We start from the raw sequence: 141,819 nt of genomic DNA on the forward strand, positions 1-141,819 counted from the left end.
AAGAGATACGTGCACTGTGATTTTTTAAATTGAATTTAAACCTCTTTTCGCAGGGACGTTGACTGTTTGATATTGGACTACTAGTATACTACTAGCTCATTCATACAAGTTTTTAATAAACTTTTCATGTTTGACTTCTTTTTTTTTGTGATTTTTAAACATATTAAAAATATTTAATTTTCTTTAAATATTCAGATCGATCCTACCTTTTAGTGTAGATTTTCAATATATATTATACAGCTTCCATATACATAAATAATTTTAGTATATACGTTTTAATATCTACATGTAATTTATAAAGCATAAAAATGCTTTAATAAAAGATTAATGAAAATGTGTTGAATGGTATACATATTTTAAATATGTGTTAATATACATTTATAAGACTCACTATATTTAAGGTATTGTATACAAAAATCAATTATCAAACGATAAAATGATGGTTTAATTTACACTTGGATGCACAGAGCTATTAAAATAATTACACACGTTTGATAAGTTTTAAAAACCGACTATTATGTAATTTCCACTTTTTTATTTACACATATTAATTTAAGACTAAGATTGAAGCAACAACCTCACAAAAGAGACCAATATTGTAGTGTCTTTGAGCTAAGTCGTCCTAAAAGTTTTTTTTTCCTAAAGAACATTCAAGTTATTTAAATCATATAATTTTGGTATAATTGAATAAAAAATTCATTCATCTCAAGATAGTTATTTTCCCAGCATTTGGTTTGGCTTTTGGTCGAATTTAACCAAACGCATTATTATATAAACTCATATTAAGCTGCTAAAAAAATATACTACGTACGTACTTGCGCATATATGACTTAGCTACAGAGCAAGCATTTTCTCAGAATATATAATATGCAAGTAACCAACGCCTAGACATTAGTTAGGCCTAATAAAGGCAATGCCTAAGCATTAATTAGGCCTAATTATAAGGCATTTATGCAATAGTTAAAATGCCAAACTGTTCGAGTTCTCAATGTAGATCATCGGTTTTAAAAAAAAAAATCTCAACGTAAATCTACTTTCAAATGTTTCTACGTAATGAAGGTCTATTCTTTTGCATGTTTATATGTGGACCACTTATGGGATCGACCGCTTCTATTAAAGTGCCGAAAATATTATCACGATCCTCTATATCATGCCAAACTCACTGGCTTTCTATCTATACTTAACTACTTATTATATTTATTAGAAGATTTCAATGCGAAAATTTTGAATCGTAAATTGATGACATAAATGCTACTGATCATATAAAGTCACATGAATCTATATAAGCAATTAAAAAAAAACGAAAAAGAAACCGGAAGATCACATATTCAAAAGTTATCAAAGGAACAAACATAATACCATCAATGAAAACCTAATTAAAAACAAAGGAGATAATATCAAGCGGCTTCTTCATCTCCAAGGAAAACGTTTGTGAGGACACTCTTTGTCTGTAGCAATTCCTTCAACAATTTCAATGCCTGAAATACACAAAACAATGTAACTAGCTAGTTCTTGAACATCTAGGTAGAGAAGAGACGAGTAAAAAAGAATACGTTTAATAATGAATTAAACCCATACACATTATTGTTTTTAATCTCCACAAATTACAATGACAAAAATAAATAAAGAAAACTTATTATAGGTCACATGACTCGCGATATTACACCATCACAAAGATTGTGATCACACCACACATTGTGGCTTAATATCTTACAACATAATAAACTAACCTGTTTTTTCCCAAGCGAGACGATCCTCTCCTCGACACTACTGATATCCTTGACACCGAACTTGTTGAGCAGAGTAATACTCGAAATGGCAGACATTGGGTTCACTTGCAGATCGTCCATCACCATATACGTCACCACTCCTCTCACTACCCCCTCCTCCTCCGCCGTAATATTCGTCTCCGTCGCCGGAGACTCCACGAACGGCACTGTAACCGATGTGGTTTTACTGCAGTTAGGGCAAACCCCCGATGGCGAGTCCGAGGCGTGAACTCGGTTGCAAGATGACCCATAGCTATAATCATCATAGGGAATCTGGCGGCAGAGAAACACGCTTTTGATTTTCCTCTTCTTATTTTCCGGCGCCGGAGAAAAGCTAAGGACCGACGGGAAGGCGGCGATGGTGTTGGGGTTGAGGAGAGTCCGTGGGTCGGCGTTTGGTTGGATGTAAGTGTGGGAAAGGGCAGCGAGGCAGTCGTAGAGGCTCCCGAGAGCGCCGACCTCCGCGCCGGAGCTCGAGATGAGTCTTGTTATGGCGGCGGCGGAGAGAGACTGGACGCCGAAGAGGAAGTCCACGAAGTCCTTGCTGGCTTCGGCGAATAAGACCGAATTGGTGCTTTTGTTAATTAGAAGTTTCAGGGAAATTTTCTTTGGGGACTTGGCCATTTTTTTTTCAACAAGGTGATTGATCTCGCTTCGCTTGTGTGGCTTGATTGTAGGTAAATTATACATATATAGGTATATGTGTCAGTATCATGGATATTAATTGACCCATGCACGGGGCTAAGTATATGAAAAGCCGTTGGAATGAGCAACTAATAATGAACCAGGATATTAAGATATTAATTTTTAGCGTGAGTGGATCGTTCCCAAGTTGTGCCAAGAATCATTTCCCTACTTTTTAGCGTGAGAAGAAGAAAAAGTAGACGTTACAAACAAGAAATTTAATAGATGAGTAAATAAAATGGGTACAATTGTCTTTTACATGAAAGAACGTTGTAAATAAGGCCATAACTGCTACTTATTCTATAAGTCACTAATATACTCTAATTTAAAAAGATTAGATACTAAAATAACACAATTATAAAAGAATAATCATGGTCCATATTCCACAAAACCCTAAAATTCAAATTTATAAACCCCCGAAAGTCTAAAATTTAACTGAATAATAAACTCATTCAATTTCAAAATAATTATTTTCTCCGTACTTCTAGGTTTGACATTTGGAAAATTTTTAATCAAACGCATTATTGGTTTTAAAATATTATTGTTGTAATATTTTCGTATGGAAGGATACGTAGTAGCTCAAGTAGTAAATCATTAATACGACATGATCCCAAGAGACTAAGTTTAATAGAGAAATAAATAAGAAATGAACAAACTGAATTCAATAATAATAAAGTTGATAATTAACTAAGCACTAGGGAAGTAAACTAAAACACAAAATAAACACGAGTGAATGGAAGGAAAATGGCTTCCTTTACTATCTTCCCCAATGGTAGGGGTTAATAGAATTACACGCGATTCTTCAGGTCTACTTCGATAATCACGTTCTCGTTAATCGTAAATTTCTCTCGAGCATCTAAAAACCTAAGTCAATGCCGAACTTTTATCTCTCAATCACAAATCCTAAAAACGAGAAAATAATTTTTTTTTTGCATTTTTCGGATGTTGTACGCCGCACTAATAGTCTCTGCGCCGTACCGATATTCTATAGGGAGTGCGAGTGATGACCATAACTTCTTGCTCCGATATCCGATTTTTGCAAATAAATATACGTTGAAAAGTTAGAAAAAAAGCTCTATTAAATGCAAGAAAGATATCACCCAAAATCATTAATAGAAAATCTCAAAATCATGCAGACGAGGATGTCCTGTTTTTTGTTTCGCTCTAACTTTCTCAAAAGCATTTGAATAGTCTTGAATGACTCCGATTTTGTTCCATAAACTCCAAACGCTATACTTTCCCTAAAAACATGAAATAAGAAAATTACAAGAAAAATATGAAAAAAATTGAAGGACGTAGCTTAGTTTCAAGCTTAAAAACACAAAATAAATGTGTGTACAATGCACTTGTAAGTTATGAAGCCATATCAACTAACATGCAAAACTATTGATGATTATCTTTATTAGAAAAATATTTGTTGAGAAATATTATTTGTAGTACAACTGCTAAAAATCTCGTCTTCGGTTGTGGTGGTTTTGTTTAATTTTTATTTTTTATTTTAAAATCTCGGTATTAATTTTTTTTTTTCGTGGTATATTAAGGGGTCGGCTAGGTATCTAGCCCAATTTGGCCACCTATTTTAAAATTATAGCCCAACTATCACTTAAATTAGGTAACTAGCTCAATCCACTACAAAACAATATTATATTCCTATCTTAACCTTCATTAAATACACATCGAAATTTTCGCCTCCGACTCCGAATCCTTCAATCCTCTGATATTGCCTCCGAACTCTCTGTCGAATTCGAATCCTTCATTCCTCCGATATTACCTTCAACCTTCTTTTCCGCTACCAATTTTCTGATTTCGTCGCTTTCGAAGCCGACGAAGACATCTCCATTCTCAAAAACTTGGAAAAAATGGTAAGTAAATATTATTTTCAATTCAATTAACTCATAGAACACCATAATCGAAACCCTAGCCCGCATCTCTGATCAATTCTCTGTTATATTAACTTTAAAATATGGTAAATCTTATTTCCAATTCGATTAACCCACAGAACACCATAACCGAAATTATGAAACTTTAATGGTAAATAATATTTACAGTCCGGTCATTCGATAGTAAATATTATTCACCATTCGAAAAAACAAAATACATGTCTCCGATTTGGCGAACGATTCCATGATTCAAATTCGATGATGAATAATAATTGGAAAAAATTTGGAATTAACAAATAAATAAGAGCGAAGTTTTATGAAAGTAAAAAATCTAAACACCTACACTAGATAAACCAAAACTAAGAAGGATTAAATGACTAACCTAGACAAACAGATAATCTAAGAACAATAGAAGAACATCTACGAAATCGACGATCCTAAACATCTATTCCACATGAGTTGTCGAATATCATGGTTGCAAATCGCTGGATAATTTTAATGGTAAATAATAGTTACAGTCCGGCCATTCGATAGTAAATATTATTTACCATTCGAAAAAGCAAAATACATGTCTCCAATTTAGCGAACGATTCTATGATTCAAATCCGATGATGAATAACTGGAAAAAATTGGAATTAACGAACAAATAAGGACGAAGTTTTATGAAACCAAGGGCAATATTGGAAGTATGAGAAATATTGGCCATTTCCTTAAATAAATAGATAGTTGGACTATAATTTAAAAGTCCCCTCTATAAGGTTATAAGGTTAGTTGTTTACAAATCTCTCTATATTAAGATATGTTCAAGCGGATCAATTTTCTGATTCAGATCATAAGATTTTTTTTTATTACTTTCCGTAAATGTGCTGCGTTGATTAATATGCGTGATCAAGACATGGACTAGTGTACTTTGTTATGTAATCTTACCGTTACGCATATGGCGCGCACATAGTTACAGAGCCAGGCATTTTCTGATCAGATTAATTTGTTAGTAAATGCCTAATTAAAAGACATCTATCATTTAATTAGTGAAAATTCCAAAATGTTCAACTTCTCAATGCAGATCTGATTATAAGTGTATATTTGTTAAATTGATTTTATATTTTTTTACTTATTCAACGTCAAATTTTTGCATGTTTATGAGTACCATTAAGAGTTATGTGACCTATCACATATAATAAAGTACGTATTATTTCGATCTTCTAGATCATGCGAAACTCGCGGCTTTCCATCCATGCATAGTAAATTATTTACTATGTTATTTTTAGAAGATTTGAATGTGAAAGTTTACGACATAAAGACGCTAGTGATCATATAAATTCACATGCATGAATTTTTATAAGCAATAAAAACGAAGAAGAAGCCGGAGACCAAATATTCAAAAGTTATCAAAAGAACAAACATAATACCATCATTCAAAAACCTAATTAAAAACAAATGTGGATGATATCAAGCGGCTTCTTCATCTCCAAGGAAAACGTTTGTCAGGACACTCTTTGTCTGAAGCAATTCCTTCAACAATTTCAATGTCTGCCATATACAACAATATTGTAACCGGTTGATCTTGAACATCTAGAGAGAAGACTGGGAAATAAAATACTACCTACTTTTATAATAAATCAAACCCATATACAAGATTGTGAAGAAAACATTATAGGTCACAACTCGCAATGTTATAGACTTATAGTATTTTAACTATATATCATGATGAACATATATATAATCTTTGACTTATATACAAAGAGTATGACCGCGCAGATTATACACAAGATATTATGGCTTAAACTCTTACAACATAATAGACTAGCCTGTTTCTTCCCAAGTGAAACTCTTACACCGAATTTGTTGAGCAGAGAAGTACTGGAAATGGCAGACATGGGATTCACTTGCAAAGCGCCCATCACCATCTCTCTCTCTCACTCTCTCTCACGTTGTATAAGTATCAATTTTTTTTAAGAGCAAAAAAAGTATCAATTTTTTTTAAGAGCATAAAAAGTATCAATTTTTTTTCCCTTACTGTTCCATTCCAATATCATCCTATCCTATTATACATTTTATTTTTGTATATCTGTGTGCACATACTTATACCGAATGATAAATAAGTATAGCATTTTTACTTTTTTTTATTCGTGAAAGATAAAAAAAAATATATATTGGGTTCTCTCTTGCGAAGGACACGTGACAAGTCTTAATACGTGTCACGAACCGAACGAAACTAATAAAAAAAAATTATATCAAAAGATTGAAAACTGGAATATGGAGGTTGCTTATTTTACTTTCTCTGACACTTTCTCATTAAATAGTCTTTCCGCGGAATGACCTTTCGTTTTCCAATTTCCCACATGCTCTCGCTTGAAGCGGAATAGTTTGTCATTTTCATAGCATTTATCAAACAATATATTGAGTTGATCTGAAGGTACGTATATTCAATATATCGATTTGTCCTTTTTCAGATTCATCATTCAAGGCAACTGTGCGAGTACTTTATTGGCGGGAAGGTATTTGTTGGTTGTTTTCTGAGGTAATAGAAAACCCTAGGGTCCTTTTTTTTTTTTTTTTTTTTTCATTTTTCTATTTATTGTGCTCTAAAGTAATTTACGATTCATTGTACATGCATGATGGCTCTTAATCTTCCCAAGTTTCTGGTTAAATATGGAGAGCCAAATCCTTGATGAGTTACAGAGATTATGCTCTCTCTCTAAGGAAAACGCTCGGCTTCATAAGGCATATTACGAAGGTAATAATGACTAAATATGAATTAATATCTTCTATCTTCATTCAATTCAAAATAATGCCTCAAACATTATTTTAGTTGCTAGCTGTGACATATTTGTTTATATAGAATTTAGCATTGATAATGACAACTTTAATTTGTAAATGTTACAACAAACCAGAAAAGAAGAAGGCACTAGAAATCGGTGTAGAAAATGCAGAGCTGAAAAAACAGAACGAGGATTTTGAAATTGAACTGAAAAAGAAGGTTAGATCTTGCTCTTTTGAGTACTCAATATAAATATATAATATTTAAATGAGTGATCAATAATCAGTTATGATTTTTCATATATTAACTATTTGTTCTATTAATTAAAAAAAGGTAAAGGTGATCAAAGTGTTGAGTGTTAAAGTGGATGGAAATGTTAAAGGCGAAGAAAAGAACAAGGCGATAGAAATCGATGTAGAAAATGAAAAGCTGAAAAAATGGAACAAGGAGTTAGAGATTGAACCGAGAGAACAGGTTAGATCTTGCTCTTTTGAGTACTCGTCCTAAGAATATATTATTTAAGTGATAAATTTGTTGCAGGTTGTAGTTTCTTTGTAACTTTTCATACATCAAATTTTTTTTCCCTTTATGAAAAAAATAGGAAAAGATGATCCAGCAATTAAGTGATAAAGTGGAGGAAGATGCCGAAGGAGGAGAAAAGAAGACACTCGAATTCGGTGTGGAAAATGCAAATTTGAAGAAACGGAATGAGGAGTTGGAGATTGAACTGAAAGAAACGGTGAGATATCTTGGTCTTTTGAGTACTCATTGTACATACTAGTTTCCTTGTGATTTTCATATATCATATGTTTGTTCTGTTGAAATATAAAAACAATGAGAAGCGACCCAAAGAACTGAATAATAAAGTGGATGAAGAAGATAAAGGAAGAGAAAAGAAGAAGACACAAGAATTGGGTGTAGAAAATGCAAATCTGAAAGAACGGTACGAAGAGTAGGATATTAGATAAGAATTGGATTGTACAGAGAGAAAATCTTCTCTGTTCTTGATTCTCATTAATTCATCACAACTGGTTATCGATGCATATATACAATTGTATTACACTTGATTATTCTCTAACTAACTTAATAGGCATTAGCCCACTTGATCTTCTTTGACCGGCTGATGTGAACCTTGACTCTAACTGATCGCTAACAATATTGAACCGAAAGAAAATGTGAGATCTTGATCTTTTGAGCACTCATTGTAAGAATGTAATATTTAATGATGAATACAGGTATTTTCCTCGTAACTTTTCAGACATCGAATATTTGTTCGCTTTATTGAAAAAATAGGAAAAGGTGATCAAAGTGTTAAGTGATAAAGTGGAGGAGAAGGAAGCACTAGAATTCGGTGTAGAAAATGCAAATCTGAAAAAACGGAACGAGGAATTGGAGATTGAACTGGAAGAAAAGGTGAGATATCTTGGTCTTTTGAGTTATGATCATTGTAATGTTATATAACATATGCGTTATTAATCAGTTACAGACTAGGTTCCTAGTGATTTTTCATATATCAAATGTTTTTTCTGTTGAAATATATAAAAAAGGAAAAGATGATCCAAGTACTGAATGGTAAAGTGGATGAAGAAGCTGAAGGAGGAGAAAAGAAGAAGACACTAGAGTTGAGTGTAGAAAATGCAAGTCTGAAAGAACGGTGCAAGGAGTTGGATATTGAACTGAAAGAAAAGGTGAGATCTTGATCTTTTGAGCATTCATTGTAAGTATATAATATATTTAAGTGATTAATCAGTTACAGACTGAACGTACGTAGTTTCCTTGTGACTTTTCATCTAAATATTTGTTCTGTTGATGATGAAAAGGAAAAGGCGATAAAAGTCTTGAGTGATAAATTGTATTAAGACATTGAAGGCAGAGAAAGGAAGGAACTAGAAATCAGTGTAGAAATTGCAAGGCTGAAAAAATTGATCGAGGAGTTAAAGATTGAACTGAAAGAAAAGGTGAGATCATGGACTTTTTATTACTCACTGTAATGATATAACATGTTAAAGTGATTATTAGCCTATAATAAATATGTGAATTGCGTTCTCAAACTATGGCTCATTTGGAAGGAGCTTTTGGAGATAAAGTTAGGTCTGCGTCATAAAAAGTATACTTCATCCCGTCACGTAGGTTGTCCCAGTTATTGCCTAACAAATTCTGCGTCATATATGTAACATTGAACGCATCAAAATTAATACTACAGTTACATAACCGTTAATTATTGTGATTATAGTATCTATATATGTTCTATAAATTTAGTTTCTTAATCACGTAAATTAGTAGGTGGAATTATTTATTATTATTCCGTTTATGACAGTTATAGAACTTTGATTCTCGAAATCCATGTAATGTGTTCCGGATACAGAGGAAGGGGAAAAAGACGAAGAAGAAGAAGCCGAAGAAAAAGAGGAGGGAAAGAGGAGGAGAAGAAGAAGAAGAAGAAGAATGAGCTCCTGAAAGTATGAAAATATTGAGGACAAAGCTTTTTTTGTTTTTTGTTTTTGGGATGTGATTTACGCACACTTACATAGATGTTTTGTGGTGGTTCGTACTGGCATATGATTTATGGTGACAAATTATGTTCAGGCCAGAGATTGAAGGCAGCTTAGTATATATCACCTTCCCTTCAATCTATATTTGTAGTAGACGAACGGTTAATGTAATATTTTGTTAATAAAAAAAAACTAAAAAAAAATATTTCACATGTATATGTTTTAAATTACCTCTCTATTTGAATTCCGCATTGATTTTGCTACCGAGTGTTTTAGACTTATACGTACTGGAGTGGATTTTACTTCAGACCAATCTTTATCTTAGATAGAACAAAATTAATAAATTTGGTTTGCTCTTTAAACATCATATATTTTATACATTCCGGTGAAGTTCACATTGTACAATAATGCGTCATGATTCTTAGTAAGAGTACAATAAATCGAGGTTGAGTTATTGTTATCACGCAGCCCGAATATGATTTTACTTGTTTAAATAACAAAAACAAAAACATATTTAATCAAATATGAAAGAACCATAGTTTTTTACCTTGTGAAGCCAGTATCGGCGTCCGTTGCTTGGATCCTCCTTCCCCTTCGGTGCCAGCTGTTCTCGGAGTTGTCTGGAACATTTGGAATGTAATATTGGAGACCTCTTCTTCGAATTTGGTTCCGCGCTCGACGACACACACATTTGTTCCAGTCTGGTCTCTCTCTCATTACCGCCTTAACCATCACCTCTTCAGGCGTTCCGTTGTGTCCTTTCTGAAGGTGTTTGTTAGTTTGCAAGATGTGTTGTTAACTGTTAGGTTATTTCTAGTAACTATGACATTTAATATGGTTTGATTTTTATTTTATTTTTTGATTTCTACGAATCTTTATCTATGTGTTGTGTGCTTTTCCACCGAACTTTTTCCGAAATCTCACAAGCGAAACACTCAAGATGAAGATTTTGGGTTATTTGCATGCTTTATATTTTTGAGGAGTTGGTCGAGGTAGGAATCCAGTTAGTGCTTAATTTTTGCTCAAATGATTTTGTCCTCCTTAGGTTTTAGGAGTTTTTTCTTCTTATAATTTCAAGATAGACACATGTTTCGGCAAATTACGAGTAGGTTTAGTCCTGCACTTAAGCCTCATTGATTTTTAGGAGGGGTATATGATTTCGAGATAGACGAATGTTTCGACGAATTCCGAGTAAGTTTAGTCATGCGCTTAAGTCTCAGTGATTTTTAGGCGACCCTGTATACTGGGTCTAGTTGACTTAGTCTTAAGGCATTGTTATTTTTGTTATTTATTTTATTTTTAATTTGTTGTCTTTTGAATGAAAAAATTTGTATGAAAAAAAAAATTAGTCAAATAAGTCACCGGAAGTCTAAGAATTGTTAGATAGCCAACATTTTGTAAATAATCACCTCAACTTATTTACGGCACTCAAAAAGATAAAAATACCAAAAAACATTTCCGTCTATTTTGGGTTTTTTTGTTATTTTGAGTGTCGTAAATAAGTTGAGGTGACTATCTATAGAAATTTACAAAATGTTGGCTATTATACAAAACGCTCTAAGTCAAATGACTATATAACTAAAAAAAAAAAAAAAAAAACTATGATTTTACTGTTGAAACGTTTATTGCACATTTACCGTAACTGGTGCATAAATCTCCACGCCATAGATCGTTTTGATTTTTTGAATAAGAAATCAAAATGATGGATATTATAATGTTTGTGCGCACCTAAGCAAAATCTCAAAATAAAATGAAACTCATCTTTTTTTTTTTTCCTTCCTTTGTATATCAATGAATCATAAGAGCATTTTGCTCTCTTAAGGACTTACTAGTAAATTATATAAGTTGAAGCAAGTAATTTCACCATTGTTTCATACTCTTTGATTATTTACTTCATAGAGCAAAATAGCTCAAAATCAATGGGTCTCACTATTTTTTTAACAAGAAAGAATTGAATTTAAAGTAAAGAAATGATTGACATGTGAGAATATTCAAGTAAGGAGAGAAATATTGATTTACTATTGAAGATGATTGTTGCTTAAATGAGTTGTATGTTAAAAAAATTATGTGGCAAATAAAGCTAACATAGTATTTTGCTTACCAAGTTATATGTTTGTCTGTTTGCTTTTTTTTTTTTTTTTTTTTTAAGAATATATGTTGACTAAAAGCTTAATAGTAAAATTGGTCCTCTCGTGCAATGGACACGTGCTAATAGCCTAACACGTGTTTTAGTTTTAGATTTACTTTCTCTGGCTCTCTCTCTCTCTGTGTCTCACTCACTCTCAGTAAACAGTCTCTCTCCACACGACGACGACCTTTCGCTTTCCAAATTCTCACTCTCACGCTTAAGGTCGAGTAGTTTGTCATTATCATAGCTTTTACCTTACAATTTTTTAGTTCTGAAGGTAATTCAATATATCGGTTTATCATTTTTCAGATTCATCATTTTGTGCGAGTACTTTGTATTCGCTCGCTGGAAGGTGTTTGGTGGCTGTTTTCTGAGGTAATAGGAAACCCTAGCGTCCTTTTTTTTTAATCATTTTTCTATTTATATAGTGCTCTAAATAATTTACGATTCGTTGTACATGTACGATGGCCTATAATCTTCCCAAGTTTCTGATTAAATATGGAAAGTCAAATCCTTGACGAGTTACAGAGATTAGGCTATCTCTCTAAGGAAAATGCCCGGCTTCATAAGGCATATTACGAAGGTAATAATCGCTCATAATTAATAAATAACCTCTCTCTTCATTTAACATAATAAATCGAAACAATTCCGTATACATTATTTTAGTTGCTAGCTGTGACATACTTTTTTTTTTATATAGCGTTGTTAATGACAGCTTTTGTAAATAATGCAATAAACCAGAAAAGAAGAAGGCACTAGAAATCGGTATAAATAATGCCGAGCTGAAGAAACAAAACGAGGATTTAGAAATCGAACTGAAAAGGAAGGTTAGATCTTGGTCTTTTGAGTACTCAATATAAAGATATAGTTTTTAAGTGAGTGATCAATAATCAGTTATGACTTTTCAAATTTGTTCTGTTGATAAAAAAAAGGTAAAGGTGATCAACATGTTGTGTGGTAAAGTGGATGAAAACGCTAAAGGCGGGGAAAAGAAGAAGGCAATAGAAATTGATGTAAAATCTTCAAAGCTGAAAAAGCTAATAGAGAAGTTTGAGATTGAACTGAAAGAAAAGGTGAGATCTTGCTCTTTTAAGCATAAATCAGTTACAGGCTGCACTTAGTTTATTAATTTCCTTGAATTTTTTTCATACATAAAATATTTGTTCCCTTTATGAAAACAAATAGGAAAAGGTGATCAATGTACTAAGTGACAAAGTGGAGGCAAACGCTAAAGAAGGAGAAAAAAAGAAGACACTACTAGAATTGGGTATAGAAAATGCAAATCTGAGAAATCGAAATGAGGAGTTGGAGATTGAACTAAAAGAAAAGGTGAGATCTTGGTCTCTTGGATACTCATTGCAAGTATGTAACATATTTAAGAGTGATTATCAGTTACATACCGAACGTAGTTTCTTCTTGTGACTTTTCATCTATCGAATATTTCTTCCGTTGATGGAAACAAAGGAAAAGGTGATAAAATTAATGAATGCTTAGTAAAGTGGATGAACTAGAAATCAGGGTATAAAAGCAAATCCAAAAAGCAGACCACTTTATATATGAAACTTATATCGTGGTCTTTCGGGTACTGACTGTAATTTCCTTATGAACTTTGCCTCTTGATGAAAAAAATAGGAAAATTTTATCAAAGTTTTAATTGCTGAACTGGAAGCTAAAGGCAAAGAGCACGCTGGGGAAAAACCTCCAAAGAAGACGCTTTTTAGTTTCAAATTTAGTTTTGAAATTGCCTTTTGATGCAAGTCATTTGTCTGAAATTTAGTGCAGTTACAACATTTAAGTATTGTGATTATCGTATCTGTTACGGGATAAATTAGTCAGACTCCGAGCTGGCTAGTCGGACTACCGAGCAGCGAGAAGAATCCAGCACCGAGCTCAGGTTAAGTAAACCCAAGGGCCATCCATTGAAAAGGAACGAACCGTTCATAAGTTAAGAACGAAACCCACCGATCAGAACTTCGAAGAGAAGAGAAGAACGTGGGTCAAAGACTAGTCAAAACTAATAGAAAACATGTTTCAAGCTCTAAAACGCACACCTTGACGGTTCAGGAACCACACGAGGAACATTAACCGCCCACCTCAGAGAAAGGCGAAAGGCAGTTACCCATAACCGTCCAGAACGTGGGATTGATCACCCCACGTTCCTCAAAATAACCGTCAAAGACACGACCAGATGAGTATAAATAGAGGCAGCAGCACAGAACGAAGCACGGATTTTTTTACACACTTTCTTTCACTTGAAATCTCTAGAAAACACTGCTCTCTTGTATTTGATTCGTCTGTATAAAGAGAAAGTCTCGCCTAAATCACCTCTGTACTCGGAGGCTTCGTACTCGGAGTCTGTGTATTTTCGTGAGATATTGTTGTACTAATTTTACAGGTCAACAGTTGGCGCTAGAAGGAGGGGGACCAGCTGAAGAATATGGCTAGTTCGTCCACACCCGTGAACGCTGTCTCTAACCAGGAGACGGAGATAGAGCACCATAACCGCACCCTGCCTCTCACCTCGGAAGAAATAGCTGAACTCCTTCCGGAACCCAGCCTCGAAGAACAATTCAGACAGATGCAAGAGCGTCTCTCGGTCTTAGAGGCAAATAACAGGGATTTGAAGAGAAGGTTGCAGGCAAAAAGGGTCACACTGCGAAGCGCGATAGTGATCCCAGATGAAGAGCCCTCGCACCGATCAGGGAAAGAACCCATCGGACAAGATCCGCAGGTTAAGAAACCTCGGAAACATGCCAGAGATCGGTATGAGAGGATGGAAGATGTTTCTGAGTCCGAGAAGGAGCAGTACAGTCAGGAAAAGATTCCTGATCGGTACCAGCCCAGCATGGACAAAGGACATTCAAGCACTTTCAGGCACAGCTTAGAAAGCTCGGAGACCGAAGACAGTGCAAGCACCAACAAAACAAATCTTAGAATATTGGAACGTCGGATTGAAGAGGTAGCCCTAGGTCAGAAGGAGTTTGTTCCAAAGGTCGGAGAAGCTATCTCCCTGTTCACGGCCCGCGTGTTAGAACACCCGTTGCCTGATCGGTTTAGGATGCCAAGCATCCCAGTATACGATGGAAAGACCGACCCGGGAGACCATATAGACACCTTTTCCTCGTGGATGCTGCTGCAAGGAGCCAGACCAGAAGTTATGTGCAGAGCCTTCTCTATCACTCTGACTGGCTCAGCCAAAAGATGGTACAGAAAATTAAAGCCAAACTCCATAGGATCCTGGAAACAGCTGTCTAGAAAATTCATGGAACAGTTTGTCGGCTCCAGTTCAGGGAAAACTCCCAAAGAAAGACTGCTGGCGGTAAGACAAGCCCATGACGAGTCTCTAAAAGATTTTATTAATCGCTACTCGGAACAAGCACTTCAAGTTGACGATCTGAACGAAGACTTTAAGCTCTTCGGGATCTCTTCCGGCGTCCGAACAGAATCAGAATTCTGGTGGTCTCTTCAGAAGACTAGTCCAATGGACTACAACGATTTCCTGAAGAGAGCTCAGAAATATATCAACGCGGAGGAAGCAAGGCTGGCGGCAAGAAAAACAAAGCCGCCGAAGAGCTACCGAGAAGAGCATAGGGAACGACATTCTGAGGACCACCGCCCACCGAAGAAGAGCCGGTCAAGAGCAGGACCTCTGAAACCTTTTTCCAGTAAGTTCGATAAATATCATAAGCTCAATGCCCCGATAGAGGAGATATTTAGTCTTACACATGACAAGGAAGATTTCCCTAAGCCTAGGCCGATCAAGAAAGATATCTCAAGGAGAGATAAAACAAAATATTGCGCTTTCCACGCTGACATCGGTCACCGCACTGCCGACTGTTTCAACCTCAAAGAAGCCATAGAAGCTCTAATTCGAAGAGGAGCGTTGAAGAAATTCAAGGCCGAGCAAGGGGAGCAAGAGGAACAGAAAGGTGAGGCATATGCCGAAATCTCACTCATAGTCGGAGGACCACATGTGGGAGGAACTTCAAGGAGCTCTCAGAAGAGCTATGTAAGGGAAGCCTACGCAGGACCACGGCAGATCTTGTTTACAGCCGAACAGAGGCCTAACAAGATAGCCAAATCTAGCTCGGAGCCAATTACCTTTACAGCAGAAGATGCTCGGTGGGTGATGTACCCTCACAACGATCCATTGGTCATTTCGGCCCTAATCGGCAACAGGAACGTACACCGAATTATGGTGGACACTGGAAGCGCTGTTGACGTACTCTATGAAGACACGTTCAATAAGATGGGTCTTAAGCAAGACACGTTGGCTCCTTCCCCTGAAAACCTCTATGGCTTCACGGGAGATTCAATCCAGCCCAAGGGATTAGTATCACTCCCAATAACTGTGGGAGAAAACCCGAGGAGTAAAACCATCAACACAACATGGATAGTGGTCCCCGGAAAATCTTCATTCAATGCGATCATTGGCAGGCCGACCTTGCAGTCCCTCGGGGCCGTCGCGTCGGTGGAATATTTGAAGATGAAGTTCCCTACCGAGCACGGGATAGGTGAAGTAGTCGGAACTCAGGCTATCGTAAGGAGCTGCTATGCGAATTATCTCAAAGAGAGTAAGGACAAAGATGTTCACAAGGTTATGATGATCGATTCAGATTTTGACCCACGCCTCCCGAGCCGAGAAGAAATTGGCCCAGGAGACGAAGTCGAGGAAGTCGCCCCAGATCCAAAGCAACCTGAGAAGAAGCTCAAGATTGGAAAATATCTTGAATCAGGTACCAAAAGTAACTTAATTACTCTCCTATCTAATAGCTTAGATATATTTGCCTGGTCACAGTCCGACATGACGGGGATAGATCCTCAAATAGCATGTCATAGGTTAAATATAGATCCTAAAGAAAAACCTATCAGACAAAAAAGAAGGGCTTTAAACTCCGAAAGGTATACTGCTCTAAAGGAAGAAGTAGACAAACTGATTTCTAACGGATCAATAAAAGAAACTAAATATCCTAAATGGGTGGCCAACCCCGTCTTGGTCAAGAAACCTAACGGGAAATGGAGAACTTGTGTGGATTTTACAGATCTGAACAAGGCTTGCCCAAATGATAGTTTTCCTATGCCGAGAATTGATCAGTTAGTAGACGCCACGGCAGGCCATGAAATCCTAAGTTTTATGGATGCCTACTCTGGCTACAATCAAATCCCTATGTATGGTCCCGACCAGGACCACACGGCATTCATAACTGATCGGGGGCTATACTGTTACACAGTAATGCCTTTCGGGTTAAAAAATGCTGGAGCAACATATCAAAGATTAGTAAATCGAATGTTCGCCGAATTACTCGGGATTACAATGGAAGCATACATTGATGACTTGTTAGTTAAAAGCCGAAAAATAGTTGAACATACGAATGATCTTAGAAGATCATTCGAACTTTTAAGGCAATATCGCATGAAATTAAATCCTCTAAAATGTACATTTGGTGTCTCTGCAGGAAAATTCTTGGGTTTCATCGTTCATGAACGAGGCATTGAAGTGAATCCAGAAAAGATCACAGCCCTATGGAACATGAGACCACCACGAAACATCAAAGAGGTGCAAAAACTGACAGGATGCATAGCTGCATTAAGTCGCTTTATCTCTCGATCTACCGACCGAAGTATTCATTTCTTCAATATACTCAGAGGCTCCAAGGAATTTGAATGGACAAAGCAGTGCGACGAGAGCTTCGAATCTCTAAAGGAACACTTGGCATGGCCTCCGACTTTAAGGAAAGTGCAGGAGGGAGAGCCCCTAGAGATCTACCTAGCCGTCTCGGAACATGCAGTAAGTTCAGCGCTGATCAAGAATGAGGGAAAACACCAGGTCCCGGTTTATTACACTTCGCGACGCCTTAACGAGGCGGAAGGAAGATACCCGGAACTCGAAAAGCTAGCTTTCGCCCTCATCACTGCTTCTCGGAAGCTAAAACACTACTTCCTCGCACATCCGATTACGGTCCTCACCAATTTCCCACTACGCCAGGTGCTGCAAAAGCCTGACGTATCCGGAAGGCTAATGAAATGGTCAATTGAATTGACACAATATGACATACACTTCAGCCCCCGACCAGCAATTAAAGGGCAGGCAGTCGCTGACTTCATTGCAGAGTTCACATACAGGCCAGTTGAATTCCCGATTTGGGACATGTATGTAGACAGAGCAGTCAACGAAAAAGGGTCCGGGGTCGGAATTGCGCTATCAAGTCCAGAAGGAGACAAGGTAAAATTCGCTTTAAAATTCGATTTTAATACTTCGAACAATGAAGCTGAGTACGAAGCTATGATACATGGGTTTCAAATAGCAAAAGATTTAGAAATCAAAAAGATCAAAGTATATTCGGATTCTCAGTTAATTGTTAATCAAATGAAATGTGAATTTCAGGCAAAAGGCGAAAAGATGTCGCTATATGCCGAGAAAGCTAGAAAAGTAGCAAGCAAATTCGAACTTTGCGAGATCACCCAAGTCCCAAGGGCCATGAACGAAGAGGCCGACACATTAGCAAAGCACGCCACTCAAGGATCAGACTCGGAGTCAATCCCAGTGATCAAAATTGGGCAGCCCAGCATCGAGCAAGCCATCCATGTGCTTCATATTGAGCAACGAAAATCTTGGCAAACTCCGATCAGGGAATACTTGCAGCAGGGAACTCTACCCAAAGACAAAAACGAGGCTAGAAGTTTGAAGTTCAGAGCTGCCCGATATTTCCTCGAAGGTCAGAATCTCTACAAAAGGGGATTTTCCCAAGCTCTACTCAAGTGCCTAGATGAAGACGAAGCCGAGTACGCTCTCAAAGAAATCCATGAAGGGATATGCGGAAGTCACATCGGATGCGAAGCATTGGCGCAAAAGATCATCCGACAAGGACTATACTGGCCGACATTAAAGGCCGATGCTCGGCACATGACGCAAAGATGCGTGAAGTGTCAAAAGTTCTCAAACATCCCGAGGCTTCCACCTAATCCACTCATCACCCTCTCATGCCCGATCCCATTCGCAGAACGGGGAATAGACCTAATCGGAGCTTTGCCAACAGGCCGAGGAGGATGCAGGTATGCAATTGTAGCCATCGACTATTTTTCAAAATGGGTTGAAGCCGGACCCTTAAATAAAATAACGGCTCATGCAATTGAGAAATTCGTATGGAAAAATATCATTACTCGTTTTGGAATACCAGTTAAAATTGTATCCGACCACGGAACTCAATTCGACTGCGATTCCTTCAAAGGCTTTTGTGAAAAATATGGCATTAACAAAGTTTTTTCTACACCAGTCAGACCACAATCCAACGGATTGGTGGAGGCCGTCAACAAAACAATAAAACACGGCCTGAAAACAAAGTTAGACGAGCAAAAGTTAGAGTGGGTGGATATGCTCCAAGAAGTCCTCTGGTCATACAGGACCACCGAGCACTCCGCAACCGGCGAAACACCTTTCTCCCTCGCATACGGTTCCGACGCGGCCATACCGACCGACGTCTTAATACCAACAATGAGAAGAGAAAATTACTCAACAAAGGTAAACAACGACATGCTTGAAATTAGTCTAGACTTGTTAGAAGAAAAAAGAGAAAACGCCAGATTGAGAAATCTAGCTAACCAGCAAAAGGTTTCTCGATATTTCAACAGGAAAGTCCGACCAAGATCATTCAAAGTCGGCGACAAAGTCCTCAGAAGAGTTTTTCTCCACACCAAAATCCACCAGGAAGGAGCCTTCAACGCAAACTGGGAGGGACCCTACATCATCCGAGAAGACTTCGGAAACGGGGCCTACCGACTACAACAGTTGAGCGGCGATATGGAGAAAAACCCCTGGAACGCTGAGCACCTTCGCCAATTTTACGTTTGACTTGTTTACTTGTTAATCTTTCAAAAAACGGCTTGGTCGCGTGTATCGCGTTTACATTTTCAAAAAGCGGCTTGGTCGCATGAATTATGTTTACAGTTTCGAAAGCGGCTTGGTCGCACGTACTTATGATTTCAAGTAATTTTCTATCTTTCAATTTTCTACTCGGAATTTCAAGTAATCACGTGCTTATAATTTCAAGTAATTGTTCATCTTTCATTCCTCTGCTCGGAATTACTTATGTATCGCATTATGTATTATTTATCACGCTATGTGTTAATTATCTTTCATTTCAATAAAGTAAACTGGGCGGCTAGATAACTAACGAACAGTTTTTTAGAAAATATACCTAGTAATACTTTACTTTGCCGAAATTTTGAAACTTAAGTGAATTTACACAAAATATAGATCCAACCAAGGATCATTTGTTCAAATCCCGAAAGGGAAAAACGAAAATTACATAATAAAGATCCGACCTCGGATCATTTGTTCAAAACCCAAGCGGGTTAGCAGAAATCAAAAAATAAAACAACAACAAATATAAATTCTACTCTTGGTCGCCTTCTTCGCTAGCCCTTGACTCCGAGTCGAGATCGAGATCCGTCGCATCCAGAGTAGGATTCTTCGGACCAAGAAGCCGAACAGCCTCGGTCATTCCAGCGGTATAGAGATCATCGCGCATATCACGATAATCGTCGGAAGCTTTGTACTCTTCCACCGCCGCTAAACGAGCAGCCTCAAGGTCTTCTCGAAATTTTCGAGTTAACTCAGACCTAACATTGGCTGTCTCATCCCTGACAACATCTCTCTCCTTGAGGAATCGATCATTCCTTTGTCTCAAGGAGGTGAGCTCGGAGCCTAGCAGTCCGACAAGACCGGTCATACTGACAAAACTCTGCAACGATCAAATGATCAGCCACAATGAGTTATCAAAAGGGAAAAGGTACCGACTAGACGAGTCAAAACTTACCGAAATCGCCGAGTCGGTGGCCTGGTTAAGCCTCTCCAAAGGCTCGAGCCTGAGAACCTCCTGAACCTTCTCGGCACGGAAACGCTCGCGGAGGAAAGTAACGACCGGAGCCAAAGGATCAGAGGCAGAAGAAGGCTCGGCCAGACTCTTAACTGGAGAAGAGCTTAGAGGCTCCGAGACCTTCGAAATCGACGAGGACGCCCGCTTGCCGGCCGTCGAAGCCTTAGAAGCCTTGAGGCGTTTCGGATTGGGAGGGATCAGCTCGGGAGCGGATTTCTTTTTTGCCATCTGGGCAATCTCTGTTAAGAAACAAAAATGAAAATGAGAAAAGAACATATGTAAGCTGAGAAAGGGCAGGTAAAATACTTACTTGAATAAGGGTAATAATAATATTGGTCGAGCAGGTCCGGGTCCGATAACAAAAACGTCGACCGATCAGCCTCTGAAAGATCAAAAATTTCCGAGTGAAGTGGTCGCTCCTCCTCGGAGTATTGCGGAAGGGAACCTGGAACCAAACATAAAACATATAAGAACCCAGAACAAAAGCCCGGCTCAGATTATCAAACAAGAATTCTGGACCAAAATCACACCCAATTCCGAGAACGGAGCCCTGATGGGGCACCTTTCATAAGAAGCGTTCCCTTCAACCCAAAAGAAATGATCTTTCCAATTTTTCTGGCTGGTCGGCAGACGAGTAACCACCTTAGACTGATCGTCATTGACCCGAGCATAATAGTAACCATGCTGCCCTGGGGCCGACTTAAACGAGTAGTATTGCGAAAAATCTTGCAAAGTGACAGGGCGATCATAAATTTTCGCCCACAGCACGGCCATCCCGACGAAGATCTTATACACGTTGGGGACGAGCTGGGTAAGAGAACAACCCAGGTCGGAAACGAACTGGGAAATGAGAGGATGCATTGGTAACCCTCCGATCACGTTCAAAATAGCCCTATTGAACGCAATCTTTCCGACAGGAGGCTGATCGGCTCTCTCGTGTTCCAAAGGTGCCGAGAGGATAATTCCGTCAGCTATCTCAAATTCCTCCCTCAACCCTTGTATATATTTCTCGGTAACCCGAGAAGTCCAAACCTTGGCCGAAAACTGGCCCTCTTTCCGTTCAAAGACCAGGGCATCTTCCTCTTCCTCTGGAAGGTCAACCCCAAAAGTCCTCCCACTTGGACCCGGAATACCTTGAGAGCAGCCCTCTCCTCGGTCTTGCGAAAGAGAAAGGCTCGTCGTATCACGAGACTCCGACCCGCTCTCCCTCGAAGAAGCGGACGAAGACGATATCTCCACGACCATGGTGTCCCTACACGACAGGGAAGACGAGTCAAAAACGATTTTCTCGTTATCAACCCCCTCGGACTCAGGATTGGGATGCACGCATGATTCATCATATGCCATTACAGGACGGTCTCATCCGATCTCTGGGACATGATACCACACGGGACTCCTGAGGAAAGGGAACTTGGACCCATCCAACAAAGTAACACTATCGGGATCAGGTTCCGATCGCCGAACGACGCGATGATCAAAGCTTAGATCAGGACGCGCAAGTCCTCCAATATCCCTAATGAAGTTGAGAAACTAAGATTCCTAAAGTCCGAAGGGTCCGAATACAATAAATAAAGAAGATACCAATCGCCGAACAACGATCTCAAAACAAAAGGAAGGTATCAAAACGATAAAAAAAACAAACCTTACCCGCGAGATTGAAGATCGGAAGATCCGAGCAAAACGAAAAAGCCAAAAGCACAATCTGAATAAGCAGATCAAGCCGAGAACGCTCTGAGACTAGAATTTAGAGAAAAAGCGAAATGAAGTCAAAAGTTGAGAAAATGCCTTATATAAAGACTTCACGAACGGCGAGGATTAAGCTTGTCCAGGAAGCCAAACACATCTGACCGTCGAAGCAAAAGACGCTACGGTTCAGAAAGGCCAGATGACAAACGACGTCGTCCTACAAAAAGAAAAGAAAAAGAGCAAAAGAATGAAGAATTCTACTCGGATAATCCCGAGACGAGTGAGCAAAGATGAACACGGTCACGAAGCAAACCGAAATAGTTCCTTACCATTTTTGCTAAAGAAAAAAACTAAGAAACTGGAGGGCAGCAGTTACGGGATAAATTAGTCAGACTCCGAGCTGGCTAGTCGGACTACCGAGCAGCGAGAAGAATCCAGCACCGAGCTCAGGTTAAGTAAACCCAAGGGCCATCCATTGAAAAGGAACGAACCGTTCATAAGTTAAGAACGAAACCCACCGATCAGAACTTCGAAGAGAAGAGAAGAACGTGGGTCAAAGACTAGTCAAAACTAATAGAAAACATGTTTCAAGCTCTAAAACGCACACCTTGACGGTTCAGGAACCACACGAGGAGCATTAACCGCCCACCTCAGAGAAAGGCGAAAGGCAGTTACCCATAACCGTCCAGAACGTGGGATTGATCACCCCACGTTCCTCAAAATAACCGTCAAAGACACGACCAGATGAGTATAAATAGAGGCAGCAGCACAGAACGAAGCACGGACTTTTTTACACACTTTCTTTCACTTGAAATCTCTAGAAAACACTGCTCTCTTGTATTTGATTCGTCTGTATAAAGAGAAAGTCTCGCCTAAATCACCTCTGTACTCGGAGGCTTCGTACTCGGAGTCTGTGTATTTTCGTGAGATATTGTTGTACTAATTTTACAGGTCAACAGTATCTATATATGTTCAATAACCTTGTAGAATTTTGATTCTTTAAATCCAAAATCCATGGAATTTGTTCCAGAAGAAGAAGAAGAAGAAGAAGATTGAGCTCCTGAAAGTATGATAATACTGAGGACAGGGATTTTTTTTTTTTTTTAATATATGTTTGGTGCTGGCATATGAGTTGTGGTGACAAATTAGGTTTAAGCCAGATTGAATAGAAGGAAGCTTAGTATCACCTTGCCTTCAATATGTATTGTAATTTACGTAGATTGAATAGTTCGGTCATTATTTTGTTTTGGGGCATTGTTCTAGGATTTGGAAAAGATTTCAAGTCAGACTCTAGGGGTTAAGAGAATGGGAAATCTTGATAGCAAAACGTTTATTAATGCAATGATGTGGAATTGCTCCAAGAATCCGGAATATGAAGCCATTAAGTACTGTTCCTTGTGGAACAGTGAAATAATTGATCCACGTTGGAATCCTTTCCAGGTCGTTCAAGTCAATATAAATTTTGTGGTATGATACTTTTTTTTTTCTCTTCAAGAAATAAAGTTAGTATGCAATGAGACTCTTTTTTCAATATTTCACCGTAGTCTAATACTGGTATATTCATAGTTTATCCTTATATATCTTCCAAATATTTGTTCTGATCTCCTTTATTTTGAATTTACAAGGAAAAAAAGAACAATAAATCTTTACTCAGAAGAAAAAAAGTCTTTTAAGTCGTTGGTTTTTGTTTTTTGTTTATGTTATTTGAAATTACTTAGTGGTGTTAGAAGGTTGTTCAACTAAGTTGTTGTGACAAATTGCTGAACAACTAATTGATTTTATCCAGATAACTAAAATTAGTGATCAATTAAACATATAAATAAAAGCATTAAGAGACAGGGAGACTGATACGTAATCTTGTTCGGTAAAAACCATCTGCTCTCCCATAAAAGCATTAAGAGACAGGGAGACTGATACGTAATCTTGTTCGGTAAAAACCATCTGCTCAGGGAGACTGATACGTTCAAGTGAAAAGCAATCGACTAACTTAAATAAACAAAAATTAATACAAGCCCGTCATATACTAGCATCATATATTCAAGATAAAATCCGGAAGAGGCACAAAGACACGTAATCATGCAACAAAATCTCAAGTCATTAATTAGCTTGGATTAACTACAAATCACCCACATGCAGATCTCAAAATTCTATTACAAGAAAAAACCAAGTTTAAGTAGTAACTATGCACATGGCTTACTTAGCACATAGTTACCCACCAATCTAGAATTGATTAACCTTCTAATCTAGCAAGGCTAATTAGATAATCATATCATTCTAAATAATCATGTTTTCGATAAAATTTAGGGAAAAAATTATATATATATATATATATATATATATATATATATATATATATATATATACACACACACATATGTATGTACATTTGAAAAATTATATAAATGCGAAAATAATAGGAGATAGAAAAAAATAGAAGGAAAATATATAAGATGAATGAGTAGCCACTGTAGAGTCTAGTCTCCAGATCATATTGTTTTTATAACCCAAAGTTTTCTTTTGATTCTAAAATGAATGATATATAATGAAATTTATTTCAAGCTAACAGGACACACATCATTCACTTCACTGCAAGAAATATGCTGTTTTACCAATCAAATGCTTTGCCATCCCTTAATTTATTTTAATTCAATATAACAACAATTCACAAAGATTATAACATATGTTAATTTCTGTAGAAACACTTCCAGCAATAAAACATTTCATCTGATGAAAAATTGGTTCACAATTCGTAACCACAAACAAAGGTTAAAAAATACGATATGAATTATTGTTTATTTTCCGTCAATTTTTTAATGATATTAATTAAATTCGCATCCGTCAATGGTTTGCTCAAGCAAGCGTCCATTCCGGCCTTAAACGTCCGTTTGGCCTCTTCAGACTCCGGCGAATGAGCAGTTAATCCAATAATTGGTGTATGAACGCCGTAATTTATCTCCATTTTCCTTATCTCGCTCGTCGCATCGTAACCGTCCATTACTGGCATCTACGTATTTCAAACAGATATTTAAACAAAAATAGTTTACATGCCATAAAAATAAGGTAACTAGATACTTATTAAATGATCATATAACAAGCACAAGGACAAAAACATTCGTGTGTTAATGAACATTAGGGGTAAAAAAATTCTTTTATTTTTTTTGCAATATCAGTTTAAATAAGAGAAGACATATTTTTTTACAAGATAGGCTATACCACAAAGGTAAGTAACCCGGCCCTAAATAAGAAGATGAGTTAGAATAACGACGAAAGCAAAAATCATTAAGAAAATATAAAAAGAAAAATTAGAATACTTTTTTACCTCACAATCCATCAATATGTAGTCAAAAGGAAGAGTGATGTTTGAATCTCCGCGCTTCTTTTGATCCATTAGTCCATTAGAAACAAGTTCTACAGCTTCTTTTCCATTGATACAAAGCTCAACTTTCCCGCCAAGTCTCTCGAAGATATACATTGCGATTTTTCGCATGACAGTGTTATCGTCGACGACCAAGATCTTTCTCCCGAGCAACGGCTTTTCATTGCTTGGACTACCGGTTTCTCGTAGGGATTTGGGTTTATTGGGTTTGTTTTCTCTCGATTGTGAATTATTTATATGGCTAATATTCCTGAGCTGCGAAAATGATCCACCATTTGATTTCTCCGGGATTGAACCCCCAAACTCCGGAAGAAGCCTCGCCACTTCATACAACCGGCTTCCGTGGAGCGGCTTGTATTGGACGATATCATTCGGATCAAACATTTTCCCTCGAATGTTGCTTTGAGACATTATATTATTTGCTAGCCACACAACTCTACAAGCGCTTTGAATTAGGCCATTCCTAAACTCTTCCACGGCCTTGCCTAGTTCCGGAATTTTTCCAATATTGGCATCGACGACAAGTAATACAAGCCCTAGCGTCGTATTTCGAAGATGATGACTGGTTTTTCGAAAGAGAGACCGGATGTAATCTGCTCCACCGTCCATGCTTCCATGAGAACTGTTTTGTGACACGGAGGATTTGCTCAACAACTCAACTTCTACGATGACATCCGACACGTTGCTCGAAGAACTACGGTTTCGCTTGCATTCTATTTTCTTAAGCGCGCGGGGAAGTTGATCCGGCAACCTCAACGAAAGCACTCTTATCCCAAGGCTCTCCATGAATTTCTTCAAAACTCTTCGCCGTTCCTCGTTTTCGATTAGTAGAACGACATGAGAGCTCTCGAGTTTACTAGGGCTAGGGCTAGGAACTAGGGAAGTTATTTGAGGGCTAGCGCTAGCAATCGAATCTTCTTGATTTTCTTTTCTACTCTCGGAGACATTATCGCAAACGGAAAGAGCAATGTTGAATCTAAAACAGCTTCCCTTTTCGCCAATATCCTTGTCTATTATCCCAATTTCACCGTGCATCAACCGAACCTAAAATGCACAAAAATTAAGAATAAGAATTTAAAGAAAAATAAAATTGTTTAAAAGACTACATAATGTTAACATGGACAAAATTGATAAAGAACTAACCAAGGATTGAACGATGCCAAGCCCTAGTCCGGTACCTCCTTGACCAAGAGCGGTTTCTTTGACTTGGACGTAGTTTTCGAATACCTCATTTCGCTTTTCCTTTGGAATACCTTTGCCTGTATCATCCACCTCACACACAAGCTCCATGGAGTTTGGGTCTCGCTCTATGATTTCCATGGCCTCTGGGTTTTGATCATTCTCCGTTTTATCCTTGAAACATAGGCACATCAAACTCCGCATCAAACCATTACTACATTGGTCCGGCTGATCGATAAGAATAGAGTTCTTCAGCGTCGGTTTTCTAATCCAAGCCCGGACCACCACGTGTCCCTCCGAAGTAAACTTAACCGCGTTGCTTAGCAAGTTAGACAAAATTTGCCTTAGCTTGACCCGATCGCACTTGACATTGGAAAATTTGGAGATCGAGCCGTCACAAGGGTCCCAAATAACATCGACGCCTTTCTTCCCACCCACCGGATGATAGAGATCAACAACGTCCTCAAAAAGTTGTGCCACATCAAACTCTTCCTCTTCAAGCGACATCTTTCCCGCTTCGATTTTGCTCGTGTCGAGAATAGAAGTAAGCATACCTGGTGATCATAGCAAAACATTCAACTAAAAATATTCCATGGATAATAATCCAAAATAGTTTCTAAGGCATCTTATAGTCCCTTAATTACTAATTTCTTTTATAGCAAAATGATTCTTAAACTACTGATTTTGTAACATTTTAGTCATTTTTATAAACATATTATTTTTTGTTGAAACTCAAAGCAAAACCTCAGTTAGAAACTAATTAAATCAAATTTACGCTAAAAATAAATTAACAAAAATATATATTCATAAATGAAGAAATTTATTACCTGACAGGTCATTAGTACATCCTTCCAATTGTCTTAAATTCGTTTTCAATTCGGAATCGGAAGGGACTTGGTCGTAGCAAATCTGGATCAATCCGATCATGCCGGCCAAAGAAGCTCGGACATCGTGGCTGGCAGTGGCAAAGGCTTGAGTCTTGTTCATGCTCTTTCTCTCAGCTTGTTCGGTCGCATTCATTTGTTTTATCAGTGTCGCGCTCAGATACATATTTCTTATGGAGTCTCTCCGAATTATCGGAAGCAAAACCGAGATCAAGACAATCGTTATCGCAACTGTAAATACGAGTAGGACGAGTATGATGGTTTTGTATCTGTTCACAAAGTGGGTGACTCCACTTTTATGGATTGCTAATGCATAAACCTGCAAGTAAAACGAGACTCTTTTTTATTATATAAACAATACAATGATGTTTACACATGTAAAAATGATAAAAATCTTCAAACCCAGAGACAGATTAAAGCAATATATATATATATATATATATATATATATATATATGTATGTATATATATGTATAAATCATTATATGACTGAGATTTGTGAAATAGCATAAAACAAAGGGAAACTAGTGATTGCCACTAGTAACATGATTCCACAACGGTTTTTAATCATCGTATAAACTTATATTATCTTGAAACTAGTCATTTTTCATCGTGGAATCCTCCGTCGTGGTAAGTTTCCATGACGAAAATAAGATCGTTGTAGTAAGTTTATTTTCCACGACGGTCTTGTTTCGTTGTGAAAACCTAATTGGCACACCTATATTATCTTGAAAAGGTTGTATCAATGACCTTCCAAGATGGCAGTAACAAATAAAAAAAAAAACTGTTGACTCTAAAGACCATCTAATACCATTTAGAAAAGGGGAAAAAAAAATTAATATACGTATTTATAAGAGAGAAAAAAAACAATCTTCTAATAATATAAGAGTTTGAATAAATATATATTAACTCGTTAGGTATATGGTTGTTCACATAACCAAATAAAAAAAACATGGTTAATAAACATAAAACTAACACCATGCTACATGTCAGTTTTTGTTTTTTTGCGTTAGCAGCGTGATAAATCTGAAAGTAAATAAAACCGAGGTTGTTCAAAAGTGTAAGGCATTTCGAGAATAGTTTTGAGAGAAAAAAAAATTAATGACTCCAATGACTATAAATAAGTAAAGTAAAGCTTATAAATATTTGAGAAAACACTAACGAATAAAGTTCTATCTAAACTTACCAATTGCACGCCAAGTATATTAAGTTGTGAACACCCCAATATGTGATTCCTTTCCACGATTTTCAGAGAAGCTTTTGTACTGCTACTCAATGTGCCACTAGGATCGCACGAAAAATTTCGTTCACCATTTTCTTTCGCCGGATCGATGAAAAACATTGAATCTCCGGCAAGGAATTTCCCATCTCCGGCAACCACTATACACGATTTCCCGTCTCGAAGGTCGATATCAATGTAATACCTTGTTACTTCTTCAACCAAAAACCCTAACGAGACAAGCCCTAGATTCCCATGAATACGGGCCGTGTTGATGAGCAAAGCATCTCGACCCTCGTTCCAATTAGTCCCCAAAATGGAATGTGAATCGGTTTTAAGCTCCAATGCTTGTTGTAACCAGCTTGAATTGGCCATAAATTTCGTTGGAAACGACGGAATTATGTCCCCGAATAATTTTCCGGTGATGCGATCCGCCATTTGAGTGTACCAATAAGCCGAGATCGGTGAAGTATGTGCGAAGCCAAGCGAAGCGTTTGAGTACAAAGCAAATGTTTGGTTCTGATCATCTATGAAATATGAGAAGAAAAGGCCTTCAAATCCAATATATGAAATTTGGTTCAAATGTGGCGTTGTTGATAATGCTTCAAACAACGATGGAGCTACCTGAAGAAAAAAAAATTGAGAATTTCGGCTAAATAATAAATAAAATAATTAGTACTTTACAATATTATTTTATGACCAATCCTAGATAAGATTATATACATAAAAATTCAAACTAGTAATTTATGACATATAAACCATAATGACCTATATCCAAATAATAATTTATAAATTTCTAACTCAACGACTTGTAAACAAAATTTTTATTTATTTTATTTTATTAGGATTCAATGATATTTACCGAATATTTTATACTAATTTAAGCTGCTAAATTGTAATAATTACTTAAACATTGACTCTTTTCTACTATAATAATTTTCTCTAGAGATAAGTAGGATATAACTATATATTATGAGAATACTCACATTGCTTTCAATGTCAGAAAATGATGAGGGTTTAGAACCGTTGAGAGAGGAAGATAAAGCTCTTGCTGTGGTCATTGTTGAAGCAGACATTATATGATTGAGAAGCTTTGTTGTCTTTTCAACCTCGGATTTCACTTGAGATCGGAAGCTGTGAGAGGTCCGATCGGCGTCGATTTCGACATGTTTGGTCAGGTGACACAATGAAACAATTATCGATACACCGAAACTTAGAACTAGTACCGCTATTACCTGTAAATAAATTTGTTTTGGAAGGAATAAAATGTTATGTTTACATTATTATTTATAGAGTATTATAACTCATGAGCAGTCAAAATCATGACTATTCTCCGCAAAATATTTTAAGCTTGATAAAAAAAAACTTAGCAAGATAATTTTAATTGGAAAGAATATCGGTTCATTACATTTAATTTAAGTAGATAATTAACCATTCCATCGTTAGAGTATACGACTAATAACCCGCACTAGGAACTACTTTCCCTTGCCATTATACATAATGATGCTAAAAATTACTGGTAAGAAAAAGAAATTACCACTAAGATGAATGGAAGCCGTGACTTTGCCAATGAGTTTAGCCTCTTCATTGGATGATCTACACAAATATAAGAATATTAATTTATTAGAGAAAAAGTATACATATTATTATATATTTCAGGTAGAATTTCAGCAACTATACATTCAAACACCAGCAATACAATTTATTATTTTTATAATGTATCAGGGAATAAGTATACAAGCAGATTTTTTTTCCCGAATAGATTGAAAAGAGCAAAATTTTGAATCTTAATTATAATTTAAGAAAAGAAAAAACAATTGATTACAGTGAGTCAACAATTAGATGACCATTTGCAAACATAAAACATCGAGAAAAAAAAAAACAATGTTCGCATAAAAAAACTATTTTTTTCTTAATCATTTCAAGTGTTAAGTTTTACAGCAAACATCAAGTCTGTATATTTACACTAAATCATTAATCAAGTGTTTACATCAGCGTTAAATAACTAACTTTTTTCATAACCAGTATTAAACAACATTTGAGTATAATATGTTTTTCGTGCGCCATCATTTTTTTTTCGAACAAACGAATTATAATAATTAACGAGTTATATCTTTTCCGGAAGAATTCATTTTACTAACATAGTCTTAAGGGTCGCTTGATTCACTATATATTTTAAACAAAAAAAAACTAATTCCTATTACAACAGATTAGACTATTTCAAAAAAATTCCTATTAAACCGAATTTTGGTCATGACAAGTTGACAACAATCTTACAAAACAAAATCGACAGACTACCCAACAACTTAAATCCCAGTAAATCAAAATGAAAAGAATTAATATACCTTCTTCTCGCCGAGAAAAACTTTTGATTGTATGATTCCGCGGCCTTATCGACGGTTTAGCTTTATTTGCTTCCACTCCAAAAATCGTCATTCATTGTCGAGTGTATGTAATAGCTTAGGGCATGTTTGGTTCTAAGACAAAAATAGAATGGAAATCTGAATGGCAATAGGAATGGAATGTAAATGTATTGCTTTTGCTTGGTTTATCCTATTAAATTAAAAATAGTTAGAATAGAATCAAAGTGGATTTGATAAAAACACCCTCATTATCTTTTTAAACTTTCACAACAAAGCCACCCTCTCCTTTACCTGGAGAAGCTTCTTTTAATAAAATTACCTTTTGGTTGGACGATTGAAGAATTGAAGAAGAAAAAAAACCTTACAAATCCGATTTCACCATTAGAGAGAGAATCAAATCACCGTTAATGTCGGAATTCCCTTATTTATTTATTTTTGCAAATGAAATTAGATGAATGAATGAGAGAGAGAGAAACGCAACACCGCCAAACACATCGAGGAAAGAATTTCGGTTCATTACATTTAATTTAAGTAGATAATTAACCATTCCATCGTCAGAGTATACGATTAATAACCCGCACCAGGAACTACTTTTCCTTGTCATTATACATAATAATGCTAAAAATTACTGGTAAGAAAAAGAAATTACCACTAAGATGAATGGAAGCCGTGACTTTGCCAATGCGTTTGGCCTCTTCATTGGATGATCTACACTAACATAAGAATATTAATTTATTAGAGAAAAAGTATACATATATAAATATATATTCATTTTTCTTGCTATCAAGAGGATAAAATCTGTAAGAGGCATATATATACTCCTCGTAACAGGAAAACATGCAAGAAAATCTCAAGTCATTAATTAGCATTAATTACAAGATCTCAAAATTGTTTCTATGTTTTATTACTAAAAGTGATCAAACAAAATATTATTAATGTAAATCGCTTTACTTATAGCACACAGTTATTCCGCTAATTAAGAATTGTTTATAATCTCGTAGCAAGGCTAAAATCTGGATTTGGATGAAAAATAAGAAGAAAAAAGGATCAGTGATCATGATAAAAAACGACCATAATTTAAAACATACATATCTAAGAATGGAAACGGGTTTGAGTCTAGCCAAGTCCACTTGTTCCGTTACCTGGACCCGGATAAAAAATAGACCCATTTACCCGGTTTTTTAAATAGGCTGGGTAACAAAGTATACCACCAGATAAATGGGTCGAAACGTGTTGTACCCGTTATCCATTTACTTGTTTAATATTTATGGGTATCGAGTCAGGTAGACCGTTTACACGTTTGTAATATAATCAAATACTAAAAAATATATATATATATATATATTTTTTTTTACAGGCTAAAAAAATACACCATATGAAATTGTATATAATACGTCATAAGAAGGTTCAAAATATGGACAATATACCTTGGTATACTGTCACCGTCGATATATCGTAAAATTGAGAGCCTCGGTAAAATAATAAAGCCTATAAAAGCTAAAATATCGTCGGTATTTATTCCGGCGAGAAAGTTTACATAGCTTCCGACCGCCTATTATCGACGATCTCCGACACTCGTGTAATTCCCATGGTGTTCGTCTCAGAAGTCACCTGTAAAAGATTTTGTTTTTTGTTTAGATGGTGCGGTTTTTTTTTCGTGTGTTTGTTTTTGTTCCCTTTGTTTTAAGCGACGGTGGTGTAAGGAAATAGACAGCCGTGTTCCTGCCCTAGTGGGCAAAAAAAGAAAAACAATTAAAGCAAAGGAAAGCTCACGTGAGCCTACTTTTTATGGCCAAAAGAAGTATTTTTGCCCTAGTGTATTATTGGCCCAATAAAAATATAAGAAATATTCTTTATGCGTAATTATTTAATATGTACTATTCTAATAAAAAAGCTCACCTGGGACATATATCTACATATATTATGTATTCAATTTATGATTAAAAAAAATATCAAATTATATGCGTATAACATTATTATTGAACTTGTCTAAAAAAAAAATTGATATAATTTTGGAATATAATTACAAAAAAATATCATAGAGGTAAGTATACAAGATGGAGATGGAGATGACTGAGATTCAGGAGAATGCGAGAGAGCGTACCTCCGTGAGTCAGAAGGTGTCCTTCGTGCTTTGCGTCGGAGATGGAGATGACTGAGATTCAGGAGAGACTGTGAAGAACCAGAGAGAGAAAATATATTAGGTTCGGGTATTTCCGAAAACAGGACTCGAAAATTTAAAAAGAAACGTAAAATAGATATATGCTATTCCCTGCATACTGTCTTTTCCACAAATATCGACTATAAGCATAAATCCTTGAAATCGGCAGTTTTTATTTTTAACGTTTACCGTTTTATTTACTATGTTTTTTTTTAGTGTTTAAAATTTTATTTGCCATCATAACATTTTTTTAGGATAAAAAAACCGTAACCCAAGCAAGTACCTTGAAAACGACGAAGGGAAAATTGAACAAACAAAAAGGCAATGGAAACAGAAGTGAACAACGTCGGCTAGGACGAGAGACTAAGATGCAAATATCAAAGTAACAATAACGAAGTCAGACTAACAAACAAATATAAAAAAAAATCTGTAAGAGGCATATATATATATACTCCTCGTAACAGGAAACCATGCAAGAAAATCTCAAGTCATTAATTTGCATTAATTACAAGATCTCAAAATTGTTTCTAAGTTTTATTACTAAACGTGATCAAACGAAATATTATTAATGCAAATCGCTTTACTTATAGCCCACAATTATTGCTGTTTTAAAAAAATGAAACTCAAGCAGACAACCACATGAACACCAGTGTGATATAGGGTTCATTGCAAAAATAATAATGACAAAGCACGTAATAACTCACCCTAGCATATACATAGATAAACCCAATAACCAATGCCGTATGAGACTTTTACTAAAGTACTAAAATGACCAACAATAAATTTAATGGCTGTTCGGGTTGAAACACAACCTTATAGCTTATATATAATAATTTACTCGTAGTGTAGAAAGTCTAGTTTTCGCATAATATTTTACTTGTGCAATATCCGCTATAAAAATGAGTGCTGCTCATATTTTCCTATCCCACGAAAATCTTTACTTTCCTGAGAATGTAACAATCTTCCACTAATAGCGGCTCTATTATCTTCCACAATATATTTCTTGATTATGACAAGCAATATATTTAATTATTTTCCATTATTTTCTCTGCAATATTTTTAGCAATTGCTGAATTTATAAATATAACGTTTCACACGGGATTTTTTCTCACCTGTATATATTGCCTGTTGCTTTCGACAAAGATATCTATGCGCTGGCACGGTACGGTATATACCTAGTGCTCATAATTCATAATTCTATACAGACTGTTTTAGTATATATATATATATAATATATATATACATATAGTTTGAATGCGCTTCGTGTACTGTGGTCACGCTTTCATTGTCACAAATATTGTATTTCCAAAATAAAAGGACCCCAAAATTTAAAAAGAAACGTAAAATAGATATATGCTATTCCCTGCATATTGTATTTCCAAAATGTATTCCACACAAAATAGAGAACGAAAAAGCCAATACCCATTTCACCAGAACTTTCATCTCTCACTTTCCTGGCAATTTAACGCACTTAGTGAACAAGTTTAAATCCTAAACCCATAACTAAACAATCACAAAAAATAAACGAAAGCAAAAGGGGTTTCAGAATCTTTTCTGAAAGATCCTTCTCATATTTTTTCCTCTCCGGCAGGAAAAAATAAAAATTTATATTTACAAAAGATATCGGACCAACCGCTATGAGTTTTTTTTAATGGATTAAGAGAGAAAAAAAAATACTAACCAAAAATACACTAAATTGCTTTCGGGAGAGCGAGTGAGTGTTTATGGTCGTCGTGAAATTACTGGTTTGTACTCGTTGACCGCGCTCTTGATGGGGATATTTTCAGTGTGTTTGGTGTGATCAGGATAAGAGGGTACAAGGTAATCAAAATATTATTTGCTCAAAACTTTTGACAGAAAAAAACTGGGAATAAGAAGACGAGCAAGATTGTGTGTTTGCAGGCTTTTTGATCGAAATGGGAAACGGGGAGAGTTATTATACGCAGAATATTACTTCCAAAACGGGAAACCTTATATTTTCTTAATTATTATTTGATTAGTCGGTCATTACGGATCCACAAAAAGTTCTAGAACAGTTGTAGAAGCTTTTTTGGGAATTCGACAATGGAATTGTACCGTTGTAGAAGCTTCTACAACGCTTAGATATCCGTTGTAGAATCCAAGCTTCTACAACGGATTTTAAGCGTTGTAGAAGCCGTGAAGCTTCTACAACGGATGTCTAAGCGTTGTAAAAACTTCTACAACGCTGGATTCTACAACGCTTATTAAGTGTTGTAGAATCATTTTACAACTGTTTTTAAGCGTTGTAGGATCTCAGTTTTGTAGTAGTGTCTCTGCATTGAAAGATGAAATCACAAAAAATAATGATTCATTGTTATACTGATATATAGTAATTTCGTTTTCGAAGATGCTATATAACAGTATAGTTAATGTAGTGTGCAAATAGAAAAAAAAAAATAATAAAAAAAAAAAAAATACATGAATGTGTGTTGTGCGCGCGCGCAGAGCTTAGCCGGGGTTTTTTAATTGGTTTTCTGAATATGGCTATTTTTTGTTAATCAACTGTTATTTTTGTGGCTCCACGTGACTAGTGTTACAGTGTCATATTTTGTTTCATGAAAAAAAATGGGAAAATGGCTTCAATTAATAGAAATTTTAATATTTTTGACCAAAATAAGTCAAATTATGGTTTTGAACACTTCTATTAATAACTGTAGATCTATATATCTACAATTATTGTTATTTGTAGACTTATAACTCTACTGTTTATGATAATTGTATATTTTCATGTCTACGAAGTGTCCAAAAATATTATTTGGTTTATTTTGTTTCAAAGTATTAAAGTTGCTACTAATTTAGATCATTTTTCAAAAAATGACACACTTATTTAAAAATGAGAATAAAGGCCTGAGAGTAGCGATCTGGGCCTACAATGTCAAAGCCTGGGCCTAAAGACAAAAATCACAAGTCAGGCCACGACTCAAGAAGTGTCAAGTGTCTGGCGTCACGCCTCCACTCAAACGCACGCCAAGTATGGTTAATCTGTGATTGAACATATCAAAATATATAATAACTAATCTTGTTTTAATTGGTAGCTAGAATCGGCATAAATGATCTAGGGTAGGGATGTAAATAACTGTAGCTTTTTTGTGCAATCTTGTGAATTATTGTGCTTATAAATTTTGATTATTGAATAAATGACAGCTTTGTTTCTGTAATATGGCAGTTGTATATGACTTCACCCCTCAATATTAAAATTTGTGTCCTTCCGTCAAAATTTTGGTTAAACCCTATGTTAAATATGCACACGTTGGTCACTTAATTTTGAAAATTATTGAAATTATCAAATGCCCACACCCCTTGTGTATCCTATTAAAGTTTAAAAAATATTTAATTTGTTTTATTATGAATCTCTCTCTCTCTCTCTCTCTCTCTCTCTCTCTCTCTCTCTCTACATGGACAAGAACAGTACTTTTCTCCGCTGATCGGAGAGAGGTCTTTTGAGTACTCATCATTGTATAGATATAATATTCAAGTGATGAGACTCTATATAGTTTTCTTGTGACTTTTCATTAGCTAATCAAATACTTGTTCCATGCTAGTCTAATGGCAATAAAGTCCTGATTACTGTGTGGTGAAGTGGATGAGAACTCTAATGGCAAATTAGAACAATCTAAAGCCGTCAATAAAGTCCTGATTTCTGAGTGGTGAACTGGATGAGAACTCTAATGGCAAATTAGAACAATCTAGCTAAAGCAGTCTCTTAAAAATTTTGATATTAAAAAAAGTTTATACATCTGTGAATTGGTGATCTATATTTGGATCACCACTATTGAAATAAAATGCAAATATAAAGAATTCATCAAATTATAAATCATGATTGGAATGAAATCTATAAATATTGATGTAAAATGCATCATCGTTGGAGATGCGCCAACGATGGTCTAATTGATGTAAGTTTATACAGATTTAAATAAATAAATAAAAACTTAATATTTATAGTTTGAAACTTACTTTTCTTTTTCTTTTTTTGGGTAGAGATCCGGAAAAGCATCAAGTGACTCCAAGATGGTCAAGAACATGAAGGGTCAATTTTACGTTGCATATGTGGAAGCAATAAACATAAAAATCCAAATACATAGATGAGTAGAATGAAAAGTTGGTTTAAAAAAAATGAAAACAACTTGAGAACCCAATGTAAGACATAAGGAACACTCAAACTTCTTCAACCTCTCTGACTAATTGACAATTGTTCTTTGGTCGTTTTAGTTAGTGACTTAGTGTTAGTAATTAAAAAAATATATTTATAAAATCAAATGGCTCTAAATCTACTTACTCTCACTAAAAGACCCAAAAAAACGTTTTGTCACTCTCCTCAATCGCTACGTGGCACATTCTAAGTTCTTTTTAGTGGACTGAAACCGTTAATGCATAAATATGAGAAACTTATCTGTTACTTTTTTTGTTGAACTAATTATCTACTATTATCTCATTTCATAACACAACATACATGAAGAAATAAAAGAAATAGAATTCTCAATGATCAACCTCGGAACTAGTTTGGTATAAAAGGGGAAAAAAACTATATGTTTCGAACAAGCCCCGTGTCACAATATGATTAAATGAACATTAAAGGACGTTTTAAGGCGCGCTCTCTCTCTCTCTCCACGAGCCACGAGCCCACAACATACAAGACGTTTGAGTATCCAAATTCCCATCTTCTCATGTCTCGAACAGTTGAACTCGAAGGAGTGAATAGTTTATCGTTAGAGAAACCCATTTAGTCAAAGAGTGAGGAAACACTTTCATTTTTTTTATTGAGGTACTGTTCGAATCTGGTTTGAAATTTGAATATATGATACTAGTATACAGAGGCATTAGTGCTAGCTATGATAGGACCTCTCTCGCGGACACGTGCTAATACGTGTCACACATATTGATCGAAAAAGCTGAAATATGGGCATTGCGTGTTTTACTCTCTATGACTCACTCACTCTCTCCCACGATGAATAAGACGTTTGGGTTTTCCCAATATCTCACTCTCTCACACATTGAAAAGCTGAATAGTTTCTGTCGTTCTCATAGCTTCTCTCTAAACAATTTCTCGAGTTCTGATCTCTGAAGGTAAATTCGATATGCCGGTTTACCGTATTTCAGAGTCGTCATTTAATTAAAGGATAATATGTACGTGCTAGCTAGTACTTTGATCAGTCAGGAGAAAGTATTTGGTGGTTAGATTATAAGTAATTGAAAACCCTAGCGTCTTTTAATTTTACATTATATTGCTTAAGCTTCCTAGGTTTCTAATTAAATATGGAGAAACAAGCACTCGAGGAGTTACAGAGATTGTGCTATCTATCAAAAGAAAATGCTCGGCTTCATAAGGCATTTTATGAAGGTAATTGGCTTAGTTAATGTAGTACTAGTTTATATAGCCACAACTACTTTAGTTTCTATGATATATTTTATATATAATATTATAGTTTAGGATTGTTCATTACATATTTTGTAAATGTTTCTTTTTTTATATATATAGAAAAGAAGAAGGCACTTGAAATCGGCTCGGAAAATGCAACGCTGAAAAAACGGATTGATGATATAGAGATCGAACTGAAAAAAAGGGTCAGGTCTTTGTCTTTTTATTTAAAAAATAAATATAATTATCTTCAATTACTAGCTGATTAGTAGTTTATAGCCTCTATATTGTCTCTTTAAGATTTATTTAGCAAAACATATTTGTTTATGAAAAGAATGCAAAGGTGGCCGAGAATGACACTGAAGATGATCAGCCATCTAATGCCGTCGTGGCAAAACTGCAAAAGTATACCACTGAGAGGAACGAAATTCACAAACTGCTAATTGATGTAAGTTTTTTTTTTGTCAAATTACTTGTGAATGCATGAAATATGGCTTAATACGTAAACATGGATTTGTTGTATGATCTTTTTGTTTTACATAGCATTTGGAAGAAGTATCAAGTCAATCCATAGGGGTGAAGCGAATGGGTGAACTTGAATGCGACACGTTTGTGGAAGCAATGAAGAAGAAATGTGTGAGGGATATGCATTTTAAAGCTGTTGAGAAATGTTCTTTGTGGAACAAACATATTAGAGATCCACTATGGCATCCTTTCATAGTCGAAAAGGCTCATGGCAAGCTTAGGGTACATGATTTTTTTTATTATTATTATTAAAGTCTATAATTGGACTCACCTTATTAATATTGAATCTTTTCTTGTCCATATCCGTACTACCCGCTGGAAACTACTTGGATATTATAAAAGTATTATTAGTTTTTTTATTCGTGTAAAATATTTCTTCAAATCTCATATTTTAAAATCAAATTTTCTGATTCATTAGTGATTTTGTCATTATCAGTTACTCAAACTCTGTCCAGAGTGTTTATTATCATAATTTAAAAATGGAAGGAAAACAGTGTGCAATGATTTTCTTCGTACCATGAAAACTTGCTTATGTAATTGGATTTTTGTGTAATTTATCAAATTGATCAAATTGATTCAAGTTATTAATCTAGAGTTAAAAAATATATAGTCACTCTAAAATAATTGTATTGTTTCAAGATACATGAATTTATTAATTGATGTTCTTTGAAGCGGATATAGAGACTAGTGTGAACTGCTATAAGTATATGTTCAACTATATAAAGAGTGTTGGTCCTATTATTTCTTGAAGCCCATTAGTGGGCTTTGTACGTGGAAAATAATGTGGCCCAAGTGTATTATCTATTAGGGTTTAATAATAATAAGATAATTCCTATTGGTTAATTAATTTAAAGGTAAATTCTTATTATACCCTGGTGGCGGGTCTATATAAAGAGAAACCCTAAGGATTGGTCCTCCCTCAACCTATTATGTAGTTTTCCTCTGCCATCAAAAGAAAACTCTAAAGTCTAAAGAGGTCAAGAGAGAGAAACCAATTCCGGTGATCATCCGCTGCCGTCACCGTCACTCTCGTCATGGATCGAGGTAGGTTTTTCTCAATCCCTAATGTTCTGTGAAAATCATTTAGTATTTAGTTTTAAGATCTTGGTTAATTAGGATTGTTTAAATTATGCTTACATGTGGTATCAGAGCCTTGATTTTGAATTAGTGATTTTCCACTAACGATTATGTGATATGCCTGAATAATTGAATTCGTTCGGTTTTATTATGGGTTCTTTGTTTAATCAAATAGCTTTTGGTTTGGCTGCGATTATAATTCATTGTTTGCGATTGACATATAATCGGTATTTTTTTTATGTCAATGCGTGAATATTTTAGCGTATATCTTATACAGTTTTGATTATCTTTGATTATTTTAAATCGTTTGAAGCTGAGATTATTGTTTTTGCGCATTGATTTTATTATTGTTGCTTTTCACCGATTAATTTTACTGAATGGTTGCCATTGAAATACAATTTCTTTTAGTGCAAAGATTAATCGCACATGTACAGCTTTCCATATTCATCATTGTTTGCTGTATATTCACGTGTAATCTGAAGTAATGTTTGCTTGATTTGCATGTTCTTATCCCATTGAAAGAATGGATTATGAGATACTAATTTTTTTTTGAAGTTTTCTTTTACTGATCCTGCTTTGATAATCAAGACTTTTGAGTATATGTTTGTGAATACTCGGCAAGTATTTTATATTTAGTAATTTACGAAATTAAAGTCAGAAACCCTTTTGGTTTGATTACCACGATTTGGTACACTAAAATCAGAATATTTATGAATATATGTAAATCATAATATCTAGTCCTTAAGTTCTGTGATATTATCATATCGTATAATATTTTATCTATTTTATTTTGAATTTTTGATATTTATACATTATGTTCAATTTGTTAGTCACCAAAGTGGCCGAATTAGAAAAGTTTTAGATATCAAATAAATTCAATTACTCATGTTTATGTGATGCTTATAAATCGAATGACATTATGATATATTGAAGTTCATGGTTATAAAACCTCATTCGTTTTATAATTCATGAACATTATCGTGGTAAATTGATATGCTTGGTTAGATATGTTTAGTATATCCAAAGATTGTAATATATCTAATTGAAGCATGTCAAATACCTATTATGCGAAAAATTTATTTTTTAGCATCATTTATATGTGTACCTTATTGTATATATTGTTGTTCTGCCCAAAGGTGACTTCAATGTGTACCTTATGTTTATTTTACGTATTATGAATCTGTGTAATGGATTAGGTTTATTACTCAAAGCATTAATGTGTGAGCATATATTATTTATTTTGCGGCATCTTTTCCTGTTCTCTTCAGTCGCAAGCCACGTCTGTTATTAAGTTCAATGGTCTTAATTTCTCTGAATGGTCTGAACAAGTTCAGTTTCACCTCGGTGTTCTGGATCTTGATTCGGTACTCTTAAGTGAGAAACCTGCTGCTCTAACTGACGCTAGCAGCGCTGACCAAAGATCATTCCATAAAGCTTGGGAAAGATCTAACAGACTAAGCCTAATGTTTATGCGAATGACTGTAGAAGACAACATCAAGTCCACGTTTAAGAAAATTGAAAATGCTAAGGAATTTATTAAGTTTGTGGAAGAAAGCTCTCAGTCCGACTCGGCTAATAAGTCACGGGCTGGGGAACTAATGGGTAGGTTAACCACCATGAAGTTTGATGGTTCTCGTACCATGCATGAGCATGTTGTCGAAATGAAGAACATTGCAGCAAGACTGAAGACCATGGGAATGAAAGTGAATGATAATTTCCTAGTAACATTCATCCTCAATTCCTTATCTCCTGAGTATGGCACATTTCACGTGCATTACAACACTCTGAAGGGTAAATGAAATGTGCATGAATTACAAAGTATGCTCATTCAAGAGGAAGCTAGGCTTAAGAAATCGGGAAATCATTCTGCCAATCTCGTTGGTCATAAAGGAGCTAGAAAGAAACCATGGAAGACTGGAAAGGGCAAGCAAGGACTATCAAAGCTTAATGAGTCATCTGTCCAAATCCACAAGAAGGAACTAAGCAAAGATGTGTGCCGGTTCTGTTAAAAGACTGGGTACTGGCAGAAAGATTGCCCAAAACGTAAGGCATGGTTCGAAAGAAAGGGTAAGCCTAGTGCTTTTGTATGTTTCGAATCAAATTTTGCTGAAGTTCCTTATAATACTTGGTGGCTTGATTATGGTTGTACCACTCATGTTTCAAATACGATGCGGGGATTTCTTACGACCCAAACCATAAGCCAAAAAATGAAAAATTCATCCTCATGGGAAACAGAGCCAAAGTCCAAGTTGAAGCCATTGGAACCTATCGTTTAGTCCTAGACACTGGGCATCATTTAGACCTTTTTCAAACCTTTTATGTTCCTTCTGTTTCTCGCAATTTGGTTTCTATATCTAAACTCGATAAAGCCGGGTACTCTTTTAATTTTGGGAATGGATGTTTCAGTTTATTCAAACAAAATCTTTTCTTGGGTTCTGGTATTCTTTGTGATGGTTTGTACAAACTAAAGCTTGATACCCTTTTTGCTGAAACTCTTTTAACCATGCATCATAATGTTGGTACTAAACGTGGTTTATCTAATGAATCGTCTGCTTACTTGTGGCATAAACGTTTGGGTCATATATCCAAAGAAAGAATCGAAAGGTTGGTAAAGAATGATATCCTACCTAATTTGGATTTTACCGATCTTGGAGTTTGTGTTGAGTGCATTAAGGGAAAGCACACACGACAGACACTTACAAAAGCAGCCACAAGAAGCTCACAGCTCATTGAAATTATACATACCGATATATGTGGGCCATTTGACGTTCCATCACTTGGTGGAGAAAGGTATTTCACCACTTTTATCGACGACTTTTTCACGTTATGGATATGTCTATTTGTTGAAAGACAATTAGATAGAAAGGTGAAAATTGTCAGGTCTGACAGGGGTGGTGAATACTATGGAAGATATGATAAAAGTGGACAGTGCCCTGGTCCATTTGCTAAGTTCCTAGAAAGCCGTGGTATTTGTGCTCAATACACTATGCCAGGAACACCACAACAAAATGGTGTAGCAGAAAAGCGTAATCGTACTTTAATGGATATGGTTAGGAGTATGTTAAGCAATTCTTCTTTACTCAAATCTTTGTGGATGCATGCTTTAAAGACCGCTGTATATTTATTGAACAGAGTTCCCAATAAGGCAGTTCCTAAGACACCTTTTGAACTGTGGACGGGAAGAAAACCTAGTTTAAGGCACCTGCATGTTTTTGGTTGCCCAGCGGAAGTAAGAATTTATAATCCACATGAAGGGAAACTGGACTCAAGAACAATCAGTGGTTTCTTCATTGGTTATCCAGAAAAATCTAAAGGGTATCGATTCTATTGTCCTAACCATAGTACGAGAATTGTTGAAACTGGTAATGCTAGGTTCATCGAAAATGGTGAAGTCAGTGGGAGTTTGGAACCACGTAATGTGGAAATCCAAGAAGTTAGAGTGCAAGTACCTTTGCCTCTACCTTCTTCTCAAGTTGTTGTTCCTGTTCATGTTGACCATGATAATGATTTGCAAGAACAACAAATTAACGACCAAGCACCATTGAATGATGTCGTACCAAATGAACCTATCATAGATGAACCACAAGAAGTCGCATTAAGAAGATCTGTAAGAGAACGAAGATCCGCTATTTCTGATGATTATGTGGTTTATCTACAAGAGTCGGAATACGACAAGAGTCGGAATACGACTTAGGAATTGATAATGATCCAGTTTCGTTTCACAAGCCATAGAAAGTGAGAATTCTATTAAGTGGTTAGACGCCATGAAAGAAGAGCTAAAATCAATGGATCACAACGAAGTTTGAGACCTTGTTGAATTGCCTAAAGGTTGTAAAAGAGTAGGGTGCAAGTGGGTCTTCAAGACCAAGCTCGACTCAAATGGCAATATCGAAAGACACAAGGCTCGACTCGTTGCCAAAGGTTTTACTCAGAAAGATGGTGTTGATTACAAAGAGACTTTTCACCTGTCTCTAAAAAGGACTTTCTGAGGATTGTTATGGCTATGGTAGCTCATTATGATTTAGAGCTCCATCAAATGGATGTGAAAAATGCTTTTCTGAATGGGAATTTAGATGAAGAATTGTTCATTGATCAGCCTGAAGGTTTTGTGGTTGACGGAAAGGAACATATGGTATGTAAATTGAAGAAGTCAATATACGGACTTAAACAAGCTTACCGACAATGGTATCTCAAGTTCAACGATACTGTCACATCTTTTGGATTTAAAGAAAACATCGTTGACCGATGTATATATCTGAAGATCAGTGGGAGTAAGTTTATAATTTTGGTTTTGTATGTTGACGACATCTTGCTTGCAATGAATGATCTTGGTTTATTACGTCAAACCAAGGAGTTTCTCTCTAAGAACTTTGAAATGAAAGATATGGGTGAGGCATCCTATGTGATCGGAATAGAGATATCTCGTGATAGATCACAAGGATGGTTGGGATTGTCTCAGAAAGCATACATTAATAAAGTTATTGAGAGATTCAAAATGGACAAATGCTCTGCAGGTGCTGTTCTAATTCAGAAGGGAGATAAATTTATTCTCAATCAATGTCCAAAGAATGAATTGGAATGCAAACAAATGGAACAAATTCCTTATGCATCTATTGGTGGAAGCTTGATGTACGCACAGACTTGTACCAGACCAGACATCAATTTTTGTTGTCGGAATGCTGGGCAGGTATCAAAGTAATCCAGGAATAGATGATTGGAAAGCTGCAAAGAAAGTACTGAGGTGTCTGCAAGGAACGAAAGACCGTATGCTCACTTATAAAAGATCCGATCACCTCGAGGTGATTGGATATTCAGATTCAGATTTTTCTGGATATGTGGATTACAGAAACCCCACTTTTGGCTATTTGTTCTTTTAACCAGATTAGTGATTTCATGTAAGTGTGAAGCAGTTTGTCATTGCTGCATCCACTATTGAAGCTGAATTCGTAATATGCTTTGAGGCTACGACTTATGGTTTATGGCTGCGGAACTTTATTTCAGGACTTGGAATTGTCGACATTATCGCCAAGCCGCTGAAAATTTATTGTGATAATTCCGCAGCAGTCTTCTTTTATAAGAAAGACAAGTATTCGAAAGGTGCTAAGCTTATAGAATTGGAATACTCTGTCGTTAAAGAAGAAATTCGGAAACAAAAAAAAATGTGTCAATCAATCACATTAGCACAAAGTTTATGGTTGCAGATCCATTAACGAAAGGATTGCCCCAAAAGGTATTTACTGATCATGTTGAAAGAATGGGGATCCTTGGATGTCATCATTGACGTAATGTATGTTTTATGTGATTGACACTTTGAGCTCGTTTATTTTGTTTTTGATATGAAGTAATGAATCTTGTTTTCTATTATGATTAGTATATACATGAATGCATTATATGATCAAGATTCGGACCATAATGAATACCTTATTATGTGTCTTATTAATTGTGAATCTAGTATTGTGATACATAGAAGGGACTATGTCGACAAGTTGACGTACGACCGCTATGATCCTTATTAGTTCTCATGGTTGATAATGACTTTATGATGTAACCGATATTATGATGGATTTATCTTATACTATGCGCACTTATGTTTTATTATTAAGCTACATGGTATGTAATGACACATGGGCCAAGTGGGAGAATGTTGGTCCTATTATTTCTTGAAGCCCATTAGTGGGCTTTGTATGTGGAAAATAATGTGGCCCAAGTGTATTACCTATTAGGGTTTAATAATAATAAGATAATTCCTATTGGTTAATTAATTTAAAGGTAAATTCCTATTATACCCTGATGGCGGGTCTATATAAAGAGAAACCCTAGGGATTGGTCCTCTCTCAACCTATTACGTAGTTTTCCTCTGTCATCAAAAGAAAGCTCTAAAGTCTAAAGAGGTCAAGAGAGAGAAACCAATTCCGGTGATCATCCGCTGCCGTCACCGTCACTCTCGTCATGGATCGAGGTAGGTTTTTCTCAATCCCTAATGTTATGTGAAAATCATTTAGTTTTAAGATCTTGGTTAATTAGGATTGTTTAAATTATGCTTACAAATAGTACTAATAATTCTATGTATTTGATAAATTGTTGTGAAAATATCTTAGGTAATAATTGACAGCAAAGACGAGAAGCTAAACGAGCTTAGGGATGAAATGGGAGAAGAAGTGTACAAGGCTGTTACAACTGCGCTGATTGAGATAAATGAACACAATCCAAGTGGTGGTTATGCTGTTCCTGAGCTTTGGAATTTCAAGGAATCAAGGAAAGCAACTATAAAGGAAACTCTCGAGTTTATCCTCCAAGATTGGCGTCCCAAGAAAAGATCAAGGTACAGAAACTATTTGTGACACATGTTTGAGTTTCTTGATTTTGATTATTCATTTTTAGAGATGGTTTGAATTTTGTTGAATTGATTATATAGGGGAAATAACCTAAAGAAAGGATGAGGATGAATCGTTTTGGAGAAGAGATCGAAGAGCTTCGTTAAGTATGAAACGGAAATGACTTGTCTCTGATCTCTGTTTTGTTGCTTTTTTTTTGCTGGAGGCTTAGTATATAATACGTGATAAGAAGATATTGCTGTTTTGTATATCAGTGCCGTGGATCGAACTTCATGTAGCCTGTTTCATTTATATATTCTAGTTTTATATATGTGTTTTGAAGCAAAAGTAGTATTCTAATCATCGTGTACCTGAAGTCCTGAACTATGAACTCATGAATATATATATATATATATATATATATATATATATATATGTAAGGTGTTTGAATGATATTTTGACCGTTACTCTTATAGAAGAGAGATGTTCTTATGATTTTCTACTTTTGAAACAAGTCACTTCTATGTGTAGAGGAGAAATTCCATAAGTACCTCTTTTGAATATGGTAATTTCCTGAATGCCTCGAGTTTTATAACATTCTATAATTACCTCATATGTGTTAATTTTCAAATAAGTTTTTGCCCATTTTGAAGGAAACTGTAAACATAAAACATCAAAGATAAAACAACTGGAGATATCCGAAGAGAGAATGCTGACTGCATCAATTCCAATCCTAGATAAAAAAAAAAATAATAAAAAAAGGAAAGAAAATAAAACAATAATACTATAAAGAAAATAAATATTATAAAAAAATAAGGAGTTTGTAAGGTGGTTCTTCAAATAATTATTACATGTAAAGCTTTCACCGTAGAGACCAGTCCATCTCTAATCTCATTTATTCACAACTTGTTGGGCTCAAATCCCGAAGAATATAGGGAAAAGATTACAAATAGTAACAATTTTTGATACTTTGGACCAAAATAAATCAAACTATATTTTTGAACACTTCTATTAATAATTGTAGACATGAAAGTATAGAGTTATCATAAATTGTAAATATATAAGTCTATAAATAACAATTGTCGATATATAGGTCTATCGTTACTAGTAGAAGAGTTCAAAAATATAATTTAGTTTATTTTGGTTCAAAATATCAAGTTGCTACTAGTTGATATAATTTTCCAACAATACAAGGCATTTGGCCCATTTTTTTAGGTTCTAATTGTTTATGTTGGTTTGGGAACATCACTTGCCCAAAAAAATGGCGCCCATATTTTGTGAAGTCTCGAAGGTGACACTTTTGAGCCATAAAATTCATCATGAGGGTTCTTTCTTGGAACTCAAGCCACCCATGCACGTCTCACATATTCCGAAACAGCTAGTTTCCATAGCTGGTGGCCCAAGTATTTTGGATTCCCTTGTGTTTTCTAATATATGATCCTAAATTTTAGACATAAAAACGTGAAGTTACAAGCCAGAGCCAACAAGGGTTACATTGGTTTCTCAAGTTGTTTATGTTCTTAATCAGACACCACAAAAGAGACGAAGCTTCGCGACTGTGCCTTCATCAATCTCCAAGACGCTCATCTACCGTAGAAACCCGTTACTCTTCACTCCCTAATTTTGGCTCGTTAATTAACCACCAAGCCAATATGGTTATCCGAGCAACGAAAGAATTATCGGAATTATTTTATAAAATAAAGTAGCTCAGGTAAATTCTACGAGATAATTGAATACTCGGTGGTTACTCAATATTATAGGATTTGAAAAAGATACTAAATCATGAAAGCAACATTTCTGTGGAAGCAATGAAGCAGAATTGTCCGAAGGATCCGTAATATGAAGCCGTTGAGAAATGTTCGTTGTGGAACAAACGTATCAGAGATCCACATTGCTATCCTTTCAAACTCGTTGATGTCGATCGATGTCAAATTTCAGGTGTGACATCTATTTTAACTTAATCCTGAATATTGAATTGCTTTTTTGTTTTTCTAAATGGAAAATAATGATATATCGGTTCCAGCACTTAGAAGCTAGTATTGAAAAAACAGAGTTTATTATCCAGAAGGATTTTAATAGAGTTAAATATGTCTTAATTTAGCCTTAAAAAAAAATATGTCTTAATTTACATATTGTATTGCTTCAGAATAAATTAGTTTATTGATGTATTATGATAACCTAAACCGATAGACACTGATCACTGCTATATATACTATACAGGTCTGAGCTAATTTATTAGAAATTATACTATTTTTACTTCGTTTGCTATATATAGAAGTTTTCCTTGTTAAAAAAATTGGGAAATATCTTATTCCATGTTTTTGGTGTCACAGGAAATAATTGATGACAAATATTAGTGGTTAAATGATCTTTGGCGTCCCAAAAAACGATCAAGGTATACATAAAATATATTTGACACAAGTTTGAGTTTATTATTTTGATTTATTATTCTTATAGATGGTTTGAATTTTGTTGCAATGATTTATAGGGGTTGCGGAGAGAAATGATGAGGCATTAGGAAGAGGAGAAGAGGTTATTTGTGAGACGAAGATATTGATATTAAGGGTTTTTATGCGATTGCAATGGTTCAAACTTGAGTCATTTTTTAGTTTTGAACATTTTAACAAATCTTTTAAAGTAGGTCCTATTTAGTTTCATCATGAGATTCATCGCATGTTTGTGTTATAGTTCTGATTGCTCCTTCGAGTTCTATTTGGTATTTGAATTACCAAAAACAAAGGTTTTTTTTTCCTCTTTTTATAATACGACAAGGGAAAAAAAATATAGGGGCCGTTTGGTTTAGTTTTCTAAACTCGTTTTCTGTTTTTAAATTCTGTTTTCTGATTCTAATTTTTAAATTTAAAAAACAGATTTAGAATTACGTTTCAGAATATTTTAAATGTTGTTTGGTTATGTTTTCCATTCAATTGTATAGAGATAAAATAGAAAACAATTTTTCATTGTTTTCTGTTTTCTAAACAAATTTCAAAGAAAACAGAAACATGATTCTAAATCTGTTTTCTAAATTCATAACCAAACAGTTTTTCTAAAACTGTTTTCTAGAATTTAGAATCAGAAAACAGAAAACGGGAACAGAAAACATAACCAAACGGCCCCATAGTTTACTGGATACATTTGTTTTCTAAACCGTATTTACCACTGAATAATTTGATGTATTTTAGAGCAATTACAACCACACTAGTTAATCTTTCTCTTTTAAGTGTAATAGCTACGATGTAACAATTTTTTGGGCTACTCCTAAGGTATAGCTAAAAACTTACACTAGTTAATCTTCAATTGTGGCTAGCCACAAATAGCTAGTTAGCAACAAAAAATAATAATAATAAAAAAAAAATACACGGATTAAGTCACTTGAAACGGGTAAATTGCAATCTAACCAACGTTTCAGCTAAATTTCAAATATAACCAAAATTGATAATGTGGCTTTTAGTAATCATTTAGCAAATGACATGTTTATCTTTTGTTTAAAAGTCGGCTGAATATCACATGTAGCCAATGGTTTTTGACCGCCGCCAAAATCGCCTATTTATTTTCGTTTATTTATTACACGCTATATGAATTTATTCCATCATATTTTTATTTCCTGTTTTGTAGGTCAATTAGTTGTTATGATTTGATGGATTTGATTTTCGTTGACTTTCTCTATCAATGCACACGAATATATCTCCTTAATTAGGGAGTACTTATGTTTTATTTTTTAGAGATTTATAACTGACTAAGCCTATTCAAATTTAAGAATTTCATTTTGTCATACGTTTTAGATTTTTTTGATTTCTAGCCATTCTGCTTATGTGGCAAATTGTTTATACCATTTTTATCCTTATTAATTAGTTAATATATATAATGTATTTTCGAAATTAATAAAATCTAATTTATTATTCAAAATCCCTAATTATTAGGATCTCAGATATCTCTCTCACACACACACACTCTCTCTCTCTCTCTATTTTCTCGTTCACTCTCTCTCTATTTTCTCGTTCACTCTCTCTCTCTCTCTCTCTCTCTCTCTCTCTCTCTCTCGCTCTCGTCACATAATTTAGCCATGGACAAATGTCAAAAACATTAAAAAAAACGCAGTTAATAGTCGTTAATAACTGTTAATAGGTTTCTGCTTCAACTAATAGTCGGTAATAACTGTTAAATAGGTTTCTGGTAGAAACCTATTAACAGTTATTACCGACTATTAATTGCGATGCTGTTTTTTTCAGCTTTCGTTATGGCTAAAAATGTAACGAAGAGAGAGAGAGAGAGAGAGAGAGAGAGAGAGAGAGAGAGAGAGAGAGAGAGAGAGAGAGAGAGTATTTAGGTATAGATAAATTATTTTTATTTAATTTATTTTTGGCAAAGAATTAGGGAAAAAAAAATAAGGGTAATTATGTCTTATTACATCAAAGATTGGCTAATTATCAAATATTACTGAAACGTTGGCTATTTCACAATTTTAAATTTTAAAAAGGCTAGTAATTTAGAGCGCCCTATTTTTTATTTTGAATGTATGAAAAATATTTTATAATAGGCATAAAAAAATTATAATTATTAAAGTCCTAAAATTTGAAAAATGCATACTTTATATATATAAATTAATGAAAATTTATTGACGATTCACAAGTTATTTATTTTAATCATTATTTAATTTATTTCCTATATATATTAATTAATTATTTTCCTTTTAAATATTCAAATTTGAATGCAAATGTGTATTAAGCCTAATGACGTTGTTGACTTTCTTATTAGTAGGATTCAAACGTTGGCTAGTGTTTTATTTTTACTAATTTAAGGGAGAGTGAGCATACTAGCCTAATCAACCCACCAATATTAGGAGAATAGCCCAAGTTTGAATAAATTAAGTGAATAGCCCAATTAATACTTCACTACCTAAATTACCCTCATATATAAGAGCAAAACTCAATTTTCCAAAAACCTAAAACTAAACTCGTTATCATCTTCGTCCATTTCACGCCACCGATCCACTTCACGCCACCGATCCACTTCACGCCGCCGATCGCCGTCGATCTATTTCATGCTTCCGCGTTGTCGCTAATCGTCGTCCATCCTCGTTGCTGATCCCTAACGTCGCCGGCGAGATCCGTCATAGACGGCGTCGATTCCGTCGAGCTCCGGCGGCGGCGATGCTCGGAGAATCGACGGCTCAGATTGACTCGAAAATCGACGGGGGGAGTGGAATCGACGGCGGAGAGGAAATCGGCGGCGATGAATGAGATTGAGGAGAGACACTTTGTTAATTCGCAAATCGGTTAATTTAATTAACTTACTGGAGTGAGTTAGGTTAATTAATTAACTGATTCGTGAAGGATTCGAAATTCACAAAAAATTTACAAAAATCATAACTTAACTCAATTGATATTCAAAGTATTCAATTAATTACCCTAATTCCGAATTCAATCATTTAGTAAATTAACTTTACTCACACAAAAAATCAGAACCTAAATTAATATTCAACCAATAAGTTAATTAATTAACCTAACTCACACCAGTAGGTTAATTAAATTAACCTCTTCGCGAATTTACCAATGACGTTATGGTCCGAGCCGAAAATATGGGCTATTTGCTTAATAAAATGAAACTTGGGCTATTCCCTCAATAAAAATGACAAACTTGGCTAGTTACAACAAATTTCACCTAATTTAAACCACAAATGTATAATTTATAAATAAAAATTAACGAAAAAATTTAATGACGATTCACAAGTTACTTATTTTAATCAATATTTAATTTGTTTCCTATATCATATTCATTAATGATTTTCCTTTTAAATATTCAAATTTTAATCCAAGCTTGTACTGAGTTTGATGACATTGTTGACTTTCTTATTAGAAGGACTCAAACGTAGGCGCTATTGTTTTATTTGCCCAAAAAAAATCTTTGTCTTTCATCATCTCATCAAAGTAGCATAAATTTAAGTTAGCTAATACAGAATGTGCGGTTGGTCCAAAAATAACTCTTTAGCTTTTTTAACTGAAGTTTAATAAAGTTTAGTGGTTGGATTTTCTCAACATTACGAAGTTTTGGAACTTTCGGTCACTCTATAATTGTAGACTAGAAAAAATAGATACCCATGTTATGTCATTGGTGATTACTGTTTTCGAAATAGATCGACTTGTATAATTGGTATTCATTACCGTATGAATCTTGAATAGCCTCGGTTCATGAACCACAAAGTAATATAATTTTAATATTTGAAGGATAAAGAAAAAGATGCAACAAAGAACTAAGAAGTAACAACAACATAAGTTCACTCTATGTTTATGATGATACTTGTGTTTCTTAGAGTATAATTGAAATAATGGTTGTATAAATAAAATTTGTCTGAAAATGTTAACTGTATAAATGGCAATAGATTTGTAAAATCTTTAAGTGGGTGATGGGGAAAACTATTTTTTGCTTTGGGATTACGCGAGGATTTGTGCTTGTGGGCTAGGATTATATTCTGCGGTTTTGTATTCCATTTCCTTTGACTGCAAGGCTTAAATATGAAGATGTGTTTTTTTGGGTGGTTGGGAATTAACAAATTTTGAAGTCATGATGATTTATATTTTCGCTCTTTTTTTCTATAACAATTGATGTATATACACCATCAAGTGTAAAGATAAGCGTTCGTTTGATATGTTAAAAAAAACGAATGATCACTACTACAAATCAATATAAACAAACGAGAGCTTAATTACTATCAAGTATAAATAAATGCTTGCTAGACCATTATAAATCATTATAAACAAAGAAAAATGGGAAAATATCTGGAGTATCCCTCGTGTTTAATCAAAATGCGAGATTTATCCCCTCTATTTCTAGAAATATCGGATATATCCCTTCAGTTTAATATAAATGACATATACCTCCCCTAAAAAATGTCATATTACAAATATCACCATTTTTCGTTTATTTTTTACAAAAAAATAATTTAAACTCCCCAAAATACCCTTAGTAGAATAAATATTTATTTACTATTTTATTAAAAAAAAAATCAAAATCTCTCTTTATAAAAAAAAATCCTTAACTTTTTATAAAGAAATTTTTTAATTTAATTTTTTTTTGTATATAGAATAGAAAATAAAAAATATTTCATTAAGGGTATTTTGGGGAGTTCAAATTATTTTTTTGGTAAAAATTAAACGAAAAAGGGTGATATTTATAATATAACATTTTTTTAGGGGATGTATATGTCATTTATATTAAACTGAAGAGATATGTCCGATATTTCTAAAAATAGAGAGGATAAATCTCGCATTTCGATTAAACACGAGGGATACTCATGATATTTTCCCAAGAAAAATAGGCGATTTTTTTCAAAAGCATACACTTTTATAAATAATTACAAATCATGAAAACCAAACGAGAGGTTAATTATTATAACGTATAAACAAATGGTTGCTATAGACCATTATAAATCACTATAAAAGTATAAACAAAGAAAAATAGCCGATTTTTTAAAAATCGTACATTTTTATAAACCATTATAAATTATAAAATAAAAAACGGTTCGATTGGATTTTTGTGTTTTTGAGATAATAATGATCTATATTATGGAGATTTGAATTTCGAAATACAAACACACGGTAACGTGCTATCTTAATTTCTTTTAGTTAGTTTTTGTTCAACTTCTTCAAACTCTGACTAGTTGACAATTGTTCTTTGGTCGTTTTAGTTAGTATTATTAGTAATAATAAAAAAAAATAAAAAACTTAAAATGGCTTTTAATTTGGTATAGAGAAGGAAAATAAAAAATTATGTTTCGAACCAGCCACGTGTCACAATATGATTAGATGAACATTTAAGGACTCATGGCTCTCTCTCTCTCTCTCTCTCGAGCCACGAGCCCACAACATACAAGACGTTTGAGTGTCCGAATTCTCATGATCTCATCGGTCTCATTTCTTTCTGTAACCCATTTAGTCAAGACTCAAGACTAGAGTGAGGAAACACTTCCATTTTCTATTGAGGAACGGTTCGAATCTGATTTGAATATATGATACTAGTATACAGTTTTCATGGCATAAAGTCCATTCAGTGTTTGTTCTAAATAATGCGTATATTTAACTTTTGATTTTGGACTATGAACTTCGTCGCCTATGTTTTTGTTATCAATGCGTGCTTTTTTTCACAATTGTTCTTTTTATTTTCTCTCTTTTTGAGTGAATTGAAAACCCTAAGCTAAATATTTGTTCTTTTCTTCATCATTTTGGAGTACAAGAATTTATAATGCCTTTGTACGTATTGACCTTTGATCTTATAACAGGCTTCTACTTTAATATGGAAAGTCAATCCCTTGACGAGCTTCAAAGATTATGCTATCTTTCCAAAGAAATTTCTCTTCTTTATGAGGCTTATTATGAAGGTAATTATTTACTAACTATATATTAATTACTGGCGTTTATACTTCGTATAAAACTCAAATTAAACAAAGTCATGCTTTTATCCATGTTGCTATTATTTGTATAGAATCATTAGCACTGTTCGTGACATATTTCGTAAATGTTTTCAATAAACCAGAAAAGAAGAAGGCTCAAGTACTCGAACTCGAAAATGAGGAGCTGAAAAAACGGATCAAGGATTTTGATATTGAACTGAAAAAAAAGGTGAGACTGTATAGATATGAAATTCAAGTGATGAGACTTTGAATAGTTTTCTTGCGACTTTACGTCAGCTAATCAAGTACTTTTTCCGTGGATTTAAAAAAAAAAGGAAAAGGTGATCAAAGTACTGAGTGGTGAAGAAGTGGATGAGAACGCTAATGGCAGATTAGAACAATCTAAAGCCGTCTTGGCGAAACTGCAAAAGCACACAAATGGGCCGAACGAAACTCTCAACGTGCTAATTGACGTAAGTTTCGTTTGAATTAAGGATACAGATTTAAATAAACAAAACTTAACGCATAGTTTCGATGTGTGAAACATTTTCTTATTTCTTTTTTGGGTATATAGGGATCCAGAAAAGTATCAAGTGACTCCAAGATGGTCAAGAAAATGAAGCAACAAATTTACGTTGCATATGTGGCAATGAAGAATCTGTGTTTTAAAGCCGTTGAAAAGTGTTCCTCGTGGTGCAAAAATATTGGATATCAAATTGGCAACTTTTTCAACTCGTTGTGGTTTAAGGCAGCAGAGTTATGGTACATAATTAATTCTCCTCCGTTTAGTTATATTATCCAAAAAATTGATTGAAATTAATTTAATTAGTTTCTATTGATATAAACCCTTGTTTCAAAAGTCATTAAAGAGTAATTTTTTTCAAAAATTTAGCGATATAATCCACATAAACATAAGCGTTTGTGTTTTAGCCAACGTTTTGTAAATTTTTCGAAAATAACCAAAAACTGTTGTAAATATTTCGTAAATAACCATATTTACTAGAAATTTACTCTGCATTTTTTGTTATTTTTATAGCGTAACTAGATTTACGTGACTATTTACAAAAAATTAACGAAACATTGGTTATTTCAAAATTTCTAATGTTTGATATGGTTAAATAGCCACTGTACCCAATTTTTTTTTCAGGAAAACCAAATTTTATTCCCGGTGAAAAAAGGAATATTTTTTTTCAAAGAAAATATTATCAAAAGCCATTCTTCCTAAACTTTGAAACATCCATTTAAATATTTTTATACTAATGCCTCGTTTAATATTTTGTTTAATGTCCGGTTCTAATACTTCTATTCAATTTACTGAGCTTGTTAAGGTTGCAATTTTTTTTATAGATATTTAACAATTGTGAGTTTTTCCTTTTGCCTTTACTAAGCGATCTTTTTCAGCTTCTCATTTATTTAAACAACTTTTCATTTTATTCATCTATGTATTTTAATTCATATGTTTATACGTATGCATTATTATGAATTCGAAGAAAATTATAGACTTACAATCAAGCTCTCTGATGTAACTGCTTTGTAATCGATTAGCTAGGTTAAGTTTCTTTCAATGAAGCTACTTGGAAACTATGATATAACTTCATTTACTTTTTAAATGTAATCTTCACCTTGTGAAAAAAAAAAAAAAAATTGTTAATTCATGTTGCTGATAAATTGTGCGGTGAATATATCTAGGAATTCATCAACAGGGAATAGATTGATGAAGCTGACACAGTAGCAACATAGATACGATCCAAGTGGTCCTTTTGGAGTACGTGAGTTAAAAAGTCTGGGAAAGCAGCTTCTATTTTGACCCATGGTTTTGTACAGCATCAATTTGCGTGGTAAATTAATGCTGAGCGTTTCGGATCAGAGGATATGAGCTTATTTTGTTAGTAGTTCTTCATGTCCACGCTCTTATGAAATTTAACTGCTATCTTGTTGTATTTGGCTGAATAATAGTTTACTCTTTGTGAGATGATATTGCTATCTTATTCGGGGGTTCGTAAACTATTAGGATGTGCTTTGATCCGTTCTTGTTTCTTGTTTAGTCTTTTTATCACTCTTTTTTACTAATCCTCTAAATGGAGTAATATATGCTATGGGTTTTCTCATGCTGGTATCCTTGCTTGATTATTATACTTTATATATTAATGTGTTTTGAGATCTCCTACAGTTTAACTTTTACAACAATCATTCAAGTACAATATTTTTATCGCCAAACTACCTTTATAGGTTCTCTGGCAATAATATGTCAAATGTGAAATTACAGAGAATTGGTAGAAGTTTACAAGACCTTTTAGGTTGAATAATAATCTCTGAGGTATTTTAGAAGTGAAATATGGGTTATCAAATTGATTAAATGGTCCTTTCAAAAGAAAAATTTATTAAAAATAGTTTGCAGTATTTTTTATTCCTAAGAGAGAACTAATTACATCATTAATTTCAAATTAAGAACAAACTAAACAATTTTGTAATTTTTTTTGCTCATATAAACTCATGGTTTAATTATAAATATTATATTTTTAACTTAGTGGTATTATGTTATATTATGTGATAAACATTAGCTTATTGCAAATTGGCCTATTAGCTCAGCTGGTTAGAGCGTCGTGCTAATAACGCGAAGGTCGCAGGTTCGAGACCTGCATGGGCCAAATCTTTTTATTTTGCCTTCCCATTTCTCGAGGGGTGTTTTCGTCAAATGACATTCATTTTCAAAATCAATCAAAGCGCTCTCTCTTGCTCTGTATTTAAAAGTTCATTTCAGAAAGAAAAACAGACAAACACACCGAAACTCTCTCTCTCTCTCGTCCGATCAAAGAATCCGCATTGGGAACACGAAGAATCAAATAATCTGCATAGGGAACACGAAGAAGAAATGGCGTCCATTAAGGTATGACTACTTATCTTATCGTACAGATCAATATAGATTTCGGCGATTTAGGTATGGAATTTTGAATTCTAGTTCGTATAATGTATAGTTCGGTTTGATTACAACCACGAAATTGTTCCAACTTCCAAGCAATCAAGTTTGTTTTGAATTCTAACTTTTAGGGTTTCGGTCTTTGATCTTCGATAGTGTGTCATATATGTATAGGTGTTATGTGACAAAACTACTTGTTCTTATTTTGTAAAATTTAATATCAGCAACGGAGTGCGGGGCAGAATCAACTGGCGAGCAAAATTAAGGTTTCTAAGGTCTGAGAAAAAAATTGTAGCGTCTTTCTTATTTTTTATTATTATTTTGTTACCTTTTCTTGATACTTTTTTTTCTTTAATAATTTGGTGAATTTATAGCCAAAAGTCGGAGCTGGACAAAGTGGAGTTGGAGGAGCTAACCGAATTCTTTGTGAATGTTAGTGACTTTAATTATTCTTATTATTTTTTTATCGAATTTCTTTCTGTTGAAGAATTTTACCATACAGCTTTGTTAAATTTCTTTTTTGGCTGTTGTTTCAAATGTGAATAGCTGGTGCAAGAAGTTTTAAGGTTTATTCCGAAAGCACAGTTGTTACTGGAAATTCTAGGATCAGGTACAAACTAAGCATTACTATATGGTGTTATCATATACTTAATTACTATTATCTTCAATTATTTTTCCTTGATTTTGTGCAAAAGGAAATCTATGCCGGTTATCAAAGCATCGACTATGGCTGGTCCAAGTGTTCAGAAGGTACCAATGGTGTTGGTAATATTCTGCAATTTGTAGAACTTATGCTCTTCTTTTTGCAACTTTGATGTTTTTTTTCTCGAACTTTGAAGGGGGTTTCGGAAAGTACAGAGATCGAAAAAAACATGAATGAAGACCCAAGTAAGGTTTTTGACCATATTTTTGTTGTAAACAATAGATTTTTGTACTTGTTTTACGACTTCTCGATTTCCTTCTCTAGCCAAACCGATTCTACGAAGAAGAGCATTGACTGATGTCAGCAACGTCAAAGGCAACATCGTCTCGAAGAATGCAGCACGTAACAGCTTGAAGCTATCGTAAGTATCTTTGTTTTTCAAATGAGCATGTTTTTTGAATTTTTGCTTTCCACCCTTACCAACAGATAGTTTACATTCTGCTATGTAATTACTGCTATAAATGCACACAGAATTAGCATTATACAAGAAGAAAGGCTTCATATAGGTACCCGAAAGGGGGACCAACATTCAACTAATTCTTTGGTACTCAAAACGAATGCATAGTAACTTGTAGTTGTAACCGCACAAATGTGACATTATTCATTATATACATCATTTCTACCAAATGAGAATTGTAGTAGTTTCAGATTGGGCTTAATTTCAACATGCATGGTCTTTGTTTTTTTTTTTTTTATTATTTGTTTATATCAATAGTTGCATCTCCATGTGTGTTTTATACCCCTTTTTTTGTAGCTCTAAGGTATCGAGTGATCTGGGAACCAGAACGAAGAATGTAATGTCAAGGAAATCAATTCAGGTAACTTGCTTCGAACCACCCATGTGTCTAATTTCTGATATCTGCAAATAAAATAGTGCATCCGCCATGAATCTCTTTCGTTTCACCAGTCATATATCGATAATTTTTCCTGAGCTACAGTGTGGTGCTCTAATCCTTGTAATATTATCCACCGAAATTCATTTGACATTGCAAAATAGTTACAGAAAATAACAAGGAGAGAGGTGATCTTAACTATTGTTCTTGCTCTGATTCTCTGAAATGGTGTAATCTGGAAAAAGCAGTTTGAGAAATTAGCTGTTGTATGCTATGTCTTGACATAATATAAAAACGTACTGTTTCTAGCAGATAGAATCGTAATACTGCCAGTGGTTATTATCTTCCTGCATTTTTTAAGCAGCAAGTTTTTCATTTTCTACTTGATAGTATCCTGAAATTTTCCTCCATTTTTCTGAACTAGGGAAACGTACCAGGCGGTCTTAAACAAGGTATGTCTAAATTGCAATGCGCAAAGAAAGGTGTTTTTCAAGGAAGATAATGATTTAACCTTTTTTGTAGTTGTAGTTGGGAGTAAATATCTGAAAGCCCCTTCAAATTCTCAAAGAAACACTGCTACAAGACTGAGCCGTGACTTTACAGCTTCAAATGGCAGGTCTGTTTTGTGTCTCTGTTATTAGTACCTTTCCATTGAACAAAAGAACTTATTTACAATTTGTTGTTTCAGTCTTAGTTTGATTCATTTGTCATAATTTGATAGATTTTCTTTGCTCCTAATTTGAATTATATGTCGAATGTTGCAGGACAGTGAGGACATCACTTATACCAACAAGGTTTGATGTCTACAAAAATTATTTGTTGACACACTATGAATAAGAAATGAACGAGTTATTGATGTTTTTCGTTTGCTGTATGTTTTTTTGCATATCACTTGAAGAAAATCACTTTTACCAAAGCCAGTGGGAACAGCAGACATTCCTAAGGTTGCTCGCCTCACTTTATTTTCTTAAAATTTAATTGATAACTAAATGGAATGTATTGGTGGATTGGTTAAGCATTGTGAATTCTCCGCCAGTTTTAATCTTTTGTTTTCCTGAAGTTGTATGTCATCTTATCTCTGAATGTAGGGAAATTCTGGAAGTCCTAAAGTGACAAAAGGAGAGAGTAGGTGTCTTGGTTCTTTTGATTGACTTTGCAATATTTTGCTGATGTGTCAAAGCCAAAATTTTCGTGATCTTTTAAATGCTGTTCTTTGCTTCAGTTAAGGTAGCAGCTGGTAGGAAAATAGTGGCTCGAGTAAGTACTTCAAGGACCCAACTCTGGAGGAACCGAGTAAGTGATGGTTTCTTAATAAGGTGAGTAATAGTCATCTATCCATCTGCTATTCTTTGGATTCCTAGTGGTTCTTACATTTTTCTGAGTGATGATGATAAACAGCTAGAGCAATGACGCAAATTATGTAACAAAGATAGCATGTAATATATTTTAGCTTGCACAATTATGCTATTACGGGAAGTTTGTTTGTGTTCAAAGCGATAAATAATAGAAGTTAGAGTCATTGTTGGTTGTTCATACCCTATCTGCTATTTTTGAAAGTGGTAAAGGTCAAGAAATAAGCCGTCTACTTGGGTAAAAAAAATGAACCAGTAACGGAATAGAATGAATAAGAGTTTTTTTTTTTACATCTGTATGAATTTACTATTTCTGAAAAACTTGGTCGGAGTTGGGATTTCAGTGTAATAATAGTTGTGCTTGTATGTAATCTGGGATTGCAGGGGACAGAATGCTGTGGATTCTCGGACAGTGTTAAGAAAATCTATCATGGTATGTAAAATTATATCAGCTGTTGGAACAACTTTGAATCTTATTGAGGGGTGGTATAATAATATCAATTATTGTGATCTACAAATTTCTTTCAAGCCTCAATTGTTGGTAGATATCTTCTGGCCAAATAATCGGATCAATCGCCAAAGAAGAAAATAAGGAGCCAACTTAACTGATCCTTTTTTTTCTATGAAGGTGTTTCCTACATAGCCTCTGGTTTGAAGAATATTACCATGTTAAGACAAATAAACTTTATCTTTCCTAAAAAAAAATCTGATGGCTTTTTATTAAACTACACCTACACGTACTTCTTTGTTCATGCTAATTTTGAGGCTTGTAGTTTATATAACACCTAATATTAGAGAGGATAAACTGGTAAAGTTTTCAGGCGTGAAATAGCACCAAAGCTAACACTGATGGCAACCTGGATCTGAATTCTTTATTTGCAGCAGATATAGTCTCTAGTTTTTCACTCTTAATTGCAAAACATGATTTTTCATACATTAGTGGTATGTGCTTAGAAAATGACTGCCTGTCTACATATGTGATCCAGCAGCCTGCGAAAACTGCAGCAAGGGTGTCTAGTTTCACAAGGAATAAAAAATCCAATGAAACTAAACGCCAGAGCAAATTGTCTATGGTTTCTACAACTACAACAAAAAATGATCAGTCAGCAAAATCTTCTGTATGTGAAAATCTCGCCGAAGAATCTATTCAAGGGCAAGTTTTATCTGAAGGTGACTGTAAACCGAGTACATCTGCGGCGGTGACAAAGAAAGTTTCAAGGCGGAGGAAGTCCTACACGTCTTCTTTAATGGAAGGACACAAGGTCGAGAAAATTGTATTTCTATGTTCTTGGATAATTGAGAAACTGTCTGTTTTCGTGGTAACATGTGATCGAAATCTGTTAAAACTTTTTCGTTTCTTTCTTCTTTCAAAGTAACTGACATTTTTCTTTCTTTTCTCCCAATCAATAATTTAATATAGCTGATTCTGAAGAAGTCAATCTCAAAACCTGGTCTGAAACTTGGGCATAGATACATCTCCAATTAACATTAATTTTGTTTCTACTGTCTCCAGTTACTAGAGCAATGTCATGATGTCTCAGAGCAGGAAAAGGTCGCTAGTATAGATGATAAAGGAAACCAGCTTGAGGTTGCTGATTATATTGATGAAATTTATCAGTACTATTGGGTCACAGAGGTATTTACTTCTATCATGATTAACTCTTTCCTTTAGCATGTATAGTATTTTTACTACATCAGATTCATGTGTTCTTGGTTGATGAAATGGTTATTAATTGCAGGCACAGATTCCAAATATGGGAAACTACATGTCAATCCAGAAAGACATTACGCCACACATGCGAGCAGTTTTGGTCGACTGGTTAATTGAAGTACTTATCCTAGCTCTCTGGAATATCTTGATTCTCCTATTTTCACCGGCTTTTCACCCAACTTGAATGTCAACACTAATTTAGTTTGCAAAACTATGTCTCTGATAACAGGTACACTTAAAGTATGACCTGATGCAAGAAACACTTTATCTCATGATTTCTTTGTTGGATCGATATCTCTCGGAAGTCGTAGTCAAGAAGGATGAAGTGCAGTTGGTTGGCCTAACAGCACTTCTACTGGCATCTAAGTATGAGGATTACTGGCATCCTAAGGTATTAATACTTGGTATCCTCAATCAGCGTGGCTTTCTCACAATGTTTTCCCTCACTTAACTTACCATTTATCTGATTTCCGTGTCCTTTACTATATTAAGGTTAAAGAGTTAATTGCCCTCTCAGCTGAGTCACATACGAGGGGACAGATGCTTGATATGGTATGTCTGTCTCTCTCTCTCTCTCTCTCTCTCTCTCTCTCTCTCTGATTGACAACTCTGAGTCTTATATCAAAAGAAAAGTTGTTTCTGATAAATTTCTCTTAGCATAAGTTACCATATCAAATGAATGATGAGAAAATATAACGTCCTCAACTGACAGTGTTCCCTCTTTTTTTTCCATTTCTGATCATATTTGGGTGCTGCTTCCAGGAAAAGCTTATACTCAAGAAGTTGAAGTTTCGGTTAAATATGCCTACTCCATATGTCTTCATGCTAAGGTTTCTCAAGGCTTCTCAGGCAGACACAAAGGTATAGAGTACAAAAATGTGATAAATCTTTTTTGTTTGACGAATGTCCAACAGGGAAAAGAAAATGTATCACAAGAAACGATAAATTTGCTAACGGCTTGTTTTTATCCTTGTTATTTTACCAGCTCAAACACTTGGCATTTTACCTCACTGACTTGTGTCTGGTCGAATACGAGGCTTTAAAGTTTAAGCCCTCGTTGCTGTGTGCATCAGCAATATATGTCGCACGGTCTACTTTAAAAATGACTGAACCATGGACACCTCTGTTGCACCGACACGCTCGCTATGATGAGCCGCAATTAAGGTAACTCCATTTTCAACCCCGTGCAGATAGTGTTTTACATTGTGTTATGAACGTTTGCTTGTCGCGATTTACAGGGAATGTGCGGAGATGGTGTTAAGGTTCCATAAAGCAGCTCGGCAAGGTCGGTTGAAGGTCACATACGAGAAGTATATGAGCGCTGATTTGAGTCGTGTTGCGGCAATGAAACCCCTTGAGACACTTCCACTCTGATATAGTAATCCAGACAGAAGAGCCTTCTTTTTTTTCCTTCTACTTTTCGCTGAAAAGGAAACTTGTTTTAAAAGGTAAAGTCAAAGCTCTTGATTTGTTTGATTTTTTTTCCCGGCTTGTGAAGTTCGATGCTTGCGAAACCATCTTTTCTTATATTGTTATGTGTGTGTACTAGTGGCACAAAGAATGAATGTGTATGGAAGGTGGTTCAGTTTGTAGTTGTGTTTTTTAAACTATCAAACCGAACCGAACCACAATCTATGTATCTTTTTTTACTTTAGAATTCTTAGTTTGATTTCGAAATATTAATATCAGTTCATGAAGCAAAGCATCTCTAAATAGTAATTCTAGAGAAATTGAGGAAACTTGCAGCAACAACATCACATCACTATCAAGTAGGCAGATTTAAGCCAATCCGTGGATTTAGAACCGATTCGATAAAAATAAGCTTTACCTCAAGCAATAAGATTGGTACATATTCCGATCTGTAAAAGCTCAAAAACAAAACCTATTTCCCTTTTGTGTTCTATATATGTTATATACAGCCCTTTGTTCCACTATGGCGAAAAGAGAACCAAAAAAAAAGCATTTGCTAATCTACCAGATATGTTTGATTGTATACACACTTGAGGTATAAATTAGCTATATATAACTAGCTGACTATGAACAAGTAACCAAACCATCCCGGCCAAGCAAAGTACCTTCTTGGACCAAAGTGTTCCTCACGGCATTATAGAACTCGACCCACGAACAAGACTCCACATTAGGCGGGCCCCACAAAAACGTCGGGTTAGGGCTCGCCGGACAGGCTGTCACGAGGTCCAGAACCGACGCGGCAGGCCTCAGGGTCTGAGGGAAATTGAAGGCCAAGTTGTCAACTTTGTGCTCGTAGATTTTGCCGTGCCTGTCCAGTTTGTATCTCGACGTGCCCTGAAACTGCCCTTTTGCTTCCCACGGAACTCGAGGCACGCCTTTCAAGTTCCATCTGATCAATATGACATTCTCCGACGGCTGCCAAATTCGGAAAACCTCCAAAGATATGTCTCGGAACAAAATCTTGCCATGAAATCTCAGTGCCCAGAAGATCAGTTTGTACTTCTCAATACCACTAAACGTGTTCAATGGATCCAAAAACGTTATATCATCTCTGCATATATTTTATACCACCGAGCTAATTAATAAAAGAGAAATAAAAATTGTTCATATTAATCAGCAGAATTATATCAATTTTTTTACCTGTAAATGTCATAATTGAGATCTTTGGTGAAGATTTGAGGGATGTCTTCACGGAGGGTCCGTACAGCCAATCCAAGATTGACATAAAAGTCATCTTTCTCTTTCTGCTTATCCTGCGCATCTTTTGGACCGTTATCCTGCGCACCACTGCTCTTCTCAACCGTGGGAGGGGTTTGAAGGAGGCTAGTTGTGGTGGAGAGAGTGAAAGTGCTGATGGGTTTGGAAGAGTGAGCGAGGCTTTGGTGAAAAATGGGCTTTTCTTTGCTCTTGTTGTTTTGTAGAAGAAGAGATTGTGAGAGATTCGGTAGAAGAAAAGCCATTTCTTGAGTTTCAGCGTTTCATGTGTAAGCTCTTTTAAGCTTTTTAGATTTTGGGGAGAGCGTGATGACGAACGAACAAGGAACTTGGATTGGCTTGGATTGTGTTATTTTTTTTCTTATCATTAATTGTTTTACTTGGTGTTTTTTGTGTCTTGTGTCGTGTGTACGTCGATAGACAAGAAAAAAAAAAGCATATTGATTTCGGCTTTAATATATTTATTATATTAATTGAGTGGTATTGGGCATAGCCATGCGGAAGTCTTATATTGTTGTGATTATTGGGATTTTATTCATTGGTCGTCGTGCTTTAGTGTGGACCTAAACTCCATTTTTGTGGCTCTCGCCGATTTCAATATTTAATTTTATGTATTTACATTCAAGGGTATTTTACGTATTACGTCATTAGGAAGGTAATCATTCTATTAACTTTTTTCTTAGGGAATAGACATTTTATTAATTGTAGGTATAACGTATGAACTCGAATGGCATTATTACTCAATACTCGTTTATCCGCTCGATACCCACTGGTCAAGTAATACCCGTTTGAAACATATTAATGATTAATACTCATTAACATTTAAATGGGTACGAGTAAAGGTACAAAAAACTTTTACCCGACTCGTTAAAATTTTTTTTTTTCAACATTTTAAATTGTTTGTTTTGTAGCTATGAATTTTAATTTGGTTTATTGTTCACACTTTGAATTATACTTTGTAGGGCGGCGCAAAAAAACCGTAAAAACCGTAAACCGGACCGGACCGGGGATTTTTAAACCGCCGGTCCGGTTTAAAACGGTTTTTTTTTTCCCCGGTCCGGTTTACTCAATGTAAACGGTCCGGTCCGGTTTTTTAAAAAAAAAAAACCGTTAAACCGGACCGGACCGGTTTATTTATAAAAAAAATTTAAAAAAATTTAAAAAAATTAATTGATGTCCAATTAACCAAATTAGGCATTTGTGCATGTATTTAACTCCCAAATATGATTATATGTTTGTGTTTTGGTAGAAAATTAATGGTTTTTTTTAAAAAAAATTATGTTAAACGGTTCAAAACGGTCCAACGGTCCAAAACGGTCCGGTCCGGTCCGGTCTAAACGGTTCAAAACGGTCTAAACGGTTTAAAACGGTCCGGTCCGGTCTGGATGATTTAAAACGGTCCGGTCCGGTCCGGTTTTTACAGTTTTTTGGTCCGGTCCGGTTTGGGTTTTTTTGAACCGTTTTGAACGGTCCGGTCCGGTTTTTTGGCCGGTTTTGGACCGGACCGGACCGTGCACAGGCCTAATACTTTGACTCTAAATTGTAGTTTATTATTTATATTTAGACTTATAAAATGGTTAATTTTTACTTTTTTATTTGCGAACCGGATTAACAGATAACAGGTGTTGAAATTTCACATCTGCCACTCGGCGGGTATTACCCGTTATTCGACTCCTTTGAGAAAATGGGTTAACGGATCGTATGACGGTATAAGTGTATTTATTAATACTCATACTTGTTGTCGTTTCTAGTATGAAATGGTAGTTTAAGAAAAAAAATAAAGAATATAAAAAATTATCTTAAGTCCACTACATTGCTCTTGAAATTAAATGAAATGGTTTTTAGTTACCCTTTGCTTATAGATGAGTGAAACAAAAAATTAAAAAGAAATATTAAAATGGGATGAATAAATACACGCACTATATATCAATATTACATAAGATTGGTATACGAGAAAAGTCGTGGAAGAGCTTATCGATATGATTAAAAGTAAATACTTTTATTTTCAATTAGTCTCTCGTTCTGGTTCTGGACCTTCTGGTAGACTAGTCTATTTCATATTTGAGCACAAAGAAACCTATGGCTCTTAATGTTTCTAAATCTAGTTCTTCATTATTTAGTAGCTTTTCTAAGTATATTAAATTAACTGAAGTTCATCAACATAAGTTCAATTAAAATACAAAAAAATTGGCTACGTAAGCCACCTAAACTATATGAATTGTAAATTAGTCAACCTTTGGTAAACACTTTGTAAATAGCCAACTTGCATATGTTGCAGCCTATTAACTACCTTTTTTACATGTTTGACTGAGTTAAATAAGTCTTTTACTAATCTGTTAATAAGTTAACTTGGCTATTTACAAGAAATTAACCAAAGGTGGGCTATATCCCAATTCACTATAACTGTGTGGCTATATAACTAAATAACCCATTAAAATAAGTATAGATCGAACTTATTTTCCCGAGCTTCATGGACGCAAGTGACAACTTTTTCAGGTAAAGTAAATTTATCATTAGTGTAAACTAAAATAATTATCGCAATTATCAATCTTTAACCATTTTCCTAATTATTTGATAGTTGATAGGGATGACAATGTCTAGGATCTTATAAAACCAGACCCTACTCACAATTTTTTTTTTTAAATCATATCATACTCATACCCATTTATTTTTAATGGGTCTAGTGTGGGTAAGTTCCTCGAAACTACATAGTAACTCATGAGTATTTTTTTTACTCATTTAATATTAGATTTATTAATTAAAATCTAAAAAAATACTTAAAATAAAAAATCTAAAAAATACTTAAATTAATAAATACTTACACTAAAATTTACTTATAATTTATAAATATAGTGATAATTTCAAGCGGCTAAAATTCTGGATAGGGTACTTAAAAATTATACTCTACTCATATTTATATAATTTTAAATGGTAATATATGTACTCTACTCATTATCCATTTATTCGGATAAAACCATATTCATAACGAGTAGGTTATTGCGGGTACGTGGATAAAAATGTCATCAGGGTTAAAAATATAATGTAATGGGTCTAAATAAGTCATAAGCGCTCAGCTATTTTGTGCAAATTATACGATTTTATAACTTACGAGACTATTATTTAAATTGGGACGTTAAGACTATTGAACCAGCGTAAATCAAGATGTGATGGAAACAGACCATTTTTTTTCTTATCAATAAGGATTCGAGGCTCAACTGGCATTAGGATAGGATTTATCAATAGAAGAATACCAAGAAAACAAATGCATTAGATAAGGATCAGTAAGGCATTCCAATGGGATATTCCATTACTAGTTTTCCTAGAATCTTCGTACAACAGGAAGTTATATTCTCAGGAACCCTCGGAAAAGTGCTTACCTGCTTGACATCGAATGGATCACATGCCAATGGAATATTCTCTATGGTTGATTTTCATAAAGAGTTTTTTTTTTTTTTTTTTTTTTGGAAAAACCGAGAATTCCATTAGAAAGAAGTGATTACAATCACTAATGCAGACTTTGAAAGTCCCAATACAGAGATGCTCATAATCTCGGACTGAATCGATCCCATTGAAATGAACATATGAAAGCGATCATGGGGTTTAAACGTGGCTTGGAATCCAACAATGCACACAACTAATCGAGCACAACATCAGCTCTTTGACAAAAACTTCTATGCTTGATAGGCAAACCCGAACAACCAAGAGCAAAAGACATCGAAAGAGAGTCTCAAACCTGCATAAATGTATGTCTAATAGGAATTCCATTACGAAAGGCTGAACGATGGCTGACCCAACTTCAGAAACCAGATAGATAGTGCTAAAAGCAAAGAAAACAGGGAAATTACAAACCAACATTAAACACATAACACACCACCCAATGAACCAATCGTAACCAAGACCCAAACAACCTGTCACTCGGCAAGCTTCAACGGCTCGAACCCACAGCGCGGAGCACCCAGTAAGCGACAACGATGGAAACGCGGGGAGCCGGGAAGATGTGGGGATGGAGCAGAAGATCTTGACGGACGAGTGGACGCGGCCAAGGAACCAAGGCGACGGCGGATCTGGATGCATATCTGGTTGCAGATCTAGTGGCGGGAGAGCTGCGAGACCACATCGAAGGCCGGCGTGAGAGGAAGAAACCAACGCGACGGAAATGAGAGAAGGAAAGGGTCGCTGGGGGAAAGGTCCACGGCGGAGACGATGACGACGCCGATCGAAGAAAATGGGAGACACCGAAAGAGCGGAGGCACGCAAAGAGCGTATCGTCCTCCCCCTCCGGGTCGGAGCCGAGCCGCTGGATTGCTCAACGCCGACAACCGAAGCCCAGAGGGGCGGCGGCAAAAAAACTTTAGGGTTCTCTGGGAGATGCGTTATTCAAAATCACTGTAGTCATTGACGAAACCAAAATTTCAATTTATTGCGATCGCATTGATGGAGCCAAAATTTCAATTTATTGCAGAACCAAAGAGGGGTTCAAATTTGCTAGGAAAAATTGGATGGAAAATGAAATTCCTATATCTTTGTTCTCAATCTCTATTCCCTTGATTTTTCACTCATAACTAAACATTGGCGGCCGTAACGAAACAAAACCAGAATATTGTTATGTTCAAGCTAAAAGAAGGTATGGTTCGATTAGGGATGTTCATGAAAACCGTCAAATCGAACAACTCGATCAACCAAACCAAATCGCACTCTTTTTTAAATCGTCTCATTAAAACTCAATGAAGTTTAGGTTGTAACCAATCAAATTCGCAATTGTTTCGGGTTGATTTGGTTTATTATAGTCGTGAGATTAGGTTGAACCAAACCAACCCGATCGTGTTAATCCTTTAATTTTTTTTAAGATTGCAAATATTTTATATGTACTATTGTTTAAATATATCATTTTTTAATAATATTATAATTAAATATAAAAATACTCAGTATTATACTCTATTATTTGCGGATACATGAAAATTTGATAATTAAAAATATAGATAATTTTTATTTTAATATGTAAATTTTTTAAACTAAGTAAATTTTGATTTTATTTGACATAACGTATTAAATATAATATACATATATGATTTTCATTGGAGTTATAAAATCATTTGTCAATAATTATAATCCGAAAAAATCAACTCAAACCAACCGGATTATTTTTGGGTTAGTTTGGTTTGGTTTTACCTTTCAATCGAGTTGGTTTGAATTTTAAAACTGAAAACTACAGGTGTTCGCTCATATTGATTCGCTCATTACCAAAATTAATCGAAATGGAGTTTTCCATTCCAACTTAGGCCAAAATTTTGGTAACATTTGGAAAATTTTGGTAACATTTGGAAAATTTTGGTAACATTTGAATTTCTGTTCAAATTGGAACCAAAAATTTCGGCATTTCCGGAATAGGTAAACCCAAATTATATTCCAAGCACAGCATATGAATTTTATTTAACCCTAACACAAATATGAATTCTCAAGTCTCGACAAACTTGCAAAACGAGCTCATTGTCGTAGAGGCCTAATGTTTTACTGTAAATTTGCTATAGCTCGAAAGCTGCAGTATGCGTATATATGGTAACAATAGCAACATATGGTCATATATATATATATGGGGTAAAAATAGCTAAACGAGTTCATTATCTGTAGAGTTGTGCTCATTGCTAATCTTTGGCATTGGAACAAGAGATCGAAAATTTAATTCCATTCCTATGGCTGCCAGTATCGCTAAATGGGACCACAGAATCATATACTTCCGCCAAATTACGAATTAGTGGGACGTTATTTCTGATCATTAACAATCAAAAGTTTTCGGTCCCCTAATCACCTATGCATTACTCAGAATATGGGAACTGGTTTTTTTTTACTGAAGACGGCGTGAAGTTCAAAAATTTATATATCACACTAGAAAATTTTGTTGGCATAAACTCGATATGTTTTGCAACATTATTAAAAAATTGTAGGATTTTGTTAACCCACAAATGGACGGTGCGTTTTCATTCAATAAATCTCTTAATTTCTCAGTCTTACAAGTACTTTATCTGTGTTATAACTTGCAACTCGCAACAGATTTGAATAAAAAATAAGAATCCCAAAATCCGCGAGTTTCAGTATTTGATATAAACTATTATAATTCAGGTTCACCAATTAAATTGGATAATGAATGTGCCCGTTCACCTTTTTTCTGAGCCAAAATTGTCGAAAATAAATAAACGCGGTCACTAATTCCAACTTATATTATAACCCAAACGTATCCGCGAAAGAAATACGTTTTTTTTCGTCTCGAGTCAAACTTAAACAGAAACACGGGACCAACGAATTTGCCTCACTTAATGGCCATCTTTGTAGCAAACTAGCGAGCAAAAGGTAAATCAATCACGGTTCGTATAACCATTTTACCCGCAAGTGAACTACAAAGAAAGCCGTAAAGTGAGAAGTAAGAGAAGCTTGTCGAAGGAACGCTATTTTCTGCAGAATTTTTTCAGATGTAAGAGCGATTGAATGCAAAAGCCTCAGAGAAGAGAGACAACTGCCAGGAATCAGCTCCTGTAAATATCACTTTCGGCAACGTACAGCGCTGTATACACCATTGAAATGAAGCGTACCAGAGACTCTAATTTATTGCCTTTCAATTTAATAATTTACTAAATCGAAAAAAATAAACTAGATTGAAAAAAAAGGCTCGTCTGTAGAATTGTTAGCATCAACGAGCATAGGGCTCTCATAGTTTGATGGTATATATATCGTCTTCATAGCCTAAGCATTGGATTCAAAAATGAAGATAGAAATCAAATAGAAAAAGAGGCCTCAGAAGATTGGATTAGATGTGTGTACATCAGGGAGATCAAAGATCTCTCAGATGGTACGGACAAATGTTTATGCATCACTGGCCAGAAGAGTAATCACATACAGAGTTGTGGATAGTGATAATTAAGAAAATATTAAGACGATGGAAATTCGTAAGAACCTGGAAGCCGTTGATGGTATTGGTATAGGAGAGGAAGGGGTTTTTTTTTATATAGAAGGGAGAAGAATCGCGATTGAAGCCCTAGGGGATGAGATTCCTAAATTACCCATACACAACCAATCTAACAAAATTTGGGATAAGTGTGGGCTTGTTTTGGGCCAGAGAATGATCAAGCCCGAAGGATTGCTCTGAGGGAAATAGTCAAATAAGCCGTTTTTCGTAACTTTTTTTTCAATATTAGTTGCTAAATTTTTTAATTTTCATAAATAATCGTATTTAATAATAGTTAATCAAATTTCAATAATTTGTTCCTAAGTTTTAATAGTTCTTTACTAAATTTATAAAATACAAGGGTATTTTTGTAAAAAAAAAACGGTTGATAGTGAAATATTTAAAAAATATGAGTGAAATATGAAAAACTGACACTTAGTTATGAATTTTTTTCCATAATGTAATTGCAGAAATTGCATATCTTCTTTTATAAATATTTGCAAAATACTGTGTTTTTCAAATTTTAAACAAATTTTGTTTTAAAGTGTAAGCATTATTCTTTTTAAACTGTTTTTTGTTTCACAAATTTATTCGTAAGAAAAATAATATCAAATAAATTATTTATCCTCTTAAAAAGAACTATAGTCTACACATTTTCAAAATGATATCAAAATATACATATTCACGGCATCTCCGCTTTTTACTCGGCTTTTTTTTTTTTTCTTTTCTTGTTCTTTTGTGTCGATCACAAAATTCACAATTCGATCAAAATCAAATTACAGTCTACACATTTTCTAGCCAAAAGGCTTGATTTCTTTAGCGAAAGTACTGCTCGCAGACTTGCTTATTTTTATGCCAGATAAATTAATCATTAGATAGTAAGATACAAGGGTCATATATGTTCAAGATTGAATTAAAGTTAACCAATCAATCCCTTTCATTTTTTAACAAAAAATTGGCTACGTAAGCCACCTAAACTATAGGAATTGTAAATTAACCAACCTTTGGTAAATAATTTGTAAATAGCCAACTTGCATACGTGGCAGCCAATTAACTACCTAAAATATATGTTTGGTTGTGTTAAATAAGGTTTTTATTAATTTGTTAATAAGTTTACTTGGCTATTTACAAGAAATTAACCAAAGGTGGGCTATATCTCAATCCACTATATCCGTGTGGCTATATAACTTAATAACCCTTTTTTTAATATATCTAATCTAACCATGAACTGTATTCATTCAAATTGCTTAATTTTCTATAACGCTCTGCGATAAAAAAATTAAAAAATAATTTTATTCCTCAGCATGATGTACGATCATTTGTCCCCAAAACTCGGCTATCTCGGAGTGGTCATGGCGGAAATACATAATGAAGTTTAAGTCCACTGTGACCATTTTGATCATAAAAAAAATGTACAATATTATACAATGTGAAAAACATTATCCTCACACTGAATTTTCTTTCTTGGGCGTATTACTTGGATAGTATTGATTTTATTTATTTTGTAAGAGTTTCGATACAAAAGAAGGATCTCAAAATCTGGAGTTGCATAAAAAAAATATTGTGAAGATTAATGTCAGCATATTATAAAAAATTCCATTCAACATCAAATGTATATTCAAAGTTGTCGACTTTGCTATAAATAAATGCGATCACTAGTCTAGCCATAATTTCACCTCAATTCGATACGAATTCCGAAAGAAATCCAAATCCTTTTGTGGATTTTGCTCACTGCAAGGCCATCTTTGTAGAGGACTTGAATACAGAAGGTAAAATAATAATAGTCCGTAACCGTATTACCATTTCGTACTCAAGCCGTCTACAAAGAAAGTCGAAGAGTGAGATATAAGAGATCTAAGCGAGTTTCAGCGAACGATATTTTCTTCAGATTTATCAGATGTTAACGTAAGAGAGGAAGGGTCTCTTTTTAAATAACCCTCGGTTGAACCCTAGGAGAGGATATTACTAAATTACCCATACACAACCACGCAATTTCGTTATGCTCTTAGGGATTTACTAGACATATTTGGGGATCATTATGGGCTTGTTCTGGGCCAGAGGATAATCAAGCCCGAAGGATTGCACCGAGGTAATGAAATTAATGTTAATGATGTTAGGAAAATTTCCATTTTCTTACTTTTTTTTAAAAAAAATTTACCAAACTAGGACCGATAAAAAAAGTCAAACGAGAGATACACAAAATTCTACCTATTATACCGTCATACTAATTACCAACCTACAATCTTTCCCAATAAAATAAGAAAATGAAATAGTGTTTTATAAGTGTGATATTTTTTAAAAAGTGGCTATAAGCCATTTTTTTTTTTCATTTTGTGGGTAATTGATATAAGAGGTACCAAACTGTAACTTGATACAGACTAATTCACTGTTGATGTCGAAACCTCACTAAAAATGTAACTTGATAAAGAAGAGAAACAAAAAGCCAGCATTAGTAAAACTCGGACCAAATTTCTTATAAGCATTTGAACCAGTGATCTGAGAACAGAGCTACCAAAACTGCTAACAGAACTGTAATTTGATAAAGAAGAGAATATAGACAAACATAATGCCAGCCTTAGCAAAAACTCCGGTGTAATATCATATCAAACTCAGCATATGAGCCTAAACAAAAATGGGAGTTTCCCAATCAATTCACACATCTAACTCTCCCATAACAAATTCCAAAAATGAAATTAATTAAAAAAATACACCCATCAAGCTTACATTGCCCCAAAAACTCTCCACAATTAATGGAGAAATTAGATCATACAAATGATGTCAATACAGGAAGAAGCCACACAAAATCTCCCCCCTCTCAACAAATAAATAATTTAAGCTCTATTAATTTACTTCACTAGTTCTATAATCTAACTCTCTTTGACTTGTTCTTTTGACTTGAAACTCTCTTGACCTTCTTTGGGAAACAATCTTGGGCACCGAAAACAGCCTCACCAAGCATTTCAGACCATAGCGCTTCAAATTTATTGTTCAGAAAACCTTCTTGAAACCAATCCTTGATTTCTGAATACAATTCTTTGCGATTCTCAGCCCAAACCTCACACAGATTTGCACAGCTAACAATTGCTTCTTTGAGATAATCAAGAGTTCCATTTTCTCCGACCACATCAAGAAGACTTTCGTTAATTCCCGATGTCTTCTCATCATCATCGACAAACTCCAAATCATTCTCTGACTCCAAATCATAGGAATCCTCAAACTCATTTCTCGTCTGTGTTAAATTCCTCGTCATCTTCTTTCGACTTGAACACATCAGTTTGGTCTGTCGATCTCCAGCGAGTATCAAAGGCATCGCTTATCTCAGTTCTCAACCATACTTATCCCAGCTTCAGAGGCAACTTGATCGGTCTCGGTGCTTTCTTTAGAAGCCTTCATAATGAAATCCTTTGAAGCTCTTCGCAGCTTTTGGCATAGATACTCCACTTCTCTCTGCCCTGTAACAAAGACTAGGATACCCCCTTGTGGAAGTCTCTTTTGAATCGCTAAAATCTTTTTATAAGCTTCGCCGATACAATAGATTTTCTCCGTTTTCTTTGAGAAGTCCACAGTAACTTTTTACCAACCAAGAAATCCTCTACTCTCAATGTAGCGCTCATGAGGATAAGTTTCAAAGGGAAAACCTGATTTTCCGGGCTTATAATTTCATCTGCAACCATTAACTTTTGCTGCTGAGCATATATTGTCTGCCATCAATTGCAAAATATTAGTTGGAAAAATAAAAATGTAACGAAATAGAGGTTTAAACTCGATCAATACAAGCGCAACTATCGTGAAAGCATTTCGATAAGGATGTCTGTGCTCAAGCTTCTCTCGTGGGCCTCTGCTAAAATTATAATGAAGTCATTCTGCACAAAAGATTATAAAAAATAAAATAAAAAAATCTTTATCTGTCAAATGTTCAACAAATATGCGGTGACAATGCAAGAGCTAGAGAGGTAAAAAAAACCTGAAGTTCTCTTAGCAAAATTTCCATGTGTCATAAACTTGATTGAACTGTTGTGTCCGATCTTTTTGTCATAATACCTAAGTTGAAACCCGACCTCTTTGCCAAGGGATAATCCGAGTTCATACGCCACCCAAGGAACTTCAAAGTACAAAAAGAACAAGTCAACAGCCAATATTCTTTTACGTTTGATTTGCTTTTACTTTGAATTTCTTATTTACCTCTACAATAACTGCTCTCTCTCTCTCTCTCTCTCTCTCTCTCTCTCTCTCTCTCTCTTTACCGACTCATTCTTCTTCAGATCTCTAATTTTGGTGAAATTATTGCCGACCGAGCTAGCCTGAGACATCAACTCTTTTTTTTTTTTTTCAGTAGGATTAAAATCCAACAGTTTACGTTTTAGCCATTAAATTCAAAACTTCTTGCAAAATAGCCCAAATTTTAAGCTGTTATTAGCAGCATAGTCAAAGCTGTAAATTTGTTTTTAGTAGAACTGGTCAAAGTTTAACAGTGTCAATAAAAACATTCACTGTTAATTTATTTACATCAATAGTAAAAATTAAGTATTGAGGTTTAATACTTGCGAATTTAACTAATTTTAGACAAAGATGGACTCTTTCGTAACTTTTTTTTTTTTTAATTTAAATTGGCTATCTAACTAGAACAGAATGTTTAATATATCTATCAACTTTAATTATCAAATTACAATCACAAAGCATTCCTCGAATTTACAGCATTCACGGACCGTTCTAATGTCTTATCAATTTCTCAAGCGGCGAATAAAAGCACTAGTCCCTAATCCACCTCAGACGAAAGATAAATAAAATTAATTATCTAAATTAGTAAATTCAACAATCAAATTACAACTTCATTTCAAATATTTTGAAATCGTTTCTCTTAATAATGTAATCAAGTCGCGTCTAAAAGAGAATAAGAGCAAAGTTGCCGATGAACAATACCTAAGAATTAGGAAGCAATATATAGGGATTATGTAATTAGCTATATAGCAAGGTTAGTGAATTATTTGTCAATGCCAAAATCAAGTAATCATCGTCATCGATTCGAGATCAGACTCGTCGTTACTGATTGCTGGTGTTTTCGAAGGAGAAGAATGAAAAGAAGTTAAAAACGATGATCATATTATTAAAATGGAATTTTATGAAGATTGCTTAAAACGATCCTCTTTGTCTCTTCTTAACCTGATTTGACAGCCAACATTATGCCCGGCATTATTTGATTTGATATATTATTTTTGGCATTTTGTGCTCTATTTTAATTGGTCATTACCTTAATGCTATATGATAAGCCATCACTTTATCATAACAGACCCAATACCGAATGATCTCTTAACTTCACTCAATTCAATTCTAAGATTTATCCATGTACACGTAGTGTTTTTTTTTTTTTTTTCTTTCTCTCTCGTCATTTAATTACATTAATTTCGGATTTAAACAAATATATATATATATATATATATATATAATTACATTTGTTTCTTAATTCACTGTTTTCTTATGAAAGCAAAAAATTACAACTCTTCAAGAACCAGTTTTTAATATATATTGCATATTTCACGTAGCACTAGCTAGCACTGTTAATTTGGATAAATACATGTCTTTTCATAATCTTATCATCATACCATTAATACTCAAGGTAATGAAATAACATCAACAAACAATTAAAAAAAAAAACATAATCCCAACCAAAAAGGCAAAAGCAGAGTGGGGTATAGAAATGAGCCAAAGATCCGCTTCATGACATCATAATACATTCCACCATTAATCATGACCCATTTTTTTTTAAATACAAGAAGAGGTTATTATATACACAATCCTATTTTCATAAACCTCACAAAGAAAACACAAAATGACCATTAAAAAAAAAAATTAAAATCAGAGTTTTCTCTTATGTTCGGGCCTGTGTGTGAACTCGAAATCGATGTGAACGAAAGCGCGTTCGACTTCGGGGAGAAGCTCAAACTTCTCTTGGAGGGTCTCGCCGATGTTGTGAGCTTCGATCAGAATCATGTCCTCAGGAAGGACAATGTCGACCTCAACAAAGTAGTGGGACCCGAACGTGTACGCTCTCACCGTGTCAATGTGCCTGATCGCCTCGTGATGGTTCCAAATCAAATACGTCAACTTCGCTAGAAACTCCGGCGGGGCCGTCCTTCCAATCAGAGAGATGACATTTTCAAGCACGGTTTTCGTCCACGTGTTCATCGTGTATAACGCGATCTAGACATTGGATACAACTTTGTTATCAATAATTGAAATACACATTGTGTAATTCAAAGTGTTACTAAAATTTTCACATGCTTTTTTTTATACCGTGTATTTATTATTTATTTGAATTTTCTTACATGGTGATATTATTCTAAACTGTATTCAAGTTATTGTCTAGTCTCTCTTTATTAAGTCTACAAGAATATACACAACTCATAATCTAGACCACCATTTTTAGTAAATTTGGTACCAATGCGAACTCATCGACGATATGATGTTATTTTATCACCAATGAAGACATATTTCTTATGTTAAATTTTCGATCAATAATAGTTAATTGAAAATACACTTTCGGCGGCACAAAAAACAATTGGTAAAACAAAAAAAAAACAAAAATTTAGTGATATAAGCCACATAAACATAAGTGTTTGTGTTTTAGCCAATGTTTTGTAAATTTTTTGTAAATAGCCAAAAACTGTTGGAAATATTTCGTAAATAACCATATTTACTAGAAATTTACTCTGCATTTTTTGTTATTTTTATAGCGTAAATAGATTTATGTGGTTATTTACAAAAAATTAACGAAACGTTGGCTATTTTAAAATTCTAACATTTCATGTGGCTAGATAGCCAATGGACAAAAAAAAATGAACTTTTGGTAAAATGCACAAATGAGCTTTTCATCGAATTAGCCCCAAAATATTTATAGGTGTGTTAAGTGATTTTCTATTATGACGCATTTAAAGGGAGTGAAGAAACTAAACAAAAAAAAGGATTAAAAGTTAGCGAAAAACATACTATGAGAGCTCCGGTAGGGTCGATCCACCAGTAGAATCGGACGGCTAAGATGGCTGCTACTAAGCCAACAGAATTTGTGATAACGTCGAAAAAATGATCTTGCGCATAGGCTCGAACAATTTCATTTTTAAATCTCCGACAGTAAAGCATGAGAACAAATTTCACCACCGTGACCGAAACCATTATTCCAATCATCCATTGCTCTTCCAAACTACTCATTTCAGGCCGGGACTAATTTGTGAACAAGTTACACAAATCAATTAGCCTTAACAACATTAGATTCAATTAAATTATCATTTTGGCTGAAATCGACGCACCTTAGTGACAAGGTGACGGATAGACTCGAGTAATATTTGCAGACCTAGAGTCGCCATCACCGAAGCAAAAACGATGATACCCTGTTCATGAGATTTCGGGTTAGAATAGCGACCTCAGATGTTCAGATTAATTATGTATAATTATCACAATATGTACACATCAAAGGCTTCTAATAAATCTTGTAAAAAAAAAGGCCTCTAATAAACGGGGGTTATAATATAAAATCTCAGGACATAAACTCTTGAAGATAACAGATTATCACCACCATCCAATTCATAAAGAAAAAGCAAAAACAAATTATCTATAAAACGTTACCACTAATTTATTGTGTGCTACAAATTTTAATAAAAGGTAAACAATATTGACTTATTGAGCTCGAAATACAGTAAAAAAAATATTAAATATTCACTTCTGTATCATATTCTTATCCAGAAATAGCTCATTTATATTAAACTTTTTTGTTTTTTTGTTTGGGAAAATTTTAAACAACGTTATAGTATTAAAAACACGGAAATGAGAGCAGGGATATTGGTGTACCACTGGTTGCATACGATTCTTGCCAATGGGATAGTGATACTGATTGGGGTTTTTCATTGCGTGTGCAGTGAACCACAGTATGAAGCCCGACAGGAGATCCAACAGAGAGTCCAGCGTGGACGCGATCACAGCCAATGATTTGCTCTCAATCGAAGCATAAACTTTGGCTGCGAACAAAACCATGTTTGCCAAGTTCGACGCGTGAATCGCCATTCTTTCACTCCTTGCCAATTGCTTCATCTCATCCTTTTTTTTGCATATATAAGCCAATGAAAGTATTACGAATTTATGCATATGTATATGTATATGTTAATGACATTTTAAGCTAGTAATAATAATTAGCGTTTTTGCGATTTCCAGCATATATAAACAGAAAATATATATTGACTATTTTTTTTTTCGCAATAACGCAGATCCATTACCATTACTTGATATAGTAACACTTAAAAAAAAAAAAAAATTGTTGATGTATATATTTCCATCAAAATCTTGATATTTCAATTCTTTTGCTAGAACTTTCGATCATAGTTGATAATTCCATAAAATTAAATCATTGTCATGAATATACTGGTTTAAAGTTTTAATTTTACTGTCAACTTGAGTCAACATATATTCATATATTAGGACCAATGTTTGAGAGTTAAAGAATATCTGTCGGTAAACCCTTATCATTCTAGCTTATCCGTTGGTATACGACCTCTCAAACATATTTTTTTTGTTCTCGTATTGTTTATCATTGTTTATGTGTTATCAACTCAAAATGAAATAATCTCAAATATTTATAACACTCCATCAAAAAAAAATTATAACTCAAGTCACACAACGTCACTTTAGCTAAGCTTATATTGAACTACTATAGTATTAGTGTTGACTTACTTTATCGTTTTTGTTATCATAATGATTGGAACGCTATTAATCATAAGTTTGTATATTTAACAGATATAAATGTACGAAAACTCTTCATTTCTTGTATTAACGATCAAACAGTTTTAATGTCAGTAATAATGATTACCCATCGTCTTTCTATTTATCCGTTGGAATATCCGTGTGGCGTACTCGACAATAGCGGCAACTTGAAACTTGACTGGGACCCACATCATACCTTATTCTACTAGTGAGACCTGACTCGGATTTTGCATTTCTTTTCTCTTTTACTTGACGCTATATCCATATCATCACATGGCTCAGGAGAAAAATAGAACAAAAATCATTGTGCTTTCTGAGTCACTCCAGGTTTACTGATTCTGTCTATTTCTTCTCAAGAGCTCATTGGAAAGTTGAGGCTCACTCATTAAAATGAAATGTCTTAAGAGTATTAATTCCAAAAAGTACTGTTCTTTTTTAAGAATCTAAACGTTTACACAAAAATATGTAAAAGAAGAAAAGGCAAACCAACTAACCTCTGTAAGGCTTCCTTGAACACAACCCATTTCAGTCACGTTATCCATTTCATTAAACCCTTCAAGAAGCCTCTCTTGCTTCTTGTAATACTCTGCGACCCCGAATTGTTTCCCTGTAATAATTGGCTATTTCAACATTAGTTTGAATTGTAAGTGTATGATTGTACAAGAGTGCACAATTATTATTATAGCATGATTAAAGAAAAAAGAAAAAAAAAAACATACAGCTTATATAAGCAATTATGTGATATTTGAACTTCTTTATCACCTTTTAATCACTTTTAGAGCAATGGTACAGAAAAAGTAAAGTGAAGCCTAACGCTACTTATTTCTTAATTAGTTAATTAACAAACTTCGTGACCTAGTCTATAAAGTACATATATATGTGTACTACTAGTAAATCATAGTGCTATAAAAACATCATTTGTCAACCAAGATTATAAAAATAGATATAATATATAGTATATTGATACACCACCTTTTTACTATATACATAAGATTATGAGCATAAAAAAATGTACCTTACCCTACCACATAAATAATTCCGGGTTTATTATGTTCTGCACTTTTACTAATGTTTTACGAGTTATATCCCACTAGGACCTCCAATGAGATACAAAAACAACAAAAATCCTGAGATATTGCCCGATGGAAAAGACACTACGTCGTAGTGGAACACTAAGGCCACCAAGGAAAAGCAACCACTTTCTTTCTATTTACTTGTTGCTACGGAAGAAAAAGTTAAATAATAATGATAATTATAATTGTAGGGTTGTTCCAAAAAAAATGTCCCTCTAGAACAATATATCTCATTGACAAAGTATTATTTATTTTACTTATAATTGGAATACATATTGACTACTCAATTTGTTCAAACTCAAAGTCTAACGTGTCAAACACTGATTTTTTTTTTTTTTTTTTTTTTTATTTCTTCCCCTTTTAAACAAATACTTCAATTGTTTTCCTTACTTAGCAACCATGCATGTCATATAGTATTAAAATATATAGTAGAATTAATACCACTCAAATAATAGACGTATGGCATGATCATCTAAGGCTAAGGGGATCATATCTAACTTGAAAAGTACGCAGAATATACACGCATTATATTGTAAATTGATGATTAAAAAATATGAATCATTAAAGAATAACACCGATTCTTAGTAAAACATTATAGGTAAATAAATATATGTGACATGGTATAATATAAACTAGACGGAGCTCTAGTAAGCAATCGGCTGTGTCTTATATGTCTATGCTATCTTTATTTTTGGAATAATTGAAATTAAAAAAATTGAGAGTATAAAACTGCAAAATTTAGTGGAAAACATTTTTATCGACCATACACCAAAGCAAAGGAAATAATGATGTTAAACTAAATTACGAAACGACAACTACATAAAAATATAAATATAAGTACGATATTAAAAGGATAAAATTCCCAGCCACGTGTAATTTTTATCTCCAAAAATTAAAGCGCTATGGCTTTGGAAAGAATACGAAGAAGAAAGTATTATTAAATTTTTTTAAAAAAGCACTAAAATCGGGAGTGTGAAATCTAACCACCCCGAGGACGGACAGTTAATTAGTTTGATGATTCAAAAATAAAAATAAAATACATAATCAGACGACAAATAATGCACACGACGATGCATAACCAGCTCCTGATCGTACGCGTGGCATGATGATAAATATCAAGGAATAAAAACTACAAAATAACACGTACTCGGGGTGCGAAAAAGGCGACGAAAAGCGAAGGTGGTGATATTAGCACAGCGAGCGACGTCGTTTTCGTTTCGCTCTGGGAGCCGGAAGTCATTGAGATCGAGTCTCCATGCATTCTTCTCCGGCGACATTCCGGCGATGTCAACCGGCGGCGACGGCGATAGCAGAGGCTCTCTCCTATTGCATTTGTCGCCCACGTCGTTCGGAGACGACGGAAAGCTCGTCGTAACGATCCCTCCACTACTCTTCTCCATAAGTTGATATTTGTTTTTCTATTTTTATTTTATCAAATCACTATAGACTATAGAGAAGATATATGAGTTTTTTTTTTTTTTTTTTTTAAATATGTGTGTGCCTCTATGGCTTCTTGTTTTGTGCGTGTATTTATAGAGATAAATAAAAGAGTGAAGAGAAGAAAAGAGAACGAGAAGAAATAATTGAGGTCTTATCTGTTACGGAATGATTTACCACTACTGTTTGTTTGGTTGATTAAAGGTTAAAAAATGATAAGATTAGAAAGAAAAAAAAAATTGTAACCAACTCCACTACTTTGCTGCGTGGAAATATACACACGTCATAATTACATATATATTCTTGAGTGATACTATTATCACTAGACGTGATTATATTGTTCGTTAAATCAAATAGCTTACTTTTTAAAGGACTCTTAGAAAAAAGTAAAATAATCGTTAAATGACTTACAGAAATCCATTTTTAAGGTAATAAAGCTACATCTAAATTTATAAATTATCATCAACGGAAGTATTTATGATTCCATTAAGATATATTATATGTTTGAACAATGATTTACACAATGTTATCGCCTAAATTAATATCATATATGTAGACATTACTCACGCTAATAGCAAATTAAACAATGGGCATCTGTATTTCAGCCTCGTATAGGTGCGTACGTAGTCTCACTAGGATTATTAGTAGACCAAGCTAGTAATCACAGTTCCACGAAAATACTATTGAAAATAATTGTCTCGATTTATGATAATATATCATTTCAAAGTCTCGGCTACAAGAATGAGTGTTATTAATAGGCGCACAAGCTGGTCCATGTTCTATACAATTTATTAGAATTTTTGAATTCCACAAAAGTTCCAAACAAAAACCGTTGTAGAAATTGGACTTCTCTTACAACAATATAAAACTGATGTAGGAAATAACACTTTCTACAACAATATTTTTGAACCGACGTAAAATCTATGCTGTAGAATCAGTGCAGAATCAAATTTACCCTCATTGGAAAGTCTTAGGGTTGAAGTGCCAATGCCTAATGGGTTTAACCGAGCAAAAGCTAAACACCCAAGGTTATATATATATATATATATATATATATATATATATATATATATATATATATATATATATATATATACAAGCAAAATGTCCGCGCGTTGCTGCGGGTTGCTTGATGTCTTTTAACAGTAAATTATTGAAATAATAAAAAAAAAATTAATGATGAACATGACGTCAAATAACTTACTAATTGTTAAGATTACATCAATAATATTTCATACATATATTTACATATCTTAATTTATAATGACTGAATTGTACAACTCAAATTGTACCAATGTTATATTTTATTTTACTTCAATGAAAAAAATTATATACACATATACAATAATTACCATATTACAAATCCTATTTCTAAAAATCAAATAGAGAATAAATACAAAATTGCAAATATAGATTATATATACATCTAAGTAAGGAAATTTTCTTCATAGTTAATATTTGTATTATTATTGAAAATCACACATTTTTTTTTTATAAAATACACATTTCTTGTTATAAGAAAAATATTTCTTTCTTTCTGATGCAAAAAATTTTTCCCAAAAAATCCCAGCCTCTCATCAACGAAAAGAATGAGACCACCACTTCTCCATCCACGGGTGAAGGTTACTTGGCCGATCAGGTCTCATTTTGATGATGTTGTGATTTAAGTTCTGCTAACATTTTTATGGAAATATTATGGAGGGATTTTTTTATTTTATTTTTTCATGGTAAAACACTTATCTGGTATTAGTATTAAGCAATTTTCTATAGAAAGGCTAATAAAAATAAAGCTTATATATTTCCAATTTGTTGACAGATGCTCCATTATTTTTTAAGGGGAAGATCTTCTGAACTTCATCAAGTAGGATCTTCTGGTAATCCTTTCCTATCAAAACAATTTAATTAATCTATTTTTTTTTGTGCGATACTCGATCTCTCATGAGTCCAGCTTTTCTTTCTTTCTCTTGATTGTTCTCGATTGTATTTTTTTTGTTCTATTCTGAAATATACACTTTTTTCTCCAGACTGTTCTAATTTACTTGATCATTTCCCCATGTTCGTCAAGATTAGTTCTGCGCTGATGTCGAAGTTGAAGGTCTAGATCTTCCGGCTTATTTACTATCTTAGGCTGAGTATTGCGGATCACATACACTCGGCTTCGAGGACTGCCATTGCCGCATCTTCAACTTCAAGTGGTGGTTCGAACTGATCCACGGGTGAACGGTACCTCGCCGATCAGGTCTGATTTTGTTACGTGTGGTGATGGAGGAAAAGTGAGACCGAACAAAGAGAATGAACAAAAAAAAGTAAAAGAATGAACAAAAGTAAAAAAAAAAAAAAGTAAAAGAATGAACAAAAGATTAAAAAAAGAAGTTAAACACAACAAATAGAAATTAATTGTGGTCAGATTGTTACATATTGATGTACAATGGCTGAATTTGTTGTATTGGTCTGATTGTAGTTTTGAAGACGAAAGAGCAGAAGTTGGTGTCGATTTCTTCGGTGAAGGAGCATGGAATATATAGGGCCGCTTGGAAAGAAATGAAAAACTTTCCAGAAATTTCATGAAATAGCTGTTGATGATTTTTGCAATGCAAATATCTGGAGAATTCCAGACAATTAATTTACTTCGGGCAGCTCCAATGATTTAAAACTGTCATATGTGGATGTCGGTTTGTATTCCAGAATATTCTAAGTCAGAGTGGCATTTTTGTGATTTTTTTTTCTTTTAGGAGTAGTTGTAATATTTTAATCAGAATGACATTGGCATGCCATGTAATTATGAGACTTTTAAAGGGTATTTTTGTCAATTTTTTTAAGTGTACTGTAGACTTAACAGTAATATGAGTCTGTGTGAATAGTGATTCCGGATTCTCTTTTATATATATATAATATATATATATATATATATATATATATATATTATGGTGGATTGGACCTAGTCCATTTTTTTTTCTTGACTAGTCATTGAATTTTAAAATTTGGCATCTCTTGCCATTTGTCTAATTTTTTTCCAATTTTTTTTTTTTATGAATCCTCAAGTGTGTAACTCTGTGTGACCTTATTTTTTTTTTTTAGGGTAAAGTAGTCATTTCATGTGAAAAATCACCGCTTAATAATAAACTATATTCATGTATTAACAACAAAAGTTGTTGGGTCACAAGCTTTAAACTTTATACAAATTTTATTTGATGATGATTTTTGCACATGAACTAAGCATTTTACCCTAAAAATAAGGTCACGTGGGTCGAACACTTTAGAATCAAAAAAATATTTAATAAGTTAGGCAATACGTACCCCCGCCGTGCCAAGATTTCAAAGTTAAGTGACTTTTTATTTAAGAGAGAGAGAGAGAGAGAGAGAGAGAGAGAGAGAGAGGACATATACCACTTTGTCATAACGTAAAATTCAGAGGCCAGCAGTGCAAATAAGCCTCTAATTTTAGTAAGCGCATAAAAGGATTATATAATTTTCAAGAATGGTCAAGTTAAACATCTTAAGTAGTTTCAAGTTTAAGTATAATATATATGTTGATTCAAAACTTATCTCCAACACCTAATACAACGAATGTCGCATATTTCGAATTGTTATTTTGGTTTCTACGGTAGAAAAATTAAATTTGAAGTTGTGTCTAGTTGTAATGTAATGTGTATTTATATTCAGTTCAATATGAATGTCGCATAAAAATATGCGGTGACACCCTCGCACTTAAAACTGGCCATATGGAACCTGAAAAATAAGATTCCCTAGTCTCGTCCCATATTTTATGGGAAATGTGACTCTCGGAATCGTAAAAAATGGTACTGAGAAATCCCGGAATCATTTTCCACGGTACCGGGAATTCCCGATATTATATTTCGCGGTTTCGGGATTCCCATATTTATTTTTTTTCATTTTATTTTAATCATGAATGCATTTAAAAATAAATAAAAATTCATATATTTTCAATTAAAAAATACAAATTTAAAAATATGGTACTAAATGGTGCTAAACGGGGATCCCAGTTCCGTCCCATTTTCCAGATGATTCTAGGACAAAAATCCCGATACCACATTTCCTAATACGGTTTTTTTTCCATTTCTCGTATAGTATTAAAAATACGGAAAACAGGGTCCAATGGGATCCTATATGACCACCTTTACTCCCACTCGTGTCAATGGTGTGTAAGATTTAGTTGAATTTTAGAAGAATGGTGGATAAATTAGGAAAGAATAATATAACTTTTGAGATTCAAAATTCGGTCACCTTTATTATTGAAAAATGCTTGAAATATATAGCATCTTGCCCTCCGAGAGTGCGTAGGTTATTGGGAAATTGAACACTTTTTTAGGGACATTTGGGTAATAAAATGGAAAAAATTATAGGGACAAAATTGTAAAAGTAGATTTATTATAGGGACATTTGGGTAATAAAATGGAAAAAATTTACATGCACACATATATATACACACATTTTGCGGTACGTGCCACGACTTGTTTCGTATGAAACATATATATGGAAAAATAAGTACAAATTAATTATTTAAAACAATAATTGGTTAAGTAAATTGTTCCAAATTGAATATAGTCTTGAAATGAAAAATAAATATATCAAATTTTCTTTCATTTTTAATTGTTGTTCTCACTCAGGTTCCTTCATCATTTTTAAAATTGATGATACTTGTAGCACTTTATTTATATAGTCACTCCTAAATTAATGCAATATAAATTTGGTGACTTAGGTTTTAGCACAATTAAGAAGCGACAAATTCGTTCACATTGCTTCAAAGTTCAAACTTTATTAGCTCGAAAGATGATATATATATATATATATATATATATATATATATATATATATATATATATGATTTCTTTTACTCTTATGAACTACATGATTATACATTCGATTTGATCTATATATCTCACCTGAGTAATTACTAGTACCAACTAAATTAGGTTCACCTTTGCTTTTTTTTTTCATGTATATATTTTTATATTTTACATCCACATGAGTACGAGAATGTGTGGACGAATCGCGAATGTGCACTACGACATGAATGACGTGTTTTGCATCTATTTTAATTTATTTTTGTTATAGGGCAGGTCTGCCTCATGATCCATGCACGCTATGTGGCTATATTCTATTTCTATATATATGTAAATGATACAGTATAGTGATATCAACGTTTTGCCAATATTCTCTCCCTCTCATAGACGTATTATACATAGATTTTTTTAAATACACATGTATGCATAATATAATGTATATATTTTCGTAATTAAAAAAAAATACAATACATACCAATGTAATATGTATTTATGTTGAACCAGACGTAGTCATAGTGTCTGTATGGGTCAGTAAATGAAATTTTCACGAAGGAAGCACATGAGAATTTTAAAGTTAATATATATGAAACATTTTGACAAAGATTTTAGTCCCCAAATGTGATCCACTTTTGTAGATGGACTAGAACGTGAATGACATATATGTAGTGGTGTGATTTCTTATTTTTGGAAATTAAAATATTTATTAAATTAATTATTTCTTAAAACATAAGACTGATTGAGAGTAAAAAAAAAATCTTCATTAGCCAGTTTTGGCCTCGTTTGACATAGCTTTTGTTTTTAAAAAAAGTGTTTTTAGATTCAGTTTTTTAAAAAAACTGTTTTTTTTTTTAAACTCACAAAGTGTTTGGTAAACTGTTTATAAAAAAATATATTAATTCTTGTAAAATAAATATATTATAGTAATTAACAGTAACTCTAAACTAATTCTTGTTAAATATGTCAAATATTAATTATCTATCAAGATATTAAAAAAAACTACATCTTGTTTTTTTTTGGGAAAATATCAAGAGTATCCCTCGTGTTTAATCGAAATGCGAGATTTATCCTTTCGATTTCTAGAAATATCAGACATATCCCTTCAGTTTAATATAAATGACATATACCTCCCCTAAAAAAAATGTTATATTATAAATATCACCATTTTCATTTATTACTTACAAAAAAATTATTTGAACTCCCCAAAATACCCTTAATAGAATAAATATTTATTTACTATTTTATTAAAAAAAATCAAAATGGAGTTCGACTCGAGGAGCGAACTGGACTCGAGGAGCGAGCTCGACTCGAGGAATTGCGTGAAGAGTCGGCGAGGAGTATCAGTCGACTCGCGGACTCGGAGCTCGACTCGAGGAGCGAACTGGACTCGAGGAGCGAGCTCGACCCGAGGAGCGATCTCGACTCGAGGAGCGAACTAGACTCGAGGAGCGAGCTCGACTCGAGAAATTGCGTGAAGAGTCGGCGAGGAGTATCAGTCGACTCGCGGACTCGGAGCTCGACTCGAGGAGCGAACTGGACTCGAGGAGCGAGCTCGACCCGAGGAGCGAGCTCGACTCGAGGAGCGAACTGGACTCGAGGAGCGGGCTCGACTCGAGGAATTGCATGAAGAGTCGGCGATGAGTATCAGTCGACTCGCGGACTCGGAGCTCGACTCGAGGAGCGAGCTCGACTCGAGGAGCGAACTGGACCCGAGGAGCGAGCTCGATTCGAGGAGCGAACTGGACTCGAGGAGCGAGCTCGACCCGAGGAGCGAGCTCTACTCGAGGAGCGAACTGGACTCGAGGAGCGAGCTCGACTCGGGGACTTGCGTGAAGAGTCGGCACGAGGAGTATCGGTCGACTCGTGGACTCTAACTCGACTCGAGGAATGTACCCATCTCGAGGTGTTACGTGAGGAGTCTCTCTTTGGGACCTCCGGCCTAACCATCGACCCCTTGAGACTTTACCATTATTATTATTTGTTTTCTGTTTCGAGAGAGTTGGCCCAACACGTTTGGGTGAACTGCCGAACCGAATCCAAAGACGTTTGACGAAGTGGCGAAAAATCCTTAACTTTTTACAAAGAAATTTTTTAATTTAATTTTTTTGTATATAGAATAGAAAATAGAAAATTATTTCATTAAAGGTATTTTGGGGAGTTCAATTTTTTTTTTTTTTTTGTAAAAAATAAACGAAAATGGTGATATTTGTAATATAACGAATTTGTAAGGGAGATATATGTCAATTATATTAAACCGAAAGAATATGTCAGATATTTCTGGAAACTGAAGGCATAAATCGTGCATTTCGATTAAACACAGGGGATGCTGTTGATATATATATATATATATATATATATATATATATATATATATATATATATATTTAACCAAGCTAAATGTAACTATAAAATACCTTTTTTCCCTATCGTCCAAGGCCCTCAAATTCATTGAGCGGGCTCTGATCGCGAAAAAAGTCACAACTACGGCATCATCGCCATTTACATCTACAACTATACAGCCGCGATTATTACGTTTCTAGAGAATTACAAGGGGAGGGCAAGAGGGGGGATTGTCCAAGGCCTACTGTTGATGCTGGAATTCGTCCTCCATTAATATGAAATTGTTTGGGCCCAAATTGATCAGTTTGGTCCAGGTCTTTTATTCAATAATCGACATTATTTATTTCAATAATATTACAAAGGAAAATCGATTTCGTAACGGAAGTTTAAGACCCATTTATAAATTCAAATCGGCCATTTTTCATAATGAAATGTCAAGACTGTTTTGAGGCGAATTTTTAGTTCAACACCCACTATTCAGTAGGCTCCACTTAAGAAAAAGCTAAACTTAATAAATAAATAAGTTATTATATTGATACATATGCACTAATATGATACGGATACTCAACTTTAAACAAGAGATGAATATGCCAATGGGATTTGTCTACTTAATTATCTATAGAATATAGAAAACTTAACTTTTTTATACATTAATAAATCTCAATAATAGGATTTTCTTTGTAATTTCTGCGTCCAAAACGTTATCATTCTTTATCTCCTAATTTTTTTTTACTTGTTTTTTTTTATATTATAATTTTTTATTTTTGCTTCTATTATTTTTTTCAACTTATCACTAGTTAGGATTTGATTATGAAATTGAATATTATAAAAAAAAAATATAGAAATGATATGACTACTAGGATATATTTATTAAGATGTAACTTTGTTTTTCGTTTTTGCGATTTGATTTATTATAATTTTTAATATTTTTAACTCATTAATTTTTTTTTTATAAAGACCACTTATTTTGCTTATCGCCCAAGATCCCCGTATGTCTCGAGACGTCAATATTCTTTAGTATATCCTCTGAATAAACTCCAACTCCTAACCAAAGCTTCATATCAAATCAAATCTCCTCCATAGTTTTTTTTTTTTTTTTTTTGACGAATATGTTATTTTGAGATCGAAGTCCTTTTTTTCGAAACTGCAAAAATCTTTGCAAGTGAATTCTGAGCGTCAAGGAGTGGCTCACCAACTGAACAAGGCCATGCATCGCTCAAAGTTGTTCTCTTCTCATCCTTCAATTGAGAGTTCGGAAAGAAGAGCTCCTCAAAGAGTCAATTTATTTTTAAGATAATTTGGCTCTAATTTTAACGGGGTATAAATAGACTATGACTTACTTTCCCAACAATATTTTACTATCTAGCAAAATAATAGGGGAAATTTCAAAAGTATCTCTTTTGAAGATGATGATTTCCTATATACCTCAGAATTTAAAAAATTCATAAAATACGTCTTTTTGTGTTCAGATATCTCTTTTGAAGATGATGATTTCCTATATACCTCAGAATTTAAAAAATTCATAAAATACGTCTTTTTGTGTTCAGATAAGTTTGCCGATATTTTTAAATAAATGTAAACAAAGAAGAAAAAAATTATAATGAAATTGTAAACAGTAAAAAAAATAAGTCTAATAATTTGGTAAACAGCAAGAAAAAACTATAAAAATAAAGTATGTTCATATTAAAACGAAGTATTTTCAAAAGAAGAATAAGAAGCTACATATTTTAAAAAAAATTATAAAATGAGACGGCTCGGATAATTTAAAAAAAAAAATGTTGCATTCATCATATTACAAGGGATGATTTTTTTTTTTTTGTTGTTTAAATGTTGCTAAATATCCAAACAAATATATCATTGGAATTATACTTAATACCTGCATAACTTTAAACTTTGCGTTGTTTTCATAAATATTTTCTCTTTTCTACTATTTTCGGAAAATTTTTCTCTTTTCTATACGAAAACGAAGGCTTGTAATAATGCCAAAATAGAAATGTCACTACTACAAATTAACATATTGGGAGCGTAAGGGTATTAGATGCGACATGTCGCACCTAAGCTAATATTAGGTGCGACTTGTCGCACCGGATACTCAACCAGATGATAAAAAATTTCGCTAATTTTAAGTGGTATCCGGTGCGACTTTGTCGCACCGGATATGTTTTTGTCGCACCTAATCCCATTAGGTGCGACATTGTCGCACCTAATACTAATAGGTGTGACGGTTGTCGCACCCAATAGTTTTAAAATTCGAAGTTGTCAGCCATATTCCCCCTAAATTTTTTGGGTTTCGGATTTCATATTCGGTGCGACATGCGGTGCGACATGTCGCACCGAATATGTGTATTAGGTGCGACAATGTCGCACCCAATAGGTTTAGGGTATATAAATACCCGAGACTCCTTCTTCCTTACCCGAGTTTCAAACCCTCTCTCAATCTCACTCTCTCTCTCTCCGACCAGCCTCCACTCGGCCTTTCTCCGGCAACTTGCGTCCCCTCCGCCGTGAAGCTCGCCGTCCTCCAAGGTACGCCTCACTCTCTCTCTCTCTCTCTCTCTCTCTCTGTCTCACCCTCTCTCCGTCAATCTCACTCTGTCTCTCTCCGACCAGGCCCGACCCGCCCGACCCACCCGACCTCAGTCGAAGCCCTCGAAGACCGAAACCCAAGCCAAGCTCTGATTCTCCAACCCGACATGATTCTCCTTTAAGCTGAACTCAAGCCTGGTCGGCGAAACAACGACCCGAACATCCTCCGGCGAACTAGTCATCACCTCGTACACTGCTCCGGCCTTGCTCCCCGGTACTTCACCACCTCGCTCCCTCCTCGAACACCACCGAGAACGAAAACCGAGAGCCCCGACTCCGTTCGCACACGCGTTCGTCCTCTCTCGGACGAAAACCGAGTCTCCTCAACCACCCTTGTCCCGTTGAACTTCGAGCCCCCAAATCCGTGGGTAATGATACGCCTCTGATCACTCTCTTCTCTTTCTGCTTTAATACTCCATCCACTGCTTCTCTTGCTCACGCACAATACTCTGCAGGTCGGAGCGCCGCCGCAGGACCATCCTCGGCCCAGCCCTCGCTCGAACGGCCTCAGCCCTCGCTCGAACGGCCTCAGCCCTCGCTCACGCACAACAACCCTCGGCCCAGCCCCCGGCCCACCCTCGGCCCAGCCCTCGCCGCAGCTTGGTCACTCGTAGCCCCGCGTCATATCTCAGTGCCTCGTCGTTGCCTCGGAAAAGGTTAGTTATTTGTAATTATTAATATTTTTAGATTATTTAATATTTTTAAATTATTTCATATAGATTAATTAGTAATATATATGAAAATATAACTTTGATTAGATGTTAACACGTTTAATTAATTAATTAATTAGTAACATGTTTAGTTAGATTAATTAGTAATATATATGAAAATAGTAACATGTTAGATTAGATGATAATATAACTTTGATGAAAATAGTAGCATATAGTAATAGTCAATTTTTTTTTAATAATGTGTAACATGTTAGATTAGATTAATTAAGTTAAAAGTAATATATTAAATTAATTAGTAACGTGTTTAGTGTAATTTAATGTAATTGTAACATGATTTGTTTAAGTTGATTGCAATTTGTTGAAAATTTGGTTAATTAATTAATTTAATACTTTTTTAGTTAGATTAATTAGTAATATATATGAATATATTTTAAAATGAATTAGTAACATGTTAAATTTAATTTAAACTTATTGAAAATTTATTGCAATGGAGCTACGGAGGTTCAATTTAGTATTTAGTATGTTAATAAGATAGTCTTGGTTGGTTATATATGTGTTTTTTTTTTAATTGCAGATTTTGGTTAGTCAATATTTTAGGGGAAACTCTGCCGAATTTTCGGTAGAATAAAACGTATTTGTCAAGAAAATTAACTCTTTTGATAATATATTTTAACGAATTAACTAATTTGTCGAAATTGGCTAACTCGTTAATGAAATCAGTAGTGAATTTGTATATATTAACGAATTCTAACCATTTTTCAAAATTAATACATGTCAATCACAATTTCTCTTTCATTCTTACAAATTCGCTCTCGAATCTTTCAAATATTAACGATCCACCATCAATTTCCTAACAATTCATCACTCTCAATTTCATAATAATTCACTCTAAATTTCAAATATTAACGATTCACTCTCAATTTTACCTCTCAATTTCCTAATAATTCATTCTTACAAAATGAATTCTAACGATTTAGTTTTATCTCCCAATTTCCCGTCTCATTCAGAAGAATGTCAAATCCAAGTAGGGACTGGATTACCGAGAACAATCGGTTGAGTTTGCAATATAAAACAGGGGTTAACGAGTTTATCTGCGTTGCAAGCAGACTCCCGAACGAAAACGGTCATTATCATTGTCCTTGTAAGTCTTGCAATAACGTGAGATGTCTGGACATCGGGGTCGTAAAGAATCACCTTTTGAACAAGGGGTTTACTCCGGGATACACCGAATGGTATCATCACGGCGAACGTCGAATGGTAGAAGATGCCAGCGAGACTAACCAAAGAGGAGTCGGTGGATTGCACGATGCTCTCCATGATATAATGGATCACGAGGACTTCGACGATTTTACGGATCCGACTCCGAGTGAAGTGCGTGCAGATGAGCAAGTTGAAGATTTGTTCGCTGAGTTGGAAGCAGAATTGTACCCTGGGTGCAAAGAGTTTTCGTCTTTGTCGTTCTTGGTTTCGTTGATGCCCATCAAAGTCACGAACCATTGGACGAACAAGTCGTTTACAGAATTGTTGCAGCTCTTGAGGAAGTCTCACCTAATTGGTAATCGAATTCCGGATGAAGAAGTGGATGAAGAAGATGAGGCGCTTGCCGTTTTTGAGGGAGACAATGTTGATGTCGATACTAACATTACATCGAGTGACAACGATGAATGACTAACACCATGTAATAACCGTAGTCGTCGAATAGTAATTACATAGTAATTAAAAATACTAACTACAATTCATTTTGCAGGATGTCTACTTCAGGTCAGGACCCATCAGGAGGAGAGCGTGACCCCCCGCAGATGCCGAGGAAGAAGCGGGGACCAACGACTGGCGTCGTTTCTGCGAGAGCTCGTGTTGGGACCCCTGGAGCGAACACAGTTCGCTACGATCAGACTGCGCATGCGTTCTACCAAGACGTCAGGGAGCAAAATCCGTTGATCGGGACGTTCCAAAACCGATTAGGAATCCTGATCAAGAGTACCATTCCAGTCGACCTCCCAGACTGGAATCATGTGCCTGCGCAGAGTGTGGCGGCTCTTATGAACTCGATTCATAACGAGTATAACTTCGTTTATGAACATCCCGAGAGTGGCGAGCTTGTGCCTGCAGATCCTATTCGCAACGAGATTGATATGGCTATCATTCGTGATGCGAAGAGGATGCGCCGTGGCCAAAAGTCGAGGTTGTCGCAGCTCTTCTTCAAGACATTTTGCGGGAGTAAGGATCTCGCTAAAAATGAAATTCCCGATGGCTACAACCAGGAAGCCTGTTTGAAAGCAATAGAGACGTTCGACTCGCCGGAGCATAAGGTATGAGTTGAACTTCCGATGGTTATTCGAATTTCTTAAAATTAAACTTAACGAATTTATGTCTTGCATGCGAAATCTCTCCACAACCGGGAAAATTCGAAGATGAAGAAGACGAAGGCGAGACAAGGGTCGCTTAGTTTTTTTGGTCATCGCTCGAGGAACGTAAGTCTCTTAATATTAATATGCCATATACATGTGATACATATTTTAATGTTGAAAAATTACAGCGAAGGGAAGATGGGAGTATAGGCTCGGCTTTAGCGATATGGTTAGAAAAACACCAGGACGCTAAGGGATTCTATTTTTAATTAAGAATTCTATTTTCAGAATATTATTTCTAATTCATTTAGAATTTTGTTAATTAATTTTTATTTAATTTTAAATGAATTTTAATTTACTTTTTTAATTTTGTATTTTTTTTAATTTAACAAACATATTCGGTGCGACATTGTCGCACCGAATACCATGACGCGAACATATTCGGTGCGACAACGTCGCACCCGATATGTATTTACCCGCCAATTTTATAAAATTTGGCAGGAAAATAGGTGCGACATGTCGCACCTGAAAGTGTCGCACCTAAATGTGTCCTTATTAGGTGCGACATGTCGCACCCAATATCTTCGGCGACGGGTTATCCGGTGCGACGCCGTCGCACCGAATAAACTTTTAGGTGCGACATTTGAAGCATTGGGTGCGACATTCGTCGCACCGGATAACGTATTTTGTCCTAGTGTGTACACAAGAAATAAGGAATTTTTATAATAAAAATTTAAAAATTAATATACAATATAGAACTAAGTTTTGGAAAGGGATTATTCCAAAAATATGACCACTTATAAAGTTTTTGACCAAAATTCAATAATTGTTTTTTATTTCAAAACTATGACAAAGTTTACCAATAAATACATATTTTATTGACATGTTTGTCAATAAAGACAGTTATATGTCACAAGTTTATCAATAAATAATTATATTTTTTTTAATAAAAAGTAATTATTGAATTTTGTCGAATACTTTCTGAATTGTCGTAGTTGTGTGTTAAAGTATCACGGGGTTCCATCTTAAAACCAATTGGCAATGAGATGAGTAACCCATGACCTTTATAAGCTCTTGTTAGTTCCCATTCATTTTCGATGTGGGATTCCTAACACGCCCCCTCAAGATTGCGGCTCTTTGCGTTCGCTCATCTTGGGCCGAATCCCAACGATTGGATCGGATACCCGTTTGAGCTTAATGGGCTCTGATATCATGTTAAAGTATCATGGGGTTCCATCTTAAAACCAATTGGCAATGAGAGGAGTAACCCATGACCTTTATAAACTCTTGTTAGTTCTCATTCATTTTCGATGTGAGATTCCTAACATTTTGTAATAATAGCTTTTGAAAATGAGAAACTCACGTAATTTCAAGTTTCAACAAAAAGGCCTAAGCCTGTTCTGGAGAATATGGGCCTAATGGCCAATACTCAAGTCCGTTTCTGTACTGATTTTCTAGGGTTTTTCAATTATATAACACTACATATACCGTTATGATATAAACCTCGGTCTTGTGGTTGTAGGATCTAATAATACCTTAACTACCTCAACCCCAACGGACGAAGAAAGGTGTTTCAGAAGAAAGTGAAATTTACACGGTAATACTCTTCCATCCGTAGTAGCTAGGTATTTAATAAAAACAAAACCAAGTATAAGTACACTTAAATTAAATAATAAGGGAATAGGGATAGGACAACTGAATAAGATGAGTTTATATTTAAAGAAGATGAATATAATCTACACAATGAGTTTACAAGCTACTTATTGATGAGATAAAGTGCAAAATGAGTTGTAGGGAGGCTGGTATTCTTGTGTCGAACTTACAGAACTTCGGCCACAAGAACTCTCGTCTATATTTCGAGTCTTATAATAGATGCAATTTCTCGCGTCTAAATATTTAGATTCACACTTTTAAACATGAGTCGATTTGCGTCTTTCTACCTTTAGTCGCGAGTTTTTAATCTTTTTATGAGACGGATTTTTTGCATCCAAAAGCTTGTTTTTATTATTTCCAAACATCAAATTTATTGTTTGTTAAATAACCAACGTTTGGTTAATTATAATTAATTAACCATTGATTTTATTAACAACAATTAATTGACAATTTTGTCCAAATAATTCATGTTGTCAATGGGCAATAATTATTCGGGCAAAATGTTATTTAATTATTGTTAATAGAATCAGTAGTTAATTAATTATAACTAACAAAACGTTGGCTATTATGTAAACCTAAAGTTTTTATATGGCTATATAGCTAACCTTAAATTTACTGAAAGATCTGGAAAATTTTCACACTAAATTATGAGAATTGAAAGCTGAATTCTTGAGAATTCAGGATAGAATGATTCAAAATAATGACGTAATGAAGCTTCCAAAGAAAGTTTTCGTTTAAACATTGTAAATCAAAAGAATATAGGATTTTGACAACAATAAAAAAAAATGAGAAATTGAAAAATCGACGACGTTCATGATATAATAATCAGAAAAGATTGTAATTCAATATAACAAAACAAAAATGTGATCAATTTACCATTCTAACTTGTTCGTGACATAAGAAATCGAAATTGAAAACGGCAAGAATAAAAGAGCGTATAAGAATATATGAGGTTATAATGACACCTACCTATCAGTACTTGAACTATTTGTTAATTAAATGAAACTTTGGGCAATGGTTAAGAGATTAGCTAGTTGTAATAGATTCTTCAACAAATAATATATATAATAATAATTTATCAGAAAGTAATTTGTTAAAGTTTCAGTACGATTATACACTTGAAACCATGGATGCATGCATGTGAATTGTGATATAGAGAATCTTGGGAGAGATAAGAGAAACCACAGAAAACAAAAGCAACGCAAGGAATTTTACGGTAGTGCCTATATATTCTTTCTTTTTAGCTTTAAAATGCACCTACGTGACAAATATACCCAATTTTAGACCCTTACACAAAATCCAAGGACGGAAATATCAGATATACCTTCACAAATTTGAAGGCATACACAATTCTTGTGCAGTGCAGGCTATGACCAAGACAAGAGAATCAGGATAATTGCAAGCTTCCATGGATGTCCAATCCATACCTCGTGGAGCTAATAATAACCTCAGATTTTTTAGGCATATAGTTTATTTCTGTCGCCAAAGAATTTTCGAACTATTGATTTATACCATGCTGAAGAAGAAGAAAAATAACTTTAATAAACCAACCTAATATTATAGTCATTATAATAAACCAACTTAATATGATTTTTTTAATTAGTTATTATATTAACTTTTTATTAATTTAAAATGACCATTTATTAAGAATAAATTATTATTAACTATGTAAAAAATTAAATAATTATTAAATATCTACCGCTTATTTAAATCATATTATTATCTCCGTTATACATTAAACACAAACTAGTATACAATTCCTTAAAAAGAGGTGAAAAGAGTATCACACACAATTATAAAAAATTCCTCTGTGTTAAGATAAACTCGTGTTAGTGAGCACAAGGGAAATATAGTGACATTAAAAATGTCCTCTTTTTTTTTTTTTTTTTTTTTTTTTTTTTTTCTGTCTCATGGCTTAATTTAGTATCCTAATTCTAGACCTGTATTCAACAAAGATTCCACTACTGCTCTAGCTAGTCTTTTTTTAATATTAGTTAATTTATTGTAAATCCAACCGCCTTTCCACTATCTTTTTATCAAAAAAAAAAAAAATCCTCCTACTTCTCCACCTTATAAAAACCCCACACAGAGGCCATTTACTAAGATTATTCCAAAAGCAAACCAATACCTCTCATCACTAATAAGAAGAAAAACAACTCCCATTATATCTCCAATCAATCATGTCATCAAAAAAGGCCCAAACTTGTAGCTCCATTGAAGGCCATTCGGAGAGCAATTTTTCCAAAGAGCTAGACAAGTTTCTCCCAATAGCCAACGTGAGCAGAATCATGAAGAAATCTCTCCCTCCCAACGCCAAGATCTCAAAAGAGGCCAAAGAGACCGTCCAAGAGTGCGTGTCCGAGTTCATAAGCTTTGTGACCGGCGAGGCCTCGGACAAGTGTCAAAGAGAGAAGAGAAAGACGATCAACGGTGACGATCTCTTGTGGGCCATGACCACCCTCGGCTTCGAGGGCTACGTGGGCCCACTCAAGATCTACCTCAACAAGTATAGGGAGATTGAGGGAGATAAGAGCAGCGTCATGGCTAGGCAAGAAGATCAAGATGATCAAGATCAAGACCAAGATCATGATGATCATCACAACAACTCTCCAGCTAATAATAATAATAATGGTAACAACGATTTCCAGGACTTCAATGCCGGGGCTTCTTTTTACTCTTTTGGTGGTGGCAATGATGGTGCTATTGATAAGCTTAGTGTAAGAAATGCATGGGATTATTAGTTAATTAATCATATTGATGTTATTTGATAGTGGCTATGGCTTCTCATCATCTTTATCCATAGGGTTGCTGGTATTATATGAAGATTATTCATTAATAGGGCTCGTATTATATATATAGCTTGGGTTGGGGTTTTCTTATGTAACTTCTCCATATAATAATATGCTAGATAGCTAGTAATTATGTTAAATTTTCAAGAACATATCCCATGTGTTTCGATGCTCTTGCGTTTTTCATCTTGTGAGTCACGATGGAGATTTCGTGGGAGTTTCAAGCCGCCGTGCGATGATGGTGAGCGTGAGCTTTCTTCAGAGTCGTTGGTGATCGATTCTCGCAATTCCTTCAACACGCTTTAGAATCCGATTAGAGATTCCGCCGGCAGCTTCGCCAGAATCTCCGAGAAGATAGATCTTCCGGCAATGTTGGGGCATTTCGGGTTTGAATAAGCTCATCTGAATCCCCATGACTATTTATAAATAAATATTTGAAAAGTGGAATAACTTCCTTTAGAATATATTAATAGAATTTTCTCGTTTATTATAACAAATAATTAGCAAACTCTCGATGAATTTCTAATGAGCCAACATTTTGTATTTTAGGCAAATAGCCAGTGTTTTGTAAGTTTTAAATAAATTTTAGATAAATAGTCAACATTTTGATAGAGCATTTCAGTCAATTTACGCGTGTAAATATTTAGTCATGGCTATTTACTAAAGAATTACCAAAAATTGGCTAAATGGCAAATCAAAATTGTAAATAAGGCTATATAAAGAGGTTGTAAATTCAGTCGATGGTCACTTATGAAAGAATGCCATATGAAATAAAATTGACTCTATCATGTATAACCACACCTGGGAACTAGTTGACCTTCCACCTGGAAGTAAAGCTCTTGATTCAAAGTGGATATTCAGGAGAAAGATGAAAGTGGATGGATCAATAGATAAATACGAGGTTAGACTTGTGATCAAAGGTTATAGACAAAAGGAAGGTCTAGAGTATTTTGATACTTATTCTCATGTGACAAGAATAACATCTATAAGATTGATTATAGTCATTGCCACTTTGCGCAATTTTGAAGTGGATGTGAAAACTACTTTCCTAAATGGTGATCTCAAATAAGAGATTTACATGGATCAACCCGAGAGTTGTGTTGCAGCTGGACAAGAGAGGAAAGTATGTAAAGTGGTCAAGTCTTTGTATGGCCATAAACAAGTCTCAAAGCAATGACATGAGAAATTTGACAATGTGATGATGTCAAATGGCTTCAAAATCAACGACTGTGATAAGTGTGTTTACATTAAAACCACTTAACACGGTTATATGATTATGTGTTATCTGTAGATGATATGCTCATTGTTGGAAGTAATGAGAGTATGATTAAGTCCACAAAATATATATTAAACTCTAGGTTTGATATGAAGGATTTTGGACTAGCCGATGTTATTTTGGGATCAAGATTAAGCGAACATCTAATGGACTCGTCTTAAGTCAATCACACTCTGTTGATAAAATTGTAGATAAATTGGCAAAGAATGATGATGGAGTCTCTAGAATTCCAATCGATGCGAGTCAACATTTGTCTATGAAGAAAGGAGATAACGTGTCTCAAATTAAGCATGCTAGAGTGATAGAAAATCTAATGTACTTGATGAATTATTCTTGGGATCGAATCTCATCTTGCTAGACAACGACTTTCTGGTTACCTTATTAAAACATGCTAAGAATCATAAATTAGTTGAATATGCATCAAAGGTCATCGGAAAAACACAAAAATCGACAAAAACTTCCCTGGAGAAGCTCGGAAATAATTGGAAAATGTTGGAATAAATACTGGAAAATTCATGACAACTTTAAGCCTAGGTTTCCTAATTTTTAATTAAAAAATCTAAAATGAAGTAGCTAATAAAGTATTCGTGTTAAATGTCTCTATTTTTTGTACTTATGATATACAAATCTTTATAGTAGTGTTTGTGAGTCTAGATAAGAAATCTATCTTTGAAACAATAAAAGGCCAACGAGGATAGAACAGCAAACGAACATATTGGAAACGACATTTAGAGTCTTCCCATATCATTGAACGACACAAACCACATATCTCTCTCTCTCAGAGTGCCGCACGGTCGTTACTCATTGACTAAATTATTTATTAATAGTTGTTTGTTAATTTTCAATTCAAACTCTTTAATTCTGTTTCGCATAGAATCACTAAATAGACTGCCGTACGTGTTATGAACAATCATTACGCCAGTGCATGATTAGTTAATTTTTACGCCAAAACAAATAAAATACCCAAAAGAAAACACGAATTAAACTCAAAACTGTTGATATTAACATGCTTGACAACTCTCTCGATTTACAAGATAGCCTGCTTGAAAATATACCCTCAAAATTTCAGATGACAGAAAAAGAAGCTAAAATCCATAGACAAAAAAAAAAAAAAAAAAAAAAATCACCTAAAAAAAAAAGTGCTAGCTAAGCTTGGAAAAAACTAGCACACTAAACCTAAAAAAAAAAAAAATGCATTCTTTAAACAATCTCAAGTTCACTTGGCTGGGCAACTTTGTGGTCCTCCTCAACTTCCTTGACTCCCCAGAAATAGTAGTATCCGTACAAGATGAGCTGAATGATAGCCAAGATCGAACCCAACCCATTGCACACCTGTGAAGAAACACAATACACATTAATTACAGCATGAAAAAAATATATATATAACATGAATTAATAATTTATATTAATTACGTACCAAGATGTAGATATCGAAGATGATGAGCGAGTAGGAAGTCCAGATGAAAGCGTTCAAGAGCGACGCCAATGAGAGAGTGAACGGCATGTACTTCACGCTCCTAGTCTTGATCACCTTGAACTACAATAACAACAAACAAATAATAAATAAAAAAAATAATAAAGTAGATAATAATTAAATTACTTAATTAAGTAAATTAATTATAATTACCATGACGGTGAGTGGCGCGGCGTACATGATGATGTTGAAGACGTCGCAGAGCACTCCGACGAAGAGCGACCTCCTCGTCGTGCCGTGGAAGGCCAACAGAGCCGCCGCGGCCACGGCGGCCCCGAAAGCCACTGTGCCGGAGAGTCCGTACGCCACTTTTTTCTGCTCTTGTGGTAAACAAATTAATGATTAAATAAGTAGTTAATTGAATTTACATATATATTTGTTTATTACTTACGCGTCCCTTGGAGTCGGAGTAGAGGAAGAAGATGGCGAGGTAGATGAGCTCGAGGGCGAGTCCGACGCCGTTAATGGTGACGACGAGGAGGCTGTCGGGATGGATGAACGGCATTCCGTAGAACACCCACAGAAGACAGTTCAGCACCGCCGCCATGTACGGCACCGGAGAAAACTCCTCCGTCGACTTCTTCTTTATTATCCCATAGAATGTAGGCCTGAATTATATTTGATAACAGAATGGTTTAATTAATCGCAGCCGTTGGAAGATAACTGAATCTCTAACTAACTCTGAATCCGACGGCTGAACTTAGCTCTCGCAATCAGAGATCGATCGATTTTTGCGATCCAGGCGAGTTATAAGTGTGATGAACTGAATTAATGGTAACTGTAAATTACTTACGCTGGGGAAAGAAAGAGTCCGAAAGAAATCACATTCCCTGCGTGAGCGAAAAAACGAGATCAATTTGATGAAAAAAAAGGATTATTATTATTCTGCGATGAACGATTGACGATTCAACCACGATGATCTGATCGAGGAAAGTTAAAACGAAACGAACTATTATTTGTTTGGAATCAAGAACAGAGAGAGAGAGATAGAGAGAGATAGAGAGAGAGAGAGAGAGAGAGAGTACTGACCAATGATTCCGACGATGGTGTGAAGAGCTTGAGCGGAAACCATGATTGATGAGTCTTGAGAGAAACAGAGAAGAAGAGAGAGCGATAGAGAGAATTGAGAGCAACAAAGAAAGAAACTCTCGCGTGGTAGAAGTGTTTGTGAATGGCGTGAGACCTCTATTTATAGTCTTTTTTGGGCTCGTCAAATATTTGTTGTTGCGCGGATTAGAAATCCGATTTAGTGACGCCATCGAATATTGCGATTTTAAAATTATTGTTATTTCAAATCTAATTGTATACTCGAATATTAAGGAGTTAAATATTTTCTTGTTATGATTTTGTTTTCACGTCTGAGTTAAATAATAATTGAAGTTATGTTTGACCTTATTAATTTTTCAAACTTTATTTAAATTGATTGTTGGATATCCTTTACACACAATATGAGTCGGATAATCGGATTGAGTGAGATGAACTGAGCTTTTCGCTTCGCTTGCTACACTCACTCTTGATTCCCGCCAAATATCTTGGGCTGGACTCTCTACTCATAGAAAGTCAAGCCCAATAATCTTTTACGTTCGTTTTTTTTTTAATAGTTGGAAGATGGCAAAATTACCTGTTTTATATATGATAATTTCAAATCTACTCTCGAAATTCCAAAATTAATGATTTTGATTAAATTTAGACTGATTTTCTTTTGATGGTTTCTCGACTTAAGAAATTATTTACGACCGAGCTTCTAAAACAAGTGAACAATTTGTTCGCAACGAGAAAGTCCAGCTCAAAACATGAGTAAAATAGTAATTAGTGTATACATTGTATTCATGGAATTAAATTAGTTAAGACGGTATTTCTAGCATAAAGTTCAAAAGCCGAAACTATAGGAAAACAATTCTCAATGTTTTATTCCTCACGTCATATATGATATAATACACAATTAGTTACATGGGAAATGGCCGATTCTACTACTCATTTCAGTAGTTTGGACCAAAATATAGAGTAGTATAATTTTGGACACTTTTAGTAGTGTTTTGAGGAGAGATAATAATTGGATACCCGGTTTGCCCTTTAAAATTTAATTTTGTTCATTCAAGCCCAAAACCAAACTTGCTCAATAAGAATTCAAGTACATCTTGTTTATTGTGTCATCACAGCTCTCTCTCTCTCTCTCATCTCTTTTTTCTCTGCGTGTGAAGGACGTTTGAACTTCCTCCATGAGATGTGTGTGTCTTTGAAGTCAAGTGAAGCTCTCGGCCACCTCGTCATCGTCTAAAAGTAAGCTTCTTTCGTTCATCTCCGTCGTCGTCTTCTCTCCTCTCTTTTTGTTTCTGGGTTTTCGTTCATCCTCGTCGGGTTTCTGAGTTTCTGGGTTTCGGAGAACATGTTTGTTCAACGTCATCCTCGTGCATCTTAAAAGAAAGCTTTTTTTTCGTCGGTCATCTTTGTTTTCGTGTGCTTGTTGTCTGGGTTTTAGGTCTTTGTCGTTCTGGGTTTGTTGGTGCCATTACCCGCCGTCTCTGTGTTGTTTGTTGCTGGGTTTTTTGTGTGTTGTTCTTCGTGTTTTTGGACGTTTGAGTTTTTTTCCGCGTTCTTGAATTGTAGACATACATGTCTACAGTCTCTGAAATTGTAGACTGTCCCCGTTATACGTCGTTATTGTAATTGTAGATATACATGTCTACAATTCTTGTAAATGTGGACATATCGGTGTACACCTTCAGCTGTTGTAGACTAATACGTCTATTACAACTGAAGTTGCAGACCTATATGTCTACAATTACAAGAATTGTAGACATGTATATGTACAATTGGTGTAATTGTAGATATACATGTATACAAATAGTCTCATTGTAGACATTTAATTTTTTTCATACACGATAATAACAATCAGATATGCGTTTTTGCTATGCAGGAATGTCAGTTGTAACAATTGTAGATATTATAGGTCTACAGTTACTACAACTGTAGACGTCGATATCTACAATTGTTGTTAACTGTAGACTTATAAGTCTACCGTTTATTACAGTTTATATTACAATTATACATATCAAGAGGAATTGGCGGCATAAATCATCAAACTCTTTCTCTGGACTCAATGAGAAAAACAATTTGAAATCCTTAAATAAGAAAAGGACCCCAAATTGCTTCTTATTTTTCTCGTCTGCTTAACTTCAAGTCACGATCTTGCAGTCATGGGAGAGCTTTGCTACTGTGGCATTCCTGTTCGCGAGTGCGCTTCGTGGACAATTTTGAATCCTGGAAGGAGGTTCCACGGTTGCATCACAAAAAAGGTAAGCCATCGAATCACGATTGTGAATCGCGTCTTTGTTTTCGCCGAAAAGTCACCTCTTTGTGTTTGTTTTCTCAGGAAGATGGTGGGTGCGGGTATTTTAAATGGATAGACCCAGAAATGTGCTATAGATCGAAGCAAATCATTCCCGGTTTGCTGAGGAGGAAAAACATGTTAGAATCCGAGAATGCGGGACTTCGAAGTCAAATTTTCAAGCTGAAGATGGCTCTGTTCGTTGTCATTGTCATTGTTGTAGTTTTTTACATGCTCTGAATATGTTTGGTTAGTCAGATAATAGCTGCTCGAATCAGATTTTAAGGTATCTGTTTTAAGGGTTTTGTAATGATGTAATGAAGATGATTTCAATGCAATGCAATGACAATTTTTGGTTTGAACTGATGCTTTTGCAGTGTTATGGTGGTGATGAATTTACAATGTTATATTTCAGTGAGACAGGGTTAATGATAGAATTGAATTATTATAGTTGTATGTCTTTTTTACGTCTTGAATGCATTACATGATAGAAGTTGTTCAAATTGTAGACATCATTGTCTACAATTAAACTGATTGTAGACATTTATGTCTACAATTGTGGTGATTGTAGACATTTAATGTCTACAATCAGTTCAAATTGTAGATATATATGTCTACAATCATCACAATTGTAGACATCACTGTACACATCTGTAGACACAGCCATAACAAATCAAAAGCATACCGAAGCCATACAGTCATAATAAAACAAAACAAAAGCATACGAAAATATATAGCAATGTTTAGGCATTCAAACTTCAAATTGTCATATAAAACCATACAAAAATATAAAACATAGTTTTAAAAGTAACTTCATAGTTTGAGATTTGAGTTCATGTAAACATAAAAATCTCAGCCCAAAGATGTCGGAAACTCGTTGTCAGATTCGTAGCCGGTCGCAAGTTTCACCGCCACATGGTCTCCTCAAACTTGTCCAATGCGCCGAAGAAGATGAAGTTGTGGTCCACAATCTCTTCTTCGGGGACAAATCTTACAAATCCCTGCATATGTCAAGAAAAAAATATGAAACTCTACACAAACAATCCTCATATCACCATAACTATATCTACACAAACATGTAATTGTAGACATTTATAGCTATAGTCACTAGACATAAACATCTACAATTCTAGTGACTATAGCTATAAATGTCTACAATTACATAAATTATAACCTATGAAATCTTCAACACACAGAATATGCAAATCAAAGAATTCTACAATCACATAAATAATAACCCAAATTCAGCTTTGCATGCCATAAAAAAGTTACCCAAAATGCTCAAAGTGAAGAAATGTACCTCATTTACAGTTGCTTTTCGTTTTCGGAGCTCAAATGGCGATGTCTCATCTTAATTTGACGCCGGCAATTCAGTGACTAGTTTTGGTTTCTTCACTCGACGAGACGTTGTTGGCTTCTTGGCGGGAGACTTTTTCGCTGGAGAGACTTTTCTTCAGCGGCGTCGGACCTTTCTTCGTCGTCCTTGATTCTTCCGAACCGGCGCGTATTTTTTGGTCGTCATTTTCTGCAATTTAGCGTTTGAAAAAAGGTGATTCGTAGAGATTTGAAAGAATAATGAAGATTAGCAACGAACCTGAGATATTTAGGAGAGATTAGCAACGAACCCGGAGATTTCGACGACGTGGATGAGGATTTCCGCGATTTCGGCGAAGTGGGTGAGGGTTTTAGAGAGAGAAAGAGTCGGAGGAGAGATGAGAGAACGTGAACCAAGAAGATGAAAATGGGTTTCATTTGAGTTTTGAAATATTAACTGACGCTATTGTTTAATGAGGTATTTTTAAAACAAAAAATAAAGTCAAGGGCAAATATGTACTTGCTCACTTAAGCAACTACTAAAAGTGTCCAAAACAAGAAACTCTACATTTTGGTCCAAACTATTGAAATGACTACTAGAATCGGCCATTTCCCTAGTTACATTGGATTTTTAGTGGAAAAAATAACCCCGTTACAGAATGGGAAAAAATCGCTATAACAACAATAGTATTGTATTATATTATATTATATTATATACAGATATCAACAATAGTATTTGAAATCGCTATAACATAAATAATAATGTATTTGATTTCAAACTGTAAACAACGTAAATATCGCAAGGTATTTGTCACTTGGGAAAAAAATCAAGCAAACATAAAAATCCTAGACTCCCAAATACATAAAAAAAAAAAAACAATAATAATAAAAATAGTGATAATTCTTATAATAAAAACTAAAATTGCAATTTTAGTTTAAAATCATGCAAGTAATTATCGCTTGGGCTTGTGCTCAGGCTTGTGAGTGATATCGAAATCAACGTGAACAAAGGCTCTCTCGACTTCGGGAAGCTTTTCAATCTTCTCTTGAAGCGTCTCTCCGATGGTGTGAGCCTCACTGAGGGACATTTGTCCGGGCAAGACTATGTGAGCCTCCACAAAATAGTTGAGGCCGAATTTATAGGCTCGCACGGTCTCGATGTGCTTGATTTTGTGTTGGTGGTTCCAAATCAGATACGTCAGTTTCGCAAGATACTCAGCCGGTGCGGTTCTTGCGATCAACGACCACACGTTTTCCATCACCGTGTTTGCCCAGTTGCCCATTGTGTACAATGCAATCTGAAATTAAGAAAATATTTCATAAACATTATTTTTTATATGATAAATAGCTCGTCTAATTCAAATTTTCATCTATCGTAGGAGATTTGACAAAATATCACAAGGATCTAATTTTTGTGATTGTTCAAAAATTAGTTTATGATTTTGATATTTGTTTGTTTATAGAATATTTTTAAATCGCTATAAACATTGAGATTATCATGAGATTTTGTGTAAAACTCCAAAGGTATTCGAATTTGAGTGTTTAAACATATGAAAAAAAAAAAAATTTAGGTATATGATTTTAGAGTGTTGCATAACAGCAGCACTTGTCAAAACATCAACGGATGCTTTTTGCTTACAACGTACTGGAGATTACTGCGACCAACAGAAATATAAAAGAGAAATTGTCCCATTTGTCATCAATTTCATAACATTTTTCCACTTTCCACAAAAACACTAATTTTTCCCAAAATGCCACATGAGATGTCAACATTGAAAAAAAAACTTTTTCAATTTTTTCAAAATTTTGAAATTTATTGTATAAAAAATTGGGATTTCAAATTTTTCCATAAACATTTGTGAAAAATTTCCATCAACTACCCAAATTTCTTTAGTATTAAGCTATCAAAATTCAACTTAAATCAACATTTCAAACTTATAAAAAAAAACTGATAGACTTACTAGGATGGCTCCGAGAGGGTCGATCCACCAGTAGAAATGGATGGCTAAAACGGCAGCGGCGAGACCAATTGAGTTGGTGATGACATCAAAAAAATGATCTTGGGCATAAGCTCTTACTATTCCATTCTCAAATCTCCTACAATAAACCATTAACACAAATTTCACTGCTGTCACTGATACCATTATCCCTATCATCCATTTCTCTTTCACTGGGTCTCTCTCTGGCTGAGTCTGCAAAATATTATACAGCTCTACTTTGTCAGTATATTTTTTTAATCAGGGTCAATATGTAAATAATTAAATACTATGCCTAAGTAAAATAGAGATTAATTTTACTTATTTATTTATTGTACCTTGCTGATTAGTTCACGACCAGATTCAAATAGCACTTGTAACCCAAGAGTTGTCATCACTGATGCGAAAACAACAATTCCCTGTAGATAAATACATAATTTGGGACATTAATAAAATATGTGTCCATAAATCATAATTTGTAGCCATTAAGTGAATAAATATATGAAGCAATTAAGAAGAAGAAGAAAATTGGAAATTATATGTCTTCGTTAGAAAAATATGCCGCCTCTTAATTTATTTATTTTCCTTGAATGTAGTGACGATGAAGTTATTTCATTTACGTCCTATACATAACTAAGATCAGAGTAATCTTTTCTCATGCCATTCCGAGACAATATATGATAGCTTAATGGTAAGTACCTCAACGCGGGTATGGAGTTTGGCCTTATCGGGGTGAAAGTTGTAAATTTATAAGGGACATGTAAGAAAAAAATATTCAGGATGGGCAAATATAATTTTTTTATTTATAAATATAAAATATTAGGGTAATTTTTTTAATTTTTTAAAAATTTAGTGGTAAACAATTTATTTTTAAAAGTTCAGGTGGGCATTGGCCCACCCTGAACCTAAGGTAGCTCCGCTCGTGATTATAGGGGAAGCGGGGATAATTTGAATAAAAATCTCATAAGGACCTAATTTGAAATTTTTTATGTACATTATTTTGAATATTGAATAGTATAAACTTAAAGAAAAAAAACATTTGGGAGCGGGCGTATGTGTAGCATTATTATTAGATATATAGCCATATGAAAACTCAAGCTTTGTCAAATAGTCAATTTTTGGTAAATTTTAAATAAATAACCACGATATTTTATTAACAAATCCAAAAAAGCATTATTAGTTGTAAATATTCGTTAATAATTGTAAATAACCATCATGCTCTAATGACATAAATAGAATGCTAAAAACGTCAAAACAATGTCACATCGTCATAATGACTAGTTACTTAAAATTTACAAAAGATTGACTATGTAGGAAATCTCCAAATTAACTGAACAGTTAATTTAATTAATTTCGGTTTGATGGACTATTTTTATAATAAAATGAAACTTGAGCTAAATCCTTAAAAGGGTGTAGAAAAATGGCTAGTTGCAACAAATACTTGTAAATATTAATTAGTCAAATATTATGTCTTACCACGGGTTGCATCCGGCTCTTGCCGATGGGGTAGCGCAACTCGTTAGGGTTTTTCATTGCGTTAGCCGTAAACCAAAGAATGAAACCGGACAAGAGGTCTAACAAAGAGTCAAGTGTCGAGGCTATAACTGCTAGAGATCTGCTCTCAACCGACGCATAAACTTTCGCTACAAACAACACCAAATTCGCTATGTTTGACACATAAATCGCCATCCTCTCACCCTTCGCTACGTCTTTTAGTTCCTCCTGCGACAATATTAATATAAATTTTTATATATGCCAAAAATAAATTATTGTATAACAACTTAATATTATTTTTCTAGACCCCAAGGAGCTAGTAGACAGCCGTATCATTCTCACTTTTTCCAAAATTTAGAAGGCTACCTTCAAAAGGACCCAGTATACGGACATCATTGTTTTCTAAAGAGCATGATATGCAAATAATTTTGTTTTCTAAATTATATACATTCCCGTGTGAATTTAGATATTTTTATTATTTTGTATTCTGACATTTTGTGTTAAAGTTTCTTCAACAAAAAAAAAATCAAACTTATAAACATTATATGTTGGTTATTCAAAATAAAAATTGCACAGAACTAATTAAAAAGGGTGTGGAAGTCTCAAAATTAATAACTATATACTAACCTCTGATAAAGTTCCAGGGAAAGTTCCCAACTCAGTAAAAGAGTCAACTTCATTGAATCCCTTGAGAACCTTATCCTGCTTCTTGTAATACGCTGCAATCTTTTTCTTCCTCCCTGAAAATTAAATGTATTTTTCATTTAGAAATAATAAATATTTCCCCACATATTAATCAAAAGAAACTTAAAAAAAAATCCTCCTTAATTAGACAACATTAAAAATAAAATACCACATAAATTAGATTTTAAAAAGCTGCATATCTCAAATATATACGTATTTGTTAGATTATAAGCACAAACTGTTGAATTGTAAAAGTTAAGACATAAATATCAATAGTAAAATTTTAGTGGGTAATTTCCAAAATAGTAAAATTAAAATATCTAGTGAGTCTAATCTTCATATAATATAATTATAAAACCTATTTTTAGCTTACTCAATGAGTTGATAAGATAACATAAGCCGAATTGCGAATTCGTATGCTTTTCGGGCAACTTGTAATTGTCCAAACTAAGCCGCCAAGACGGTTCGCTTGGTGATTCCCTCGCTTTCTCGTGAGCAAGTGCCTCTGGCGATAGCAACTCCATTCTATAATCCGATGAATCGGTTCGAAGTCCGTCCCCGGATGTTTCCATTTTTTTTAACCTTAAGTTGACCCTAAAGTAATGTAAAATTAAATATAGACAAAATTTTTGTGGTAAGGATTGGTTTTGTCTGAATGAGATTATTAAAGGGAGGATAAAAATAAAAGAAAATAGAGCTCAAGCAAGACTACTAATTTCCAGAAAAATTTATAGTCTATGTGTATATATAGACTAATAAAACTTGAAGGAAAAGACAAGAGTGCTTGGTTGGTCAATATAATGCCTTATCAAAAGAAAGAGCATGAAAAATGTTGTTGTGTTAGATAGACGCTGGCCAGATGTGCAAGAATGAGACTAGACTTTTTCTTCTCAGCCAATAAAATCGAACTTAAAAATAAAAATTATAGACCCTTTTTTCTTTTGAAAAATATGGTATTTAGTCTCCTAGATGATTCATTTTGGAGCGCAATTTTAAGTGAAACTCGGTTATTAAATCGGACATGTAAATCGAATTCTCATTTCGCTTTCGTGAGAGATATGCAATTGATTGTTATTTGTCAAAATTTGAGCTGAATTGAATGACAAACTGATGATGAAAAAAAAAAAAAAATAGTCCCTGAACTAGGATTGTGAAATAAAGTTGAAAAACCGAAATTCTATATTGTAAGGTATTTTAATAATGTGGGATAGCTTATAATGAAATCAATAATTTCTAAGATGTATTTCATGAGGTACAAAGTGCTCACACACGTCATGGACGACGCAAATGTGAAATTAGAATAGTTTTTGCTGATTATTTTCCCACACATACATCCTCCAAAATAAAAATAAAAAAATTGGGAGGTTTTTGTTCGTTTGTACGGTTATTAATGTAAACATAATCTTCAACCCAGGAGATAAATATATTTCAGGGAGGAAAATAAATAAGAAACAATGGAAAGAAGCTTTCATCGTACGTGTACGTGATATATATATATATATATATATATATATATATATATATATATATATTTTATTAAAAAATTTAACGATATAAGCCACACAAACATAAGTGTTTGCGTTTTAGCCAACGTCTTGTAAATTTTTCGTAAATAGCCAAAAACTATTGTAAATATTTCGTAAATCATCATATATACTAGAAAATTACTATGCGTTTTTATTATCATTTTGATAGCATAAATAAATTTACGTGACTATTTACAAAAAATTAACGAAACGTTGGTTATTTCAAAATTTATAACGTTTCATATGGCTAGATAACAGAGTAAAAAATGCACAGTAAATTTCTAATAAATATGACTATTTACGATATATATTTACAATAGTTTTTTGTTATTTACAAAAAATTTACAAAATGTTGACTAAAACGCAAACGCATATGTTTATGTGGCTTATATCGCTAAATTTTTGTATTTTTATTTTATCAAACCTATTTCATCTATTTTTATTTTATTATGTATGGTGTGAAGATTACTTGAGGCATTTGATATTAAATAATATGTACAACTTTAGACAGCGTGAATTGTACTAGGTTTGCTCTACCTGGCATCTTTCATGAAATTTAAAGGTAGTTAATTAGTCTATTGTATACAAATTAAACAATAACAAAAAAATGCAAAAATGATTGGTCCAGAGGACCAGAATTAAATATGAGCAAGCGTGATTGGTACTAGAATACAAGTTACGTTCAAGTTACGTAATCTCTGTATACGTATTTTCCCTTCATTTTCTTAATAGTTACGTACAGCTACTAGAGAATTAGTATAAATATGAACCTCAAATAACCTAAAAGGAGGGTCACTCAACGGGAAGCTTGGAGGCTGTTGCTGCAATTTCATTCCTCGCAAGGGGAACCAAATATAGCACACCTTCTTTCTCGCAACTCTTTTCAATTTCAATCCGATGTGTGTTGGATTTTAGAATATCCTTTATGTATTTCTCATGTAATCTTGGCGGATCTTCCGTCCATTCATCAATGAAAAGGACTACTCTTGACTAAAAAAAAATTGTATAACAAAATCGATTGTATATGAAATAATATGTAATAATTAAAACTAATCTCTTATAATAAGGAATAAATTCTACGTTCACCTCCAAATTGGAGGTCGTTAGTTCAATCTTCACTCGCAACATCGAATATATCGATGAAATCTATTTAATAAATGGCATGATTTATTGAACTTAAAAAGTCAAATGATAGCTATTAAGTGGTTTAACAAAAGGAAAAAAAAAGTGTACATAATAGTCATTTAAAACTAATTGATTAACAAACTAGTAAAAGTTTCAAATTTTCAACAACATAGTCAAAATTATAATGTCATTTTTTTTACGCTATCATTAAACTTTTTGAAGATTTGTATAAGTAGTTTATCACGTCAAAACATTTAATCACATGGCAAAAAAAATTATTGAATATATGGTCATTGCACATTTTGGATATTTTACTCATTTAAGACAAACTTCAACTATTTTGCAAATATATCAATTTCAATTGGCTATTTAATCATAACACGCAAAAAAATGAAAAATATAGACTATTGAGAATTTTTGGTCGAGAATTTCAATAAAAGCGATTGCAATAACTATTCATCTTATTTATTATGCCACGTGTGAAAAAATGACTATTTTTAAACAAAGATGAAACGTTGGTTATATAGTAATTCATATGTTTCAAGTGACCTAGTCAGTATGATTATCCATATGAAAATATATTTTTAAATATCTATGTTCCAAACTTAAAAAACTACACAAGTATTATGCAGATATAAAGTAAAAAAAAATGAAATATATACTTCTTGGAATAATAATTAGGCTATTTGACATGTGTTGATGAGTGATATTTCAATTCAATACATATTATAGAGAAAAAAAAACAATGAAAAACAACAACAAACAACGAAATAATGCACAAACAATAAATACGTAAAAAAAAAACAACGACAAAAAGTTGCTAAAAACAATTACGAAAAACTTTGGGGCCGTTTGGTTTAGTTTTCTAAACTCGTTTTCTGTTTTTAAATTCTGTTTTCTGATTCTAATTTTTAAATTTAAAAAACAGATTTAGAATTACGTTTCGGAATATTTTAAATGTTGTTTGGTTATGTTTTCCATTCAATTGTATAGAGATAAAATAGAAAACAACTTTTCATTGTTTTCTGTTTTCTAAACAAATTTCAAAGAAAACAGAAACATGATTCTAAATCTGTTTTCTGAATTTATAACCAAACAGTTTTAGAAAAACTGTTTTCTAGAATTTAGAATCAGAAAACAGAAAACAGGAATGGAAAACTTAACCAAACGGGGCCATGTGTTTGGTAGTTAACTCAAAAAGTTTTTGTTTTCTGTTTTCTAATTTTTGTAGTTGTACTGAAAAACTGTTTTGTAGTTGTTTTTAAAAAGCTGTTTGGTACAGTTTTCATTTTTGTTTTTGAGAAAGTGAAAAAACTGAAAAAAGTGTTTGGTATAGTTTTCATTTTTGTTTTTGAAAGAATGAAAAGAGAAGATGAGGAGAAAGAGGAGAGAAGAGAAGAATTTTTTTTTCAAAAACACATTTTATTTGTTTTCAGTTTTCTTTACTTTTTTCCAAAACAACTTCAAAAATTTTTGAAATTTTTTTCCAAAAACTTAAACCAAACATGTTTTCAATTTTTGTTTTCAATTTTTTCAACTCAAAAACTAAAAAATTGTTTTTGAGAGGAATACCAAACATGGCCAATGAACCGGAAATGCGGAGAACCTAACAATCACTGAAATTTTATGATTTTCGACAGTCTCTCGAACCTTGGATCCAATACTAGAAGATAGGGGAAGAAAATATTACAACCAATAAATTGTCAAAAATTTGTGCATCGGCATGTGGATTTGTCGCTGAATTGTTAAAAGAAAACACATAACACATACATGTTAGAAGAAACCACATAACAAATTGTGTAGTCCGCTTAAATCTAAGTTAATTTCTACTTTCATTCTGCTCGGAATTCAGTGTTTGAATGGAAAAAGAATTCTTTGCAATGTTGACAGGGAATTCTATTGTGTATGGAAACGAAAATTTCCAGTTCCATATATATATATATATATATATATATAAAATTATACTTTTACAAAAGATTAAAATGTTGTATTTTTCTAAGCAAGGATTATAATGTAAAAGTGAGAAAATAAAGAATAATTTTTTTTAAAACTTATAAAATATTACAACTTATATATGATGGGAATTTTCTCAACTAGAGAAATCTCACACGACGCAAGCGAACATGTCGTCAAGTAATAGAGTGCAAAAGCACGGATATCGATCCCACAAAGACTCTAGACTATTTTCGAAGCGAACTCACTAGCTTTCTTTTTCGAGTTATGGAAAATGAAAAATGGGGGTTTTTGATTGTTTTGTGAACAAGATGAAATGTAAATAAAAGTGAAAGCACTATTTAAACACAAGTTAAAAGGAAGGGGTACGATTTTGTTATTTCATCGAGTCGGTCGGTCAAGATACGATTCTAAGCTCGGGTTTAGAGTGTTAAAACTTAGTCTCAATCCCTCCTATAACATTCACTAATCTCTCTCGAGTCTTTAGGAATCTAGCTATGTGTCAAACTTACACCTCTCGGTTTGGGTTCTATTAAAGCACAAAACCGCATTTAGCCCGGGATTTCAAACAACTACATCTACCCCCTAGTCTTTCTATAGCTCTAGGAAGGTTAATGATGGGACGGGTAGAGCTCACTCGTTTATTACCTCTCGGTGTCTAAACTCGTCTAAGATTCACTAACTAGGTAGCTACTCTAATTAGCGCTAACACACGCCCCATACCCATAGAATTCCACTCTCAACCCAACCATGAAGCACCAATCTAATCCAAATGTTTGACCAACCAACTCAACTACTCAACTACATCGCACCCCAAATCTACTTAGCTACTCATGATTAAGAATAAACAAAGTAAAATTGAAATAAGTAAAAGAAGCAAAACAATAAAGAAACAAGACATTGAATGCTAATCTCAACAACCAAATAAATATATCATAAAACTCAACCACTACTTCAATATTCCACTTAGATAAAACAATAAACTTATCACAATGCTCAAATGACAAAGGTAATCAACAAAACCCAAATAGAATACTTGAAAGCTTAAAATATGTTCAACAAGCAAAAAGTGGAGTAAATAAGTAAAAAACAATAAATAAAAGAGATAGAGTTTAGAGTGAACAAATGGAGGTGATGAGGATGATGGAGGTTGTCACTTCTCCCTCTTCTTCTTCACTCCCAAGCTCAAGAGCAAAATGGGTGTCAAACCCTAGCTTTCTCTCTCTCACTTTCTCTCTCTAAAGTTTCAAAAACCAAAACAAAAGTGTTCTATTCTAAAGCTTCCCCTTTTCCTCTTTGAATAAGTGTATATGAGGGTTTAGGAAAGGTTTTCGGAGCAAATAAGGACCCTTGGATGAGATCCAAGGGCCAAAAATGATCTAAAAGACGAGCTCCAAAAAGTGCTGAAAAAGCAACTGGCGCGGTGCGCCACATAACGGCGCGGTGCGCCACTCGTGAATTTTCTGAAGGCGCGGTGCGCCACATAACGGCGCGGCGCGCCACTCGTGAAATTCTGAAGGCGCGCCGCGCTTCTCTTGCGCGTTGCCCGCTCGAGCTCTCGGTGTAAATTTTGGCACCAGGGTGCGGCGCGCCATGTTTTAGGCGCGGCGCGCCTCTCGAGAAACGTTGACTCCATTGACCGTCGTTGACCGTCGTTGACTTTTGTTGACTTGACTTCAAATGACCATAACTTGCTCGATTTAGCTCCGATTCAGCCCGTTTTCGCACCACAACCTTCTCATACTCTCTCAAACCTGAAAATGCAATTAAAAGTACAAAATAATATCAAAAACATTAAGAACAAGCTTCGATTCTTATCTAAGAGTCATAGATAAGTGTGAATGAATCTCACTTATCAATATACTAAATTTATACATGAAAATTACATATTAAAACTATATTAATATTACAAACAATATATGAAGAAGAAAAAAAGTTGAGAAAAAAAATAGTTTTTACTAAAATTATATATGAAAAAATTAGAAACTTTATAATAAAAATAAATATATGAGAATATTGTCTGAGAATGAAAGCGAAGAGATTATATGAGAATATTATAAGGAAATAATGTGAATGAAGTCGATATTTATAGAAGAAGAAAAAAAAAGGTTAAAAAAATAAAAAAATAAAACAACAACTGAAATCAACAGAAACAACAAAATGAATAATTCATTTCATGCGCTGGAAGAAAATTTCTATTCCTCTACACTGGCCAGAAAGAAAGGAATTCCTCTCTATTTGATAACACAAGTTGACAACCCTGAACACATTCGCTTAATCAGAGTTAAGCATATGGTCCCCAACTGCCCCACTTCTTAATTACAAGTTCAAAACTACATGCTATGTGTTATTTTATTTCATATTAAGTAATTCTATTCTTTTTAAAATGAGTGTTATAGTTATATAGTTATTTGCTTATAGCGTTTTGTAAATTTTTTATAAATAATTAATTCAATTTATTTACGGAGCTAAAAAAAAAACTCAAAATATACGGGAATGTTTTTGAGTATTTTTGTCTTTTTGAATGCCGTAAATAAGTTGAGGTGACTATTTACAAAAAAATATAAAATGTTGACTATCTAGCAATTCTTAGATTATCGGTTGTCATTTGACTAATTTTTTGTTTCAAAATTGACTTTGGTGTATTACTAGTGAATTTTTTCAAAGACATTAGTGGATTGAAATATGTTTGCGTACAATAAAATATGATTTTCTGAAAATTAATACAACAAGTTGAAATATTATAGTGGCTCTGGCTCTAGAGTCTAGGCGAGTTGAATAAATGAACTACTATATGGTAAAGAAATGAACTACTATATGGTAAAGAAATGAACTAAATACTAAAGACAAATCTAATTATAATCACAAAAAAATAAAAAATAAAAGAGAATAGAGAGACAAAAACACTTAATAAGGCCAACCTAGCCCGACATGGACATTTTCACAGACCGAGAATTGTGAAGCCAAAGCCAAGGCCAGAGTGTTTCAGTGGTTGTCTGAGAAGAGAGAAAGAGAAACCGTAAATCCAAAACCCTAGCTTTCTCTCTCAAGTCAAGAACCACTTTCGCTCTCGCTCTTTTTCTCTCGGGATTGAGAAATTCGCCTCGCTCTTTTCCTCAACAGCCAGCGAAGATGGTAAAATTCCTTTTGCTCCGTGTTTGATTTTGGATTAATCGTTTCGGAGTTTATTGTGCTTTCGTTCTTCTTTTCTTGTTTTGGAATTCACTGCTTGTGTTTCATTTTGTTAATCTTCGTGACTAGGTTTCAGTTTTTGAATGGAAATTTATTTGTACCCGATCTATGAAGCTGAAAACTGATTGTCATATTCGTCAATTGATTCTGTGAAATTTTCAAGGGTTGGAAGATATGAATATTTTCTTCTTAATCGGTTAAGTGTTTATAGCGATAGAAGAAATGAAATATCTCTTTCGTTACCTCTGTTTGTTTATTTATTTATTTTTCTAGAGAATAAAGAAATGGATTTATACTTGCCAGTTAAAAATCTAACACACAGCTTATTGGTTGGACGAGAGTTTATATATTTTATTCATGCCCTTATGAACTATGTTCATATATTTAGTAAGATTTATAGGTTTTTTCAAACTCCCAAATAAAGAACTCTAGATATGATACGATGTGTACACTTCTTGAAAGTGAAAACTTGGAAGTTGTGTGTAAATAGTCATTGAGACCTGTCTATATTAGTTCCTGCTTGTATAAATTATGCTTACGAATCTTTTCATCAAGCTCGATTCTCTGTTTCATAAAATCTATCTGAAGGGAAGTTACAAAAACAGCATCCACCATGAAATGTTTACTTCCGCAGCGTTTTGCTATACAATTTTGTTCTGTGGAATGAATCAAGGTGTTCGGTTTGACCATATTAATTTGTCTTCCGGTTGAGTTCGTTCGTGATTGTGTTCTTACACTTATTGTATTGTCCCTTTTAGATTTGCCATCCTCTTCAATGTATCTTTTGCCTCGTTCCTCTTAGCACTTCCTTCAGTTTTCTATAAAAAGAAGGCTATCCATTTTTTATTCTTTTGTAATCGATTTCATTGAGTTGATCGGTTAATGTTCCTTTTCCCTTCCTCTTTATATGATTATTTTGTGTTATTTACAGCACAAGTTTGGGAGGGGTCACCGTGACAAAGTCCAGCAATTCATGATGATAACTGGTTCCAGGTAACTTATAGTAAATCTTAATAAATTTCCTCTGACTGTTGCATATTCTTTTTAATTAAGGATATAAGTTAACTTTACCGTCTATTGTTTCCTAGCTTATGACTGAATTTTCTGTAAATTTTAATTTAATGTTTGAATTGTGCTGGAATATTTCTATTTTGCAGTGAAAAACTTGCCCTGCAGGCTTTGAAGACCAGTGATTGGCATCTTGAAGGCGCATTTGATGTATTCTACAGCCAACCCCAGACTAAGTCATTTACTGATTCTAGACACTTGGAGGAGCTTTACATGAGATATAAAGGCATGGTTGAAATTCGCATTACTCCTAAATTCCTTCATGGCATAAAGACACATTTTTGCAGTGTTGGGTATTCTCGGGCTTTTTGACGCTGTAACCTTTAGATTAGTTGTATAAAGTTTGAATTCTTGATGGTATGTTTTGTGTTGCGAGTTTTCGATCTGATGGATATCATACTATTTGTCAGACATGAATATCCTTGCTAGATGTTTATGAAGGATTTGTTTTTCGATTTAGTAATTCAATTCCACCCTAAAAGAAACTTAAGTGTTGTCAACATGCGTGCTCTTTTCTCTTCTTTCCTTTCTCTCATGTTCGGTTCTATGAAACGAAAGAGGTATTTTAGAGCCTCAATCGAAAGCTGTTGTGAAATAGAGCTTATGATTCTAATACCATATAAGGGCTTGTTCTCTCATCATCTAAGCTTTTGAGTTGTTTTTTTTTATTTTTTATTTATTTATTTTTTTTTGCTGAGCTGTGAAGATGTATTTGCTCGCTCAAGTCTTAGGTCAAATCCCTCTGGGCTCCCTTCTGGTTAATGACGTCAACAAGTGTTCAACTTTGTCCTTTTGAAACAAATTTTACCTGATTATTTCTCTTATTTTAATTTCCTGTATGTTTTGTTTTGTTTATTTTGTGTTCTCTATAATCTAAAGTACCTCGTGTTTTTAGCTGTATGAATTTTTCGATGATGGTCAAAAGTTTCAGTTTATGGCTAAATAAGTTAGTCAACAGCGAACAATCGTAAAAAGAATTTGTCTGTAGTTAGATTTTATCTTTTTATTTTTTTATTATTTTTTTTATTTTGTCACTTTTCTCATTTCTTGATGTGAGAATGTAAATGGGTTTATAAAACTCAACTTGTTTGTTATTGCAGATCAGTATAGTGATATGATACTCGCTGATGGTATCACGCTCCTTTGCAACGACCTTCAGGTAAATCTTTCTGATAGCTATAAATCTTTCCGTTAAAATCTACAATAAATTTAAGTTTTCATCCGAGTTTCTATCATGCTTTTTTTCCAGAAGTTCATGAGAAGCAGCCTAGATCTTGTTCTTTCATGTTTTATATTTTGTGCTTTTATACTTCAGAGATTTCAGTCTCATCTAATTTTGATTAAAAAAAAAAGGATTAACAATTATACTGGAACTAATGTCTGTTAATGAATATTGCACAATTTACATTAGTCAAAATGATCAATGTAATGTTTTTGTCAAGTCTTTCCCATATCAAGAAGTTTGACTTATACTGCCATTATCTTTTCTTTTATAACATTGTCTCATTTTTGTTCTGTACAGGTGGATCCTCAAGATATAGTTATGGTATGTGTTCTTACCATATGGACCTCATTTCTCAGTTTCTTAGTTTCGTTTTGCCTCCAAATTTGCAAATCTGTTTTATTACTGATTGGCTTTGGAAATGAGACGGATGAGAAACTTACTGCTTGAACATGTATACAGGCTAAGTATCTTTGGTTTAAAATGCAGTGACTTATGGAGCCAGTTTTTTATTTCTAGTTGGCTAACACATGAATGCGTATAAGCTGTATATGATCCAATCTATTTTATTTGCTAATTTTATGTTTTTTTTTTTGCCTTGATATGTTGGTTGTAAAACAGTTGGTTGTTTCATGGCATATGAAGGCTGCCACGATGTGTGAATTCTCCAAGCAAGAATTTGTAGGAGGATTGCAAGCACTAGGGTCAGTGTCAAGTGTTGGATGTATTGTTTTTATTAACAAGTAAACATGGTTATTATTATCGTTTTATTTTTTATTTTCCATGTTTTAAATGTGCTAATGACAGGATAGATACTTTGGAAAAGTTTCGCGAAAGAATACCATTTATGCGCACCGAGTTGAATGATGAACGTACGTGTGATATATCTTCCATTGTCGTATTTGCTGAATATGCATACTATGTTTGGATATAAGTTATAATGTTATATAACTAAGCAAGTAAAGCTCAAGTATTTTTGTTTTTAAAATAACTTTATGTACAAGCCGCCCTTTGATGAAGTGTAGTCTACATTCCTTTCAGAAAAATTCCGAGAGATATACAACTTTGCTTTTGGCTGGGCGAAAGAAAAGGTACCATATGTTTAAACCACCAGTTATTTTTTGCTTAGCTCAAGATGGAAGTTTCAATTTATTCTGGATATGATTTTCGAATTCTTTCTGATATACTTGATGTTCGGGCGATTTTCATAACTAGATACCAAATTAACTGAATCGTGCACGCATAAACTCATGTTTTTTGTTGCATGGCCTCTCTCTTTGCTGACGATCTTGTAGCTCATGAAGTATCTTTGAGTGATTCATCACTAATTTGTGTTATTAAATCTTTGATCAGGGTCAAAAGCCTTTAGCTTTGGATACTGCCATTGGGATGTGGCAATTGCTATTTGCTGAAAAGCAGTGGCCACTTGTTGATCACTGGTGCCAGTTTTTACAGGTAACCATGACGTGAAACTGCTCTCATTCCAGTTAGATTGTTTCAAGTTTGCTAGAAGATTCATGATTGTTCTTTATTTCCTATATTTTCACATCAAAGGCGATTAAAATAGCTGTCTATTGTCAACATGCATATAGAGCCAATTGTGTGGGTTTTAGCTGTTAAAGCATGGACCTTTGTGACTCCATAATAGTTGTAGCTCCTATGATTTTATAGTTTATGGTTGAGATTCTGTTATTAATTTGGAGAACTCTCATTCATATGGATTCGATAATTATCACAAAGATTTTGTTGACGTCAAGGTGATACCATGAAACCTCCCGATTTACATTTTCACTACGATAAACACTTGACTTGTAATATTATCCATCTCACCATTTGTAGCAGTTTGGAAATGCACTGAAAAAGACTCTGTCCCGCTTAAAGGATTCCTACTCGTGTTTTTATTATCCATTTTTTGGTTTCTTTTGATTTTCTTAGTAAAACTAATCGTCTAAATTTCAGGCTCGGCATAATAAAGGCATATCAAGGGACACGTGGTCTCAACTGTTGGAGTTTGCGAGGGTATGTTGTGATGAATAATATAACCTTCTGTCTGTTTCAAGATGATTTTCATGGAAAATGGAGCTGTGTGTTTAAACCCTTATAACTAAATCATCGATAGTCGTGCAATATGAACCTTTTATTAGTTAAGAGAAGAAAATGGTAGAAACTTAAAATTCTGTTTGCTGGGGCTTATTTTCTTGGGATAGATATACAAGTTCTGGCTTATAATTCGAAGGTGACCTTTTCTCTCGCTCTTGTTGAGTTAGTCTGCTTCCGGTTTAAAATTGAATGCAATGCCTCTCACTTTCAAAATTTGAAAAGCTGAGTTTTGTGTGTGGATTCAGATGGTGGATCCATCGCTTTCGAATTACGACGCAGCAGGTGCTTGGCCTTATCTGATTGACGAGTTTGTGGAGTACTTAAGCGAGAACGGCTTAGTCCAAGATGATCCCATGACTGATTTAAACCTCAAACGATGATTCATCTATTGGTTGCCGACAAAGCTAGAAAGCGATTTATCATTCTTCGCCACTGTGGGTCATGTTCTTCTGGCTTTTACATTGAACTCAGATTGCTTATTATAATAAGACAGATTTGAAAAGTTTAAAACAGAAAATGAAGGAAAAAGAGAGGAAAAGATGTTTAGAGTGTGTGTATGTTGACAATTGTTTTATGGTAATTTGATAAATGAGATAATTGGCATGGGAAAATCAAAATAATAATTTCTTTATGTTCACATCTTTTTGGAACAGGACAGAACTGAATTCAGTTATGTTCCGGCCCGATAACGGTTTCGGAATTTTGTTCCGATACTATTCACGGGATTTCATTCCATCGTTCTTGAGATTTTTTTTTATACTGGAGTTATATTTTAGTTTAATTTTTTTTTATTAATAGTTTATATATATGAACAGTACCTAAATTAACGGAAATGGAGTGTACCCGTCCAATTTGGCTAGAATTTGGGTAATTTTTATTTATTTATTTATATTTTATTATTTTATGAAAAAACGAACTTTATTCAACCAGAGGTAAAGCAATTTGGCTAGAATTTGGGTATTGTTTGGACTAGAATATTTACTGGAATAATTCATGTAAAATACGGCTAGCACTTTGTGGGGTGTGGAGTATCATTTGCCGTGTGGTCTAAGTAAACTCTTTCCCTCTTTGATTATACAAAGAAACTTCCCAGAAAAAAAAAAAAGATTATACAAAGAAGCAGTATAATTAAAGATGTAAAAATCAAGATGAGATACATTCCTTGATTTATTCCTTTTGACACCTCAGACGAAATTACTAAATTGAAAGGGAAAATAATTGAGTGAGCAGAGACATCACCAATTTTCTCTCAACCTCTATAGTTTTAGAGAAAATACACTCAACGTTGTATTTCCTCCCAAGGCACTTTAAAGCTAGTTGTATAATTTTCTCCGCAAGAACAAGAAGAAAACAAAACTCAGAAATATCTGCAATATTCCAAAAATACAGCTCTTACAACATCATGTGTGCATTTTATTTGGCTTTGTATATAATATGCGAGCCGTTAAAAATCAGCGCTCACAAGGACACCATGAGAGATCACTTTCACAAAGGCTGTCTGAGCTCACATTATACAACACCCTCCTTGTTCCCTGGACAGAAAAATCACACGCGTCACAAACCAAACCAAAACATAAATTACACGAAAAAAGAAAAAAAGAAATTAATAGCTGAAAGATGTATCGGTACAGATTATCTTCTTCGTACTTCTTCGCGTCCTTGTAATGACCCAAAGCTTCCTCAAACTTGAGCCACATCGGTCCCGTCTCCTGAAAATTCACATTCTTCGGACCCACAATGTAGGCCTGAACTATGAACTGTGGAGTTCTTTCCCTGCCACAATCAATCTCAAGTTTTAAAAAGAAAAGAAATAGAGAAGCGATATTTTCGACATGTTCGTGTTATATATACCTCCCTTCAAACTCCGATAACCAAATGAAATACGCGGCGCCGAAGTACATGGACACGAATGGCTTGGTTAGGTCATCGGCGCTTTCGATCTTATAAGCCCTGAAACCCAATTCCCTGAGAAATACAAAGAACAGGTTTTTTCCCGATGCCTTTCAGAGTTTTTCTACATCGAACAAGATTACGACATTCAAAGCAAACTATATTTATAGCCTTTGTTTTCAAGCCATGTTACTTATGGGGTACTTGTTTGTGAAGCTTCTTGACATACATGTAAAGCCACATCGCGATTGAAAAGTCAATGCCCATTATCCCTGGACGTGGACCGACTCCGTAGACGAATCGCAAGCTAACAACTTCGGCTAGAGCACACAGAATCGCCTGAGGAAATAAACGAAAAAGTACGACAATTGAAATGCCGTTTAGTTTTTGTCTCTCGTGTTTAAGGAAAGAAGGGAGAACAATAAAGGATTTTCTTACAGGTTTTAGTCCCTTTGAATCGAAGTGCTTGTTTAGTATGATTTCCGCAACTGCCTGAAAGAAGTAAATAAATCATTTGCAAACAAAATTATTAGTGAATTTTGAGAACATCATACATAATCATATTTTATAGTCCATGGAATGAAAATATGATGTATTGATGAGAACATACCTTGAGTTCTACCCGAGAAAGATAGGGTCTCTTTTTCTCATCGTTGGAGAATCGGACTTTTCCTTTCCTCTCTTCGGATTTGCTCCACTCCTTTACGACTTCAGGATTATCCCACATCTCTTCCATGTCCTCCGCAGAAGCTCGGTGGTCCCAATATGTGTATGAATCATCTGAACATCATTGTTTGGTGATGGTAAGAAAAATAATTCCCTATAATTTACCTCTTGTATCCATATATTTACTGTCTGTAACTTGAGACAGAACGAGTAAAATGGTAACAGATCAGATGGCCATTCTTTACCGTCGTTGAATGAAAGATTGCAAGATAGGATTTAAGAGTTTTTTGACTGTTGGATCTTTCAGTATATTTCTTAGGTGTCAAGTAAGCATTGTATTTGTATTCCTTAATGTGTTTATAAATAGAGGACGTGTGAGTTAAGGGTTAAGAGTTAAGATGATAAAAACATTTTAGGAATCCAGCAAAGAAGAGCTTAAAAACATAGAAGAGAAGGCACGAGAGAATCGGGGTCAACTCTGTGTTCTTCCATTTTTTTTTTTCTCGTGTTTGTTTCTTTTTGGTTAGATCAGGTTAACTTGCGTAGCAAGAAACAGATTCTTGACACGTGGAACCAGTTAATTTGATCATATTTCTTCCCGTAGATGCTTGAGAGAGAGAGAGAGAGAGAACAACTTGGAGTATGCGAAGAAGGCATGGACGGCTCAGATTGTGCGGTTGCCACTGAAACCTCGCTCGGCGATGACATGGACACCTCGCTCGGAGATGAAACATCATCAAACAATTTTCTGCAAAAAAAAAAGAAAAAAAACTAAAAAAATTCAGCTATTCCAACAATTAATAAATAAACCTAAAAGAAACAGCTATTACCTCGACGGCAAGGTTTCTTTGACTGAAAGATATCGCTGCCAATATTGCATCGTCGATTTGTGTCTCGCCTTTTTCGTGCCGCCTCTATACGCTCTAACCACAAACTCCTCACTTCTTTCACTACCCAAAAAAATAGAAAAAAAAATGTAAAAAAAGAAAAAGAAAAAGAAAAAGAAAAAAAAGAGAGAGCATAAAAGAAGAAAGCTTAAGAGATTTCGAAAAAAACTCACATATCTTCGAAGTTTGACAACCAAATAAGATAAGCAGCGCCGAAATATATGTTCACAAAAGGCCTGAACAGATGATCCGAATTCCCTTCCACTACATATGCCCGGTATTTCATCTCACTGAAAAATTAAATATCAATTTTGTTATGAATCTACAAAAACTCTTAACTCCACAACACTTGTATATAAATACCTGTAGAGCCACTCGGCGGTTTTCGGGAAAAGTTGCATAATTCCGACGGTTGTGTCCTTTGACTTACGGTCATACCGCGTGGCAAGTGGTCTTCTGTCACTCTCGAGTTCAGCGATAGCGCAGATCATGTTCTGCAACATTAATTTATTAGAGATAAAAAAAAACATGTGTACTGATTTTCACAGAGGTTTGACAAGCCTGAAATCGGAAAAAATTATAAAAAAAAAAAAACAAAAAAACGTACCGGGCAGATTTTAGAACCAAAATGCCTGCAGATTAAAATATCAACCACAGCCTGAAAATAAAATTCCAAAAAAGAGTATAAATCAACCAATAAAAAAAAAAATCGAGACTTTGATGGTGGATATTATTATTACCTTCATCTCGGTCTGAGTGAGATAAGCTTGTCCGTCGGGATCGCGGGAGAGATGAACTTTCTGTCCACGTGTCTCTCCCGCGTCTAACCATTCTGCGCTTACTTCCGGAACTTTCCACATCGCTTCCATGTCCTTGGGATCGATGCAGTCGTCCCAATATTTGAAGCTTTCAGACATTCTCTGAATAGCGCTTGCTTGAATTACCTTTAACCAATAACAAAGAGAGAAAAAAAAATTGGGTATTAGATTATTTTACATTTCCAAAGCTCAAACTGAATGAAAGTACGAAACTTTTTTTTTTCTTTCTTTTTCCAATGAATTGCACGAATATGATATACCAGAAATATTTAGGAAAAGCATGATGAACTAATCTTCTCAAATATTGCCAGTTTAAAATCTTCCAAAAAATGGGTGAATTCTAATCAAATTCTACGAAAACCACGATTCATGTGTCAAAACTGTAAAAAGAACATTTAGCGAATCTGCAGATTTTATATGGACAATCTCAAAAAAAAAAAAAAAAAAAAAAAAAAAAACGTAACTAGTTCCCACATTTCAAGTTTTAGAAGCATGAAATCGAAAACAACAAATAAAACCCCATAACACAAACAAAATCTTATACATAAGAAAGAGACAGAAATGATATTATGAACGCGAGAAGGGTTTCTTACCGAGAGAGAGACGTCGTTGACGGAGAAGAGAAGTCTCTCTCCTCTCTCAGGCCTGATTATAGCTCATATGAAACAGAAACAGAGAGAGAGAGAGAGAGAGAGAGAGAGAGAGTTTTCCGGAGAGCTTTGGTAATAAAACCAATGGAAAGACCAAATTCGTTGGTTACGTATGTTTTCTTTTCACACGCAGACACTTGGCTTGCCATGCTGTCTTTTTTACTCTTTAATAGTGCAATAAAAATAATTTTTTTTTTCCAAAGCCAACAATACTTTACATGTAGATTTTAATTTGATTATATATATTTGGGGTGTAATGAGTTGTTTTTTTTTCCCCCGGTAAACATATAATTTCCGGTACTGTACATATAGGAAAAATAAAAGACAGAAATATGTTTGCACTTATTTAGACTATCTAATTAATGACGTTTATTAATGCTAAATATACGCGTTACGATCTCAGCTGATTACTAATACAGAGACATTTTGTGTGATGTCCAAACTTGATACATGAATCATTTTAAGATGATGATATGTGTTTAAGACGTAATTACATTTCCACTTTATTAAAAAGGTCTTTATCCTTTTTACACAGATCATGCAAAATATGTGACGACTAAATAAATAATTATTTTTGCTTAAAAAAAAAATCGTCCACGTTTGAATAAACTCCCAGAGAGGAAAAGACCATAACTGCCGGTAAGATTAGCCCCTACAGAGAGGAAAAAATCAGAAATTAAGGGAAAGTCGTCGTGACTGAGAGAAAATTGTTTTTTCTTCTTCTTCTTTTGGGTTAAGAAAACAAAGAGTTTTCAAGAATATTCTGACTTTTCTGTTCAAAAAAATACCCGACTTTTACCAGGAACAATAAAATTCTAAAAAAAAAAACCTTTTTAATTGATTGCAACAAACTTTAACATTTTTTTGGGAATATCTCCGGCGAGCATTCTCTTTCTCTAATAGTACGTGCAGTTTTTTTTTTTTTTTTTTTTTTAAACCAAATTAACACCGATTTGGAAGAATCGCCAGAGTAGTAATCACCACAAAATTAAGAATATTATCATGATAAAGTAATATCTTAATTACAAACTATACGTTCAGAACAAAAAAAAAAATGTTTTTGTACTATAATATCCAGAAACCTAGTGTTTCATTTCATCAACGTTTGATGATCATATGTATCATGATTTGAGTATCCGATTCGGTCGACAATGTAAGCATTTCTGAGACCTTGTAGCTCCCTGGTCACATCTCCGATGCTCATTCTTTGGCCCGGCGAATCCTCCGAACAAGCGATCCCAATCTCAAGCACCGAAGTCAAACACTTCTCGGAAACTCCATCGTCGTCATCAACCTCGTGTTGAATAGCTTTGTCCATCACTTGCATAGCTTTTTCCGGCAAAGCCGAGCGAACGAAGGAGCGGAGATTGAAGTCATCTCTGAACATCTCGTCCGTCGGTCTCTTTCCGGTGAACAACTCCAACAGAAGCATCCCATAGCTGTACACGTCCCCGCTTTTTGATGCCTTGCCACCCATTGCGTACTCTGCCACGTGTAATAAACGTTTGATAATATTAATTTTGAGCTATGAAGAGAGAGAGAGAGAGAGAGAGAGAGAGAGATTAATTTGTGTACCTGGAGCAGCATAGCCAATGGTTCCTTTGATTCCCGATGTTATGCCTTGAGAGACTCCTTCAGTACTACTCAGCCTCGCCAATCCAAAATCACACACCCGAGCCGTCATTTCTTCGTCCAAAAGGACATTGCTAGGCTTTAGATCGCAGTGAATGACAGGCTCGTCGCAATCCTCATGTAGATACTCTATAGCTAGTGCCACGTCAACACCGATATTCAGTCTCTGGATCATGTTCAGACCCGTCTCCGAGGGGTCTGATCTGTGAAGCCACTCGTCCAAGCTTCCGTTCGACATGTGCTCGAAAACCAAAGCCTTGAAGTCATCGCCCTTGTGGTCAACGCTCGAGCAACACGTCAGCACTTTGACCAAGTTCCGGTGCTTCACGTTCCTCAACGCCTCGCACTCCGCCAAGAAGCTCTTCTCCGCTCCTTTTCGCCCGAGGTTGAGTACTTTTATGGCCACTGGGGTTTTGATCCCGTCGAGATTCCCTTTGTACACCGATCCAAAACTTCCGGCTCCGATCAAGTTTCCCGGCGAGAATCCATTGGTGGCCTCGTAGAGCATCTTGTACGACACCTTCGACAGAAACCTTATTCCTTCCTCTTCGCTGTCGGGTTTTTTCCGAGGTAATCTTCTCCTTAGATACAAGAGAGTCAAGATCGAGAATATAAGGAAAATTACAGCCAAACAGACAGCAATTACGATAACTCTGGGAGACTTTCCGCGGTGTGAATCTCCGGCGGCTGTCTGACACCTTGGAAGCTTAAATTCCAACATACCACCACAGAGCCTGGTGTTTCCGCTCAATGACAACACGGAGGCGTTACGAAACACGTTTCCGTTTGGCAATTCTCCTTCGAGATCGTTGAACGATAAGTTAAAGGATATCAAGACAGTGAGTTTCACTAAATCGGTCGGGATTTTTCCAGACAAGTTGTTTCTAGAAAGATCCAAATATTGAAGGGCCTGCAGAGAAGCCAAATTCTGAGGCAATCTTCCTTGGAACGAATTTCCTTGTAGGAAGAGGTATTCGAGGCTTTCACAATCCCCGATCGTCCCTGGAATTTCTCCGGCCAAATCGTTCTCCGAGAGGTCGATATCTGTCGTCTGCCTCAACCTTCCTACTATAAGTGTATGAGAAAAGTTGTAATTGTTTTATTAATCAACCTTCCTTATATATACAGAGTAAATGGTAACTAACCAGTAGAGAGATATATGAAAATACATCAGTAATTATCTCAAGCACTACGTTAGTGGTGAGAAATACAAGGAAGACCAATTCAAAATAAAGGACTAAGTAATACTAGACGTTATTCTTATCATTCCCCCGCAACTTGATCGGCCGTCGGGAAAGATCAAGCTTGGAGACTAGTGTGTTAAAGCGAGGTCGAAGTAGCGGTTTTGTCAAAACATCAGCAAGCTGATCGTCGGTGGAGACGAAGGAAACCCGTAGTGTGCCACGTTGTACTTGTTCACGGACAAAGTGGTATGCCAAAGCGATGTGTTTCATCCGAGAGTGAAATACAGGATTGGAACTTAAGCTCGTTGCCCCCAAATTATCACAGTACACCACTGGGACCGAGTTTGGCTTATGGCCAAGCTCATCAAACAGATTTAGAACCCACATGAGCTCTGCTGCCGTATCCGCCAATGCTTTATATTCAGCCTCGGTAGAAGACCGAGCAACCGACCGTTGTTTTCTTGAACTCCATGAAATTGGCGCACCACCAAGGTATAACAGATAACCAGTTGTTGAAACATAGTCGTCTTTGTCGCCTGCCCAGTCGGCGTCGGAGTAAGCATGAAGCCCAAGGGGCGTTGAGGCAGAGATGTTGATACCATGATGAATTGTGCCAGCTAGGTAGCGTAGGAGTCGCTTCAACGCATGCCAATGAGAGGTTGCTGGCTGCTGCATAAACTGCGACAACTTATTGACGGAAAATGCAATATCGGGTCGCGTGAGGCCGAGGTACTGCAGGCTGCCGACAAGGGTACGATAGTCTGCCGACAGGGGGCTGAGACATGTAAACTTCTTCGTGAATTTCTCCGGCCAAATCGTTCTCCGAGAGGTCGATATCTGTCGTCTGCCTCAACCTTCCTACTTCGCTCGGTAATTTCCCAAAAAGCGAGTTGTGGGAAAAGTAGACTGAGATCAGGGACTTGATGCTGAAGACTTCTCTTGGGACTTCTCCGGAGAGGTTGTTGTCTGACAGGTCGAGAAATTGCAGGCTTTGGCAGTCTCCGATGCTCGAGGGAATGTCTCCCCGAGCTTGTTGTGTTGCAGAGAGAGCGCAAAGACTTGAGTGAGATTTCCAATTGAGGTTGGGATATTCCTGGTGAACGCGTTCGAGTCCAGAACCAAAACCCCCAGGCTCTTAAGCTTCGTCAAGGAAGCTGGAATTTCTCCCGTGAATTGATTACCTGTCATGCTAACCACGACCAAGTTTGGCAGGTTTTCGAACTTTACGTGATCGATTCTTCCGGATAATCGATTACGAGCGAGGTCAATATGAGTCATTTGGATTGACAAATTGGATATAGATATTGGAAAAATGCCGCTGAAGTTGTTCGAACTCAAGAACAACTCTTTCAGGTTGCTGCAATTCGTAAGAGACTCGATGAAATCCAAGCTAGGTTCCGTGGAACGACCTCCGAGCTCGTTATCGTTCAAGAGAAGCCTTTCGAGAAACGAGAGTTTCCCGAGGCTGGCCGGAACTTTTCCCGCGAATTCGTTAGCGGAAACATCTATTTGCCAAAGCTGAGAAGAGTTGGACAAGGAGGCCGGAATCTCGCCGGAGAACCTGTTTCCGCCGATGTAAAACTTGACGAGGTTTGGGAGTTTTAGAACCGGAATCTCTCCATGGAAACGGTTGTCTGTGAATGTGAGGCTAGTCAGAGAGGAAGAGTTATAGAAGGAGAGAGGGATTGTACCGTATAGATTATTAACCCCGACAGAGAAAACACCGAGGCTTCTCAGTCTCCCTATCTCCTCGGGAATAGTCCCGGTTAAATTATTGAATGATAAGTAAATTGCGCTAAGTGACGACATGTTTCCGATGAAATTTGGGATGCCTCCGGAGAGGCCATTTGACTCGAGGTTGAGTGCCTCGAGCTTTGTCAGAGCCCGAAGCTCCAGTGGGATCGTTCCGCTCAGATTGTTTCGTCCCAACATCAGGCTTTCAAGCTCAGAGTAGCCACTCAAATTTCTCGGGATTTTGCCTACACAAAGAAACAAATGTCGACACTCAATATTAATATGTTTTTGGCGGGGCTAAAATATTTAAAAAGCAAAAAGAAATTGAACTTAGAGAAATTGTCCCATTTGCCACAAATTTCATAACATTTTCCCACTTTTCACCAAAAGACTAATTTGCTCCAAAAATGCCACCATCTATGTCAACAATGTTGACATCTATGTTTGCTCTTCAGTATTAGATGTCAACATTGTTGACATAGATGTCTACATTGTTGACATAGATGGTGGCATTTTGGGAAAAATTAGCATTTTGGTGGAAAGTGGGAAGATGTTATAAAATTTGGAGAAATTTCCCCATTTGCCACCAATTTCATAACATTTTCTCACTTTCCACCAAAAGACTAATTTTTCCAAAAATGCCACCGAGATGTCAACATTGTTGACATCTCATAGTGAAAGACAAAAATAGATGTCAACATTGTTGACATAGATGGTGGTATTTTGGGAAAAATTAGTCTTTTGGTGGAAAGTGGGAAAATGTTATGAAATTGGTGACAAATGGGACAATTTCTCTAAAATTTGTGACAAATTAGACAATTTCTCAATTTTAAAACATAGCCACCAAAAACACACAAAAAATCAAGATTTCTAAAATAACCTTAGCATTGTTAACCTAATTCTTATGTGCATATTTGATTTAAAAAAAAAAAAAAAAATTGAATGGTGTGTACGAATTTTTTTGGAGGAGGGTGGGGTGTTAATAAAAAAATTATATAATTTTGGACTAAAAATAAAATATAAAAATAATTATTTAAATACTTATAATACCTTATCCAAGAGTAAGAGAGTAATGATGTTAACATAAAAGTATGAACACTTACACGTCGGATACGTTTATGATGTTTTCTTTGTATATGAAAAAAAAACAATAATTAAAGTGACAAAAACAAATTATTACGAGAGGACCAAGGTCCTCGGTCCCTACCTTCGAAGAGGTTAATGGCGAGGCGGAGGTGTTTGAGCTGAGAAATCCGGCCGAGCTCCGGCGGAATTCGGCCGGAGAAGCTGTTGTTTGTGAGGTCGAGGACCCACAGAGCCGACAGGTTTCCCAGGAAAGGTGACACGTGTCCTCTCAGTGCGTGGTCCGCCAAGTCCAACGCCGTCGCTCTTGTCCCGGTGCACCGAACGCCACGCCATTCGCAGAAGTGGACAGAGTCGTTCCACGACCCCAAAATGCCACGTGGATCGTCGGATATGGAGGCCTTGAATTCGAGCAGAGCAAACCTATCCGTTTCGTTTCCTAAGATCGCGCCGGCGATGGAGCTTCGAAGAATGATTAATAATATTGGGAGCAGAGGCAAAAGAGTGAGCGGCGAACTTGATTTGTGAGATATCTTCATCAGTTTTTCAAAGGGGTGGATGGAATAATAAAGGCAAAGATCGATTATAGTGTCGCTATAAGCTTTAGTTTTAGAGCTTCGAAGAATGATTAATAATATTGGGAGCAGAGGCAAAAGATTGAGCGGAGAACTTGATTTGTGAGATATCTTCATCAGTTTTTCAAAGGGGTGGATGGAATAATGAAGGCAAAGATCGATTATAGTGTCGCTATAAGCTTTAGTTTTAGTAGGGTCTTATGTAATACATAAAATATATATGGCTTTGAGCGCCTTCATTTAATATTACACAACAGGACTTTCTATGTGTCTTGACTTTAGATGTACATATGTCGGCTCACATTATTGGACACTATTGTAAATTTAGTTTAACAGTACTCTTGTAACATCATTTGTAGTAAATTGCGATTACATAAGACATATTTGGCCAAAAATGTGCGAATAAATTTGAGTATCATTTTATTTATTTTCAACGTCTGTCTTAGACCATAGGTTGTATGTTGACAGATTCTTGTTCTAGAGACGGAGAACACAAGGCAACCTAAGAAAAATTCAAAATGAAGAAGAATGACCTCCGAAAAAATAAGAGTATTTATAATCATCAATCGACGCCTAATAATGAAGCGTGTCAAGGAAGCTTTTTGATCCAACGGTTGAGGCGAAAGGTCATCTTGAAATAAATGCTAGAATCGATATTTGAAACGTTGCCTGTTTTCTATATAGACCGATATGGCACAAAGATATGCCTCCACATATACCGACAAGAAAAATCAATAAAAATGTGAAGTGTGATTTAACTGAAAATCATACAAATTAAAGTTCATCAGCATTTTTACAATAAGAAACTGAAAAACTCTTGTTACTCTCCAATCTTCTTTTAGCATACCGGATGTATATATACTAAGTATTAACCCAACACGCATGAGAATGACAAACCGCGTACCTTTTGAGAAGCGAGATACCGCATGATATTTCAAACCTTGCATTTTGCAGCAAAACGAAAGATAATTGCCACACCCGGGTACCAATACAATTTAGAATAACCCTCGAAAGGACCAAAAACAAGGTTAAAACCTGAATTTACACTTTTCTATATGTCCTTACATAAAGGACTCTTCTAGAACACACATAAACTACTAATTATGAAAAGAGAACAAGCAACTGCCGAGTTGCATAAAAAGACCATAGCCAACAAGTATTATTTAGGTACTCATACTAATAAATAAAAAAAGACTCACATATAACACCTACTAGGATTGAAGCGTGTGGTACAATTTCGGGTACAAATGGGTTAAAATATGTGATACAATAATATGCGGTACAATTGTATGCTACTAATCAGTGGAGTCTTTTTCCATGATTTTTTCAGGGCTCTGGGTGTTTTCATCATCATATATTATTTGACTTTTCAATTTGGTCAACCACAATAAGCATCTCTAAGACGTTGCAACTCTCTTGTCACATCTCGGATGCTCATTCTTTGGCTCGGCGAATCTTCTGTACAAGCGATTCCGATCTCAAGCACCGAATCCAAACACCTCACGGCTACTCCATTGCCATCGTGGTGATTACGTGTCGTGATATTCATGGCTTTGTCCACCACTTGCATGACTCCTTCAGTCAACGCTGACTGAACGAAGGAGCGGAGATTGAAATTGTCTCTGAACATTTCGTCTGTCGGTCTTTTTCCGGTGAACAACTCCAATAGAAGCACCCCATAGCTGTACATGTCCCCACTTTTTGACGCCTTGCCACCCATTGCGTACTCTGCCACGTGAAACAAACATTTGATCATATTAATTTTGAGCTATGAAAAAGAGAGAGAGAGAGAGAGAGAGAGAGAGAGAGAGAGATTAATTTGTGTACCTGGAGCAGCATAGCCAATGGTTCCTTTGATTCCCGAAGTTATGCCTTGAGAGACTCCTTCAGTACTAATCAGCCTAGCCAATCCAAAATCACACACCCGAGCCATCATTTCTTCGTCCAAAAGGACATTGCTAGGCTTCAGATCGCAGTGAATGACAGGCTCGTCGCATTCCTCGTGGAGGTACTCTATAGCCAGTGCCACGTCAACACCGATATTCAGTCTCTGGATCATGTTCAGACCCGCCTCCGATGGCTCTGATCTGTAAAGCCACACGTCCAAGCTTCCGTTCGACATGTGCTCGAAAACCAAAGCCTTGAAGTCATCGCCCTTGTGGTCAACGCTCGAGCAACACGTCAGCACTTTGACCAAGTTTCGGTGCTTCACGTTCCTCAATGCCTCGCACTCCGCTAAGAAGCTCTTCTCGGCTCCTTTTCGCCCAAGGTTGAGTACTTTTACCGCCACCGGGGTTTCGTTCCCTTCGAGATTCCCTTTGTACACCGATCCGAAACTCCCAGCTCCGATCAAGTTTCCCGGCGAGAATCCATTGGTGGCCTCGTAGAGCATCTGGTACGACACCTTTGCAAGGAATCCTATTCCTTCCTCTTCGTTGATGGGTTTTCTCCTTGAGAATCTTCTTCTTACGTACAAGAGAGCGAAGATCAAGAGTATAAGGAAAATTACAACTAAACATACCACTATTAAGATCATTCTGAGAGAATTTTTGCGGTGTGAATCTTTTGCAGCGATCCAACACTTTGGAAGCTTAAACTCTGATGCGCCGCCGCAGAGATTGGCGTTTCCGATAATCGACAACACTGTAGAATTTCGAAACACGCTTCCATTCGGTAGTTCTCCTTCAAGATTGTTGAACGATAAGTTAAAGGAAGTCAAGACAGTTAGTTTTTCTAAATCGATAGGGATTACACCGGACAAGTTGTTTCTAGAAAGATCCAAGTACTGAAGAGCTTGAAGGGATGCCAAATTTGGCGGCAATCTTCCTTGGAACGAGTTGCCTTGTAGGAAGAGGTATTCGAGGCTCTCGCAATCCCCGATCGTCCCAGGGATTTCTCCGGACAAATCATTCTCTGAGAAGTCCAAATCAGTCGCCTGCTTCAAGTTTCCCACTTCGCCCGGTAATTCGCCACTCAACGAGTTTTGGGATACGTTGACCGAGATCATAGACTTGATGTTAAAGATTTCTCGTGGGATTTCTCCAGTGAGGTTGTTGTCAAACAAAATGAGGAGTTGAAGCCTCCGACAGCCTCCGATGCTTAAGGGAATGTCTCCTTCGAGTCTGTTTTGTTGCAGAGAGAGCTCAAACACCTCAGTGAGGTTTCCGATCGAGGATGGGATTTTTCCGGTGAACTCGTTTGATCCTAGAGACAAAATCCTCAGGTTCAGTAGCTTCGTCAAGGAAGCTGGAATTTTGCCGCTGAGATTATTATATTCCATGGCCAACACATTCAAGTTTGGTAGCTTTTCGAACTCTATGTGATCAATTCTTCCAGATAATCGATTCGCTCCAAGATAGATGCGATTCATTTGGGTCGACAAATTGGCTATAGATCTTGGCAAAACCCCGCTGAACTTGTTCGAAGTCAATGACAACACATTCAACTTGCTGCAATTCGCTAGTGACTCGATGAAATCCAAATTGTGACCTGCTAGCATGTTAGTTTCCACCAAAAGTTCCGTGAGATCCCGTAGTTTCCCGAGACTTGTGGGAACTTGTCCCACAAATTTGTTATCACTAACCTCTAAGTGTACAAGCTGGGAAGAGTTGGATAGTGAGGTCGGGATCTCACCGGAGAATTTGTTGCCGCCGACGTAAAACTCGACGAGATTAGGGAGATTTAGAACCGGAATTTCTCCGTGGAAATGGTTGTCTGTGAGTGTGAGGCTGGTCAAAGTGGACGAGTTGTAGAAGGCGAAATGAAATGTGCCGTACAGATCATTAGTCCCGGCCGAAAAAACAGTGAGGTTTTTCAATTTTCCTATCTCCGCGGGAATAGTCCCGGTCAGATAGTTGGACCCCAAGTAAATTTCTTGAAGCAACGACGTATTTCTGAAGAATACCGGGATGCCTCCGGTGAAACCATTTGATTCAATGCTGAATAACTCGAGCTTCGTCAGAGAGCGAAGCTCCGGTGGGATTGTCCCACTCAGATTGTTTCCTCCCATGGACAAGAATCTGAGCTCCAAGCAGCGACTCAAGTTCAATGGGATTGGACCTGCAAGAAGTAATGGCGCCAAAAACTTGAGAATAATTATTTGTAAACAAATTTAAAAAGGTTAGGCTAAGTAAATTCCAAAAATAAACTACAGATATGTTATAAATAAGTTTTTGACCTTGTTCACTAAAATTTGTAGAAGCAACTCTTTGAAACGGTTTGCCCTTAGAATTTAATTTGAAGAAGAGATTATTTGAGATATGTCATAATTTGATGTCTAAATGGCCATATATCTATACCTCTCCTAATAAAATAATAAATCTAACTCTTGTATTTGTTGTTTATAGTTAGACTTCTTATTTTATTACACTAACTAATAATTAAGGGGAAATTTCACATATACCTCATTTGAACATGATGATTCTTTGGATATCTCGAATTTTCAAACATTTTATAAATACCTCATTTTATTTTGTTTTGATATAATATCATTGATATTTTTTATTGAGTATAGCGAGCTAGATCAGTAGGATCGCTGAGCTGTACTAGCAAACGTCCAGGATTGCGCAATAGTGTGTTAGTCAGAGTTAGTTATGAGCCAACGGCTGAGATTGAGTTGTACATGTAATATATATATATATATATATATATATATATATATATATATACAGTGACGGATCTAGATAATTCATTCAGTGGGGGCACAAATAAGATTATATGTGTATCATTGATTTACAATTTTTCAAAATTCAAAATTAAGGTAAAAGAAATCATGTAAACAATTAACACTTAATTATTTTTAAAAACTAAGAAAGAAAAGAAAATTTTAAATGAAGACTTTATGTAAAAATGAAAAAATAACATTTTAATATCTAGAGTATATAACTAATAATATATAACATTATTAGTAACATATGTATTTTAATTCTTTTGTAATGTATGTTACATTTATAAACTTCAAAATATTTCATATTATTATAAAATAAATTAAAATAACAAATCAGAGCAGGGAACTTTGTTTCATAAAATAAAGAAAAATATTAAATCATCATATTCGAATTTTGAAGTGTAGCAATATATTAAGAGTATGAGTTCTAAGATTCTTAAATTCCCAACATAAATATATGTAGAATAATCTATTACTTTTTAATTAAACTATAAAATTGAAAAGTACTTGAGTTTAGAATTTATTGAAAAATATGATCATTACGTTCATATTCTATCATCCATGAGGAAAAAAAAATTAAAGCAAAATAAGCTAAAGTTGAGAATGGATCCCAGGTCAAAGGGATCTAGTTTCGCTCAGCAGTACCACCAGACCTAAACCATTTTATGTCATTAAAGGGAAACATATATATATTTTAAAAATATATATTTAATTATTTATTCATTATTTTAAAAATTGTATATTAATTTTTTTCCCCATTTTTTGAGTGGGGGCCAGTGCCCCCACTGGGCCCCACCTAAATCCGTGCCTGTATATATATATATATATATATATATATATATATATATGTTAATGATAATCAGTGAAACACACGTTTCATTCACAACAAACAATTCGCTTGAGCTCTCCTTCTCTCTCTAAATCCCTCTCTATCTCTCTCTACTGATTCTCTCTTGGTAGCAGAGCTTAGTTTCAAATTCTCGATCTAAAAATGGCGAATCTCTCATCGTCGATCAATCGTGAATCAACAACAAACTCATCGTCCTCAAGCCAGTACTCTGCTCAAGCGCAAATGTATCAAAATGTCTCACTTCATCTCAATTCCCTAAGTCTCAAACTGGATCGCTCAAACTTTCAGTTTTGGAGCACTCAAGTCCTGTCCACAGCAAGAGCTCACGGATTAGATGGATTTCTGACTGGATCGATCTCTTGTCCAAGCCAATTCGTCGAATCGGAAGGCGAAAATGGCGCTGTGACTCAATCACCGAATCCTGAATTCATTCTCTGGATAAGACACGATCAGCTTCTTCTCAGTTGGCTCCTCTCATCAATCTCGGAGTCAATGCTAGGTCACGTCAATCGGTGTCAGAATTCGGCGGATCTCTGGTCAACGCTCAATGCCTCGTTCAGAACGAACTCGAAGGCAAGCATTCTTAAACTCAGGTTTTCTCTACAAACCTTGAAGAAAGGAAATTCCTCAATTGATGAGTACATAGTCAAGATGAGGAACATAGCCGACAATCTCATCTCGATCGGCACAATCATCTCTGATGATGAACTGGTGTTGTATATACTTGGAGGCC

At 34.9% G+C, this 141,819-nt stretch overlaps 14 protein-coding genes, 1 long non-coding RNA gene, 3 other non-coding genes and 2 pseudogenes across 23 annotated transcripts; 8 read left to right on the forward strand and 12 right to left on the reverse strand.

Moving 5' to 3' along the window:
* Positions 1–1,397: 1,397 nt before the first annotated feature.
* Positions 1,398–2,423, reverse strand: LOC149379601 (uncharacterized). Its single transcript, XM_089604038.1, has 2 exons — positions 1,731–2,423; positions 1,398–1,478 (listed from the first exon to the last, which is right to left on the reverse strand). Exons 1-2 carry the CDS (start codon positions 2,391–2,393, stop codon positions 1,398–1,400), a joined length of 744 nt encoding a protein of 247 aa, XP_089460164.1. The 5' UTR covers positions 2,394–2,423.
* Positions 2,424–6,651: 4,228 nt separating this feature from the next.
* On the forward strand, positions 6,652–9,752 carry LOC149379602 (uncharacterized). Of its 2 annotated transcripts, none has more exons than XM_089602436.1 (9): positions 6,652–6,854; positions 6,973–7,070; positions 7,228–7,313; positions 7,428–7,568; positions 7,696–7,833; positions 8,388–8,507; positions 8,642–8,782; positions 8,915–9,052; positions 9,412–9,752. In XM_089602436.1, the coding sequence occupies exons 2-8, from the start codon at positions 6,986–6,988 to the stop codon at positions 8,951–8,953; spliced, it is 750 nt and encodes a 249-aa protein (XP_089458562.1). In that variant the 5' UTR covers positions 6,652–6,854; positions 6,973–6,985; the 3' UTR covers positions 8,954–9,052; positions 9,412–9,752. The 2 variants fall into 2 exon arrangements, with proteins under 2 accessions (XP_089458562.1, XP_089458563.1); XM_089602437.1 differs by having other exon boundaries at positions 9,460–9,752.
* Positions 9,753–11,870: 2,118 nt separating this feature from the next.
* LOC149379603 (uncharacterized) lies at positions 11,871–13,466 on the forward strand. Its single transcript, XM_089602774.1, has 7 exons — positions 11,871–11,936; positions 12,024–12,089; positions 12,200–12,297; positions 12,456–12,541; positions 12,647–12,787; positions 12,900–13,043; positions 13,347–13,466. Exons 3-7 carry the CDS (start codon positions 12,213–12,215, stop codon positions 13,464–13,466), a joined length of 576 nt encoding a protein of 191 aa, XP_089458900.1. The 5' UTR covers positions 11,871–11,936; positions 12,024–12,089; positions 12,200–12,212.
* An 11,595-nt stretch (positions 13,467–25,061) lies between these two features.
* LOC149379604 (histidine kinase CKI1-like) lies at positions 25,062–32,547 on the reverse strand. Its single transcript, XM_089602775.1, has 9 exons — positions 32,506–32,547; positions 31,947–32,010; positions 30,472–30,530; positions 29,921–30,169; positions 28,902–29,558; positions 27,659–28,034; positions 26,796–27,385; positions 25,596–26,696; positions 25,062–25,280 (listed from the first exon to the last, which is right to left on the reverse strand). Exons 1-9 carry the CDS (start codon positions 32,545–32,547, stop codon positions 25,062–25,064), a joined length of 3,357 nt encoding a protein of 1,118 aa, XP_089458901.1.
* A 5,867-nt stretch (positions 32,548–38,414) lies between these two features.
* Positions 38,415–47,024, forward strand: LOC149379605 (protein INVOLVED IN DE NOVO 2-like). The gene is made up of 7 exons (XM_089604257.1): positions 38,415–38,543; positions 38,719–38,817; positions 38,956–39,041; positions 39,170–39,283; positions 39,379–39,582; positions 46,536–46,759; positions 46,853–47,024. The coding sequence occupies exons 2-7, from the start codon at positions 38,733–38,735 to the stop codon at positions 46,875–46,877; spliced, it is 738 nt and encodes a 245-aa protein (XP_089460383.1). The 5' UTR covers positions 38,415–38,543; positions 38,719–38,732; the 3' UTR covers positions 46,878–47,024.
* Positions 41,406–44,131, forward strand: LOC149379606 (uncharacterized; annotated as a pseudogene).
* A 10,687-nt stretch (positions 47,025–57,711) lies between the features above and the next one.
* On the forward strand, positions 57,712–57,785 carry TRNAI-AAU (transfer RNA isoleucine (anticodon AAU)). Its single transcript has one exon. It is a non-coding gene; the product is annotated as a tRNA-Ile (tRNA).
* A 129-nt stretch (positions 57,786–57,914) lies between these two features.
* On the forward strand, positions 57,915–64,330 carry CYCB3;1 (cyclin b3;1). 4 transcript variants are annotated; one of them, XM_089602989.1, is made up of 23 exons: positions 57,915–58,024; positions 58,279–58,329; positions 58,429–58,486; positions 58,601–58,664; positions 58,750–58,819; positions 58,894–58,942; positions 59,022–59,118; positions 59,512–59,575; positions 60,015–60,042; positions 60,113–60,206; positions 60,355–60,384; positions 60,489–60,534; positions 60,679–60,715; positions 60,813–60,906; positions 61,327–61,375; positions 61,929–62,204; positions 62,456–62,578; positions 62,682–62,771; positions 62,883–63,044; positions 63,146–63,205; positions 63,416–63,514; positions 63,639–63,817; positions 63,892–64,330. In XM_089602989.1, exons 1-23 carry the CDS (start codon positions 58,010–58,012, stop codon positions 64,025–64,027), a joined length of 1,971 nt encoding a protein of 656 aa, XP_089459115.1. In that variant the 5' UTR covers positions 57,915–58,009; the 3' UTR covers positions 64,028–64,330. The 4 variants fall into 4 exon arrangements, with proteins under 4 accessions (XP_089459115.1, XP_089459116.1, XP_089459118.1 ...); XM_089602990.1 differs by having other exon boundaries at positions 60,119–60,206; XM_089602992.1 differs by having other exon boundaries at positions 58,750–58,804.
* A 117-nt stretch (positions 64,331–64,447) lies between these two features.
* Positions 64,448–65,725, reverse strand: LOC149379609 (plant/protein (DUF2358)). Its single transcript, XM_089602993.1, has 2 exons — positions 65,264–65,725; positions 64,448–65,174 (listed from the first exon to the last, which is right to left on the reverse strand). Exons 1-2 carry the CDS (start codon positions 65,581–65,583, stop codon positions 64,688–64,690), a joined length of 807 nt encoding a protein of 268 aa, XP_089459119.1. The 5' UTR covers positions 65,584–65,725; the 3' UTR covers positions 64,448–64,687.
* A 6,270-nt stretch (positions 65,726–71,995) lies between these two features.
* LOC149379610 (small nucleolar RNA snoR116) lies at positions 71,996–72,075 on the reverse strand. The gene has a single exon (XR_016294331.1). It is a non-coding gene; the product is annotated as a small nucleolar RNA snoR116 (small nucleolar RNA).
* Positions 72,076–72,119: 44 nt separating this feature from the next.
* Positions 72,120–72,209, reverse strand: LOC149379611 (small nucleolar RNA snoR117). Its single transcript, XR_016294332.1, has one exon. It is a non-coding gene; the product is annotated as a small nucleolar RNA snoR117 (small nucleolar RNA).
* A 5,660-nt stretch (positions 72,210–77,869) lies between these two features.
* LOC149379612 (metal tolerance protein 9-like) lies at positions 77,870–83,607 on the reverse strand. The gene is made up of 6 exons (XM_089603377.1): positions 83,241–83,607; positions 81,515–81,627; positions 80,115–80,360; positions 79,577–79,657; positions 79,260–79,490; positions 77,870–78,473 (listed from the first exon to the last, which is right to left on the reverse strand). Exons 1-6 carry the CDS (start codon positions 83,491–83,493, stop codon positions 78,129–78,131), a joined length of 1,269 nt encoding a protein of 422 aa, XP_089459503.1. The 5' UTR covers positions 83,494–83,607; the 3' UTR covers positions 77,870–78,128.
* A 16,436-nt stretch (positions 83,608–100,043) lies between these two features.
* LOC149379613 (nuclear transcription factor Y subunit B-1 pseudogene) lies at positions 100,044–101,160 on the forward strand (annotated as a pseudogene).
* Positions 101,161–103,195: 2,035 nt separating this feature from the next.
* LOC149379614 (bidirectional sugar transporter SWEET7b-like) lies at positions 103,196–104,541 on the reverse strand. The gene is made up of 6 exons (XM_089604039.1): positions 104,499–104,541; positions 104,263–104,299; positions 103,861–104,077; positions 103,623–103,784; positions 103,413–103,532; positions 103,196–103,327 (listed from the first exon to the last, which is right to left on the reverse strand). Exons 1-6 carry the CDS (start codon positions 104,539–104,541, stop codon positions 103,196–103,198), a joined length of 711 nt encoding a protein of 236 aa, XP_089460165.1.
* A 3,113-nt stretch (positions 104,542–107,654) lies between these two features.
* LOC149379615 (uncharacterized) lies at positions 107,655–108,560 on the reverse strand. Its single transcript, XR_016294082.1, has 3 exons — positions 108,423–108,560; positions 108,098–108,322; positions 107,655–107,798 (listed from the first exon to the last, which is right to left on the reverse strand). It is a non-coding gene; the product is annotated as an uncharacterized LOC149379615 (long non-coding RNA).
* A 501-nt stretch (positions 108,561–109,061) lies between these two features.
* On the reverse strand, positions 109,062–112,837 carry LOC149379616 (metal tolerance protein 9-like). Its single transcript, XM_089603010.1, has 6 exons — positions 112,639–112,837; positions 112,209–112,321; positions 111,564–111,809; positions 110,426–110,506; positions 110,073–110,303; positions 109,062–109,409 (listed from the first exon to the last, which is right to left on the reverse strand). Exons 1-6 carry the CDS (start codon positions 112,835–112,837, stop codon positions 109,065–109,067), a joined length of 1,215 nt encoding a protein of 404 aa, XP_089459136.1. The 3' UTR covers positions 109,062–109,064.
* Positions 112,838–119,773: 6,936 nt separating this feature from the next.
* LOC149379617 (defective in cullin neddylation protein) lies at positions 119,774–125,092 on the forward strand. Its single transcript, XM_089603530.1, has 11 exons — positions 119,774–120,004; positions 120,993–121,054; positions 121,219–121,355; positions 122,230–122,288; positions 122,652–122,675; positions 122,973–123,055; positions 123,159–123,223; positions 123,393–123,442; positions 123,705–123,806; positions 124,311–124,370; positions 124,697–125,092. The coding sequence occupies exons 1-11, from the start codon at positions 120,002–120,004 to the stop codon at positions 124,829–124,831; spliced, it is 780 nt and encodes a 259-aa protein (XP_089459656.1). The 5' UTR covers positions 119,774–120,001; the 3' UTR covers positions 124,832–125,092.
* Positions 125,093–125,586: 494 nt separating this feature from the next.
* Positions 125,587–129,386, reverse strand: LOC149379618 (transglycosylase). Of its 2 annotated transcripts, none has more exons than XM_089603426.1 (13): positions 129,306–129,386; positions 128,635–128,838; positions 128,502–128,552; positions 128,258–128,388; positions 128,068–128,184; positions 127,838–127,957; positions 127,643–127,755; positions 126,952–127,121; positions 126,780–126,833; positions 126,571–126,680; positions 126,303–126,416; positions 126,099–126,224; positions 125,587–125,983 (listed from the first exon to the last, which is right to left on the reverse strand). In XM_089603426.1, exons 2-13 carry the CDS (start codon positions 128,809–128,811, stop codon positions 125,956–125,958), a joined length of 1,311 nt encoding a protein of 436 aa, XP_089459552.1. In that variant the 5' UTR covers positions 128,812–128,838; positions 129,306–129,386; the 3' UTR covers positions 125,587–125,955. The 2 variants fall into 2 exon arrangements, with proteins under 2 accessions (XP_089459552.1, XP_089459551.1); XM_089603425.1 differs by having other exon boundaries at positions 126,081–126,224; positions 129,306–129,385.
* A 1,066-nt stretch (positions 129,387–130,452) lies between these two features.
* On the reverse strand, positions 130,453–135,545 carry LOC149379619 (uncharacterized). The gene is made up of 7 exons (XM_089604040.1): positions 135,120–135,545; positions 133,360–134,157; positions 132,948–133,144; positions 132,243–132,847; positions 132,121–132,134; positions 130,938–132,062; positions 130,453–130,847 (listed from the first exon to the last, which is right to left on the reverse strand). The coding sequence occupies exons 1-7, from the start codon at positions 135,532–135,534 to the stop codon at positions 130,453–130,455; spliced, it is 3,549 nt and encodes a 1,182-aa protein (XP_089460166.1). The 5' UTR covers positions 135,535–135,545.
* Positions 135,546–136,903: 1,358 nt separating this feature from the next.
* On the reverse strand, positions 136,904–139,013 carry LOC149379620 (putative LRR receptor-like serine/threonine-protein kinase At3g47570). The gene is made up of 2 exons (XM_089603379.1): positions 137,398–139,013; positions 136,904–137,298 (listed from the first exon to the last, which is right to left on the reverse strand). Exons 1-2 carry the CDS (start codon positions 138,938–138,940, stop codon positions 136,949–136,951), a joined length of 1,893 nt encoding a protein of 630 aa, XP_089459505.1. The 5' UTR covers positions 138,941–139,013; the 3' UTR covers positions 136,904–136,948.
* Positions 139,014–141,819: the final 2,806 nt, after the last annotated feature.

This window comes from Urtica dioica, chromosome 12, assembly GCF_054948205.1.
Source record: "Urtica dioica subsp. dioica isolate 48M chromosome 12, U.dioica_male_clone48M_v1_H2, whole genome shotgun sequence".
Taxonomy (NCBI): Eukaryota; Viridiplantae; Streptophyta; class Magnoliopsida; order Rosales; family Urticaceae; genus Urtica; species Urtica dioica.

Coding starts and splice junctions, on each gene's coding strand:
- LOC149379617 (XM_089603530.1), top strand. Junction 122,676..122,972: donor ATCCTCAAGATATAGTTATG/GTATGTGTTCTT, acceptor GTTGTAAAACAG/TTGGTTGTTTCATGGCATAT. Junction 123,056..123,158: donor GGAGGATTGCAAGCACTAGG/GTCAGTGTCAAG, acceptor TGCTAATGACAG/GATAGATACTTTGGAAAAGT.
- LOC149379618 (XM_089603425.1), bottom strand. CDS start 128,811: ATGTCTGAAAGCTTCAAATATTGGGACGACTGCATCGATCCCAAGGAC. Junction 127,756..127,837: donor AAAGAAACCTTGCCGTCGAG/GTAATAGCTGTT, acceptor TTTTTTTTGCAG/AAAATTGTTTGATGATGTTT. Junction 126,681..126,779: donor ATTCAAAGGGACTAAAACCT/GTAAGAAAATCC, acceptor TTATTTCCTCAG/GCGATTCTGTGTGCTCTAGC.
- LOC149379620 (XM_089603379.1), bottom strand. CDS start 138,940: ATGAATCGCATCTATCTTGGAGCGAATCGATTATCTGGAAGAATTGAT. Junction 137,299..137,397: donor CATTGGCTATGCTGCTCCAG/GTACACAAATTA, acceptor TTCACGTGGCAG/AGTACGCAATGGGTGGCAAG.
- LOC149379609 (XM_089602993.1), bottom strand. CDS start 65,583: ATGGCTTTTCTTCTACCGAATCTCTCACAATCTCTTCTTCTACAAAAC. Junction 65,175..65,263: donor CTCAATTATGACATTTACAG/GTAAAAAAATTG, acceptor AAATATATGCAG/AGATGATATAACGTTTTTGG.
- LOC149379604 (XM_089602775.1), bottom strand. CDS start 32,547: ATGGATAACGGGTACAACACGTTTCGACCCATTTATCTGGTG. Junction 30,170..30,471: donor GGCTTCCATTCATCTTAGTG/GTAATTTCTTTT, acceptor ATTTATTTACAG/GTAATAGCGGTACTAGTTCT. Junction 27,386..27,658: donor ATGTACTAATGACCTGTCAG/GTAATAAATTTC, acceptor TATGATCACCAG/GTATGCTTACTTCTATTCTC.
- LOC149379603 (XM_089602774.1), top strand. CDS start 12,213: ATGGAAAGTCAAATCCTTGACGAGTTACAGAGATTAGGCTATCTCTCT. Junction 12,542..12,646: donor AAATCGAACTGAAAAGGAAG/GTTAGATCTTGG, acceptor GATAAAAAAAAG/GTAAAGGTGATCAACATGTT. Junction 12,788..12,899: donor AGATTGAACTGAAAGAAAAG/GTGAGATCTTGC, acceptor GAAAACAAATAG/GAAAAGGTGATCAATGTACT.
- LOC149379614 (XM_089604039.1), bottom strand. CDS start 104,541: ATGGTTTCCGCTCAAGCTCTTCACACCATCGTCGGAATCATTG. Junction 104,078..104,262: donor GGACTCTTTCTTTCCCCAGC/GTAAGTAATTTA, acceptor AATATAATTCAG/GCCTACATTCTATGGGATAA. Junction 103,785..103,860: donor ACTCCGACTCCAAGGGACGC/GTAAGTAATAAA, acceptor CCACAAGAGCAG/AAAAAAGTGGCGTACGGACT.
- LOC149379602 (XM_089602436.1), top strand. CDS start 6,986: ATGGAGAGCCAAATCCTTGATGAGTTACAGAGATTATGCTCTCTCTCT. Junction 7,071..7,227: donor TCATAAGGCATATTACGAAG/GTAATAATGACT, acceptor ACAACAAACCAG/AAAAGAAGAAGGCACTAGAA. Junction 7,834..8,387: donor AGATTGAACTGAAAGAAACG/GTGAGATATCTT, acceptor TTGAAAAAATAG/GAAAAGGTGATCAAAGTGTT.
- LOC149379601 (XM_089604038.1), bottom strand. CDS start 2,393: ATGGCCAAGTCCCCAAAGAAAATTTCCCTGAAACTTCTAATTAACAAA. Junction 1,479..1,730: donor TCTCGCTTGGGAAAAAACAG/GTTAGTTTATTA, acceptor TGTGTATTTCAG/GCATTGAAATTGTTGAAGGA.
- LOC149379605 (XM_089604257.1), top strand. CDS start 38,733: ATGGAGAAACAAGCACTCGAGGAGTTACAGAGATTGTGCTATCTATCA. Junction 39,583..46,535: donor AGGCTCATGGCAAGCTTAGG/GTACATGATTTT, acceptor AAAATATCTTAG/GTAATAATTGACAGCAAAGA. Junction 46,760..46,852: donor CGTCCCAAGAAAAGATCAAG/GTACAGAAACTA, acceptor TTGATTATATAG/GGGAAATAACCTAAAGAAAG.
- LOC149379616 (XM_089603010.1), bottom strand. CDS start 112,837: ATGGAAACATCCGGGGACGGACTTCGAACCGATTCATCGGATTATAGA. Junction 112,322..112,638: donor TTATCTTATCAACTCATTGA/GTAAGCTAAAAA, acceptor TTTAATTTTCAG/GGAGGAAGAAAAAGATTGCA. Junction 111,810..112,208: donor TCCCTGGAACTTTATCAGAG/GTTAGTATATAG, acceptor ATATTGTCGCAG/GAGGAACTAAAAGACGTAGC.
- LOC149379619 (XM_089604040.1), bottom strand. CDS start 135,534: ATGAAGATATCTCACAAATCAAGTTCGCCGCTCACTCTTTTGCCTCTG. Junction 134,158..135,119: donor CGCCATTAACCTCTTCGAAG/GTAGGGACCGAG, acceptor TTCTTTGTGTAG/GCAAAATCCCGAGAAATTTG. Junction 132,848..132,947: donor TTTACATGTCTCAGCCCCCT/GTCGGCAGACTA, acceptor CAGTTTATGCAG/CAGCCAGCAACCTCTCATTG.
- LOC149379612 (XM_089603377.1), bottom strand. CDS start 83,493: ATGGAGAAGAGTAGTGGAGGGATCGTTACGACGAGCTTTCCGTCGTCT. Junction 79,658..80,114: donor AGAATCGTATGCAACCAGTG/GTACACCAATAT, acceptor TCTCATGAACAG/GGTATCATCGTTTTTGCTTC. Junction 78,474..79,259: donor ACCCTACCGGAGCTCTCATA/GTATGTTTTTCG, acceptor TCCAATGTCTAG/ATCGCGTTATACACGATGAA.